A 124,147-nucleotide genomic window follows, 5' to 3' on the forward strand; every position below is an offset into this window, starting at 1 on the left:
ATATTTTACCCTGAAGAAGGTTAGGGTGCCTGCAAAAAATGTGTTCTCCTGTCTACATGATAAACATTTGGGAAATGCATTCTTCACTTGCATCCAGCAGAGGATGTCTGCTCTTGATGGGGGGCATGAGGAATTACAGCTCCCTTCAGGTGGGCATGTTTCATACAAACAACAGAAAAATCACAAGGAGACATGGCTGGAAACAGACTTGGGCAGCAGGGGGGCGCTGAAATATGAAAGTAGCTTGACAGCCACTGTCTACAGTATAACTAGTAGTTTTGTTAAAGCATTTCTCTTTCTGGGATGAAATGTGGCCATTTTGGTTTGATGGAAGACTGGGTGGAACTGAGGGGATATGATTATGGACTGGGTAAAATTCAGTGACAGGCAAGGTAAGTGTTTAAAAAGTGGTTAGAGTCATTATGGAACCAGGTAGTTGAAATAATGGGGTTGCAACCGACCCAGAATTACACGGTGAGATCTACATTAAAAACTTAACTATGTGACCAAAGGGATTTTCCCTGGGAACTCATAAAGCAAACAGAAGGCATTGAGGTAGTGATTGCTGGAGTTGCCTATATATGACATAAGAACCAGTGAAACAAGCCATGGAAAATGGTGCTGATTAGGGAGAAACAGCCAGAGGTAGCAGTAGGAATGAGTCTCTAAGGACAAAAAAGTAGAAGGAGCTCATGAAGGGATTGGTTATGGTACTGGCTGAATTTGGATGAGAACCATCAAGGAAAACGTTCTCATCATTTGTTCTTACCTTGTTGCAGGTAAAAAGATGCTGTGTTGTATGTAAGCAGACAGGTTTGTATCAAAGATACACCTGATTCTGTCATCAATTTCTCCTTTTAATAGAAATGACTTTTGGGACTGAATTTTGGCTAGCTGCTGAAGTCCAGAGGGACTGATTTGCAGAAGATGAAGTGTGAACCATTTTGATTTTTTTTCTGGTAATTTGCTTGAGTAGGTCACATCTCTGTCTTGGATCAATGCAGTCCTGGATGCTTGCTCCAGTGTAACAAAACCAATCAAAAAACCCCTAAAAAACAATCTAGGTGTAGGGTACCAGGTGCCGTAAATAGACCTCCAGGGACAGATTTGTCCAGCCAGGCAGGCAGGGCATCACTGGAGTCTGTTCAGTCTGACAGAAACACTAAGCTCCTGAGATCAGCAGGACTAAAATTAGCTTTGGAACATTTTTTTTTTCTACCCTCTTGGTGTTGCTTTTATATTAAATCTGTTGTTTATTGTTATAAACAACAATAAAAGAATTTGGGTTGAAGGCTTCCTTTTTTTTTTTTTTTAATTTCTTTTTTTTTTTTTTTTTTCCTTTCGTTAAAGAGATTTTGAAATCCCTGGTCTTTGGAATGGGAGATAAAGTTGGGAACTAAGTAATTGGTTATGTGTTGGTCAATTTTTTCTGTCCTAGTGGAAAAAAGCCATCACAACACCAAATACTGCTTCAGCAAAAGAAATTTTAAACAATCATGACTGAATTAATATTAATATTGTATTCTTGATGTGTGCTATTACAAATACTTGTTTTTAAAAGCAATGGAAACCATCCTTAGGCTTCTTTTATTGTTGTCTTTGGTGACGTGTGAATTGTTTGGTTGGTAGTTGTTTCTTTTCCAAGGCTGAGTCCTTCCCAGCATCTTCTGAGCCATTGCCTAGTTCTGATTTAAAGAGCTTACAACACAGTTTTCTGAAAAGTGGGATTTTGTCACACTGAGTCTAGACTCTGGCTGGGGAATAGCTGGCTTCTGGGACACATCCAAAACAGGCTGAAGGCAGCGAGGATATTTCTACTGAAGCCTTGAATCCCAAAAGACTGTTATCTGTGGGCCCCTTCGTATTTATATCAGCTTGAAGTACGGAGCTGTAACACCAGCCTCAGTAATACTCTGCATCACCGCAGCTGTCACTTTCATGCTGCCTTCCCTCAAGTTCTGCTGTTGCTGGCCACCCAAGCTGTATCTGAAACCTTATCATTCATTTTCTTTTTCCACTGCTCTTAAGCAGAGTTGTAGTAGGCTGAAGCCATTTTTCCCCTTCTAAAATGATGAGCAAAACCAAAACGGCTTTTGAAATCTGAGAAACTGTTAGCATTAAAATTTCTCCCTCATTTCTTAACAGTCCTTTCTCACAAATTCCATCTGTGTTGTGCTGAACTTGGGGGAACCCCTGTCTGAGTAGATCTTGGAGACTATCTGCAATCCCACACTTAGTTTTCTATACTAATTTACCGCTTATATGTAAAAGTATTTTAGGACTGAAATTTGCTTTCAGAGGACATTTAGACCCTGTGCAGATCTTTGCAGTCTTGACTGCTCTAAAATTCACACTGGTGGACCTTTGTGAGGTGCCTTGGTCTTGACCGACCCGGCGGTCTCAGTAGACCTGGGTTTATGATTCTGGGTGCCAGCTTGCAAATTGCACAAAACTGCAGCAAGAGGAGCTATCTGGGAGCTCACACCACGTCCCTGTCTCCGGGCATGAATACATTCCATTCCATTTTATATTAGTAAAATATTTATGAAGTTTTATTAACATGGTAGGAGCTCTTGCCTCTTTTACAAGAGGTAGGAATTATGAGCAGTCTGCCTTCTCTCTCATTTAATCTACTCTCCCATCTAGTGTTTTTCTTTTCTCATCTGGATGTAGATAAAATTCAGTAACAGGGGATATTTGTTTTGTGGTCAAAACTGTCAGGATTGGAGTCAACACTCCTGGCAGCCATTGGAAATATTTCTTGCACATAGAAAATTTATGAACACACGGAGATGCTGGGTTCAGTAATCTGGCCTTAAAAGGTATGCAAACATTTTGTTCCTGATCAAAACACATAATCCTGTGCAGCTCTGAGCTATTTACATCTGGTCCGTCTGTCTGGGGCTGTAACATTGGCGACTGTATGCGTTAAGAAGGGAAAAGAGGCATTAAATGGAGGTGTCCGGTTCACGCAAACGATTTGTCGCCATTTCTTTTGACCCCCTGAAAAAGAAATGCAACAGTGGCATCCTGTGGCCCGAGCAGTTCATGGCAGGTGGGTCTGGCATAGGGCAGAATCCGCCACCGAGGTCAGGTCTTCCCGCACCGAGCGGGAAACGGATCAAGTTATTTCTAAGTTAGTTTACAGAAGAAGTCCACAGTATTTCAACCCAGTGCACATTTTCAACTCGAAGTACAAAGCTGCTATCTACTTTTCAACAGGGGCTTTCCACCAACTTAACTTCTATTCTGCTGCTTATTTTTCTACCAAACACTTTGGTGTTTGGGACGGAGAGGGTGACTTCAGTTACCCACCAAGGAGACAGGACTTCTGTGTTGCTGTCTTTGCACTGCCAAACATTTCCTCAGAAAAGAGGAATAGAGGAAAGACTGTGAGTGTCCTGTTTTCAACTAACCTATGGTTTAGCGTGGCGTACTTGGTCTAAAAATGAATGTTTTCAGGAAAGTCCGATGAAGAGAAGACTAATAAGAGTTGTTTTCCCTTGCACCTACAGCATACCCAAGTGCTCACTCCCACACACTGTGTGTGCACATATATGTGTCTCTTGAGTTTTTCAAGGTCCTGGCCTTTACTTGTTTAACTTGGACAGGCTGTGATTTGCATACCTCCTCACCAGCAGATATTGGCAGCCGTGACCACCAGGCTGTCTAAAAGCTTGCAGGCATGCCAGAAGGCACATTAATGAGGAACATACAGGCTCACCTGCACTCCTGTGGGCAATTGTCAGGGAAGCTCCTGATGGCCTTGTTTTTCCCTCTTCCCTCCTGGTTTTACAGTGACTTCTTCTCTGTAAGAGAGGAGATGTTAAGGTGGTGTCTTTTAAAGCCTCTTCCTTCCTACTTCTTACCTTCCTACATAGAGGTGTAAATGCTATCGAAGGCTCAGCATCAGGAAGGAGTGGGGGGAAAATGAAACAACTTTTTAAATTTAAATTTGCATTTTGGTGTATCCAGAAGGCTCTGCGTGTTTTGGGTGATCTACCTTGAGAACTGGAAAAGCAGAGTAGGAGCAAGGTTGTCCCCTGCTGCCTGTGCGTGGAAGAACTTGTGAGCATTAAGTTTTCTGTTGTGTGGGAAAGTCACCATGATCCCCTTCTTGGGATGGCTGAAGCAGGAGTCAGGGGAACAAAACCAGCAGCAAGCAGGGGCTTAATTATTGCCTTTAAAACCGAGTGAGTACTCTTAAGATTTTTGTGAAATTGCTTAACTGAGCTTGCGCCACAGTTTCTTGCCACTATTAATCCCTGGGCTGCCTCTTAAAACACGCACATGCATGAAAACAGACAAATGTTAAGACTGGCTGTGGCTCCAGTGATGTTAACCCCTGCTCCTTTTTGTCAGTTAAACTGACAACCAAGATAAGAAGAGCCGGTGTTGGTATCGTCTCTTGCATAACAAACCACTCTCGACAAAAGAAGCAGCCTCCTGTCAAACGAATTTCCTTTACAACTGCCGAGGGGACTATTTTTAGTTTCATCTGCCATTCTTTACTCCTTAATAATCTGGTTCACTTTTCTCAGTTTTTCTCTCTTTTTCCCCTTCCCCGCCAGCTCCGATACCAGGTACTGCTGATAATTTGTGGAGGAGGAGGAGGAGGAGGGCACTGGGCTCTCGGCTGGTCCCCGTTAGCATGTGTCTGCACCGGGATGCCACCGGCCTCACCACATCCAGCTCAGCTCCGGTGTGTGAAGGCAGGGAGCCTTCAGAGAAAGGCAAATAGACCGCCCTGAATCTAGCCGAGGGATGTCGAAGACGAACAAGTAAATGAGATCAGTTCTTGTCAGGAAAAGGTTTCTGCTAAGGCTGCGTTCAGAAAACATGCTTTAAGTTGCAGGAGGGGAGCTACAAATGTCCAGCGTTGCAGCAACGTCACAGGCATACTGCATCAGGCAGTGAACTCTTCATATGCCATTAGCAAAGCAAGGCCGAGCCTGGCTTTTCCACTGGAGATAAAATTAAAGTGCTTTCGGAATGATGGTGTTTATTCTGTAGGTCTTGACTCTATGGTACTGGCTGCCTTTCCTTTTGGTCTGTCTGACCCACTGCATGTTTTTAGCCCATTGAGCAGCAGAAAGATTCTTGTCTTCTGGCTGAGATATAAAACAGAAGTCCTGCCTATCTGCAATCCATTAGAGATTTTGTGGTGCTATTTGCAAGAGTAAGAGTGTCTTAAGGCTTTGGTCGTTCAGGAAATAACACTGCTTTGCTCAGTTGCACATCGTAGTTCAGTCAAGTCCCTCACCCTCTGCAGCATCTTTCTAAAGCGTAATTCATGTGGGTTATTACATATTCTATACCTTCTTCCTCCACAGTATGCAAGAGCTTCACAATAATGAGTGGTTTTATGCCCACGGTGCTTCTGTAAGGTACAACTTGCTATAATACCCATTTTATAGCTGGATTTGAGGAGCATAGAGGCAAACTGAATAGCCCAAAGCCAAGAGGGAAGTCTCTGGCAGCAGAGGGAATTACGCCTCTGTCACCTGAGTGATCATAACAGTCCCGAAGTTAGTGTACTAGCTAATGTTTTCCGGGGAAGTGCCACAATTCTCATGAAGAAGGAATCACTGGAAATGGTCAAAAGTTTTAACCATCACTATTTTCTTAACAAACATGAGTTTTCAATTGATACAAAACATTTGCAGAAAATGCGTGTATTTTGAGAAAGTTAAGTAAAATTTGTTGGATTCAAACCAAAATGAGTTAGGTTTATAATTTAAATGCTCCAATTGATCTCTTTTTCCTCGGTGGAAAAAAAAGGAAAGGGCTTTCCCCCCCAGCTTCTGGGGAGGAAAGCAAAAAAGGGACCTGCTCAAATGGAATGAGAATACAAATGTATTGTTGATGGAAAAATAAAAATTACTTTGCATCTTTTCTTCAGGCTTTCCCCTCTCCAGTCTTAGTCTTTTCTTTTTGTCTTCTGAATATAACTGACTAGTGCAAGAGTGACCAGTCTCCTTAACACTAAAAAACATGCACCAGCACTTTGAACAACACTCCTTAGCCAAGGAAAGTTAGAGAGAGCTGGGAGGCTGACGACAGCGGCTCCTTAGGTCTTTGGCTGCTTTACCGTCTGATAGGATTGAACAGGGATCTCCTTAGCAGTTTTTGCTGGCTCACCTCCTTCCACTGCTTGGGTTCGGATTGCACAGTAGCCCCCAAATTCACGCACCCATGCTGGGAGTCGCCTGCTGTAATCCCAGTCTATGCACAGCAGAATTATTTGTGTGTTTCTCAAGGGTTGGTTACCCCTGCTGTGGCATGCACCGCTGTGCAGCCTATGGGCTGACATAAAACCGTTCCTGCTTTTCTTTTCCCCTTTATTCCATTGCTTTTGACAGTGTAACTTTTTAGTTTCAGCTTTCTTTATCAGGACATTGGTGAGCCCTCTTTCTGATTCTGCTCTTTTCAAGCCCTTGAATTAGATTTTGTTTTGGGAGCTGGAAGTGGGGGAAGCACTAGAAGCAAGGTTGGTTTTGTATTTTTGAAGATGCTTGAGAGCCTGCCAGGGAGCTGTCAGGTTAGTGATGGCTCGTGACATATCAAAGCAGACAAGTGAGGGTTCATAATAATTCAGGATCTGTTGAAAACCAGATTGAAACATGGCTAGCAGTGAGGGCTTTTTAAAGAGAAAATTATTATTGTGGATGTTCAGACTCCTAAGTGTATTTCAGCCCTTGCGGTGGGAAGAACCTGTTATTTTAGCTTCACATGCATCCTTTGGATTTTGCCTCTCTTAGATTTTCAGTGTTTTCATCCCAGTGCATCTGTCACATCTCTTGCCCAGGTGCCTGGCGGGGACACTGCCCTTACGTGCCTGCACACGTGGACTCCCGGTTTCCCTGCCACCTGTGCACGTGGAGCCTTTCTTTCAGGCATTTATCCCCTTGCTCGGTAGTCCAGTTCTCTGCCTCTGTAGGCTTTTGTTGTTCTACAAACAGGAGCAGTTGCATCTTCTCCTGCATCAATGGCATGAGAAGTAGCAAGAAACTTCTTGGCGGAGAGCCTAGAAAAAAATCATTTAGGTTCCACTGGGTGAAGAGGGTCTGACCTTCAAAATTTCTCACGGCACATTAAGAGGTTTTAGGCAAAGATGTCAGGAAGAAATGAGAACTCTACTTTCAAAATGGCTATGAAATGAGAAAGCCAAAGAAAAAAGTAAATTTTCCTCTCGCACTGTGTAAGGGGCCTCTGTGCTGAAGACATCACCAGCTGAATGCATATAAGAAGTCGCCAACAATCATTAAGCTCAATTAATCTTATTCTTGAGCCCATGATAACATCTGTGGATTATTTAAACAAAGCGATGGTGGGCAAGCAGGAGAGGAAAATTAAAGAAAAGAGGTTCTGCTGTGAACACTCGTACCAGCATCACCCAAGCGACGCTGTAATATAGAAACTGGGTCAGAGACACCCTTCCCCCTCCACGCTGTCAAAGTTATTTGAGCGTCTATTGAAACCCTCACAATAGAAGAGTTTGGCTCCTGCATTCGCTAAGCAAAACTGATTTGTGTTTCTTGGTTCAGAAAAAGCTGCTGGGTAATTTTTCGTGTGAGTACAATGCAGCAGTTCAGCTGATCCCTGAAAGCTGATTTCTTGGTGATTTGCTTTTCGTTTAATAAGGCACCACTGCTTTTATTCAGCGTTTCTAAACTGACACGCTGAATCTGTGTTTAGAAGCCTTAAACCTCTCTCGTGCCTGCATTAGTTTTAGGAGCTGCACTGGCAGCCTTCATTCAAAGTTCAAAAGATTGCTGTAAGTCTCTTGAGATGTCGCTGGCTCTGTTGGCTTACTGATGATATAAATCTAAGTTAATTAGTTTATTTGCTTGTAGGATAATTTAATGAAAATATATTAGTTTGGAAGTATGGCTTGGATAGATTCAAACAGAGCGCTCTTCTGGACTCTTCCCACTGCCCTTTTTAATCCTATATTTGAGTCTTTCATCCTTGTTTGCAGCTGTCCCATTAGCAGTCTCAGCCTTCTGGCGTGCTCTGGCTGCTCGGGGGCTTTTTTGTCTTGTTTTTCTGGCTTCTTTCAGGGAGTCCCAGTGGCTCTGCCTTCTCCCGAAAAGAAAACCAAGCCACGCTTCGTACTCATAATGACAGTCTGCACAGGTTGTCAGCTAGCACAGAACTTGGGAGCTAGGCTATCGGGAGTGACGTTGTTTGGCAGTGGTCGTAAGCACTTATTCCAAAGGAGACATGAGTGAAGCAAAATAGCAGGGTCCGGAGTTCGAACGTGTTTTCTAATATTCAGTTAATACATTCTCTAATTTCGCTTCCCCTCCCTGACGCCCTCAACATGCGTTTGCACAGAGTGAGCACGTGCCCTCTCACGCTTTTTTCTCCTTACATAAAATGTCATTTGTTTCTTGAAAATTGCCTGACTCGATGGACAGTATTGCCTGGAGGTGTCTGGAGGACCTACTTGGCCACAGAGCCAAGAAGGCTGTTTGGGCCACGGCTGCTGGGAGTTGCACACCCTAAGTAGTTGTAGCATAGTGTGTTAAGGAGGCATGCTTGGGGGTGACGAAGAGGGAGCAGAAGGAACATTGTGCCCTTGCTTCCTCCGTAGCTTAGTCTGCTCCCTGGACAAGGTACTTATTGTTATCAAGCAACAGTGAGAACCTTTCTGCCCGTTCATGTCTAGCTCAGTTCTGATTCTTTGTCTTATTGTGTGTTAAAAAAAAAAAGGGAAAAAAATACCCCAGTTTGTGTGTTAGTTTCAACAGTGAACATCTCTTGAGCTACCTTTCTTGAACAGGCACACAACTACCTATATGTCAGCGTGTCTTCCTTGCATCCTCACTACCAAGAAGAAGAAATAGAAATTCTTGCCGTTCCATGCCGTTGCCCAAGTTTTGGGAGAAACTCAAGAAGGGAAGCCATTTTCCACGCTGAAGTTCGATGGCAGAATGACTTCTCTTGTTATCAAGGCTAATCACTTCCCAGCCCTGTCTCTGGCAAATACTCTATCTGTAATAATCAAGTCAGTGCATATGACATAGTTTTTTGACAGGACAATATTTCTTAATAATTTAGTAGCATCGCACACACACAAAAATAGAGTTATAATTAGCTCTCATCCCTGAAGTTGGAAGAGCTTTTCAGTTCGTTGGAGGCTGCTGGCCAATTCTCTTATCTAATTGGATGAAGCTCCTACTTTCTCCCATTTGTATGATGTCTGCTTTTACACAAACTCATTAAGTGCAGCTGTACTCAAAGTTTATAACAACAGCCCCAGTGAAGACTAGGCAGAAGTTTAATAGCCATTCTGTTCTCTCTTTTTCATCTGATCTCAATCCATTCTGGTGGTTGATGTGTGCCCAAACATCTTTCCCTAGCACCTAATTCTCCCCCCTCCAGGTTTTTATTATGAATTATCTTAATAATTAGAAACCAGACAAATTGCATAAGATTCATCTGTCTGTTTTGAAACTGGAGCGTTTACAGCTTGCTTTCAAGGAAGATGGATTTAAAGCAATTACTTGTTTCTGTGAGGCATAGAGAAGTGATTTTTTCCCTTCATTTTAAAGCTGGCATTAAGGTGCAATCACATAATTGCTACACTATTATTTAAGTCTTCAGAGGCATTAAGCTGATTATACAGGTAGAATAGCAGCACCACAGTTAACATATTAAGCTTTTGCGTTTAGATGGATTTTTTGGCAAAATAAATACATTAAAAAAAACCCAACACCACCACTTTTGTCAGTGTGACTGCTTTTTTCTCATGTCCTTGTGTGTAATTTTGAATTTCTACTTAGTAAACATAGTAATAGAAAGTCTTCATTTGCCAGAACTTGAATTTATCTTACTGTATTGCCTACATATAGTCAAATCACATTTATGATGAAAGATTCACGACACACTTCCTGCAATACAGATATATTAGTTTTAGAAGTGATTTTATAACTTCCATGGATGTTTTTGTTCCACCGGAGAGCTATTCCAAGGTTTCCTGGGGAACTTCCAGCTGTACAATTTCCTTCCCTTACCATGTTCCATCCTCCCATCAAACAAGGTCGGGGAGGCTGCAGGAGAGAGGCAAACTCAGGGAAAAAGTTGTCTCACACCATTGATTGTTTCATGAGGGCACTTACCTGTGGTGGTAAATGCTCTCTATATAGCCCAGTGGTGGGGAGGCCTGTCTGACAATCAGGAGGACATTCATTGGTGCTGGGGTCTTAAGTTACAGCTATGTGTGTGCACACATCTGCAGTGCAAAGGAGGGGAGACAGCAAAGGAGCAGAGTGAAACACCAATGGAGGGATTCAAAGGGAAACCCTCCTAAGCCAAATTCCAATAAAAAGAGGGAAATTTCCTTCTGCTGGTGCCCCACCTAGCATCGATATTCCCTTCAGGTTCTAGTGCTCTCCTGGCTCTGAAGGTCACCAAAGGCTTGACCCTTATGAGGTTCACAACACCCTTAGCTCCATCTGCAATTTCAAGATGCAAACATCTTGCAAAATCCAAAGCCCGATATGAGTAGGGAGGACTCATGAGTAGGGAGGATCTACTGAATCCTGCTTGAACTTGCTCTACCTTACAGTCCTCCCTCAGTTCAAGTAATTATAAAGAGGTACCAGAGTTGAACATTTTGTTTCTCTTCCTGTGAAAGCACAAAAAATTAGCAGTGTTGTAACCAAGTCCCTGGTTATTGCTGTCAATAGACCTTTATGGCAAAGTTCATGTGTGCAGGTTGATTGTCCGTCTTCTCAATGATGACATAAACGGATGGTTCAATTGATTGTTCTCATATAAAACTTAATCTCAGCATGAGTCACAAGTAGTTTTGACTGATAAATGTCTTTACTTGAAACAAGAAATCTGCTAACATCTCTTCAGATGGTTGGCTCCATCTATAGACATGTTCCATCATGTGCTCAGCTCCTGTTTAGACAAGTACGAAATACGGGCATTCTTCTTGTTTAGAGTCCCATAGCTTTTGTTCTTTCCATTTGGGGCTGCTGCCCCATGTGTGCATAAGATAAGCTTGCCTGACATTCATAAGTAAGAACATTTAGGTCTCTTCTACCCAGTAAAGATATTTTTTATAATTGACCTCTACCACCCTGTTGTCTTCTAAGTGTGCAAGATTATTTTTATAGGAAATACCTTATGTATTAAAAGGGCTCATATAAAAGGGCTGGAACATCTGTTTTGGCAGCTACAGTCATCACGGGCACATCATTAAAATGACAATGGTAGCTGCTCTGTGCTGTCTAATTTTGTAATATTTTGACAGAATTTAAGACATGAATGTATGTTTGTGCTACTAGTCATCGGTGAATCATGCCACTTAATTGGATGGGTCAACATGATAAATAGCTGTGGTCTTGGGAAATGAAAACGGCTTCTTTCATTTGTGACTTTGAGCTTGTTTGTACACTGGCTTTGCTGGAAGTAGCATTAGTTGATGGAGATTATGGAAAAAGTGGTGACTTATTTTCCTAACACTTGAGTGAGTGGTGATAGTTGTTGGAGGATGTGATGACAGAAGAAAAGCGGGTTTTAATTTTGGTTTTGAAGTGGGTGGGGGTGGGCAAATGGATACTCAAGACACATTAATGAAGTTATGTTGACAACTGTTAAGTGTGAAGTCTGTCATGTATCTCATTGCAATGAATGCGTCTTTATGAGCAAACCGTGTTGGAGACATCTGTGCAACTGTCAGTTGTAATTAAAGAAAAGGATGATTCGGCAGTGGACATACAGTTGAAAATGAAGGACAGGTTTTTTTTTTTTACGTGGGTGTGTATACTTCTGTTTGCCAAAAGTGACATATTTTTTGCCTAGCTAATTCTTTCCAAGTAACTACTAAATCGACAAAATGAATTGAACCAGGGACTTTGGTGTTTTTTAATACATTTTCTCCTGTAGGAGAGAATTTAAACATTTTAGGGCAAGTGAATGGAGACTTTTTGATCATGTCCTTGTTGGTGGCATTCTGGAGATGCATAGAGAAATTACTTCCAGAAAGACTTGGGAAAGCATGAGGTAAAATGTCACTTGTCAAGCATGCAAAATAAGCAAAGAAACCGATACCATAGACCAGGGTACATCTGTGTTTGCACGTGTTGTGCTCACTTGTGATACATGTCGCAGCTGTGTGTCATGTTCCATTTTCCTAATACCTTTCTGACTGTATCACGGGTTTTGGTGTTGCTTTCAAAGGGGCTTGCACGTATTGTAAAGGGACAGCTGGGGTTTTGTCCTCATGAGATGAGCAGTACTTGGGATGGCTCTCATTTGTTTCCAGCCACAGAGCTTCCCACCACAATCAGCTTGAACTTAAGTAAAGATATTTGAAGAAAGATCCATGCTTTTCTCAGGGAGTTGAATAACCTTGTGTAGCAGTTAAAGCTGTTCTGCAGCTATCAATGGCTCCACTTCCAGTGCAAGTACTAAAATATCTCTTCCTAGTTGATATTCCTGTCAACTTCCTATCAGTTGATATTAATGGGAGTTTCCCAGTAGATGGTGATGGGAGTAGTTCTCCAGTTGGTAGCCTGCTTTGAAAAGCGTGTGATGTGAAGAGTAGCCTAGACCTATCTGAGCCTCGGATGCTGTCTCATCTCTTGTTGGAGGTAGCTGTATAGTTTCTTTCCTTTTATACTTCTTGAATATCTTTGATGACCTCTGGACTGGCCTTCCTTTCCCCCTGCATCTTGGCAGAAAACAAGGAAGCAGCCGCAAAGTGACAGGATTGACGTCTAATTCCAGAACTGGAAGCTGTGATCTTGGATGTAACTGGAAGCAGTGCTATTTGTCCTTGGTTAAAGATTGATTTTATGTCCCTAATGAAAACACTGGGACAATTCATCGTGCTGATTTAGGTGGTCAGTGGCTAGAGTGAAGGGCGTATTAGATACCTTGTCTGTGAGGCGGAGGAGTGAGAAGGAGCTGAAAATGAGAACCTTTGGTTAAAATACATCTGTTTCTTTTCCACGGCCACGTTTTTAAGTGTAAAATGTATTAACTTCTTTTAGAGGAAGCTGTGCCTGCTGCTAGCAGTAAATGAGTTACTTAATGGGAAGAATGTTTGCAAAGCCTGGAGAGAAATAACAGCTGCTTTTTTAAGTGCAAAAAAAACCCCTATAACATTTCAAAACTGTACCAAGATCAGGGATTTTTTTTTTTTAAAGGCCTGGATGAAAGGAAATTAGTAATGTGTAGCGGGTGCTGAGTGGCCCAGGCACCTCACCTGTTCTATTCCTAGCTGTAGAGGGAATTCAAAGTTGGACGCCAGATGGAAAGCAAACCCAGAGCCATATGAACTACTAGCCAGTTTCCTTCAGCAACATTAATTTACAGTCTCATGAGAGAACACCTTGGTTTGCTGCCAGTTTTGGCTTCAAGCAAGATTATCAGAGGACAGAGCAGTGCAGGCAGCGGTCCCTTTCAGGCCACGCTGTCTGGGCGGTGGAGCAGACGGCAGAGGCTGCTGGCTGGGCTCTGCCGAAAGCATTACAGCATTACAGCTTACTGCGCCCCGGCTCCCCGCTGAAAAGCAACATTAATTATACTGCAGCACTGTGGCTTCTCCTCCACCTGCCGGGCATATTACAGGGTGCTGGCATTTTTACGCAACGAAAGCGGGCTTGCCAAAACTTGTGTTTGAGGTTGGTTGACGTGTTTTGCATGGCTGGGTCCAGCCGGTGGGTTCCTCTGCTGTTCGGAGGCAGAGGGCAGTGGATATGGCACAGGTCAGGAAGAGGGGCTGTTTAGCCAAGGTCACTTTGACTTGCCGTTTGCAGTGCTGTGGGATCACGTAGTAACAGGTATGGGGGCGTGATGCCTCTCAGCATTTTGCAGTGAGACTGTCTTGAAGGAAGTGCATTTCCAAACCTCCTTGTCATCTGTTGTGGTGTCTCACATGGCGCCTGGGTTCACTTTCTAATCTCCCGCTGTTTTCTTTGCAAACTATCCAGGAGTCACGGTGTCAATTTATTTATTTTTAATAGTTCTGAGGTGCTGTTAAGATTTGAAATATATAAATTGTGACAGGACAAGGGGCAATGGTTCAAACTGAAAGGTGTTAGGTTTACATTGGACGTAAGGAAGAAATTTTTTTTACAATGAGGTTAGTGAGGCACTGGAAGAGGTTGCCCAGAGAAGTTGTGGATGCCCCGTCATTGGAAGTGTTCAAGGTCAGGTTGGATGGGGCTTTGTGCAAGCTGATCTAGTGCAAGATGTCCCTGCCCGTGGCAGGGGGTTTGGACTAGGTGATCTTTGAAGGTCCCTCCCAGCCCAAACCATTCTCTGATTCTATGAAATGCTGCCCAGTTTGAATGTTGCTAAGCTCACTGAGACAACTAGGGGTATGTGCTGTCACACAAGTGTCTTGGAGGGTTGAACCCTAGAAGAGAGCGAGAGGCTTTTTGACAAGTAAGTTGTTTTCAAATTTTTTAAGTAAGCTTTTAGTAAATCAGAGGTGATTGTTTCCACTGCAGCAATGATGTACAGTCTAGTTTTTTGTCTGTTTTAGTGCTGTAGGCAGCATTTTCTCCTTTCACAATTTCTGATGTAGTTGCCTCAACAAAGACAAAGATTAAGGGTCTATCAAAGCTGTTGCCACCCCAGTGTGAATGAGTAACTTCGTGGCCTCAGTCAGTGGTCAGTAATAGACTGCATGCATTGACCTTTTATGTGTTTGCATCAGATATGCTTGTCAGTTCATGTGCATAAGACATGAAGCTTATAGTGTTTCAGTGGTACAATAAATCCAATTTTGGGATTCATGATACTTGACTGAAAGAGCAGTTTTTGGAGTATGAACTAGTTGCATGGCATGCATTTACATAAACGCATTACACGAAGTGCTGCTCCAGTGTAACCCCTGCTGGGTCAAGTTGACCGAATTTTTTTCCCCCACTGTAAGTTAACTTTCTGCCACAGGGCTTTATGGTGAACGGGATAAAGCCTGTTTGTGCCATTCTAACTAGACAAGGCTGGATCAGGTGTCAGTCATCCCCCTACAGCCTGAGTGAACACCTTAGCGTGGGCTGTGGCTGCTTTGACAGAAATGGCATCAGGTGTCTCTTCATAATCTGGATGAACCTATCTCAGCTCAGTGGTCTAGCAATGCAGAGACCGCCACGGTGCTTATGATCACAGCAGCATAGCCCGAGATACGCACATTGGACATTATTGTTAATAATCCACTAATAGTATCATCCACGTATATTACATCTTATCTGCCAAAGGGTCTGTAGTGTTCCCAGAGAGATGAGAACAGTAATATTCTGGAAGGCACAGGTGGGAATGGGAAAAGTTTACTTACTGGATATATTAAGGATCAGTAATCTTTTTAGAGTGGGAATGTACAGGCAGGGAGAGATTCAAACCTGCATGAAACTCCAGGTGACCTCAGGAAAATTACTAACTAGGGCACTGGACAGCATCTCTGACCATGTAGGCAGGTAAGCGTCTGTAGCTTATCAGGTGGACAAAGAAAGGGAAGGAGGTTCCTTTTCCATTTAATCTCCAAATAAATAGATTGGCTGGCTTTTATTTCTGTCACCTGTGGCTTTTTAAAGCTTTGCACCAGTACTCTCTGCTCCAGATGCACATTTTTATCTGCATGACCAGGACCTTGTTTGAGTGCAGATTTCAGAGCTTCTCGCTATAATCGAGGGATTACATTCCCACTGTTGTGGTCATGCTTGTAATGGGAGTTCTGGAGGACACAATGCAGAAGAGGGCACACTAATGCATTTCTCCAGGATATCCAAGAGGCAACTCAGTACATCTTAAATGAGTTGCACAGGTCAGTACCAGAATAGGTATCCCCATCAGAGAGGAAGAGGCGTCTTCTGGTTGAACTAATCCAGAAACACTTCTCAGTATATGGCAGGATAGCAAGGAGCGTGCCTGCACCTTGAGAAGTACTGAAAAAATTAGATACTGATGGTTTTTACTGACTTGTGTATTTATCCCTTTGAGATTTTAGAGGGCCATTCTGAACATTATCAGTACTCGTGCTCAATTGCAGTGGGGTGCGGTAAACTACAGACTATGATGGGATGCCTCCAGAGCTGCTTTGTTGTTTGTCCGTCTGTGCAAGTCAGTTTCTTGCAGTGCACAAATCTTGACTACTTGGTCTTTTGCCCTGAATAAAATGTCCTCAGAGGCAGTTCTTGATACCAAAAAGTTACTTACAAGCAGAAGGCTAACTCCTCTTAGGGTCAGGTGTTACGTGAAACTTAAATGGCATGCAGTTGTTATCTGGCCATTCATACTGGAATAAATTTCACTTTGTATCATTTGCAGTCTCCCATTAAATATTTAATAAGCAAGGGGGACAAAAGCAGGAGCTATAGGTACTAAAGAACTGAGAGCCTGCTGCCACAGAGGGACTGCAGCGCAACTGCCAGCAGCGCAGCTCCTGTGGAGACTTACAGTGCTTGAAATCATCCGAGCATATTTTAAGGGAGCTTTCTGGGTTTGGCCCAGCAAAACTTGGTTTAAAGGTGCTCCTATCTAATTCTCAGATAGCCGAAACCTACCTTAGTTAACAGGTCTCACGTTCATTTTGTCTTTATCCAGACGTCTTCTGTTCCCCCCCATCTGTTTACTGTGCTTGGTCCCAGTGGTAAGGTAGGCACTTAATCATGGGTGCTAATCTGTAAGCTTTTTAGAAAAACTGGAGTCATCTGACCAGGCAGAAAGAGGAGAATCACTGAACTAATTTACCTGTTTTTGCTGAACTCGGTTTGCCTCCCTAGGGAAACTTAATCCCATCTTCCTTTGTTAGGTTTTAGCTAGGAAAAAAAGACAGTGCTGAGGCTACTACTTTCCTCCAAGTCCTTTTCTTCTTTTTTCAGTCTCACGGAACAATGAGGGGAAAATGGCCGTACTTGCAGAACCGCAAATTTGCTTACCTTCTGCCTTGCAAAGGATTTAGTAACCTTGCTCTCTGCTGGACAGTTTAAGCCCAGAGCCCAGAGGACAGAGTCTACGTTGCGCTCTGCTGCTGTTGCTGCTTCTTTCGGTTTCAGGCTGACTTCCTCCACCTTCTCTGTCTTCAGGGACACGGACAGAGGGGTAGATGTTTTACACGTGTCTGAGTTGTCCTTGAAAGGCATTAAACTACTAACTTCAGCCACTCACACCAAGTGCATCCATCACAGCACAGTGCACACGCAAGGCTGCAAAACCCAGGCAAGAAGCTGGGTAAATTCTTAGGGCAGTTAAATACTCATTACCTGAGCTCATTTAGCTATGTTCTACATAAGCTAAAGCCACAGAAGGTATGTGGGAACAACTGGGATTTGAGAGCCTGTTAATATGAACCTTTAAGAAGCAAAATACCTAAATACCTGCTGGAAACCAATCATAACAAACCTTCAGCAGTAACAAAAATGCTTCTTTTTCTCCCATTGAAACTTGCTAATATGCTTTTCCAGCTCCTTTCTGCAAGGACGAAAAGTAGTTTTAGCAAATAAATAGAAGAGGCTTGCTGCACTGTCCACGAGACATCAGATGTATGGGTGACACTGTCCGTGGGTCCCAAAGTGTATGGTACACCTGTGGGCGGTATTTCACACAGCAGCAGCTTATCAAACCCAGGTTATTGCATCTTGATGCACAGAGGCCTTTGAGGAAGGCTGGCAAATACTGGCCAATATTGACCAGAACATGTCAACAGGACTATCAAGAAGGAAACATTATGTTTTATGGGATTACACTCAAAATGTTTGAGTATTTTTTTTATCAGCAAATCCTAAACAATGCAAATGCAAAACAAGTAACTCACAGTGTGCTTTATTATTTTTTCACAATATTAACTAGACAGACATGAAAAGTTTAATGGCAGCATGTTCTTATAACATTTTAAAGACAAAGAACAACATAATCATATTAAATGACGATAAACTGACAAACTACATTACCATACATACATCATCCAAAGGTACTGGATAAATGATATCTGCTTATGTACATTTATGCTGGTGATAATTAAAATTCAAATATTCAGAAGAAAAAGAAAAATATGCTATTTAAATTATAAAAATATACAGTTTTTGTGTGGAATTCTTAATGCTGTATAACTTTTTGAAAAATATTTCACTGTGTGATGAAGCTGCATTAACTTAGTATAGGAGTGTGATTTAAACCAAATAGAGATTAAAGTAGCTCCTTTGTCTTCCTTGTATTTAGCCTTGTTTGAAAGAGAGATAGGAATGAAAAACAAAGCCGGGCTTTTGCAATGAGAAAGAATTTTTATACTCATAGATCAAAAGATGTTTAATTTTCATATAGTACTGAGCCATAAACTCATAATACAAATGAATGGTTTTGCTACCTTGTTTAATGAGAGAGAGAGAGAGGAAAAAAAAGATAGGCTTTAAACATGCTACTTCACTATACTTTTAATCGATAGGACTTCTAGGTTTGTGAAGTGGAGTGCAGGTGCACAGCTAAGCACAGTGTCATCCTTCAGGGTCAAAGCATGCAGTCCTTACGTAGAGCTGACTCCCACTGCCTCAGCTGGGGAGACTGCGTGCATTCAAGGACCGGGGGTACTGCGTCTGTATTCTTTGAACTGCATCCCCTTCATGTTTCTTTTGCACATCTGCTTTCAGAGAAACTTTTTTTTCATAATTGTTCCTTGTTAGTGCAACCCTACTCAGGCTGTGTAATCCCTAATCACAACAGAAAATCGATGAACTTTTATAGTGATTGGATAATTTTATAATAATTTACAAATAATTTTGTACTTGAAAAGTTTTAGTAATTGCAGTCATGAAGTGCACACATTTGTAGCTGGTTTTAGTTAAAAGTTATTTTCAGACCATCTTGGGTGAACTCCTGCATCATATGAAACTCGAGATTTTCTTACATACCAATGTCATTCTCCGTATCTTCCAGCCCCCTTCCTTATCTGTATATCCTCTGTTACCTCAACAGTCCCATTACTCCTTTGGTGGATCCAGTGCTTGTTCGATTAAGAAATGTCCTCTGTGGCAGCTCTGATTTCAGAATACTTAATTTTCAGGTTTTTTTTCTTGTTTTTCCATCTGTTCCTAAATTACTGATCTGTAACAGATCTTTGGTGATCTTACAGATTTTTTTTTTTTCAGAAGCAAAATATTTTCCTTTGTTATTTTCTGGAGTGAAAAACAATTAACAACAAATAAATTGAATACAGCAAAATCAAGTATTTCTCTTAAATTCCTACGGATTTCCTGTTTTGCAAAAGACTGCCTTCAGAATTAACAAAGTTTTATAGTGACGAATAATTGTGGGGTCTCTGTAATCTTTTACTCTGCCCTTACATCATCCTTTTTCAAGGGAAAGGATGAGAGATGAACAAATTCCAGGTAACAGTCATCTTTAACCAAGGAGATATTTCAGTGATCTCTCTGTTTCCCTCTACTTCTTGACCTCCTCCTTTGTTGTCCTCTGATCTTCCACACCTAACCAACTTCAGAAATGTCCCTCTTTTTTATTTTTTGCTTTTACACCTTGAATATGCTGGGAGTGGTCAGCTGTGTGTGCACACATAGTGAGAGAGGATGGATTTTCACTGAAGGATAGTCTGGGAGCATGGAAGTCTATACAGCATTTTGTGGGAAAAAAACTTATGTGAAAGTGTAATGAAGAACAGGAAAGACAGGAATTATTCCAAAAGAAATGCAGGAGTGAGAGGAGAGGATTTTATTAAAGAAGTTCAAGCTTTTATATACATTCAATGTTTCTAATATGTTTCTTAATAAATGTATTATCAACTATCATTATACTTAATGCAGCCACAATACTGTACTATTCTGCAGTCAGGATGGGAAAACTCCATTAGCTCCTTAATAAAATAAAATCATCAACAGTCATCATGACTCTTCTTTTTGCCTGGTATTAACTAATACACTGGGAAGTCCAGTGAGTAGACACAACAGAACACAAACTCCTCAGTATTTATTTAAATGTGTATCAGGCGTCTTCTTCATATTATTTCTAAAGCAGCTTTAAAAAACTTTTGCCATTGGAAGGTATTAAAAAATAAAACCCATTCAAATTATCCTGGTAGTATAGCAGCACTGGAATTGATAGTTACTCTTTTACTACTTTTGACAATGTAAACCTTTAATAAAATAAACAATATTGAAACAATTTGAGGTCTAATAGTTCATGAACTTTAATGGGCGTATGGGCACAAATTGAAATGGAGACTAGATTGTGAAATGAAACATTAGCTCAATACCAGCCAATTCCAGTTGTGAAATTGGCTGCAGACAAAGTCAGCTTGGAAGCTGAAAAAACCCGAAGTCCACACTCAATCCACGATATTCGTTGCTCCCATTTCAAATATTTTTCATAGGAACCCTACACGAGCATGCCCACTTCTGACAGAAGCACTCTGAAAACATTGCAGGTGCTTTTTGTTTGATGGTGGGATTTTTCGTTTTTCTTTAATCAAGCATAGTTCACATTTTTGTGTTTTTAGAAACATTTCCTTTCTATGTTTCTATAAAATTAAAAGTAATTTCAAATTTGAAATGTAAGCTCGTTCCGTCTTTGCTCATACAAACCGTAGGTGCCACGACTAAATAGCAGTAAAAATGCTGAGATGTACAACTCTTAAAAAAACAAACAAACAAAAAAGCAGCTTTGAAGACACAACATCAACTACAGCCTTAACATTGAACATATTACATTCCCAAGTTAATGGAGATATTTTGCATATAATGCCACAAAGTTATTAGACTGAAATCTTGAGGTTGAATCTACAGTTTATTCACTGTATGTTTTTCACCCTTAGAGCACTTATATATTGTACGGTACACTTTATCCGGAGCTTTGCAACCTTTTCTTTTTATGTCTGGATGTCCATTTACCCACAAATCCCAGATTTCAAAAGTTTCATAGAAAAAATAGGAGCGCTTGACCTAAACATTTGAAGCTGGACATTTCCATGCCTCGGAGCAGCCTGTGGGACACATTTCGGACTCTTCGGCTTCGTTGGGACTCCTGGCCCGCTCTGAGCACACGGAAGCCCCACTTCAAAATGCATTGACACATCTGGTTTCAGAACACAGGTCTGTTTATAAAACTGTATACTGAGTACTCTGCATTAATTTTACTTGAGTTGCATTTTGTAACATGAGCAGATGACTTCACCCCCCCCTTTTCCTCCACCCCATTTTCGCTAGAAACGACAGTAGGCACCTGTGCGATCGAGGTGTCAAAGAGTCTCTGTCCAGAGAGAGGTTTTGGAGTTTCTTCATCAGCTTTTCTTCTGTAGGCAGTCTTAGGAAATTATTAGCATGAAATAATTTTGAGGGCGAGGGGCAGGAGGATAAAGCTCACTTTCTTTTCCTGTTATGAAAATGAACTTGATTTTGGTGTCCAGTTTGATAAACAAGGATAGTCAGAGCTAATCTGTAACTCAGCTGAGGTCTGCTTCTTGCCAAATAAAATTCAGATCCTTTTCAACTTTCAGGGATTTAGAGACCGCATCTAATTGGTTTCAAACCCCTGGAGGAACTCAGTAAGTAAACAGGATTAGTTGCAGATATGAGCCCACTAAAGTGGGACGCAGGTCAGGTCGTCAGACTCCAGCTCTGCTCTGTCGAAGCAGGCACTTAAGGTCTCCTGATGTTTCTGTGTCAGTAGCCGCAAAAAACGTTTCACTGCTGAGACAATCATTGGAATGGCCATTTCCTGCAAGCCCCAAAGATTTAACTTCACACTTCTATTAAAAAAAAGTATTTGAGTTGACATGTATTAGGGTATTGTGATTATGACGTGATGGCACAACTGGTAACTTGAAAACGCATGTTTACAAGGCATAGGCAATCATATTTCCAACTGTTCTCCTGTAGGGATAGCCAGGTGTCCTTCAAGAAGTTGCCGTCTTGACTCCACATATGTACCATGTTGAATCGTTTACTCCATCAGTTCTTGCCAGCAGGACAGGGCGAGAACTTTGTTCACGCTCACCTTGTCTTTCAGATCCCTCCCAGCCATCCGGAAAATGCCAGGAAAATCAACACAATTACGCAGCCTTTAGCAGCTCAAGTAACTGCCCTCCTAAATGTAAGCAGGTAAGTCTGTGTCAGTATATTTGCTCTTCAGAGATAAAATAATCCAGCCAGCTGCATTAATTAAAAAAAGAACCTAAAAAACTTCGGGGCTCATTGAAGTTAGAATAACAACATGATGTGATGACAGATACAACTTGCAGAGTTTCTGAAAATAGCAGGTTAAAATGTAAATATCTTTTAATAAATAATTTTCCTGCAATGTAAAAATAAATGATATTTCCTTTGGCAGTAATAGCTGATTTAATCTTTAGCTGGGAAGTTGTTTTGCTCATAAAATATCATTGTGCTACAGAAAAAAAATATTATTTTGTTGTTTTGAAAGACTTTTGTAATCCACGATAAACTGGGTGACTCTACTTATGTCCGAGATAAGCGCCAAGAGTGATGCAAGCTCCCACCAGAACCAGACTCAGGATAGTCTTCAGAGAGATCCAGGAGAAATCGAACAAAGGCCTCATATTGTTGCCATACAACTCCACGAAGGCATCCTAGAAAGGGAAATAACAGAATATCAGAATTGCATTAGCTTTTTCAGAGAGGGAGGGCAACTTCTTCACGCTCAATGGTCATCCAGCAATCACGCCGGCACAAAAAACCCCCACAAACCTATTAAAATAGTGATTTCGGAGCTATGTTTTTGTGCAGTGCTTAGTGCAAAGTTCTGCCTGTTTCTTTACAAATATTGCTGTAATTGCTTACGGTTGTGACTTCTGCTTTAGGCATGCCCAGTCTACCAGAAAATATAGGAGCAGCATTTTTAAATATGAGCACCACCATTTTGGCTCCTGAATGTTGTATATACAAACATACACAAAGGAGGTAAATGGACCTTCATTCTCCAAACCTTTCATTTCCGCTGGACACGGGGCATCTATATGGCTGGTCAGCTTCGCTGAAAATAAGGCAGTATTTATTTGGTTCCCTTGGGATGGGTTCAGAAGCCTACGTGTAGTAGCCACAGATGTTTCTTCCATATGAACTGAAGCTGTTAGGGTTGTGTTACACCTTTGATGGTCTTTCACAGTTGTCACTAAAAGGGGTGACACCTTGGTCCTGTGCTCCTGCTAATCATGCCTTGGATATAGCAGCAGTCTGGCTGTAGGGTCTGTCGGGCCAACCAGCTGATCTGACAGCCCTGGCTAAAATAGAGCTGTCTTGCCATGGGATCATCTTGTCAGTCTGACTTGCCCTCCAGCCCACAGCCAAGGTAATCAACTAGAGGAAGAGGAGGGGAAGCATACAGTGATGCCATTTCTCATGGCTGCCCACAAGTCACCTGGCGTGAGGTGTAGGGGGAGTCCTCTCCCTCAGCCCAGCCCAAACCCCCCTGGGTTTCTCCTTGAAGCTGCAGTCCTCCGTGTATGGAGAGCTGTTTTGTAAAGCTGCTCTGGGAAAGTCTGGAGGTGCATGTAGGCACCAAATGGAAAGGCTGTTTAAGTAGCAGAGATAAAGTTTTTGTGGCTCATAAAGGCAGTGGGATTTGACTGGGCTAGTGATCAGATTGGTGATACTCTGCATGTAACGCCTTTCTTTCAGGCTGCAACTCCTAATAAACATGAAGCTTCAGAGCATTCCCGAGAGACAGATAAATCATACCGTATGGCATGAAAGCAGTAAATAGCAAAGCTGAATGACTTTAAAAATGTGACAAAACTGATAGCATCATTTAGGGCAACTCTTTTACCGGGCAGCCAACTGAGGTCTGCTCCAAAACTACTGAGATAAATGGGTGAAATAGCTACCTAACGTGGGGGTTTCCATCTCTACCTTTATTTCTCTAGACTTCCCATTTATGGTAGAACTTAACTTTCTCTATTTATGTTATAGTGCCTTTAGCTGTTTTGTAATGTTACTGTGCTAGGAGGTAACCTGCTTTCTAAAAATGCATATATGTTATGGTTTACAGCAGGAATTAAGGAGAGAAAGGTCTCCATTATTAATATAAACCTTCCAGCCAAGTTAGTTTTCTGTAAATTATGTAGTTAAATTATCCTCCATCATTAGCCATCTCTAGTTATTGTCAGAATAAGAGTGTCTATGGTTTTACCACGAGAGGGCGTGTAAGGTTTTTTAATGTTTTGCCATTTTGACTCCTGTTCACTAGACACTGAGTGAGATTCAAATAAATAATAAGTATTTACTTCCAAAATATGTTATTACATTAAGTAATATTGGTGCATGTTGTAGGTAAGAGTGGGTGTCAGTAGGTAAGAGCTGGTAACAGAATAGCTATAGGCTTTGGCCAACAGATTGACCTGAAAATATGTCTGCCTCCTGCTATTTCTCAATGCTTGTTCCGCCAGGAAATCATTTCAAACTTGGGTTTCTGAAGGTATATTCTTAAGTGAAAGCAGCTTAACCTTTGGGGGGAATGTTTTAATGCAAACTCTTCATTCCGGAGAAAATTTGGCAACTTTTGCTTAGCTGCCTGATTTTTGAAATAGACGTTTGCAAACTCTGGCCTTAATATTTTGCTGTGCTGTTGCAGAGCTCAAAAAGCACACTCAGTTTGCTGTGCAGCTCTTTGGAAAGCTGCTTTTATTTCTCCTTAAGGCTATGAAGTAACACAATATCCTAAAATGTTACAGACTGGGCTAAATCCTGTTGTCGCCAGTGCAGACTCACTGACTTCCATGGGAGCTTTGTCTGTATAGGGAGTTCAAGATCAGGCCTTATAAAAATACAAGGGTAAAGTTCAACACTTGGTGATATTATTATGGGTGCAAAAGAGAGGAAATGAAAAAAAAAAACCAAACATGGAAATGCAAGTCATGTGAAAACATTTTAACGTTAAGATTTCCATGGTTTCTTTCTGTGGGGAAGGTCTCACTTCTGTATATTCTTGACAGCCGATGCATACACAGTATCAGTATCAAAATGAGCATATTTTGTGCCTCCCTTCTATCCCAGTTTAGGAACATTCCTCCCAGTTTGTCTGGGAGACCATTTCTAATGATTTGGTAGAGCTCCTGGTATTAGGTATGAAGATGGATGGAGAGTTACAGTAAAACTTTTAGACAAGGCAAAAGTATGGCATAACCTATGGCTCAAAAGAGGAATGTTAACAAAAAATGTGCAGCATGCAGTACTTTTTCGTCCGAGATTATTACAACAATAACATGAACCCAACCTAATGGTGTCTGCACTATATATTACAAGTAGCTCTTTATGATCGTTCCCCCCTCCCCTTCTCAAACATCTTGATTAGGCCTATTTCCGAAGCTTGTTTGAACAGCCTGTCACTATTTGTTTAAGTTTCAAACCTGTTTTAAATAAACACATGTCCATTTTATGTACTAAAACAAGGGGTGGGGGAGGGAAGTATGACCCATTGCTGAAAACTATTTTAGCACAAAGAGAACCCTAAACAGAATCTCAACTGTTCCATAAGGTTTGTCTCTTTCTGTAAACCCACGTATTTGTCACTGGATTTTTGTCGCCTAAACGGGTCTGTTTAAAATAAGAGAATCTCTGCTAAAATAAGATGGAAAATGGCTTGAAACACTTGATGTCCTCTGAAAAGCACTCTTTATAATGAAAGCAAGGGTCCCGTTGGCAAATAGACTGAGGCAAGTTCTGGCTTGGTCAACCTTTCTGGAAGTCTGACACAATTGGAAAGAAAATGGTTGCAGGCCTTGCTTTTAAGACCTAGCTATTCAAAATTTAATAGAAAGTTATATCAGGGCAGTTAAAAATTACATGGAAAAGAACTCTTCATTCAGCTCTGTAAGTTTTTAAAAAGTAATTTCTTAAGAAGCTTTTATTAAGTCAAATCAGTCCATTGCTGGCTTACTATGCAACTTTACGTTGACTGTTTCTGTGAAGCAAGAAAGGTGGAGGTGGGGAAGAGAAAGATGCTCTGCCTAAGCTCCTCTTAGCACCAAAGCGCCCGAGATGCCTGCCTCACCGACCTGGGCTTGATTGGCAGGCCAGGAAGATTGCCCCGAGGGCAGCCCTCGCTGCCCCCTTGCCTGCTGAACTATATGCAGGGAGGACATGGCGTGTTCCTGGCCGGAGTTCCTGGGATTTGCAGGGAGCCCAGGGCAAAAGTGGAGTTTGTCACCCTTGGAGGATTAGGAGGCGTAATAGTGCACTGAGTCAGGGCAGTCTCAAAACAACGCATCCAGATCACAATACCCCGCTCTTCCGCTGGCCCAAATTCGGCTGCTCTGATCCAAGAAACAAATGTCATCTTTAATTACACAGGCATTCTTTGCTTGCGCATTGAGCCAACGTTGTTCAGTCTCGGCCCTTTTGCAACTCAGCCTTCACCCCTGCTTGAGAGGCAAGGCATAGCTTCTCGGCCGCAGAGAAGTACATACTTCCCATAGGCTGAGCCCGGCGAAGCATTACGGATCGGACTGCTCCTTACCAAAAATACGGAGGGAGAAGGCAGTTTCAGCCTGGCATTTCTGACTGAGAGGGCGGTGGGGAGAGCAAACACGAGGAAGTAAAGGCTTCCTTTTTCTACCTGAATCAAACAGCTGGTGAGGAAGTGACTTTATTTCCCTCGTTATCATTGGGTTGACAGGATATCCTCTTGAGCCACATTGTATTGAATGAAGAGCCGGTGAGACTTCCATTTTACTGAACGGGAATTGCCTTGCGGCTATTTTACGCTGCCCTCTCCGTGACTCCAAAACAAACAAACACACACACACTAGCTCCTGGCTTTTGAAGAAACCTGCACAGGTCTGAACAGGGCGGCTTTGCCACCTGGTACAGGGCAGGAGAAGGAATGGCACAAGCTCCGATGCCAAGGTTTAGCAGCTGAATGACTTTTCCCTCACCCCTGCCTTCATACAAATGACATAAATTTCTCATAAAAGCGTTCGTTCCCGAATGCTAACTCATTTGAGAAAGAGTTTGGGGAGGGAGGGAGCGGAGAGAGCTGGTTAAGTCATCCCATGTTTTCTATGCAGTGAAACCTCATTAAAATGTCATCTTGAAGCTAACGAGAGTTCTTGGAACACAAAAAATAGACAAATCTGTAGCTATTCTTCTCCCAAAGAGTTTACGGGTCTTTTATGCAAGCCCAAGTCATGAGTACATGCAAATAAGGACAGCTCAGACCTTGACTGTGTTGTGCTGAGGTGTGGTGTTTCGTGAGGTCGGTATCTTTAGAGAGACCGGTATCTTTTTACGCCTGGGAGTGCTGACATGCTGGCAGTCCAGCCAGGTGCACGTTATCGAATTATAATGGGAAGGAAAAGAAGGTGTCACCATGCAAGCCCTGCTGATCATGGGCGGGGAACCTGCCTGAGGAGTGGCTTCGGCACATGCACCCTGATCAAATCCCCATCCAGATTTCTGCCCCCCCCCCCCCGGGTCTATTCTGAATTCTCTGTTTCCACAATGCCCAATATAGTCTTAGGTCTGCAGCTGATGTGTTAGTTGCTGGCTGCATAACCCTTTTGTTTCTCCAGTGATACCTGAGGTTTCTGACTTTGGACAAAACTGGTGCTCATCACAGTGGTCTTGCCTAACTTCTGTGTTCCTTGTCCTTGCTATCTGCTTGTATAAATTCTTGCATCGGTGAGCCTGTGATCTTGTGGGCATATCTTGCAGGTCCTAGTCTTGCCAGGCTCTCACTGAAGTCTGTGTGAATTGAAATCAGTGGAAATATTATTTGCATAAGGCTGACTAAACATGGCACTCAGATGGAGACATCTAAGGAGCAGGGACTAATCGTGGTTAGGTTTGTTCATGAAAACTGATGCATATGCTTAGAAATATATAAATGTGACTTGTTATAATAACGGGCATGACTATTTCTCTTGTCCACGCTCCCAGAAAGTGACCCTGCTGGCAGGCAGATTTCCTTCAGACCTCTGCGAGATGAAGGACAAACCCAGGCTTTGAGGAATGGTCAAGCCATCTCTTTAAACACAGAATTTGTAAGGCATTGATCATTCAGCTTGCATGGAAATCCATGCCATGTTCAGACTAGGCTGCATTCCTGTTAAACCAAGTCAGCATGAGAAATGTTTCAGTAATTTAGTCTTGGCATCTCTACTTAATTCAGTTAGACGTGGCTCTGCAATATGCAAAAGCCCAGACCTAGGGGAGGCTGCCTTGTTCTCTTATTCCTGGAAAGGCCCACACTAAAATGAGGTATTTCTGGCATCAGCGTAACAGCTGTAATGTCACTACAGCAGCTAGCTGGTGGTATTTAATGGGTGCCACTTCTGAGGGAGCAATATTAGCATTAATGAGAGAAAGAAGGCAAGGCGGCCTTCTAGGCAAAATCCTCGATGTTCAAACAACATGGTCAAAGCTGTTCTACTTGATCCTTCACAATTTTCTTTTCATATCTTTTGTGGGTTGATAATTCTATTCAACTAATTTGCTGTTTATTTGCATCAATATTTAGCAGTCTTAGTTTTATTTTCCAAAGGTACCCTACTTAGGTAGAGTGCTAGAAGGTGTGTGTAACTCGTACCTAGAAACCAAATGTGTCCCTGCGCATATTTTCATGAATCTCAGTTGCAGCGAGAACCGTTCAGTTTTAGGCCACCTTCTTCTCCTTCTACTCAAATTTATTGAACCCCATTCTAGAGAGTTTACATTCACATACGACAGTAAACTTACTAAACTCTCATTTATGGATTTGTGGATCACTTTGGAGGAGAGAACAAGTGTCACAGAGTTGCTGTGGGGACTTGTCTCATCCCGTAACATCGCTCTTTCTTACACCTGCATCCTCTGAAAAGAAGCTAGATGCATTAGGACTCCTGTCAAATCTTCCGAATGACTTTAAAATGAAAATAATGACAAAATGGGTCTGAATGACAATGCAGGCCTGTTTCTCTCAAAATCTTGTCTAAACTCTCCGTCCTGCTCGTAACTGACTTTCAATATGAGTGCCCTTACACTGGAAATAGCCTACCTAATTTCAAAAGCCCAAATCTGAAGATTTGGCTGCAGCGGGTACATTGGTAGTAGAGGGAAATGTGAACACATCCCCCGTTACCTTCCCTGCCTGCTCCAGCTGCCCGTGCGACTCTTGGGCTGCCGCGAAAGAGTTAAATCACGTAACCGCCTGAGAAATGGGAACCGAAAGTAGCTGCTTGTAGAAATGTTCAAAGTGCTGTGGCACAGCATTTGTCATCAAGACCATGGAGGGTTTTATTTAATAAGCATGTCCAGCTGTGCCGGGCTCAAGGCACAGGTATTAGCGGAGGTAGAGAGGGGAAAGCAAGACAGCAAGGCTGTCAGTCTGGTGAGGAGAGCCTGGCTCGGGGTGGCCTCGGCCAGAAAAGGCAGAGCACATGTGTGAACGAGAGGGCTGGAATCGAACCAGCCTGAGCAGGTTGTCCCATCAGCTGAACCACGAGGGACCGGTCATGCATTTTTCTGCTTCTTGTTTTAACATCCCTCAGGGAAACACTCCATCCCGTGTTTGTTGTCTCAACACTCAGTTCTGACCCAAGTCCCTTTGGCTTGACTGACTCGCGCTCGCCATTGAGCAAGAGTAACGCAGAGCTGGAGCGGCGGCCTTGGCGCTTCTTGGTGCTCCCGCAGCAACAGGTCATGCAGAGCCACCGGCACCTTCTGCAGAAGTGCCACCCGTTCCTCACGTGACTTGAAGCAGGCTCTTGGTTTTTCTAAATCTTGTGACTGATTTACAGGGCCAATGAGACAACACAGCTAACATTATGATAAAATGACCTCAGGATAAATCTGCAATTTAATGAGTAAGTGCAAAAAAAGCTTATGCTGTAGACTTCAATGGACAGTTACACTTCTACCAACAGCCACCTGGAAAATACGAATTTGCGCATGTGTTTTCTTTGGCAGCCTACACCTCATTAGCAGCCCAAACCATTTCTGCTCACCTATAAAAGCCTTATTTGAGGCAGAGAGGAGGCAGCATTTTTTGGTCATTGCTTTCTCTTGCCATTTCCTAAGTCAGGCCTTGGGTGCTGTACTCCACCGGGTACTGTGTGTCAGCATTAGCTGTAGGGGAGGCAGACATGTCCTGGCAGTCAGGCAGCCTGATGGAGCAAGCTGCAAGTACCTCCCTTCCAACACAGTGCATGTAAGAGTGGAGGCCTCTCGGTGGCTTGCTCCATGTTTTCATCATTTCACAGCTAAGTGATAATGGGAAATGAAAATCAGGGGAAGTTTCTGGTCTGCATCTGCTTGGAAGAGATGATTGTTTTTGGTTTGGGTGCCTCCCCTCCACTCCTCCTTCTTGTCCTTTCTGTCCTGCTCACCACTTGCACAGAAACACAAGACCTGGGAGACAAACGGAGGGTGAAGGGGCAGGGAAAGGAATAAGGAGAGTCTGCGTAGACTGAGGCAAGTGGGAATTTAGACAAAACGAACTGTCTAAATAGGACAGGTTAAAACTGCCTGTTGCCACAGTGAGCTGAATCCTACTTTTAAGCCAAGATAGCTTTATGAGTTGCCTTGCCTTACGCGGGGCTCATAGGTTAGGGTTGGCTGGTAAATCTTGAATTTTTGGGTTCATCCAGAAAATCCTTTGGCAAATGTTATCAGGTAAGAGCTAACAGGGACCATATGAAAAAACAAGGAAGAGTCAGAATGTAAGAATACAATTCACAAACAGACTGAAGGACTTTGTTTTGTTATTCAAAACAGCTCAAATTCATTTGCATACACAGTTGTAATCCATTAACTATGACCATTAGATTTATTCAAATGTCAGCACGCAAAACCAAAATATGAAGACTTAATAAAATGCAAACCACCTCTTCCCCTCCACCTCCAAAACCAACACCAAAACACACAACAGGCATCCTACAGGAGAAGTGAGATCTTCTCCCATCCAAAAGCAAGCACCACTGGGACGTCCGAAAGCGACACACCTCCTACCCATATGTATACTTTTAATTCCTCTGTAAAAGGAAATAATGTCTTGCTGATACAAGAAAGGGCACAAATTCGGTGTGTTTCCTTTTAGCAGGAAGCTTTAAAACTGAAAAATGTTAGAGACTAGTAATCCCTCGATGGAGACATGGCTTATACCACCTACAGGAGTCTGCCAGCATGGTTAAAGTACCTCCCAAACAATGTGAGTTATACTGGCAAAAGGACTCCTCTATTTGGTGTAAGTCTACGTAAGTCTACATAGTGGGGAAGGGAATCATGCCAAAATAGTTATCTCTGTAGGCTAGGGATGTGATTTTTTCCCCATGAGATAGTTATGCTGGCCAGACTTTGTCATGTAGACCCTAGGAACTTTTATTTGCAAAATAAGACTGTAATTTATTTTAACCAGATGTTCAGCACTGATCTGTGGCTCTGCATTCACAGTGCACTCCAAGTAATTTTTACTGTGAAAGACATATACCTTGGACACCGGTAAGATTTTAAAAACATAACACTGAAACTTTAAGTCTGTGGTGGGCTTTTCTTTCCTTTTGGTGGTGATGGGTAGCTCCCAGTGAAGTAAACTCGTGTCCTGGGTATTGAGTTTTGCTCCTATCAATCAGATCTCCTACGGGTCTTGTAAGGCAGAAGTCTCAGCTCTCCCAGGTATCAGACATTCACATCAATTTCTGGAGCAAGTCATGCAGTTCCTTACAACCTAATGGTTGCTGGGAGCATAGGGTGAGAGCTGAAGTGACCTGGAATCTCTCATTTTTTGGTAAAGAGCAGGAGGTATGAGTGCCAGTCCTCTGAAAAAAACAGATCCCTCTTTGTTTTCTTTCATTCCTGATGTTCTTGAGAGGAGGCAGTGGCTGGTTCTGCTACAGGACAATGATCATCAGAGTGGTCACATAGCTGTCACTGGAGCCTGAAGTACCTACCACTATCAACAACTTACACATACACATCCTTGGGAACAGCTGAAATACAGCTTAGCCTGCATTCCTATGGCCAGTCATTCAAAACAGAAACTAAGGGATTTGGTTAACTGCTGGTTGTTTGTTTTTTTTTTTTTTCATAAGCCTGCATGTCCTTGCAGATCATTCACAAAGGGCTGAGCATTTATATTTCCTGTTGACATCCTTTGAAAGGGAGAATGCCAGTGGAAATTGGATCTTTTAATGAACAATTTCTGTGGACAGCAAGTCAGATGAAAATTCATGAAGGATTTAAATCTATCATTGTGACCTTGAACTAACAGCACAAGGAAGGAGAAGGCCGTTAACTTAGGCAGGAAAGACTGGTAATTACTTCATGTGTTGGTGTTTCCAAGTGAGTAGAAATTTCATGCAAAATTTCAGATACTCAAAGGAAAGAATAAAAAACAAAATCGGGAATATCAGCCAAGAAAAAATAAATGCATTACCTATGAAATCAGTGCTTGAAAGCTTTCCCACTTTCTAAAATAAATAAGACCCCACAGAACGGAAACCGCAGATCAAAATTGATATAAGATCCTAAACTTTATAATTTACTGTTTTAAATACTTCTAAGTGCAGGTGGGTTCACACGACAGAGTGCAGTTCTATGGAGAGGAGTAGAGAGCTGACCTTGCACTGAACAAACCAACGCAGGGGCAAGTATAGGGGTGCAAGCGCTATAGGTATATTAGGGTAGTGCTCCAGGTGGGCTAACCCTGCTGTGAAACTACTGCAACTGCTGTTTAGGGGCAGCTCAAGTATCCCTGTGCAGTGCTGTGCTGTGTTGTGTAGACATGCCCTGAGGCACTACCGGAGAAAAAAATGATGGATCCTGCTGTGCACAGAGAGTCTTACGGCAATGCCTTCCCTGTACAGCAACGTGCGCAGTGACTCTTGCGCCAGCAGCTGCTGCTGAAAGGCCAGTCTCTCTTGCCCAGTCACTTCAAAGTAGCCTCAGGAATTTCATTAAAGCATTAATCTGCAATTAAAGAGCTGCCCTTGCTGAAGAGCCAGAGGAAGTGATTACAGGAGCTGAGGGATTCACGTGTGGTAGAAGGAGGGGGACTAGATCTGGAAGCAGGTACAGCAATCATCTAGAGGATGACCACAAATAACTCCTGTGTGCAACCACCTCCTGCGTCTGTCTCTCTTCAGGTGATGACCTGTGCCCACCTTGATGCTATTTTCATTGGAGTTCTGCCATTACTGTCAACATGCTGTTTCTCCCCCAGATCTTCCATCAGCAATGTCTGCTGCTCCTACCCCTGAGCTTTGCATCGACAGGGGCTTCCTGCCAGAGGGGTAACTCTCAGCTGGCAATTCATGGCTGGAATCTAATATATAAGTGACATAAGCCACCCAGGAGCTGCCTTCAGAACCTCCTATAATTAACTGTTGCTGCTATAAGTTTAGACAAACCCAGGAAATCACATGCAAAATTCTGTATGATTTGCTATCTAATCTTCTTCTATCTAGGTTCTTATACCACACACATTGCTGCAGTATCTGAGCATCTCGGTGCCTGGATGCAATTCAGTTAAACCCTTTTCAAGCTAGCAGTCTAAGCTGCAGTCCTGACACTTCTCCTACACACAGCCAACTGTTTTGCTATGAGCAAACTGTGAAGAAGCTTCTTCAAAGGCTCCCTGAACGTACCAGTTTCTCTTGTCTTTCTTTCCCAGATAATGTAAGGTTGGGAAACTTGCCAAGCATCACGCTAAACCAAAAGAGATGTTCAAATTGCAGCGAGTAGAGGAGCCAAGGGAGCCCAGTCTGCCAGAATGTTATTGTATGTATTGTTCTCAAGAAGCTCACGGCATTAAGACTTCATTTTGTTGTGTGCCTGTCTGTCTGTCTGTCTAGGAGATGCTCCACTGGAGGCCAGAAAGTCATTGCTTCCTCAATATTAAATACAAGTGTCTCTCTAGTGCCAACTAGAAACCATTTGTTAGCTTCAAACTTTCAAGTCAGTTTTCTTTCTTTTTCTTTTAAGATTGGAGGCGTTTGATCCTGTGGTTGCTATTGCTTGAAACAGAACTTGTGCTTTCAAAAGGATTTTAGATATACCCTTTTCTGATGACCGTACAATCGAAGCAAGAATGCAGAAAGGGACCAGCAGTCAAAAAGGTGATGAAAAGAAGCTGTATTATTTCTGGATGAGAAATACTAGATACGGGTTTGATTGATTTAAGCCCAAGTAAGGGAAGAGAAAAGTTCAGAACTTATCTCCACTTTAACAGTAAAGAAGGAATCCTCCCCCCAGGAGGAACCATTTACACTGATATCAAAGCGTATTCTGACTCATTAACTGAAATATGTTGTGCTGGTGGAAGACAGTTATATCAGCAAGATTTTGTCTACACAAGGGTTTGCACCAGTACAATTTATGTCCATAAAAAAGTCAGATGCATAACCAACATGGGCTTACAGTAGAGTGCAAAGCAGGCATGAAACATGGGGGAAAATTTGCAGGCCAGTGTTTTGGGCTATGATGTGTTTGATTTTTACAAATTTGTGTTTTAAAAGTTCCTGTATGTCTATAATGAGAGCAGTTAAAATAAGAAAAAAAACAATCTAGAGCAACACAAGCATCAAGAAACTAAAAGAAAACCAAACCCCCTTCCTTCTTTTGGCTATTTATTCCCACAGCTTTAGCCATAGAGTTGGTGGGGAGGAGGGGAAGAAGATGAACTGAGCCTGTGATCATGGCATTAAGTTGATTTGACTATTAGAAAACTTTAATTTAAATGTTCCCCACGGGGTTTCTGGTGTTTATTTCCTTATTTACTTCTTGAGCCTATTTAATACTTTGACCTGAAGGAAGAAGACTTTGCACAAGCAAGAGGATTAAAGGTTCAAATTAGTTAAAGATGAAACAAATCTATTGATTCATTAAAGCCCTGTGTTCTCAGTGTCACCAGTGATACTATCATATATTAAACTGTTAATATGCTTGAAGGGCAGAAGAAAAGACATTTTCAGCATAGGTTACAGATGGCTTTTGATTGGAAAAAATACACTGCTCTTTTGCATCCTTTTTGCCTAATGTTTTCTGTCCCATCCAAATGGCCTTCCTCTGTATGTGACAGCCATAGGCAGGTTAGTGAGTCTTTTCTCCTGCCTGCCTGACCCTGTACATTCATTTTAGTCTAATTTTGTCATCTTGTCTGCTCCCAAATTGTACCTCTTAACTTGCACCCCCTTCATTCCTTGGTGGTTTTTTTGCATGCTTTGTTCACATACTCGCTTTCCTTCTCACGTGTGTTTCTTCAGCTGCTCCTTTTGTGATTCCTTCTTTCTGTGGCTGTGTAACCTTCCTTCATTCATTACCTCTGTTTTCACTATTCATTTTCACGCATCCAGTACTACCTTGCATAGCTTCCGCAAAGCATTTGTGCATACACAAGTACACAACCTTTTCTTGCCGCTATATTGCTTATTTCTGTCTATAGAGTTGAAGTTAGCAGAGACAAATACATGATTGTCATCGTGCCAGTTAATCGTGCTTGAGCTGTGGTCCCAGCAGGTTTTAACTGCAGCTGGCTGTCACAATGCTGAGTGCAGCCTAGGTGGATGTAATTGCCAAGTCACCGTGGGCATTGCGCCAAGGGGACTCTTCAAGGTTGTGTTGCAACGCAGTGGTAGCTCGCAGTGAAGACTAGCCCTGCCTCGTACTCAGTGAGACTCCAATACCTGGTTTGTGTCTCAAATAAACCTACGTTGAGGTGGGGTTCCTCTAGAAGCAAGCAGGGTTGGGTAGGGGTGTTTGAAACAAGGCTTGGTACAAACACTGGTTGTGTCTGCTTTGCTGTGAAGCCAACATAAAACCGTGCTTGGAAAGCAGGAATACCTGGGCACTGTATGGATGTAGTTCAGCCCTGCTCAGTGAATCCTAATATGTGGAAGGCGCAGCGTGTCTGTGTGTTTTATCAAGAAGCTGGTAGCCGCTGAGCCATACGAGAAGCACTCTGAAGGCTTTCACACTCCTGGGAGGAGGAGCAGCTCATAAAGCTGTGTTTAGTACTTCTCTTCTGGCCAATTTTTAAGGGAAGATTTAGGAGGAGAAAGCTGAAGTTGCTCTTTGTAGAATTTCTTAGATACTGAAATACGTACTTATGTCACAGTTTTTAAAGAAAACAAAACAGCATCACCTCGAAGAGATGAAAGGTATGATCCATGAACATAGGAGCCGCTGTACTGAATTAGCCTTGTGGTCCGCCTAGACGTTAAGACTTAGTGAGTCAGCTACAATCAGCTTGGGATTAATACCGGAGTTAAGACTAGTTTCTTCCTTTTGTGTGTCACTTGTCCAAGCTGCTGTTGCTTCAGGTGTCAAGAAATCTCTCTTCTAATCTGTATGCCTCCTGATCTATTTGGCCAAGCATAGGGGAGTAGCCAAAGTCCCTATTACTACAATTTTCTTAGTAGTTCTTTTGAGTTCAACATTGCTCACTCCGTTTCCTTTTCTTAAGCTGGATATTAGCAACAAAGACCTGCTAATGTCCTTACTTTCCAAAAGTTGTTAAAATGCTTTGGGATTTCTAGGTTAGCATTTATGTATTTGTCTTCAGAGATTCAGTTGCATAGTCCTTCCCACTTAAAGTTCAGCTAAATAATGTTCAAGTTATCCTTCTGTACAGCGGTATCTCCTCTGCCTCTGTGGCCCAGTCTTTCTTTCCTGAACAGTTTGTAGGTAGATCATGATGTTGTTCCACTACATTTCCCTACCGCCCATTATTATTGAAATCATTCTCCACGGCAAAATACTCCAATTGTTGCGTTTAAGCTTGTTACATTTGTCTGAATACTTATGCTTATTCAACTCCTTTTTCTGATACCTTCCCAGTTTTACTGAATTCCCTTTTATGCATTTACCAAAATTACGACTCTCCGATGGTTGTAATTGGCATGGCGTTCTCTGAATTCACAAGATGCTGCCATATATACAGATGTCTTTAATAGACATATCTGACTAATACGTTCCCCAGATCCTCATAACTTCTGGCTTATTTGCAGGATCTACTTCTGTTCTGGTCCTCTCCATTTTCTAGGCTCTCCTTTCCCCAGAAGGAGAAACTCACTCCCTCACTCTCTATCTAACAAACTAAAAACGCCTTCTTGCACAGTCTTTTCTGGCCACGCTCAGAACTGGCATAGATCTCACTGCCTCATCAGGCTTGCATATGAAACTGGGAACAACTGAGTCAAAGCCATTAGCCTTGTCTTGGACCCAGAGTTTTCTATCTAGCCAAATGATGTTCGTTCCCAGACAGTCTCTCTCACTTACTGGTAAGAAAAGCTCATCCAGTGTCTCATGATATCCATTGTTTTGGCGGAAATTAGGCAGCTTGCCGAGTTCATGTTCCTCACAACTGTGTTCCCGGGGACGAGTGGGGGTGTTCGTCTCGCCAGTCTCATTCTGACCAGTGGCAAAAGCCATCTTCAGTTCAAAGAATTGCATTTTTCTGCCAGAGAAGGGTGATCCGACCCTCTGCTCTGTAGCCGAGCTTCTCTTCCATCAGGAGGCTGGCTTCTTAAAACAAAGCACTGGCTAGCTTGTGCCTAAGAGCCACCCTTCCCCTCCCAGATGACCTTTCAGCTTGTCAGGTTCCTCAATTTCTCGCAGGCATTTGTGGGATTTCAGAACATTTGAAAGTAAAGAAGCAGAAGCTTTGCAAGATCAAGGGGCCTTAACAGAAAGTAAGATATTTTAACCAGTTCCCTAGTCAAAGTAAGAGTTACTATCTTTTTATCTACTCGCTCAAGTTTTAATAAAATGGTGGGCTTTTGGTTGGGCAAATAACTGCCAGTGCTGTATTGCCCAAAGGAGTTCTTTCTCATTCTCGCTATCATGTATCCCATTTCCCTAAATCTTAAAAAAAAAGAAAAAAAGCTTTCAAGTTAGATTCCTAAACACATGAGCAGGCATCTAAACAAATAGACTGAGTTTCACAGCGGGGACCTCCTGCCTTGGTTGCCTGAAGTTAGGTAAGTGCCAAGCATTGAAAGTTGTGGGCCAAGTAATACATTACATAGCTACTGTTTGAATGGGGACAGGGGAAGTTAAATTCCTGATCCCATTTCTAAAATTTTAATATTATGCATTAATAATCATTGCATTGATAATAATTTAATTAAAATTGTTGGGATTTAAAAAAATATTTTCTGAAAATTGTGTTTGAATTTTCTGCACTATTTGACAGGGATCAGAGTGGAGCAATGAGACTAAGCATAGAAAAAACTTTTAAATAGGGAGGGCACTGGAACTAGCCATAATAGTAAGTAACCAACCAACTGAACAAGGAGTCCATTGAAGAATGAGTGACAGGGAGAGAGAATGTAGGTATGGAGAGTCAGTGCTCCCCGTCCTCATCATGCAAGAAATAGAGGGATTTCAATTACATGAGAAATGACAGGAAATTCACAGCTGGTAACAGGACGTACTTTTGCATAGGATCCACAATTAGACCATTTTATTATTTAAATTATTTAAATTAGATGATTGCTACAGGATGCTGAGAAGTAAGATTAGCAAGCTTCAAAGAATAATTAAATGTTTCTATAGCAAACAAAAGCTGTTAACAGTTATTCCAAAATAATAGTAACAGTAGCAGTAGCAGCAATAATAATAGTGGTGGTAATAATAATAATAATAGTAGTAATAATAATAATAATAATAATAATAATAATAATAATAATAATAATAATAATAATAATGGAAGCCTTATGCTTGAAGGATTAACTCAGTCTCTGAATTCTTGGGATTAGTGTGAAGTCTTCATGGGAACTATGCAGGACAGGGGAAAGGATGGGAGAGAAGAGATTATCCTAAATCTGCCTCTTGTGGCATTTTTTTGCCTTTATCTGAAGCGGGTGGTGCTGAGCACAGGCACAATCTGTGATGGATGGATCATGATTTTGGTGAAGAAGGGCAATTTTTAATACTTGCGTATTAGCTGAGCAGGGGAGTTTTGTGTCCTTCAGTGTTTTAAAAAGATTTTTTTCTAAACCTTTTAGTGTTCATCTAACTAAAAAAGACTTTGATTGAGACAAAACCCATGGATCCCTAAAATAAGATTTGTATAGAAATTTTTAAAAATGAGCAACATAGTGCCTTTAACTTAAGAAAAAAATATAATATGTCTTTTTAGCTGGAAAACTAACGTGACTAGTATTCAAAAAAATTGCTGGAAGTTAAATGCTAGTCATAATAAAAGGTTAAGAAAGGAAGTTCAAGACAGATTTTTAAAATGGGCAAGTTCTTTAATCTGATAAGGAACATTTTCATAAAGTATGTAATGAAAACTAAAAAGTAAGCAGAATAAAAATTTGGTTTTGTCCATGTGCTTTATCCAAATGGAAGGAATAGTAATTAAACATGTAGCAACAGCAACATGAAGGGAAGAGTGTATTAAAAAAAAAGATAGCCATGTTCCTTATTTAACTGAAAATAAAGCTAAAGAACCTGCTAATGATACCGAATTTAAACCTGTGCCAGAGTATAAAATGCTGCTGTTGACATATGGCTGCCTTTGCTCCTTTGTCCAGCTACAGATGACTGTGATGGTTAGTTGTGTTTTTTTAATTTAATTAATTCAACTGGGGAGCAGGCTCTCCCAGGCTGCTCTGAGGACCATCCCTTGCCACCTAGGGAGGCATCCCTGCACCGCATGGGGCTGGGGGCGGCCGCTGGAAGAGGGGAGGCCACAAGAAGTATGGCTGATGGCGCTGGGGCAGATGAGGCTTCACCACGCCTTGGATGGGCAACTGGACCCTGTGGCTGGACCCAGCCTGAGCACAGGTGTCCTCATGGAGGGCCACCCATAGGAGCAGGGCCCCAGACTCTCTCCCTGCACGTGATGGTGCTGCAGAAGACAACAAAGCCACGTTAAAGCCTGCAAGGCTGTATCGTTCTTTGCTTCTTCTTTACTCTCCCTAGAGGACTCCTCAGTTTATTTTTATTTTTCAGTCTTCCTTGAATCTCTTTCATTTCCTCCCCTCCTTAATTATACATCACTATATTATATATTTTTAGATAGAAGTACGTGAATATTTTTAACAACATCAAGCCTTTTAAAATTGCATTCACGGAAGAGAATACAGCATATACGCCTGTAGTGTGCCACGGGTAACGCAGCGGTGTCTTTCTCACGGTCAGCCGTGCTTCCCAAACTCCCCTCCCCCCCACCCGAGTACTTTCACTCACCTCTTTTCAGACCACTAAGCAACCACTGTCAATCACCCTTCACGCCCCATCCCACCACTTTCGCTCTCAGTCATTTGCCCACTGCCGTGACTCTGTCAGGACGCACCTCACCAAACCATCGCAGACGCCCACCCCTTCTTACTCACCTCCTGAACCCTTTCATGCGGGCAGGGATATTCAACAGTAGCTCAGCTAGAGCTGTCGGTACTGTGGTAAATGCAGAAAATTCAAAGCAAGAGAGAGAGAGGAGATAACTGAGTGATATGGGCACTAGGTGGGAAATTCCTTAGTCAGAAGATTTAGCAGGTATGACTGTCTCGGAGGGACTGGGGAGTGAAGGAAACTCATCTGCTTGAAGCACTTCTGCAATGCAACAACTACACCCAGAGGCAGGTCCCCTTAGGTTCAGTAAATACAATGATCGAGAGGGACAGAAACTCTTCCAGAAGGTGACTGAGATAAGCAGCAGCCTAATGTGGCTATCCCCAAGTTGCCCTCTGGAGAAACCTCTCTCCCCTTCTGTTGAGTGTATAGGGAAAGTCCTTGCCTACACACCCGAGCGAGAATGCCTCATTTGATCTCTGTATCTCCGTGCATCATCTGTGGATGGTGGTAATGAAGTGCTTGAGTGGGGCATGTGGAGGAGTGTTCCTGGAAGGTGAGTGCTACAGCAGCTGTGGAGGGTTGCCCGCGGCGGGAAACGATGAGTGGCTCTACATGTGCACGGAGCTGGAAAGTCCCACACAAAGAGGCTGTCCATGCCTGCTCAGATCAAGGACAGATGCTCCTCTCGCCTCTGTTACTCTTGTAGAAAGGGTCGTGGTATTTCCCTTTGGGAATTGTGTATAACGGCAAGTCAGTTTTAGCTGTGTTTATCGTAAGTGGTTTTATATTCCTGCATTAGTTTGCTGCAGTAAAAGAAAGACTGCCATTTTCATTTGCATATCTCCTCAGTGTTTGAGTGGAAAATGATAACAAGAAGAAATTTCTCAACTACTCTTCAACCTGAACATTGCTTATCTTTCCTTTCAGCCTACTGTTGAATGAAATATCGTTTCAATCTAAGGGAGGCACTATTTGACAGAACAATAGATATCTCTCCACACCTGTCAAGTTAAAGAGTAACTGGAAGGTACTATATTCAGATCTATTATCTTACATAAGTATTATGCAGAATCCAAACATACTTTTCTCTGTAAATAAATCTAAAGGCTAAACATTGGTGATATATGTTTATGCATATGTATGGCATATACATATGCATCTTTTATATATGTGTATATATACATCAATGCACATATACGTATGTATAATGCTGAATGGTTTGAACAACTACTTGAAAAATCAAGACCCGTGTAAAGAAATTAAATTTAGTATTCCGTTACTGTTTTTCCAGCTAATGACCATCCTCTAAAATAGCCTGGTTCATTAGTAGACTCCACCGTGGAGTGGTTACAGATGCAATATATCCATCCTGGACATTGTAAAGGGCGAGTGCTAGAGCCTGCACTTTCCTTACGCACCTGTTTCACCCACACCTTTGAGGCTAGCAGAAAGAGTTCCCCTGTTTTCTTTTGACTTTGGTCAGGTCCTTGACATGCTAAACTGAACTTTGCCACAGTTCAGAGAAAAATTTCCCGCCTGTGAAAAGGACCCCAGAGCTAAGCTCGTTGTGCTACCAGAGGTATGAGGGTAGCATCTGCACAGAGGCCAGAGAGATCCTGGAAGAGAACGGTCTGGACCATGCGCTGAGGGTTTCAGTTATGAGGTTCGCTTGACCCAAAAAGCTGCTGCTGCAGAAGGCCACAGATGTTTCGTTACTCTTCCTTGATTCTTCCTGTTCTTGCAGACATCACAGAGACACCATGCATAATACGGGTTTATTCGAGCTTTCCGCTCGGGACTGTGACCTGACCCCAGACCACTGAAGAACCGATCTCATCCCAGCTAGCAGATGCCTGTGTGAGATCTTACAGTTCTTGTCCTTCACAAATACTTCTTAGCCCCATGTATTGCCAATTAAATCTCCCTATTGTGAAGCAAAGAATGATAGCAGCATTTTCTATGTCCACACGTTCCCTAGACTGATAAAATGCTCAGTATATATTAAGAATATAAGTGCGCTCAGTCCATTCATGACACACAATGAGTGCGCAATTCAATTAACTAATGCAATTCATATTTCATTAGGACAGAAGCTATTTGTGACCTTAAACGGACAACAATTTCATGACAGCATTGCAGAATTTTAATTAGATAGGAAAATAACAAAGACAAATGAAACAGCGGGAAAACGCGCTGCCTGGCAGAATTGTTCCAAAGAACTTAAAAACAAAAGATGCAGTTGTTCTGCTAAGTCCTTCTCCTCCTTTCCCCTTACTAATGATGCAGAGAACAAAACATTATTGCCTTTCTTTGCCTCTGATTAACCATTTGTAGAGAAGGCTATCTCAGCATTTGTGGTATGCACCTGGTATGGCACCGAAAGGCACAGGAAAGAGAAACGTTAAGGGCCTGGTTTACCTTTTGTTTATGGGTTCCTCAGTGAAGAGCAGCTCTCCCAAGCAGAATCATTTTTATATCAGTTTTTCAAATTTGTTTCAAAGACCCAAATATTGGACCCTAAAATCATGTGTGAAGGAAAGTCTTGAACCAGCAACAACAACAGATATGATTAATAAAATTAATTGTTGGTATGATTACTACAAAATAACACACAAAATCACAGTACATAAAGGACTGTGATTAAAGTAGAGAAGGATTCCAATGTTAAGCTGCGATTGCTGTAATATTTCTTTTTGTGATACTCTTAAGAAAATGAGAAGAGATTAATAAGGTTAGTTATTACGGTCCTGTAGTAATTTCATCCTTAATCCAAAGCATTACCATGTATGCTGACCCCTATGTGAGAAAAATGGCTCCCTACAGTCTGTAATTCAGCTTCATTATTTTACTATATGTTGCCAAAGCTGTGTCTTGTATTACAGAAACATAAAAGGACGAGATCCTTTGGTTTTTAAATAGTGCATTTAAAGAGACGACAGAAGGATGAAACTACTAGATCAGAGTTCACGGTCTGCAAAACATGCTCCCTCCCCCCTGCCCCTCTCCCGGACTGTGACTTTTGTTTTGAAGATAAAAATCAGTAAATAAATTTCGTACAAAGCTGGCCAGATTTTGTATTAAAGGCAAGACGCTGTACAGGAAGCAATTGGATGTGTAGCAAGATGTGTCTGTTTAATCAGGATATTTGTTGATCTGGGTCAGTAACGGGATGGTTATTTGTCCCTGGCCAGTGGGTGGCAATGGCAGCAAATGGCTTATGGTAGACAAGGATTGATTTTGATAAACATGTCCAGATGGGTATGATTTAAATCAGTAAATATATTGCTTTGTATAAAGAGATATTTTAAAATTAATTTTAAACCAATGTTTACATCTACCAGTCATTAGATGCTACATATATACTCTTAGAATAACATTTGAACCAGGAGTATAATCAGTAAAGAAAACGGAAAATAGCTTTGCCTTCTCCGATCCTAACACCTCTGATGTTTTTCTTCTTTATGATGTATTAGATCAAAGCCCTGTTGTCTGTATATTAATATTATTTAGTAGTGCTTTCTCAAACTTACTGTGAGCTGAAGCTAATTTTACTGGAACAGATGAAGTTACTTTATTGGCAGTATTGTCAAATAACTTTTTAATGCAATGAAAGCATCAAAACAGTACAGCTGCTAAACGAGAGAGATCATAAAAAGGGAGTTTCCAGAACTCACTGATATTAGCTGCTCACCCATACATTCCTTTCCTCTCAAGTTTCAAGATGAGATTATTATAAAAAAAGGCTGATTTGTCAAAAAAAAAAAAAAAAAAAGAAACTGTCTGAACAAATCTGCAAATAAACCAACTTGGGGGAATTCCCACGTCTGTGTCTGACCTCCATGATCAAAATAAGGCATCCTCAACCCAATAAAAGATTCTGCTATTTTTTTAGTACTTAACTCTTCACCCGATCGGGTATCTGACCGTCGCAGCTCATGCTTCAGGAAAGCTGCGCTTTAACTGTGGTCGGCCCAGCCTGTGCCAGACCCCTCGCAGGCCAGAGGGGTGACTGCCTGGGGACCAGCAGTGCTGCGGGGACCAGAGCGGTGGCCACCGCTGGCCACAGCAGCAGCGGCTCGCCTGGCCTCTGAGCACCGCGCTGAGTCCCTGCACCATGGAGGAGCTGGGCCCAGGCTATTTATTTGTAATGAGTACCGTCGTGCAGCCAAATTGCTCTGTACAGCTTCCTTTTTTTTTTTTTCCTGTTAAGTTTTTGGCTTGGCTGATGGAGGACGGGGAGGAAATGCATCCCAGCAAAACTGCCTCTCTTCGGACTTGCGGCGGCCTCGTTCCAGTCTGCTTGCTGGCCTTGGGCTGACCATGTAAGAGACACTGTGCTGTGATTATTTTAAACATTTTTTTTTTGCCTGTTCTACACTTAAATCTACAAATTTGATGCCAGATTTTTTTCTTTCTCTTACAGTACTACAAAACTGGACTCACCCCACAGCTGTGCTGGGATCTGCTCTGCACTGACAGTGATGCCACTGACGGCTTTTGGATAGAAGGAAGCTTGAGGCTAAAGAGCAGAGAATATTTCTCGCCCGACATTGTTCTCGGAGACTATTTCTGGCACACAGGAAGGACTCGCAAAATCACCATCAAACTCATTTAGCTAATTTCATACGTGACTCGAAGTATTCCAGAGGTGTGCGTCAAGCCTTGGAGAACTGATGGCAAATTTCGTTCCCTGGTTAGACATAGAAATAAAAGTATGACACTCCAGGGGCCGCCCGGACGTGCTTTCTTATAAAGAGCGGGGAAAACAGCCTTCAAACGATGCACGAGAATATTAGCGGGAGTGGGTCCAAATATTGTATTCTAAAATGAACACTTTGATAATCATAACAATGTGGTTTGAAAAGCATCACTCTAAAAGGTCAGCTATACCACCTTCTGACTGCACATTGAAAGCATAGCGGATATATTGAGTCATACATATTGTTCATTGTCATTTGCATTTGGTGAAATCCCTGCATTTTACCCAATTTAGTAAGCAAGCACCGCCTTGGGCTCCCTTGGCAATACTCACCTCTAAATGCAGTTACTGTTTGTTGGGCTAAAACAGCATCTTGTCCCATCCCGCACCAGTAAATCACTCTTCGGTCTTTTGATCAATGTTTGTCTTTTCAAGCCTCTGAGTCATTTTGCTTTAATGGAAAGAGAGGGAGCGGCACACTAGAGCAATGCGGGTATTTTGAGCTTCACCTCTGGGATACTTCTGTGCATGTTGTTCTGAACAAAATGATCATCTGTATCAGTTTGCAGACAGCCACTAGTGCATCACAAGATCTAACTTCATATTTGCATGGATAAAGACTGGCTTAATTCTACAAACACCATGTAGCATCGTCAGGCTACGTGTCATGAAAAGGCCTTACTGAAGTAAAGTACACTTTTTGCATTCCAGCCTTTTTTTAAAACTGTCCTCAGGATTTCACCTCATGGCCTTTTCCTTATTTTTTGCACATCACCTATCACTGGTAGGGACTCTTCGACTTTCCAATAGTCATGTGAGTGATATTTCCAACCAGAATACGGCGGAAGCTGTCCTCACCCTTCCGGGGGCTACACCTGAAGAGTAAGCAAATTTTGTGGGTGTTTAAGCCTTTTTTTATTTTCTATGAGCAATGTGAAAATGACTCATTTGTGCTTTGGCTGGAATGTATAGTTGATAAACACCGGCAGGGAGCAATTGTATTTCTAGATGGTAAATAAAAACAGTCTATACTGCACCGACTCTTCGGTCCTGTTACTGATGTGAGTTTTCGGTGGAAATAGCAGGGCAGGGGCTTAGCCCGCGCAGCCGGGCAGGTCTGGTAGCTACAGCCACCGGCGGCTGGCGGGGCAACCAAGAGCTGTCCGGCAACAGGGAGACCAGGAGGAGGTGGAGGAAAGGAACAGAGGCACCTTCCCATCATAGCACTGATAGAGGCTTTCAAACCATTTAAAAAAAACCAAAACAAAACCCCTCACAGAGATGCATGGATACGCGAAGCAACACGGAGACTAATCCAAAGACCACCAAAGGCAAAGGAAGACTCCAGTCATGGATGTTCTGGTTGAGCTCTGCAGGGAGGACAGTCAAAACGCACGCCCCTGCCACACATCACTATTTTAAAACTAGTTGGTTTGCTGACTGAAGGAGAATTTAGACTGAATTGTGTAAAAGCACATACATACCGTGCAGAAGCTGCTCAGGAGAGAAGTCACCTCAAAGTGCATTTATAAAACCTAACGCTTCTATAGTGCCCTGGAAATCATAATGTTGTTTGTAAGGGTTTTTATAAGGATTCAGTGAATACTCTCCATCCAAGAAGGTATGCAAGTCCTAATACTTCTCCCTGATAATGGACAGAAAGACCAGTGCTCAGAGGATTTCATTTAGACCCCTAACCCAAGCTGCACAAGCAATTCAGATGGAAAACTTGGAACGGGAACCTGCTGGCTTGCTCCCTCTCGCCATTAGCCAGCAGAAGGAGTGCACAGGAGTCCTACTGGGGCAAAACTCTGAGTGTCATCTCTGGAGCCTTCCCGTTTTCCTACTCTTGTTGGGCCGGGGCAGCTGGCCTGCCATGCCCGGCTTGCGGCTCGCCACAGTTGTTTGCCTGTTGACTCCCCAGTCCCTACTGGGCTGCCGCTCATGCAGCTCTGCATTGCTCCCCTGCTGCTGGGCCACGCAAAGTTGCTTTGAGATTGAGCACATCCCTCCAGTGACGCCCGTTCAGAGTTACCCGCTGATGAGTAATAGCATGTAAAAGTCAATCACATTCATATTCATAGTTGCCTGCTACTTAAAATGTTAACGATGGGGAAACTTGCCCTACAGGAATGAGGATGGGGGCAAACTTTTATTAGCCCCACATGGGCTTTTATCTGTTTTAAATGTTACATTGTCCCAGGGAAAGAAGTGCCATTGTTAACGGCATTGGAGGCAGTCAGCTGCACTCAATTTAAAATTAAAAGGGGAAGAAAAAATAAATGAAAAGAAAAAAAAAAAGGGTCTGCCTGACGCGCTGCAGTATGGCAGGCTATGGTAACTTGCCCCAGAAACTTTTTATTGAATCCAGCCCTTCAGTACAAAAGAATTCGTTAACCGCTTCATGATGTAAAGTCTGCTAAAGACATTACAGTCACTGGCCAGCGCGAGACTGTTCCCATACGCCGTAAGCATTGCCTTCGCTCATCAGCATTGAGTCCAAGGTTGCATCTACAAGTATCTACTGTATTATCAAGCCGTGCACAGAAATGGTGCGTCCCTGGTTCTGACTCGAGCCCACGGCACGTCCCTGCCCACAGTAACGCTGCTGAAGTCGGGACTGGCAGAGCTAAGCTCAGGCAAAGGCACAGGCTGGGAGTGGTAAGTGCAAAGTTGGTGTTTAAAGTCAGCTGGTGTTGGAGCTCCTGTGGGCTGAGCTTCCTCCCCCCCTCTGCACAAGGACTACTGGTAGTGCGAGAGACCCTTTCTCCTGCCTCCCCCAGGACATCGCCTCTGCCACACACGTGGTGCACGGATGGCACAGAAACCATTGTACCAGCTGTATGCACCAGCCTGATCCTGCATGGCTGGGTACACCTACCCTTGAGGCAGCGCAGGATTCACTCCAATAAAGTTACCCCAGTGTAAAAACTAGCAGAACCAGATGTCTTCTGCATGAAAAATAATACTACATGAATGTAATCTCTCTGTTACTGGGGGAACCTCACCTTTGAAAATGTTCTTTTATTGGGCTTAAAAAGGCTGGGGGCAAGAGAAGCCACTCTAGTGGCTGCTAGTATCTTCACATCAATTTAAGATTTCCATTCACTATCATACATTTTCCAGTTTGCACTTCGCTGACGCACACGGTGCTGAAAGAGATGCACTAGGGCATGTTTATTATATTTATTGGCCAGGTGGCCCTAACTGCCCAAATTACACTCGCTGCCTTCTATTCATCACGCCGACTTAATGAACAGAGAGGCTGGCGGATGTCAAACAACCAGCCAGAAGAAACAAAAGAGAAGCCAGGCACGGTGTCACCCGGCTTGAACCAGCCCACTGGTACCTTTCACGTGGCCGTATCCATTCAGCTCCCCTGCAATCCCAGTGTGAATGAACCAGAGCCATTGCCAAGCAAACAGATAAGAGTCTGGAGGAACTGATCAATATATTTAGATAAGGTGTAACAAGAATACGTAGCAACCCACGCCTTTGTCCATGCTTAGTAAAGAGGAGAGGAAAATAAAAATCCCTGTATGGGCTGCTTCAGGCTGAATTCTTCTCTTTGACACTACGGTTAATCGACACCACTGTAACCATGGAGTTAGCCGAAGTTCAGGATAACACAGTGGCTTTATTAAGAAACTCAAGCACAGAAACACAGTCGGAAAGTCCTAGGTCTCCTCGGCAAATTAATCCTTTGAACTCAGCTCAGCCACCTGCACCTTCACGTACACTGTTGTTACCGAGAAGATGTTGGAAGTTTAAAAATAATTCAAAATATGTTAGTCATGCTTGAAATGGCCAAATGAAGATTAGAAAAAAGCTGCAAAAAAACCCCCAACAGCCTAACTGAACATGAGGTGACATTAAAGGGTATGTAAATATTTATATGTAATTTTATAGCAGTGTGCTATATACTGTACTTTTTTTGCTCACACACGGATTCCAGCGCTCACTAATTGGCATTTCTTCAACTCTGAAAAGGACCTTTATGGGACTGAGAAAAGAAAAACTAGGACAGCATCAAACACAAACTGGCGTTTGAGACAAGAGCCACTTACGTGACCAAGGCTGTATTCAATTGCCTTTGCTGTTTTCTTGCAGAGAAGCAGCTGAGCAGTTTTAAATAATGGAAGAAAAGAGTCTGTTTATAGAACAAACTGGAAATGAGACTCTACCTGCAGAGGCTGAATACACAGCCAAAGCCTTCCTCTGGCTTCACTTAAGTTTGAGTTTATTACAAAGCTCAAGAAGGCATATTTCATCTTTTTCTTCTCTAAACTATATATATATATATATACACACACACATAGACACACAGAAGACAAAAAGAGCAAGTCTGTCTGTATAAAATCCCCTCTATCTTTAGCTAAAAATTTTCTGCTGTGTCAAATTCAGAATACAGTGCAAAACCAAAGTCTAGAGAAGAGTATTTTGAGCTGTATTTAGTTTTCAGGGGATTTTTTCCTGATAGTTAAAATTAAGACTATAAGCTTACCTGTGTCTTGTGTAAGAATCTCGTAACCTTCTTTCACTATATGTTTGTAAGACAGTATGTTTAGCATAGGAAATCCACCAATTACACATTATGAAAAGGCTGTTGCTAATCAAATTTTACAGAAAATCTTATCAAATTGCTTATGGGAAAAAAAAACCCAACCCATCAACACTGTAGCATCCGCGTTTGTCCAAATGTATTTGTTGTAAGCACATACTGTATTAATCACCAGAAAAAAGGTCAACCAAGCTGCATCCCAACACTGGTGTGCAAGGCATGTGGACAGGTGCCTCCCTCTACTCGGTTCCTTTAAAAACAATTTCTCTTTAGTTTACTTAGGTACCTTATTTATAGCCTGGACCAAACTTTCAGCTGTCCAGTAGATTTCAAGTGCTGTTTTGGCCTGAGAGGTGTCAGTCGTCCATCCCTTAGGAAGGCTTACCACTTGGTAGCTGGCAACGCCAAACCCTTAAACACCCAACAGCCTACAGGCAGGCCCACAAAATTACTCATACCTTTAGCTGTCATTGTAGGCATGCCAGTCCCAAATTTAGGCAACCCCTCTCAGTCGATGTGAGCATTGATGTCTTAATTTTGCACCAGTAATATTTTCCTAGGTCTCTAGATGTTGGCTGCCTATCTGGCTTTGCTCTGGCTTGATCTGGTATGCGCCTACACAGATCATTGTCAGGATCAGGCCTTACAAAAAGAGGACTTGTATTATCCTCGTGCTACCGCTCCCCTTTTTGGGAGAATCAAGGTTTGTTCCCTCCCTTGCTCTCTACAAGGACTACAAGATGACCTACAAGACTGAGAGTATCCCTTTTAAGTGCGTCTCTTCCCTACTGAAGCTTTTCCGTTTTGTTTTAACTGTTTAAAATTAGTCACTGGAAGAGGATGAATCCCACTTCTTATGCCTGGGCCAGCATCAGGTTGCAGAGTCAATCTGCAATGGTGTCTAACACAGTTATTGCAAGCAAAATGAAACAGCATCAAGAGGAGACAACATAGATGAGGGCTTGCTACGTAAATCCGGGCCGTGGGAAGATTCCTCAGGGATGGCCACTGCAGCCCTCAGCAATTTCTTTGTGAAGACCAACCCAATGCATGTTGAGATTATGCTTCCAGATTGCAGGATGCAATATTCACAGTAATTATAACCCTAGCATTTGGACTCTTATCAAAAAGAAGCAGCTCATGGCCAAGTGCAATTGTAAATACCACTTACATTTTAGCAAAGCCTAAGCCAACAGATAGATCCCTACAATCCAGAAAATGCTGAGCTACAATGTTCCTGATTTGCCTGCTAGAGCCAGGGATGCTGTAATAACCATGACCTTAAACTGCAATCACGCACTTTTTTCCCCCAAACATTTGCTTAAAGAATCCTAAATTAACTGCAGACAGAATAATGATACAAACTGTCTTGTGATCACCTAGGACAGACACTTTATCACCTGTCCAAGCGCAACAGTGTGCACAGGGTTTTTTTTCCCCAGGTCAAAAGAAAACCCATTCTCTAGCAGAAAGTACTGTAGAATGACTGACGAACAGCTGTGACAGGGGTGGTAGCAACACCATCTAGTTAGCAAAGACTAACACTCAGCTTTAGAAGCACTATTTCCAGTAAGGTGGAGATTTCTGGGGCAATCCCCACACTGGCTTTGAGATACTGGCTCCTTAGAAAGGAAAAAGTAGCATCACACTAGCGAGATGTCAGAGGCAGGCAAGAGCGAACCTCTTGCAGAGAGGAGGACAGTCATCCACTAGCCCCTCTGCCTCCAAGCCACCTGAAATCCTGAGAATATCCCCCAACACCTGTTTCCCAGGACAAATGCTTGGAAAAAAAAAAAAAGAACAAGAGCCTGGGAACATCCTTAGCTGTATCTTCAGAGGCAGAGGGGCTTATCTTACTCAGAGACCCCGACAGCAGCTTGCCTTGTACGGATGCAAACTTGCCTCAGCAGCCCCTCTCACCTGCCCACGCTGCAGAGTAATTTTCAGTGCGGCTGCCCAGGTGGTTATGTGTTACTACTTGCAGATAAAGAACACCACGCTAACGCGTATTTTAACTGCATATCCAAAATGCTCTACGTCTGTTCAGCTTGGATGGGTTCAGTGGTTCAGTTAACATAAGCTCGGGCTAGTCTGAACCTGTTAAGTGCTCAATTAAGCCTGATCCACTGCGCCTCTTGCTTTATTTTCTGCGTAGCTGGATTCTGTTTTTTCCATGACACAAGCATTTCCCTAGCCTTTTGGAAAAGGCATTTAGCTGAAAAGCACAGAGTAGTAGGAAATTGTTTGCTCTCGGTATGCTGCGACGGAAATAAAGTCAACATGATAGATTAGTACCGAGAGAGTGGAAGTTATTTTTCCCAAGATGTCACACTTCTGCTTCAGAAATGAGTGATCTCGAGCATCAACTAAAGTACCGTCAAAAACACCAAAATATAACATCATGTATAGCAAAATAAATGCTGTAAAGAAATGTGTTATAAGCTCATGCTGAGCAATACAAAACCCGATAAACATTTGCTTGTCACTGTGCAAAGCAATGGTTACCGCATGCAGAGGAAATTATGTCTACACCGCAAGAGTGTGTGTCTGGACTTAAAACTAGGTGAATGGATCAGATCTTCATCTGGTCTAAGTCAGAAAAGCTACAGAGATTTCAGTCAGGTTTTAGACGATTATTCCTAATGAGCTCGTGTTCCCTGAACTCTGCAGAGACAATTGGTTTACAAGGCCATGGCTTTGAAAATTCATAATCTTCCTTTTAGGCTTCTCCATCAGGAATTCCTTATACAGATTTGTTGTTTGATCTTCCACAGGAGGAAAAAAGCTGAATAACTCCCGTCTCGTTTGGCTACTGCCGACAAATTAACATAGGCACCAAAATTAAAACTCTGCTCAATTCAATTTGGGAATGAAAGAAGAACCTGATGGGGGGGGGGGGGGGGGGTTACGGGTAAAAAATAAAGCCCACACAGCAGATTGCTGCCAGCAGCTCTCCCAGGTTCTACGAGCTGCTATGACACAGACAAACCGCGCCTCCTGAAGCAGGGATGACAGGGAGTTTCCCTTGAGGGCTGTAGCTGTAGTTTATGATCGTGCAACTTCATTAGCAGCCGGTGACCCCATTAGATGGGGCTCTTCATTTCTTGGCTCGGACAAAACTCTCCGGGGACCATCACAGCTGTATGCCACGCACAGAGATCTCGTTGCTGGCATGAGGGAGATGGCTTTCAAAGTCACCTTGAGGAAAGGCTCAGTAATTCAAAGATCATCCTTTGGACTTGCAGAAAATAAAGCGTTTTGTTTCAGGTTTTGCCAAATCCGATTGCTGTAACTTGTAGAGACACCTATTCTGCGGTACAGAAACCCACTCATCCTCCCAGGTGAGGAGCTGACACTGAAAATCACACGTAGCCTAACAAGACTCCTCTTTCTATAATTAGGGGAGAAGTACAAGACTATTTATTTCTAACATGACTTCATACCACTTTTTTTTTTAAAGAAAAAAACTGAAAAACAGAAAAAGGAAAGCTCATAAGCAGCTGATGACCTGCTCCATGTAGATCAGTTACAGAGGAGCAACTGTGCTCTTCACAAAGGACTTTTGATGTAGGCAGCAGGCAAGCAGTGATTTAAGACGGGCTGGGCTTGCAGGGTGGTGATGGCAGGGGACATTTGCGGCAGGCCTGAACTCTTTTGCCAATTAGATCAAACCACGACAGACCTCGGAGTCCTGCTCTCTGGGGATGAGGGTGTTTGGTAAGCCCGTGACAGTGTCTGACTAGCCGGGGGATGCTGCTGAGACCCAGCACTGCCTGCTCATCCCGTTACAAAACAGAGGAGAGGGAATAAATGACCTTGCAACTAGGGATCCTGGTGGGACAGATGCAGTGAACTAAGCGTAGCAGGCACTGAGACTAGGAAGATGGTAGAGATTCAAACACCTACTGACAAGAAAAGAGCTGTGAGAGCAGTGGGGAAGGAAAGGTCACGCTGAATGTCACGTTTTTCACTATTCAAATCTGTCGGGTCACAGATGCTTTCAAACAGCCCGTAATGCTTTAAGTTGGTTTGTTCAATTAAGCATTGCTAAAGCTTTGATCTGAGTTTAAATGTTGGCCGGAGATATAAGCAACAGCAGCAGCATTCAGCAAAAGTCTACTGTGATAAAAAGAAGTGGCAAACTCTGTTATCTGTATTAGCAGGATTTCAACAGTGGGCTCTGGCTGCTCCTGTAACGTTCTCACATCTATTTTGGAGAGAAAGGGGATATATATGTTGTCATTTGTACATGCCGTATCAACTGCTGTTCCTAATGCATTCATCTGGCATGATTTTCTGTTCCTTTCCTTAAAATCTCCTTTTATGGCTGCCATGCAGTAGATCTGTTATTTTTAAACTACTGCATTTTTTTTCTCTTAATACTCATCTGATTGTTCAAAGCCCAACCATGGATTCTCAAAATATACATCTGCATTTTTCCACAGCTTCATGCTGAGTTCATTCTAGATTTTTATCAGCAGAAGGATTTCAGCCTGGGAGGTTTTGTGGCTTCAGCCCCAGTGGCTACAGGTGGGAAGTGTTGATTCATTAGCAAGCAAGTTCGAAGACTGCAAAATAACCTTCTGCCATAGCATCAAGGCTGAGCAATAAGCTATCTGATGTACCGGAGTTTCCAATGAAAGGCGTTTTTCAAGAAGTATCAGCAGTTTTGAACTGCTGGTATGAGTGAAGGGTAGTTTTTTAAACTGTCCCGAACTCTACCCTCTTCCCACTTTTGCTCTGCTGTTCTACTCTGGAAACTTCTTTTTGTTGTTGATTTCTTAATGCCGACACTTTCATTTGAGAGAGCTGCTCTTCAAGGCAGTGCCGTGGCTGATGTGAAGTGGTTCGGCTCCGCTGACTTTTCACTGGAGTTGCGCCAGCTTGCACCACCTGAGACAGAGCCCTCCCTGCATTTTCAGAATCAGATCTGCTGTATTTAGAAGCAAAAATCAATTTCGACAGTTTCTTAATCTCGTTAGCTCTATAAAATCACGCAGCAGGGCAGGGAATGGCAGCTGGCAGGCATCTGTTACAGAACAAATTTTACCAGTGAATGGAACATCTCCTCAACCATCTGTTTGTAATGTGTAGAAAGAGGAATTACCATCACTGGTGACTTCAGCCTCAGAGATATTTGCTGGAGATCTCATGTGGTCATTCAAAAAATACCTTAGACGGTCATGCACTCAGCATACTTGAGATGAGTACTGACCTCATTCAGATAGACCCCCCCCAAAAAAAGAAAAAGAGTTTACAGATTGAAGAATTAGCAGGTGGCTGTGCATAACGATGACCATATTAGGCTCAAGTAGAATAAAGCATCAACCAAGGAAATGTATGACAGAAATTTAAATGCGTCAGTATCCCCAAACTTGACGTATTAGCATAACTGACTGGCAACAAAAATTAGCAATAGAAAGAATTGACAAAAACATGGTTTTATAAAAAGACATCCACAATTCCATAGGCAAGTTCAAAACAAAAAAAAAAGCTAAAACTATTAGTCTAGATAGAAGGACATTTCTACTAAAGAAGGAGATACAGAAGCAGTGATAAAACATACAAGTACAAAAGATGGTGGGAAAACCAAAAAGACATAAATTCAGTTAGTACAGGACTTAAAAATCCGTACAGGAGCCTGGTGTGGAAAACCTACTGCCTGTTTCCATGGTCCCAACCCAGTGAAAGGGCGATGAGGCTTATCTGGGGGGAAGCACCACATTTGGGAGCCACACGTGAGACTGTTGGGGGCAACACGGCACGGTGCAACGCCATGCTGGTGATGCTGCTGCTCTCCAGGACCAGGAGCAGTGAAACTCCAGCTCAACTATTTTGTCTCTGTCCTGATTTGCTCTTGTGTTTCTGGACCCATAGCTAGCCTGGAGCCTGCACATCACTGCCCCACACAGTAGCGGCACAGCATGGTTTGGAAAGGTCCCACAGCTTGGAGAGACATAGGAAGACTCAAGAGAGAATCACAAAAATGATCCGGGGCTGGGAGACAAGCCTACCACTGTGATCCATCTACCTGCTGCAATCATCTGACCCATATTTCTGGGACCACTTGGTAACACTTCATTTTCCCTTCTCTTTGTGGCCCAAAACACTGCAATATAAAATCTTTCAGGCTTAGCAAATGAACATGTGGGTGAAACATGCATGACACATGAGCAAGTAGGCTAGACGAGTTAATAGCCACTATGCCCCTAACCTCTACAAACCTAAGGAGCCTCTTACTCTTTCCCACAGATCAGAAGGACATTTAACTACCCTCCAGCTAGCTCCCTCCCAGCAGTTTGAGGTGGCAATACAAGACCTGCTCCTCATCTCAAGGCAGAAGGCATGCAAAGCTGCACTGGGGTCAGTCCGGTGGCAGAGGAACTGCAACTAACGAATGAAGGCTGGAAGGTATTTAGATACATCTGCAGGTATCATGTCATAAGCAGAGAAGTTTTACTTGGCTGTTTTGCAAAAACAAAGTCCAGTATTTACAAAGCTCTGTGTGAAGGTACGTGAGCGCTCCAACGAGCTTTGCTGACTCACAGAGCCTTTGCAGTGAAAGGAGACCACAAGCTCTTAAGGAGAAGCGTATGCGTGGCAGGGGAGCTCTTGGGAGAGCAGATGAGGATGTTTATAACCATCAGAGCTTTTGCCATTAGAGCTGAGCTCCTCTTCACCCACAGAGAAACAAATCAAGGGCAAGAGAGTTTGGCCATTGACCCGCAGGAGTCAGGAGGGAGAGCCTGGTGGATGCTGTAGGAGGAAGGGTATTGCTGCTGGGCTGCTGAAATTTTGGGGTGGGGAGGGGGAAAGAGTCATATATTTTAGCATCTAAAGGTTTTGCAATGAACTTGAAGGTTCATCAGCTGTAGAGATGGCACGGGTTGCACTGGGCCTGCAGCTAGAAATCCTGTGGCACAGAGATCTTGAGAAAGTTTTCTTATAACTAAGGACATCTTCACATATCCAAGCAGAGGGTGCCAAAGCCACAGGCTTTCTAATCAGCCCCTCTCACTACACATGCCTACCCACCCTTCCCTGGGAGAGGCTTGCCCATGACAGCCCCAAGCCTTGCAAGCACCTCGCCATTAGGGTTGAGTCTGGCCAACCCCACATGTGGTGCCAGGGCTTCCCTGCTCAGAGCAGAGGGAGTTTTAAACATTTCAGAAAGGACTTACTTAGTGGAAATCAGCTGGCTGAGCAAAGAGCTAGCCCAGAGAAAATGCAGGAGACAAACCATGCCCTCACCCCAAGGCCAAAGTGTGGGGTTAACTCGGGATTGCAGAGCAATGCCTCTGTCCTCGGGGAGTTTAGATGCTTACATTTGGAAGCACTTACTTTCCTTCAAAGAAAAAAATAACCCAGAGGCCTGTACATTCTTCTTCCTTCCAAAATTAATTCTCTGATCTAACCCAGGGGGTCTGGGCTCACCCCACTCTGCAGGGATATGGGAAGACCTGGGATCATTTCTCTCTCAGCCTGAAGGGATTGCAGCCCACTATTTCACTTCATTTCAAACCCAACATTGTGGGTTATCCCGAGGTGAAAATGCAGCAAGCCCCTCCTGCTGTAGGGTTTCCACAGCTCACAGCTAATTTATTGAGGCAGAGGGAGGAACAAGCCCTGTGATCCAGCAGCAGATGCCCTCACTGAGGAACAACCATGAGATCCAGCGTGTACGGCACCAAAGAAGGGCTGCATGCCCAAAAGTGCATCTGTTCCCCACCGCCACCCATTAGACCAGCAATGTTAAAAAGATACTACCTCTCCTTACAAACCCTGCCTCCCTCTAGGACTAGCGTTCACAGGGGTAGGCAGCAAGCTGCAGATCCCTGCACTCCCTGAGTCGTACCTTAGGCCATAGAAATGCTGTATATCGCTGGAGCAGTTCCTATAGAGGCATGCACACTGTGCTTTCCTTCCTTTCTTCAAAAGCCAGCATGAGCATTTAAAGGAAAATAATTCCTTTATCCTTTGCTTTTGCGAGTATGAATTACCTTGTGTATCTAAAATTTCCTGTAGAACAAATATAAGTCCCGATTCCTAAAGCTGTGAAGCAAGAGAGGAATGTAAAGGAACCAGGGAGTATGAAAACCTCTTGTAAAAATTAACAATTTTCACATGTCTTTGAGAAAGATCATTTTCTGTTTCTTTCTTTATGCAATCACAAATATATTATGAACAACAGGGGTCACTGAATTATTTTTTTTAACAATTGTTCTGAATTTGTTAGGTCTCGTGCTCTATACCTCCTGTTACTTCACTTGGCTTAAAATTGGAATTATTGCTCTTTGACCTTGGACTGATTAGTTTTTCTAGACTCTTGCCCTAGATATTCGTAATACAACAACCCAGGTTATCCAATATCTAATTAAACACAGGTGGAGCTTGAATTTCTTACAGGAAGACAGCAGAAACCATTCTGAGCAGCCTGAAAGGGAAAAGAGTGCGTTGGCAGGGAAATGAAGAGAAGATGGTGGGGAAAGCAGATTGCCTTTCCATTAAAGTCAGTAATGGTGGTTCTAGCCTCTTCCAGAGAAATACCTGGTAGATTAACTTTGTCTTCTACCAGCAAAGATATTCCTAAATACTAAACAAGCCTGTATGTGAAATCTTGTGGGTTTTTGCTAGTACCTGTTGCATTGAGAACTTCTTTATGGGTGAACAGCTTTATCTGTAAACTGAAAGCATCCCTACAGCCCTCACTTAGAAGATGATACAGCTAGCTAATCCTCACCTGCACCTGGTTTTTCAGAGCCTTGAATGTATTTTGTATTAGGTTACTGCTCCCTGTAAAAAGCATTGCACTTCCCACCTTCTGCTGCCTGCAACTTCGCCACCGATGAAGTAAATTTTTAGGCCTCTAGTATAGAAAATATGAAAGCAATGAGTTCTTTGAGCTCCACTTAAATATGCAGCTACTTCTAAATAAGCAGAGGTGTGCTGCCCTCAAACGAGCCTGTCCCGAGTGAACAGTTTCATACTCTGGTTCCAAATGTGCCACAAACTCCGTCACTGCGACCTTGTCTCAGCTGCGCTCCAAAAAAGATCTCAAACTCTGCTCCAGATTAATACCTCGGGCCTCAGTTCTGCCCCCAGCTCTTGCATTTTTTAGATATGTAACAGCCTTAAAGACAGTTAGGGCGCGCATGTGTTGCTTTCCTGCCACAAGAGCCTGGAGCTGGACACCAAATGGGCGATTCCAGCACGGCGTTGTGAGCCATCCTCCCTGCTTCCTCATCAAAAAGGCACCAGGGTGTTAGATTTATAGAGAGATTACTGTCACAGGGAAGCAAAGCAGGTGAACGCCCGCATCTGTTGGCTGTCAGTGGGCAGCGGGTGCCTAACACGCCCCATGCCCCTTGACAACATTATCCCAGTTACACTCACACACTTGCCTGTGCTACAAAACTGAAATCCCTTTGCACCATCCTTACTTGGATTGCCTCCTCAGCGCTCTCCTTCTGAGCGTAAGGAAACAGCAAGAGGCAGAAGGACCCTGGAGACAGCGAGGTGAAGGCACTACTGGTGGCATGTCTTTAGCTGGCTGACGACTGCGAAGGCGATGCATGAGATAAGCTGGGGGATGGAGCTCACCACCTCGCTGCCGAGTGTCTCCAGCACAGCTGGTTTCAGGAGACCGCCCAGCCAATGCCTTTGAGAGAGGGGGAGGCCAGAGTGACATTGGCCTCCTTACGGTAGCGGGACACTGGTGTCTCAGCCTCTGTATGCTCATTGTAATTTGCTATTGCATTGGGAACGTGGAAAACACTGGCGATGAAAGGCTGTAGTTCTGTAAGGAGGGAGTTGTCCAACACCCATGGGCATGAGTATGAGCATCCAGTATGGACACAAAGCGTGCCCACAGTACCCTGCCAGTGGCCTCAAGCCATGAAGCTCCCATGAAAAAATGTCACAGCAGCTCCAGCTGTCAGCCCTTTGGGACCTTCCCCTCTCTGCGGGCTGGCCACGGCACAGGGATGCCTGCCTGGCTCCGAGGGCACCAGCGGTAGCGCTGTCGCCGCTCGGGGCGCAGAGGCGAGGGCGCACCCCTTCTGCAGTCAGGGGCGAGGTCACGGTCGCTGCAGAGGTTTTTCCTTCCACGCTCCCCTCTGTCCGCAGGAAGCCTCTCCGATGTGACGGGGCGATGCGGCGTGGCGCCAGCCCGCGCCTCCCCCACTTCTGAGAACCCCGGCTCTCACCACTACCGGCCTTCTGCGAGGCCGGGCGCCACAGCCGGCACGGCACGGCACGGCACAACACCCGCCTGCTCTTTTCACTGGAATCCCCGGCTTTTGGCTATTTACATCCTTTTCTTAGAGAGAGACAGGAAGCCGAATGAATCAGAGCCATCTACGGTTACCTCCACCCCAGCCCTTACCAGGCTCCCAGCGGCACCCCACACCTCAATGGAGATCCCTCTGGTTGGGCTCATGCTCTGCCCGCTGTTGAGATGGGGCAGGAGGGGACCAGAAGTACCCCAGCCTGCGCCATCCCTCCTGGGGCGGTGGGTAGGGACCAGGAATCGCAGTGGCCCCAGGGGGGCAGGGAGGCAGGCAGGGACATCCCCGGCCTCGCTAGCCGCAACGCCCCTGCCGGCATTTCCCACAGGAGGCAAAAGTGGGGCTGTCCTCACAGAGGCACCTGCAGAAGGCAGAAAGAGGACAGGTTCTGGGGCAAGCCGTCAGCATCCCCGCTGCTGCCACTGAAGCCCTAATCCCGGGCGTGCAGGGGTGTACGCCGGAGGGAGGGAGGAAGGATGCAGGTGAAGCACTTCACGGTAAGAGGGCCAGTTCCACGGAAAACTAAAAAGCAAGTTGTTCCTCTGAACGAGCACGTGGCGTATGAAAACACCCCACCAGAGGAAGTATATCCTTTGCTCTTCTCTCGCAATACCTGGCTGACACTCAGGGTTAAATGCTAGCAAGCTCTGCTGCGTGACTTCTGCGGAAAGGTTTCCTTCCCTCTGAAACCTTGAAGAATAGGTGAAGAGCAAGGCAGCAGCTTAAACTGACGCTTCCCCAGCGAGGAAGCAAACCCTCCGAGTGAGGATGGGGCTCCTCCTTTGTGCGAGCGAATCGGAGTTACAATCTCTTCTGCCCATCAGATGTAGAAGGCTGCCTCTGAACCCAAGTGATGCATCTGGGCGCTCACCCCTGCCCTGTTTTAAAGGACAACTCTTGCTTCAGGGAATCATTTTGGCTGCCAGAAAACAACCGCGAGGAGAAAACGAACATGGTATTTGGGCCGCCTTTGTCTGATCCTCCTGTCTTAGGCCTTATTAGCTGAGGGTTGGTGCTGTGAGGGAGCTCAGCCCCCACCACCCTGACCACGGCTGCACTCAGCTGCTGGGACCTCCCAGAGCTGCTGGGACCCCCCCGGAGCTGCTGGGATTCCTGGCTCCGAGACAGGTTTCCCTCTGTCTCGTGGAGGCAGCTCTCTGCTGCACCGAACTCGCTTGTGAAATGTGCCTGGGGTCCGGGACACTAAATCAGGGCTGGGCATCTTCCCGACAGCTTTAGGGCAAGACCTCGGCAGCGCTGTGCCTAACGCTGCAGCACGTGAGGCGAATCAGGCGGCTGGCTGCGGGTACACAGGGTACCATGGGGATAGTCAGATGCCTGCGAATGGCACTTGTGGAGCCTCAAATATTTCCTACAGAGCTCTATCCAATGCCTAGCAGGCAGCAGCATTCGGCTGAGCGGGGAAGCGATGCTGGGAAGCTCCCCTGCCACCCCGGGAAACGCTCTGTGCCGCAGGCTGCCGGCTCCCACTCGCTCTGCTGGACACAGCTCCCAGACTTTGTGCTGGCTCATGCTGCGGGCCCCAGCTCTTGCAGGGGAAACCAGAAGTGCACAGGACTTCTGAGGTCCGGGTCCTTTTTGCCAACATAAAAAATTTACCGGCGTGCCAGGAGGGCCAGAACAACGCACGCTTTGTGTCTCAGTTGAATCTGCAAAACAAAGCGTACGTCTTCACTTTTCCTCTTCTTTTCATTAAGGGAAAAAAGTATCCATAAGTTATAGCAACAGGACATCCAAAAAAACCCTCTCCAATCAAAAGAACCCTAAATTTGCAAAGGCAAGTACTCAAAAGGTCGGAGATGCCAGAACTGAGACTGCCTGCTCAACACCAGAAGCAGCGGGTGACTGAAATAAAGGACATATGTCCTGCCCCTCTCATGGAGGGAGGACTGCATTCTCTGGCCACGTCGCACTGCCATAAAGTACCTGGAGAGAACAAATGGAAATATTTTCTTCAGCGGCAGGGGAGTGACAGGGAGAGGCGAAGCCAAGCAGCTCCGAGCCAGGGAGCTCTCGCCTGGCCGCAGTCCCTCCTGCACCCAAGCTCTCTCCCAGCGCGGGTCCCAGCGGAGAAAAAGCGAAGCTCCGAGTCTGATTCAATATCGCCTTCTTCCAGTTTTACACCAGTTCCACTCCCATTATTTGAAAACAAGCAAGCCCTTAGCTATAAAAGTCAGGTTTTTTTTTCTTTTTAAGGAAGGGAAAGAGGAAAGAGAAGAGAAGAAAGAACTCTCTACTGATAATCCATTATATGGAGGCATTTCACAGGAGTTGCATTGCATAAAACCCAGCAACGAAGCAATGGTTTTGGTCTTTCCTTAACAGATACAGCAGAAGATTCTTTTTATCAGCATCAAAAATATCAAGCTATATGTTTTGGAACTTGCACTTGGAGATATTTCTGCATTGTGAATGTAGTCGTAACAGCTTGGGTTGTCAACTACTCGGCCCCTATACTAATTCTGAAACTAAATATTCGTGCTTACAAATAAACCAAAATATTCTGGCAGCCCAAACTCACACAGCTATACAGAGTGCACACCCTTTATTTTCTTAATCTAGCCTGCCTCCCAATAACCAACTACTTCATTAAAAAGGTACCTTGTTTGGAAATTCAGGCAAACTCTAGGATCCATACGTGTGCCAAAGGAAAGGTTTTGTTTCGAAGTTTCATTTGCTCTGTGGTTTCAGTCATTCGGTTTATCAGAGGGTGTGATTTATTAGAAAAATACAAACGGCGAATAGAAATTAAAAATCCAGTGACCTTTCACTGCAAGGAACAGCAGTTTCACAATGCATTCCTGATTAGAAAAGAACATTAAATGACCCACATGCTGGTAGCTGAGCAACTGCAAAGCTGACTCTCTGCAATCTACAAAATCACGGGCCTTTTTTTTTTTTTCTTTGAAAAACATAAACAGTCAGTGTTCGTGTTCCCAAGTGGAAAAAGTGTCTGAGGACCTTATTTACAGACTTGGAAGGACAGGCTAATCCCTTGTCCTTGTAGCCAGTTTTAGGAACTTTCAGGTTTTTCTTGGCAAATACTCAAATGCAACATTGATGTTTTGCTCAGGGTAGCTTTAGTCAACACGATTTCTGTTAAACTCACCTGCAGTGTGAATCAGGCAATTGTTTGGCCTTATTACTACCAAACAGTCATTTTAAAGAGTAATCCTTACGGTTAACGAAATGACAGCGGAGGCCTTGGCTTAGATATGCACCAGGAAGAGAGCATTTTCTTAGAAAAGCATAGTTCTCAGTAAATGATAAACCACAGAGCTACTGCTGTGCACATTAAACCACAAAGCTACATTTATATAGAATTAAGGGTCTTAAATCCCACCTCCACCCCCACCCCCCAGCTTCTGCCATCCAAAAGCAAGGATTTTCAGATGCACATCTAGCATTTTGACTCCCAACACAACCTCCTGACCCACCCTATTAGGCATCCACGTTACAGCCATGGGGAATACAAACTCTTTTTCCATATGACTGTTTAATTTAAGGCATCTGAAACGTCTCCACCGCTTATTATTATTGATCTTCTGGGTTACAGTGGTGCCGAGGGAAACTACCATGCCAGCTTCATAGCAAAGTAAGAGTCCCTCCCTCGCAGAGCTGCAGTCCAAAGAGACCACAGAGACACCAGGAGTCAGAGGAAGCAAGTGCTCTGATCCCAAACACGTACGGGAGGAAATAAATCAGTATCCAAAACAAGCAAGCATCTCGATTCAGAAACACACTTCAAAAATGCCCACGCTTCGCGGAGACCTGTGGGACTAGTGAACTCCACAAGCTCCTGCTCGCCTGGGCTACGTGCTATGGCCCAGCCTCAGCCGGCGCGGCCACCAGCGCTGCCGGGTTGGCAGGGCCACCTCAGGCTCACTTGATTTTTCCAGCGGAGAAGCACGAACAGCCTTTGCAGCATGCTGGTATCCGAAGTTGGGTCCACGTGAGCTGTGCGGTTACAAAAAGTATTTGGCAAAGCAGCTTCTGTCCTGGGGGGAGAGGAGGGGAAGGCTCGTGGAATGGGACAGCAAAACAACCCATGGAAATGTTTTCCTACGCCTAATGCGACAAACTGCCAGTAACATCACTTTTGCGGGCTTTTTTTTCACTATTTCAGATAGGCAAGAAGACATAGGAATTAACAGCGCTGCACCTGCACAGCGCAACCCAAATCTGAGCTCCAGAGACGCAGACCGTCCTCAGGAGAAAGAGACTCGTGGGGCCCATCCTGCACTCCTCCAGGCTCACGCCTGTCTGTCCCCTTCCCGAGGAAACAGGGGGAGGAGGAAAAGGGCAGCCGGGTCTTGCCCCAGCACAGCCTTCAGTCATCGCCGAGGCATCCGCTTGAAGGTGGGAGTCAGAAGGCAGAGAGACTCACCTGAGGCCCTGTTAGCATACTATAGCATTTTAAGAGAAACACGGAGCTTTCTAGGTGACTTGAAAGCCTTCTATTCAGTCTAGGTTTAATCCTACTGTCATGTAGGAAAGGTAGCTGAAGGGAAAGAGCACCTTTCAATGAAGCATTTATTGGCAGGGCTTCTCAGGAGTCAAGGGGCTTGTTACCATGAACAAGTCCCACCCTCAATCCAAGCTTGCAAGGACTTTATTCTCCATCCAGCTGACAGAGGGAAGTCTAACAAGCCCTGTCTGGCAGAATAGGCTCCAGGTGACCACAGTCAGATAGTTTCTGGCCTTCACTGTTGGGTGAGTGTCAGAATTCAGCAATAAATCCAGCAGAATTGAAAGCTGTCTCAATACTTCAACAGTAAAAACCAAGATGCTCTTCATAGGATAAGGTGGTCACTGGTTGTACCAAAGCCTCAAGAGCGTTTGCTGACATTTACCCTGAAAATATGTGCAATTTTGGGCAGTATTTGCTGTAAAATGACAACTGCTTGCATCATATTGGTACAGAGTAATGCAGGACATCCAAATGTCAGTGGAGCAGGGCCTGTGAAAAGCAGTGAGTAATAGAAAAATCAGTTTCCCAGCTCCCCGAGTCCTCAACAGAGCTGACAGAGCCATGATCACAGAGGACAGAAATTAAAATGCAGTTATAGGCCGGCCTATGTGTAAAAGTGTAAAAGTGGGATGTGCCAGGTCAGCCTGGCAGCGCCTGCCCATGGCCCACGGGCAGAGCTAGCTCAAGGCACAGCCCTGAGGAGCTGAGCCATAATCTAAATAGGCTCTGGGCACCATTGAATTGAGTAGTTGCTAATTACTACCATCACCGGCTTGAGTTGGGCAAAGATTTCACACATCCCCCTCTGACCCCGTAAGGCTGACAGCTCTGGGAGGAAAGTGGAAAGACTCCAGCGATGCCTAGGACAAAAAACAAAACCATTGGGTGACTCACTTTTCCGTATCAAATATGATTATTTTGTATCTGTAAAGATACGTAATCCCACAGAGACTCCTACATCAAATTCACTCACTTTACAAAGCAAATAGTAATTTTCTTCCTCTTAAGCTAGCTGACTTGGTGGGGCACTTGTTATCAAGGAGAGTCAAAACACGGGGGCTCGGCTGAAGGTACAATTGGTTGTTTGACCAAAGTTGACCAAGCCAAAACACTATGTACTGCAATTTCCAGGCTGCTGAGGAAAGAGGCAAGCATGGGTTAAAAGTACTCAAATGACCCAGTGTGGAAATACAAATATAATTCTGGTACCAATGAATTCTGTATTAACAACGTATTCACTGGCGGGAGGAGAGGAACATTTCTGTCACATCTTGAAGGCAAGTGGGAAAGCAGCATTATGCTGGAAATACAAATACTGCTTCAATAACCCTTACTATATCTAAAGGGGTTTCTGTTTGGGGATAATTAACTTATTTTCCCTCCAGGCACTGCCTTATGTAAGTGCTTTGAATAACAAGGAAAACAATGACTGAAATAGTCATCATGCTCTCTAAGCTCACGTGCCCCATAACCTCCTAATGGGAGACACTTTGGACAAGTTTTATTCCCTGATCTGCACATGCAGCTCCCACTGAAGTCAGTGAGAGCCCCGTTTATGCTCCTCCAAGAAGAATTTCACCTATAATGCTTAACTACAACGAGCACGAAACAAATCTGTCTTACTAGATATTGGGTGACTGGAAAAACGCCCTAAGTAGTTTTAGACGGAAACCTGGAGGACACTCCAGATCCCCGGGTTTACCGTGGCTCAGCTCTAATTTATGAAGCAGGAGTCTGGTGAGAAGAACAAAAGCACATGGACACAGCTATTGCACATCTCATGATCAGTTCTTAAATGGAAAAATGGATGAGATACCTGATATATATGATATATTACACAATTGTTATTGTAAGAAGGAAAATACTCATCTTTTTTTTGTGTGTGAGTTTACTGAGCAAGGAAATCCTTGTTTCATTTATACGAAACAAATTAGAAGGGGAAAAAAAACACCAAACAGATCAGCAATTAAGAAGTGGGGAGAGGATGAACAAAATCTCCCACTCATGGACCCAAAATTGTGTGTTGGATAGAGCACAGCACAGGAGCAGTCTCAGATGAGGGACCAACCAGTTCGTGCTTGCCACTCAGATTATCCGGCACCTAAAATGAAAAGTTTAATTGCTGTATAAATTAAGGGGGGTTTCTAGTTTATGTCTCTAGACTAGCTGGTGATATACTCTTGGTATTTCTATAACCTCAGAAACTTGCAGATATAAATATAAAAGAGTGGCTTAGATCTGCAGAAACTTTAAAATGTAAGTGCATGGGGAAGTGAGGAATCCCTTTTTAAAAGGAAAGGGATTAGGCAGAAGAAACGTGAAGAACTGTGAAAGGGAAAATATCAATGGAAGCGTAGCGAAAGCCTTCCTGATGAGATCAGTTTAGCTATAGAAGGAGTAAAAACACTATCACTGGATGCATATAAAATTTTACTAGGCTGTCATAGATGTCTTGCATCCTCGCTCGCAACCTTTTCTGGTTAGAGCTTCCTTTGTAACAGATGGGTAGGCATGAGGGAGCAAAGAACTGGTTCCCCAACACTTCTACTACCAAAAAAGTTAAGGCATAAGACAGCAGAAAAACTTTTCACTCTTGAAAGAGGCGAGCTGAACAAAATCCTCACCACCGCAAAACCGTACCAGTTTGCACAGAGCAGAGGAGGTAATTTTACCTCTTTGTTCAGGTACTAACAGATGGGAAGGCTGGGAGGAGAAAAGCTAGCCAGCTGTCTCTGGAAATTTTAGTGGCATCAACAAATGTTTGGTTTGATTCCCCCCAGTATCCCCAGCTCCAAACAATCCTTCCTTTACTGTGCCGCTGGAGGTTCGAAGAAAATCGCACCTTCTTGCAACTGTGGCAATCGAAAGGACCTTATTCGGATTCCTCCCCCCAGCTCCACTTTGCACTGAGAATACATGGCTTCAAGAGCATTCACGAAGGGATTTTTTTCCTCCTCTGGCTTAAACAGTGAATGGCAGAGCTCCGAGTCTGAATAAACAGTGTGGGTGGTGACTGCTCTGTGAGGCCCATGTAAAGGATGCAATCATTTTCTGACTCTGTTCAGCATTAAATCATGTGAAACTAGCTTGATTACCACACATAACATTGACTCTGTTACAGACTATAACGTACCGTGTATCCTTCCCTAACTTTGCAGGGGAAAAAAATAACAATTAATTCTCCTAGCTTCAAGTGTTTAATTGTGTATAAAGTTCATTGACCTCACTAGTTGCTGTCAGATGATCTTGCTAAGGCCTGTGAAAAACATCCCAGGAATGCAGTGATGTGGGCAGAAACAAAGTGAGTTCATGCCACAAAATGCTTTAAATGGAACAAAATCAGCAACCATCCGGAGAGCTTGCACTGAAAACTTCGGAATAATCGCTGGTTTAACCTCACCTAAGCACGGCTAGTCCTTGAAAAGGGGCTATTACAAATCACAGCTTTTAAAAAAATAAATCCTTTAGGGATCCTGCATGTGACTACATGAAGTAACTTTGTTTACTGGGAAATCTCTGCAGCTGACTGGGAGTCAATGTTTTGGAATAACTGGAGAAACTGGGACATGTAGAAGATAAGCTGGGAAGAGGGGAACCTGGTTTTGTGCCCTGTCCAGTTCCCATTAAGGGCGACCATAGATAAGTCGCTTTGCCACCGCGCAACTCAATTTCTTCCTCAATAAAAATGGAAATAGGACTGCTTATCTACACGCAGACACACAAGGCTTTTTTCTAGGCAGGGAAGCCACTGTTAACGGGAGGAATTATCACATATTTGACACATACATGAGTACTCGTGCTGCATTGTTTTTAACATCTCTCTGAAATGCAGCTTCTGAGCTGTGTTTTAGGAAATCTTTCCCTGAATGACCCCAAAGAAGTGTGTTGCGTTGCCTATTTATTTCATACACCGCTACTGAATGAATAAAATCAGCGCGAATTCTGCTGGTAGAGCACACTAAAATATAAACTGCTCCTCTTACGTACTTTTCACAATTGACCTATGCAATTTCAGAGGGATGTCACAGCCCAATTTTCTAGGGAAGCAGCACATGAACCACTGATTAGATGGCAGCTTTCCTTAAGCCTTAAATCTTAGCACAAGTTGAAAGCACATCTGCCAAATCTCTGTCAGACAGAGACCAAGACTGCCTATGGGCATGGATGGCATTTTGACCATCCCCGCTCTGGCTTCAGGGCGATGCAGTCAGATGAGTCTCGTATCTCACCAGGGCTGGAAGCACTGCCCTAGAGCTCACCCCACTTCTGGTGTCTTGTGGGTGCCTCTGGCAGAGCCTGGCCATGCCCATGAAGTGTGACCAGGCGAGCATCACTGCAGGGCACTTCTTCATAGGCGTTTATTTCCCATCCTCTCCTGTATCGCTCTTGCCGCTCTTTCCCTCCTCCTCTCCAAAGGCTGATGGACATGAGGAGGGAACGTACAGCTTGTAGACAGTAACAAGGTGATTGAAAAGCTGGTCCAAAGTGATGACCTAGGAAATGGGCTTTCATCACATCCAGTATGCTGCCCCACAGCAGCTCTCAGTTTGCTGGGGGGCACCATTGTCCAAATTCTTTCCAATATACTTCTGATATTTTGCATTTCTTATGGCAGCTACAGCAGATAAGCTCCTGAACAAATAATTCTGGTGAGACCATTTTCCATTTGGTTATTTGGTTTATTTTGGTGACCATAACAGGCTTGGATTATAACTTCTACCATCTGGGATTTAATCTTCTTCACAGACAGATAAAACCAGATAATAGCCATATTAAATTGTGGATTATGATTTCTCTTGGTATTAAGTTCTAAAGTCTTACCCCAGAAGGGTATGGGATTAAGACAACCTATACTATTAAGTGCACTGGAAAAGATGTAGTTCATAATTTCTCATGTCTGTTTTAGCTACTCATTATCAATGATAATAGCGACCTTAATCTTTGAAGAAAATACTCCAATCAAACGCTGTGACCAAAACAAAGAGTATGTGGGAGAAGGGGGTTTAATTCATTTTTGCTTTCCATTGCCCAGTTGCAAGTGTTTGGGGGGGAGGGGAGGGGGATGGAGGAGGAGGGAAAAACAGAAAGTGTGATGCAAACTCATGTTTATGGGAAAAATATTCGGAGGACAAGATATCTATGAAATCAATGGGTTCCAGGCCTCAGCCAGCATTTCATGCTTTTCACAGATGGTGACATATTGGAATGTTTTCCCAAACAGCAAGAAGCCAAAATGGGGTTTCTGCAGCAGCAAATAGGTAAGAAAACTCTAACCCAGTTCCTCAAAAAGCTACAAAATATCAAGCAATTTTAAGGTACTTTTGAAAGAAAACCATAATACACAATGACATACTATCCTTCTGGATCGTCTTTTTGCTAATAATAGAGCAAAATACCTAAGCAGTAATAATAAAAGATAGGCTTCTGAGCAACACCCACACGTTTAAAGGTACCATGAAGACTTGGGTTTAGTTCAATCATTTCCAAAGTTCAAGATGAACAATCTGTAACAAAGGACTTAATGTAAGTGCAACCCTATTTTATTACTCAGAAAACTATGCTCCACCAGAATAAACTGGGAGAGAATTCATGAGGTTTGCAGCTTGTCAAAAATGGAGAAGACATTCAACTTGCCTTAGGGGAAATACACACACATATATATTCTACACTACTCAATACCTGGGCATTAAGATTTCCTCTTACCTGAAAATGCCTCTTTTGTTACGACCTGGAAAATACAACACTAGTAATCCAAGAACAGCTGGTGAAAACCAAATAAACCTAGGAAACCGTCTGCATATCGATTCAGAAATTCTTGCCACATCACTCCCTTTCTTCAATTTTATTTCAGGAAACCTAACGCAACCTGGAAGCAGGAGTTTTATCTGAAAAAATCGTGTACTTCAGTCACATTTGATACTAAATAGCACCTTGAATCCTATCCTCCCATCTCCTGCCTGCTGTTTAAATACAAAATGATTTTAGCAGCCCACTAGCTAAAATTTCCTCGGACTAGCAACCCTTGCTTTGTACCATTTCAATGCTGCGTTTCTGGACTGCATGAAGAAGGGGGTTGTTATGTCTAATAGTTCCTGACACAACGGACGGCAAAAGCATGTTGAAATTTGAATTAGGATGACAAGTATTATCTATATATACATGAATAAAGACTTATTTATATAAGGTTAGTGTTCTCAGATAGTATAGAGCTACAACATTGTTTGGATACTGTTGCAACAGTATAATCCCGGCGTTCCCGTGGGATATGGCATGTGTTTCTATCCCTGGTGATTTATGAGCTATTGGACCTTAAAACTCTTGCTGCTTCTTTCCTCTAGCAACGTTTCACTGGCATGGGTCCAGCTCTGAATATAGCCAGTCCACAGCCTTTGACTATTAAAAATATTTGGTGCCTGTTCATTTTGAGGTGAGGGTCCGCACAACCCACTCCACAAGGCCAACTGCTGGACTTGTGAGGTCTGATACAACCCCACCAGGTTCAGCAGCGCTGTCCTGATTTACACCCCTTCGGTATCTTATCCACGATCCCACATCAATACGTTAAAGAAACACCAAAAATTTAAAAGCAAGCAAACAAACAAACAAATCGACCCTGCATTCCCATTAAGATAAAAATGTGAAATGAACATAAAATGAAGGGAGATACTGCTGTCACTTCAAGGAGTGAGGATTAAAGGACTCCAGCCTCATCAGATAAGACTCTGGATTTTCTTGTCTAGCACTCTTGTTTTAATCCATTTTCCAGTTCTATATGAAACGAATTATAGCTAGATCTGCATAGCGTTTAAGGACATAAATCTATCCTACAGTGTATTTGAATTTAAAATATACACAGCCTAATATCTTTCACGCCTGAAAAAAATGGAAGGGAAATCTCAAGGGGAACAGAGCAATTACCTATTTCAGTCAACGTGTGAAGATTAGTCAAATAAATGGGCTAACAGGCCCACCAGCTGGAAAAATTAAAACTGAAAGCTTGCTTCTGAATATATGCATTATATCACCCTTAGCCAGAATGGCTTTAATTATTCTTAAATATAGCAGTGAAATGAGAAATAGGAAAATCTTACAGCCCTTTTCTCCCACAATGGAGAAAGAGATGAAAACTGCCATCATTATAATATTTATTGCCTTTAGATAGATGGCTAGTCTTCCAGGTCACAGTAATCCTTCTTGACTTTTTATATCATCTATTTAGCCTGAGGATCTAAAGATTTTTTTAAGTAAGTGCTTGTGAATTCTGCCACTCATCCCTCATCTGCTGGGTATGGAAATAGCGTTGGGCCCATTTTGCAGGCAGGGATAAACACCGCCGCGTCAGTGACAAAGCACGACCATCGGCTGAGCCCTCTCTGTCAATTCCCTGCTCAGACTATCAATTAGGCCACTCAGAGAAGTCAAGAAATGTAGGGTGGGATGCATTTTACCTAGTTTAAGTTGTCTTAAAACTGCAAGTCTAGACTAAGCTAATCATGTAGGTTTTTTTCCCTGGATGAATCATCTTGCTTCGCCCTACCTATTTTAGGACAAGATGAATCACCTTCTGAAAGCGTCTGTCTGCTGGATGCCTAATTTTTAGATATCTCAAACCCATCCTATGCAGAAAAGCACAATCATCTCTAACTACTAAATAGTTAATAAACTCTATAGTGAATCTATCTAAGGCTAGTAACATAAGTAAGTGTTTTATCTAGTATTCTTTGACGGTAATTACAAAAATACTGAACTCTTAATTTTCATAATCTCAACAATTTCTCCCGACAGAAAACAAACAGAAGAGCCACTACATTTCAACAGAAAATGCCTGAAGAAACTATTACTTCATCAGGTGCACTACACAATTGAAATAAAGTCTCTCAGTCAAGATGGTGAGGAAGAGAAGACAACACACGATCAAACTTTGCAGCAAACATGCCTTTTTCTGTAGTTCTAGCTTTTTACATATGTCTCAGGAGGGGCTGAATTTACATTCGTGTTTTCTCTCCAGTCATCTGCTAGATGGGCTCCTTCTTGAATATGTGCTGTCGTGAGACCCAATTTTGCTTGAAACAACAGAGAGCTCCTGGGTCAACCCCACTTTGATGCTACACAGCTGGACACAAGTCTCTGCTGCTTGTATAAACCTGTGCCTGTTGCTCACTCTACTTTTGGCGTCCAGTCCCAAAGAAGATGGTGGAGCTCAGTACAGATCCAGCTGTAGGAATTAATTGCTTTAGGATGACAGAGATGACAGAAAGTTTCCCCTCTTGGGAAAACTCCCCAGTGAATTCTCACATGAGAGCCAAACCCCTTCCAAGCCATCAGCTTAAAAATAACACGTTGGGTTTCGGAAAAAATGTAATTCTGGGGGGTTTGTGTAGCCTCTTTTTTTGACCCTTTAAGGTTGCACTGGTGTTGAGTTTTCAGAGGACTTCTCTGCAACCGAGAAACTTCTCTGCAACCAGCTCCAGAAGCAGAGGCCTTAAGAACATCAGGCAGGGTGAGAATCAGCCCTGTAAGACTTGGCAATGCTGCCAACGTACATGGCAGCCCGAAAGGCCTCTGAAACCCAAGAGGCCCCTGTGAGCAGAACTACAGACAGACAGAAAGCATCTCCGCTCCCACAGTGAAAAGTGCCTTAGAGATACCAAAAGGCACTTACAACAGCAAGTCAACAGATAGACTGCCTCAAATTCAAACTGATGACTCTCTATTTCATGACTGATTTCACTCCTATGGGTAATCCCCAGGGTAAAAATTTCTCCCTGTTCCATGCCAAACTGCTACCGACAGGTTTTAGGGAGCTTCTGCATAGCTTGGGGCTTTTTCTTCAAGTGTTTTAAAGCCTACATGATGAAAAACACGGTGACTAAAACTGAAAGCCTGGGCATTCTGCACCATATGTTACTGCTTTACCATAGAAAACTTCAGGGGTTTAGGGTTAGTGACTGGCAAATTATGGCCTCCTGCCCATAAAGTTACAGGTATTAGCACACTCCCAGTACTGCACCATTAGTTCTCTGATTTCATAGGCAGAAGGCACAGAGGTGTTTTTTTTTTTTTAAATCTGTTTCTCTAAAAAGTAACTTTTAAAACTTCTCAGCAGAAATGGACTTAGTGGATGTGCAGAGATCACAGAAGGACTTCTTCCCTAGCCCCAAAGTGCAGTTTCCCTGCTTTAAGCAGTCAGCTCTTACGTTGTTCAGTTGCAAAGCAAAGCTTCTGAATGTGAGCTGATGTGATGCTAATATTCTCGAGCCTACCAGCGTACCAGCAGAAACAGATCAAAGCTCTGGGAACTGCTCCCGTTGAGTTATATCGACAACTTAAATGATAACAGCATCAAATTATTGCATTGCTGATAATATTAATGGAACAACTGCCTCCCTAGGTGCAAGGGCAGAGCCAGTGATTATGGGTGAGCCTGAATATAGCTGTACTGCTTTCCACCAACCTATAACCTTGTATCTTCTCTATACAAATAGCTGACAAAAATACAGAGGCTCTTGAATCTTCCTCTACTTAAGCACTGAAATCTAGGAAAGAGATTAGATTACATTTTACCTTCCGATGAACTAATTCCTTCTCAGCATGTCAATTCCAAGGCCAGGTTTGTGAACTATGCCACAACAGTTAGAAAAACTGTTGTGTAAGTAAGCATAACTTACTGATGAAGGAATTTATCTATCTAAAAAAACAGCAAGGAGAGGCTTATAAACTCCAAAATATAGTAACGCAAGTTCTACTAAGATATGTATGTAAGTAAAAAGTAAATAAAGGGTGGTAAAACTGAAGGCACTTTCCCTATTCTGGGTGACAAGATTATTTGGGATTAACTTCTGTATTGCATGGATGACTCTGAGTACACTGTGGGTAAGAAGGAAATAATACACATTTTTGTGGCTACAAACACTAAACCAAAAAAACTAAACTGTCGGGCTTTATATTGCTAAAAGACAGAGTTGTGGAAACACTGCTAAAGTTTTGTTGGTACAGACCATGGTACTAATCTTGTCTCTTTCTCAGCTTCTTTATCTCATGCTTTATCTTCCCTTTACTTTCTACTTTTCCCCCTTTTTGCTTTTCTCCCCCCCTCAGTGTTCAGTTTCTTTCTGTCTCAGGTAGAGCAAGGTCGGTTAGCAAGGAAATCCTGATGCAATCGTGATGCTTTCCTGTCACCCTTCATTACTCACGAAGGCTATAAAACCATAATGAATGATATCATTATTACTAAATAATTTCTGCACAGATTAGATTTCAATAGCCTAATCTTCCCCTTTTGTTTCATTTTTAAAAAAAACACTTCCTTTTTTCGGTAGAGCACACAGAGGGCACAAGAACATCTACAGCTGATCTCTGGACATCCTCTTTTTTTTTTTTTTGCCCTGCTCAGGCTGCAGCGGTGGCACCCTGTGGGGCCATCTCAGCAGCGCAGGGTGGTCGTGGGGTACACCAGTGGGGCAGCCCATCGGCACCGTCCCCGCCGGTGGGACACTGGGCGTTGAGGTGGGCGGCTGCTTCCTGAACGTCCTTGAGACGATGGACTGCATCCCTCTGCCTCCCTGCACCCACGGGGGGAGTGGGAACCACAGCTTTGCTGCCAGCGACGTGCTGCTGCACTTGACAGGAGGGCAGCGATGTTCCCACCCTGGGATGCAGCCAGAGATGGGGTTACCGCATTTCCTTGTGGTATTCGGCAAATAACCCAGACCTAAATAACCCAGACCTTAGGGGGAGCTGTGGGTGGAGAGGATTTTGAAACTCAATCCTAGGCTTGAAAAAGCAGGTCCTAACGTCTCCTCTCTGTCTGCCCCCTGCGTAAAACTGTAGCCACACTAAGGTCGGCGAGATAAAAGAAGAGAGACGTACACACTGCGTCTACTGCTTCCCCCTTGGCACTCTCCTACCGCTTCCATACTCATTTCCATCTGTGCAAAGTGCATGTAAAACAACTTAACTCCTTGCCAGCCAGACATTGAACCATGGGATTTGAATCGTTCTCGGTTCCTGGGCCTCCTTAGGTACATAAAAGCCACGTCCGTGCTCCAGGAGGCAGCTGAATCGCAGCCTTTGTGTGCTGGGCGCGGGGGAAACGGAGCCCGGCTGTGGGCATGTGCCAGCCCCCGCCGGGTAAGAGCTGGCATTGTCTGCCTAACAAAGCATCGACATTTCTACCAAGCACACTGAGTAAATTTTCAATGGCATAATCGGGCTGCACATCATAGTAAAATAAATGAGTCCAAATTTCCTAAAAGCAGGAAAGTCTACAATCAAAACACACAACGGAAAGACCTGGGTTTCCTAGCCTGGGCAAAGAGCAGAGAAGGCCAAAATTCCTTGAACGCTGAGTTTTAGAGGATCCTCAGCTGCAGCACCCAGCGCCTAAAGAAAGGCACCACAGTGGGTGCGAAGGATGCTCAGTGCTGTGGGACACCGCCCAGGGGTGCTCGAGGGGGGCGTGCCGGGCAGGCCGACGGTTTTGAACGTAGCAGCTCTATGCAAAATAGTCTTCGCTGTGTCTTGTTTCCAGCGGGCATACGCATCTCCCTGTCACAGAGGAGTGAGTGGGACCGAGCATACGTGACACGGCAAAACAGAAGCGGAGGAGCCTTACGACGCAGCAGTAATTCCAGTATACATCTTCAAAGAAAAGAAGAAAATAACTTGCAGTCTGCTACGTGAAAAGGTCTTTCAGCAAAGTTTTTCCAGCTACAGTGAGATACATATAGCTACATATTTACAGTTAAGACACCAGGGAGATAATCTATGTACATATACTTCCAAAGTATGTTTGGACAAGAACTGGAATTTTCCTCTGCAAGCAGCATAACAACTAAATATTTAAATGGTTAGAAGGCCAAACAATTGCAAACAAGTCAGTAACAACCCTGTTTCTCTCAGTTCCTGGTATCGCCCACTAAGAACAGCTGTAAAACAGGGCCCAAGTAAGCCCAAAATTATCCCTTAAAACTGAACATAATAATTAATAAACAGCTGTATGGAGTGGAAACATGTACACCTCCCTCGAGAAAATCTACAAAAAGACAAGGCCAGTGCTTTAGAAAGCTCACCATTTTTTCATGTACCAATCACCACACACTTCCCTGATAAATTGTTATGCAAACTGATGCTTGATGGAGTTTGGACTAATTAAATAGTCTTATGTCAGAGACAGACTCCTAGAAGAGCCTTATATGGGTACCCAGCATCTCAGCAAATGCACCGAGTTCTGCCTGCTCAATTGATGCTGCGCCCTGCAGACAATTTATGATCGCTGGCGCCTTAACAAGTCCACGCTTCGCGAGTAGCGACCGACCGGGCTGATTAGAAACAGCCAGCGACGTTTCGTGGCGAAAGGCTGCTGCCCTCCCCGGTGCGGGAGGGAGACGGGCGCGGGGGGCATGGGGAAGGACAACATGGGAAGGAAGGAGCGAAGCACTACAGATGTCCCGCCGGGACAACGCCGCAGTGTTCCCACTACATCCCGGCAAAGAGGAACACAAGCGCGAGCGCAAACGGGGTTTGTGTGCATTCAATGAAATTGTTTTTGTATACAAAGAGGATTTCAGCTGCTGTGAGGCAGATGGAAGGCGCTTTTGGCCGCGCTGAAATGTCTGGTACTGCCTGCGTTCGGAAGCATGTGTGGGGCAAGAACAAAATATACTACTGTGCAATGTAAGTTGTCTGGTAAAAAATTAATTCAGCACAGAGCTATCCGAATGACAGGAAAACAAGGAGGAGTGGCTTACCCTGTCACTCTACTCTTCCCTTTCTCCTAGAAGAAAGAGAGCTGCTCACACTGTTGGTCATGAACCTGGGCAGCTCAAAGGAAGGTGAGGGGACAGCAAGTGTCAGAGGGCAGCAACAACCATGAGAAACTTCTTTTCCAGAGCAGAGGAGAGTGAAGAGGGAGCAGCTAGAAACAGGGAGCCTTTACCTTTGGCAGGGCACCGCTCACCTTCTTTAGCTGCCGGCAGCAGCTCTGCTCTCCAGGCTGCAGGGAGGCGTGGGCACCTCCAGCCAGCAGCTACAGCTCACCCTCCCTCTGCTCTCCTCTCCCCCAGGAGCCGAGCTGCTTCTGCATGGCATTCAGGGTGGCACGGAAACAGGTGAGCCGAAAGGCAGTCCCACTTTCAGAAAGTTTGAGATACTCTTTACTAGACCAGCTAGTTCATCCTACTAGGGTGATTGCATCGCTTAAATATCTGGTTTGCTAAACTCTTTAATTGGGCAAGTGTTTTTCTATTGGAATTTGCAGGTCTCCGTAGATCATTTACCTTCCAGTACCCCAGGCCTGTTAAAAATCTTTCTCCCAGCCCTGTTTTGTATGGTGCTAATGTCAATCCACATCAAAGTCCACAGGAATTCTACACATGTGAATCCAAGTTTAAGCAAGAAAAAAAAAAAAGGGCTCAGATTTTTATTACGTGAATTTTATTGGAACATTCCCTTCGTGTCCCTACATACAGAGGAGCGTCTGGATTCAGTTACAGCTGCATTTACTCCCACACATCTGCTCCCTTATTGTTATAGTTACCTTTTCTTGAGGGATTTAAGAAACTACCCGAAAAAAAAAAAGCCCTTCACCTTTAGGTCCGTGATGACAAAGATCAAAAAGCCTTCGGCATTCCTGCACCGTGACATGAATTATGCTTTGAAGCTGTTTAAAAATTGCTTTTCTAATTCGAATGCTGCCGTTTGACTGCTGGGTTTTTAACACCGGCGTGCACCAGGGCCGGTGCCCTTCCTCTCCATGTAGGTGTACAGCTTTTGTTTATAACGCACAACCCGTCTGTGAGTGGCGTTTCACTGGAAGGGATGTAAGGCAAGGTACAGCGATTCTCCCTAGCAACAAACGTAGAAACAGAAAAATAAACTTTGGATGCGCTGGCTTTGATTGATTACACAAACTGCTGGGCTGGCTGCGTGATGGAAAGCAGTAGGACAGCCCCAAATGGGGCTGAGCCCACAGATGGAGGATGTCAGCGGGATTAAAGGTACCCCGAACACTGAAACATTCTGTCAAAAAATCTTATTTTAATAGAGTACTACAGCATGAGGCGAGATACTTCCCTGCTTCCCAATAACGCCTATGTGCAGAGCCTCCATGAGGCTGTCAAGACCAGATTGTGGTCTCACTGCAAAGACAAATCCCACTCCGGCTGAAGGCAGGAGCAAAGTTCTGCTTTATTTCAGTGCTAACGAGGGTGGGCACTAAATGCGTACGTTGATGAACCTCAATGTGGGAAGGCAGACGAGGATGCCAGGGCCGTCAGGGATGAAGCACTGCAGCAGCACGCCCAAACATACACCCTAGCGGGGGGGTGCGGCTTGGGCAAAGTGGGGAGAAAGGAGGAACCACTGAGCTCCTGCAGCAACTACAACCACCATGGCTATTACTGACGTGAACAAAAAAAACTGGTCCATTTTTGATTGGTCTCATTAGCTGGTTAAGGCCAGCTAGTGCGTATTTGGGGTTGGAGCTTGAACTGATTCAAAGACAGAGAGCAGCTGCATTTTCTATGCAGGAAAACACGAGCTAGGTCCCAGAAGCAGGCATCTTCCACGGAGGCAGTTTACAATGATTTGGTTTTAAGTACGGATGGATGCGATTTAGAAGAACCAAACTGGCGTATCAAGAAACACGTGCATGGCAGGGATAAAGGTTAAGACAAGGGGAGGCATAGCTTATCTGAACTATCTCCTAATAACCCCGCTAGTGAGCTACCATTACTGAGACCTGAAATGACGCGGGCAGACGGGCGCAGGCTGCAAGGCTGCCTTTGCCCTGGCCAACGTGCTGACTGCCCTGGGAAGATGCTAGTTAGTCTCGACAGCGATGTGCGTGTTATCCTCCTAACCATACAGTAGCAGTCCTATCTGAGACCTGTAAGTAAGGAGAAACGGCGTATTCCTCAGCTTGTAAATTAATTTAATTCCTGGAGTGCACTTACAGAGTAATGCCTGAGGCTTACGAAGGCAAAATGGAGCTAGAGACAGCACATTAGTCTCTGGAGAGACATACCAGCTGTTTCATGTCCTGATGGGGGGTAGGGTGGAAAACAGTTGTATACGGTCTGCACCATCCACTTGAAATAAGAATATTTTCCTCCTACTTTCCCATACTATTTAACAATCATATACCTGAATAAATAGCAGAAATTAGCAACTTCAGAGATGCGTTAAGGCCAAATTCTGCAGTATATCTCTTAAGTTCAATGCTGAAATAGAAACGGCAGCCTTCTCCTCCTACAGAGCATTACCAAGAAATAATGATTCTCTCTGATGAAGAAACAGATCAAAAGGAAAATTAAACTGCAGATTTAATTTCAATAGTAATGCACCCAAGTCAGCTCATAAATAAGCCAATCTCACCATCTAAATTAGGCATCAATAGAGAATTAATGTCGGCCTTAGGAAAATTTTAAGCCTTAAGAAAAGGAAAGGATAGATAAGTGTTCCCCTTTCAAATATAAACCTATAATCAACCCTCTCAAAACCAAAAATGGTTAGGGGCTGATGGCAAAAAAATTTAATTTAATAAATATGTAAAGGGTTTTCATCTCACTGAAGGGGCAGGTTTGGCCCCAAAGCTGAGATCCAAATGCTCCTAAACTTTGTGGAGGTCTAAATTTATATCCAGACATTGTGACTAGCCCATATATTTTTAATAAGCTATATTGAGAGCCTGCATTCAGATACCTTACCATACTGAGACACCTCAGATGCAATACTCTTCTCCAGACCCCAAGCCTCGGTTTCCATAAGAAATCTCCTTCCAAAAGCTTAGAGTAAGTGCTAGGGGTTTCTGTTTTGGCGTCCTCATTTCTGCCTCCCAATGAGCGGTGGTTTGCACAGTACTGAGTCAGAATATCATGTCTCCAGCTCAGCTTGAGTCAGTCAGGTAAGGCACAATGCAGCTGATCGCTTAGAGCACATAATTACAGCATCCCTGAGCTGCTCAGAGGATGCTGGCACTGACAAAGTGGGAAAGGCTAAAAGCATCATATTAAAATGTCATAAAACATTCATTTTGCGTGATTAGAAAAACCAGTAATTAGCATTTTTCTTTTAGTGCTTGACTTTTTATTCCAGCTGCTCTAATCCAGCTTCCTTCTATGGCAATTATTGCCAGGAAAGCTGAATTTGGCATTCTTTTCATGTCCACTTTAAAACCTGCTCTGTAATCTGTCAGCTAGGCAGGTCTCATATGCAGTATCTGAAGATAAGTGAGGGGTTTTTTTCCCCATAGTCAAATTATGTTCATAGTAAGCTTCAATTGCTAAACACTGAATTGTAGGAATATGTCCATACTCTATTAAACAAATCATATAAATATATGTCATCTCTGTTAGTCTAGATTTATCTTGCCAAGGCTGAAGCTTTGTGTAAAAGGACTGACCCCAGGAGTGCATATGCCAAGATGAATTAAGGAAAAGCAAAAAAAAAAAAAAAAAGTAGAGCCGTATCTAAACTTCCTAAGAATAATAGGATGTTGATTAAATTGTTAGAAAGTTAAATAAACAAGCGATTTTTTTTTTAACTGTCCTCTGCATGCCTCAGACTTCCACTCGCCCTAGCTGTCTCTGAAGGTAAGGAGGAGAAATGGCCCATTGCTAGAGGGCACACAGATTTCAGGAGGCAGTGCTCTGCCAAAGCTTTCTGAGTGACATTGGGTAAGTCACTGAAGCCTGGGGCATTTTGACATCTCATTTCCATCAAACTAATTGAGTTGTTGTAGGAGTAAATAGAGAACAGAGCTTTGCAGCAGAAGGGCAAGCTAACGCCTGCTTCAATGGGTAAGGCAAGCAGCCGGGCTGCTCTAGCAAAGAGCGGTGCAAGGGCGGTAGGCTGGCCTCTTGGAAACCAAACACCAGCACCATCCTGTCAGGAGCAAGGTTAGAAAACCTGGGTCGGGAAGCACTGAGAAACAAGCCATTGCAGGGCTCTGGCCGTGCACCGTTGCTGCTAGCAGTATCAAGAGAAAAAGACAAAAGCTAGCAGGTATCCCCAAATCTGGTGGCTGCTTCTAACCATGAGAGGGTCATACGCTACTTGGTGCAGACTCAAGTAACATTGCCATGTCCGTGCCACAGGTGGGGAACCACTCACCTGAGGGGTGGAGAGGGTATGCTTTGGAGGCTAAAGCGGTCATCCATCCCTCCCCTGCCTCTGAAGGTTTTTCACCTGGGTACCACTTTTGTCTGGCTTTAGGAGAGCTATCCCGGCTCAGGTTCTGCAAACAGTTTGCCACCTTTCACTTCTCTCAGGAGACAACTGCAAACCCTAAAAGCTGTTAATCTACGGGAGAAAGATTTCCTTGGCACTTAAGCTAAATTTTTGCTTTTTCAGTGGCATTCTGCCCCCACTGAGCTCTTGCCGTCAGTCCTCATCACACCAGTTCTGCTTACCAAGAGTCAGTCACTCTGGCAACCCATGAGCTGAACTGCCCCCACGCTGCTGGAAAGCCTCGCAGCCACGTTAGCCTGGCACCCCACTCCAGCCACTGTCTCCAGCTTTCCAGCAAGTGCATTACCTTGGGGACAGCCTCACGCTCACCCACGTATATAGATTTTTGGACTGGAACGGGCTTAAGCTTCAAGTTGCCCCTGGTGGGTAAGCGGGGTGAGCACAGGATTGTCTGCATCCCCCCACTGTGACCCACAGCCACGTAGAAACACCACAGGCATCTTTCCTCATACATGTCTTTTTAGTGCTCCCCCACTAACCTGCTTTTGTTCTTTCCTGAACCCCCGCAGAGCTATCCATCCTTTCTGACAAAAAGTGTCAATTTTTCCAATTATAGCAAAGCCATACAGAAATGCAATAGCATTTCTTTGCTCATTAATGATTTCCGAGAGGTAACCCCATTATTCCTCTGTTGTATGATTTATGAGTTGGTTTGTCATTTCATATTAAATATCATAGGTAGACATTAACTAGTTAAACAGAGATACTCTTATTTCCGTAAAACGATGCTTTAGATATTTCAAGTTCCAATCACCTTTCTGGTGCCACATAAATTCCTAATTAAAAAAGTAACTAATAAATGCTCTTCTTCAATATGTTAATAAGAAACCTCAGGATGTCTGCACATTGCCATATATTTAGAGAATAATATTAGAGAAACTTAGAAAGGTGCTTGTATTAGTTTTACTTACTTACAAAAGGATATCACCAGCATTTGAGGAAGAAAAGCATGAAAATTAATACCAAGAAACATAAACACAAACAAGGAAGATATTAAATTAAGCCACATTTGAAAAGTTCCTACTCCAATGAGTACATGATGTGCAGCCAAAAACCTATTTTTATACTACAGAAAGCATTTAAGTGAGCACATCTGCAATAAGCTTCTGTGGGAACATATACCGGGGATCTTGTTCACACAACGTGCACAGGTGGATTCACGTTTAGACAGCGAACTCCGGAGCATCGCGAGCCACCCATGCCTTCTGTCCACCTTCCCTGTTACACACAGCTTTGGAAAACTGCTTCAGCCTGACTTGCCAGTGTTTTCAAGATCTCTATACACATAGCTGTGGATATTCCTATTGCCTCTCTGGTTTTGCTGAAAGTGGCCGTGATTTCCAGCACATCGGTTGCCCCCTGCTACTCCCTTGCAGCACGCAGGCAAAAGTATCTCTCTTTGCCAAACTGAATCTCGAGCCTGGCAAAAGTCTCAGAGGAAAGCGCCTGCCTTGCTCTCCTTCGCCACCCCCTCTCCTTTTGGGAGCCCCCAGCCCTCCCATACGCAACCCGGCACGTCGGATTGATACAAAATGCCCTCGTGTTGCAAACGGCTTCCCAGCAGCTGAAATTATTCCAGCAGAGCCAATCGCAATGCAAGGCCTGGGGGAAACAGCAATTCCTGACAGATACCATCTCCTGCCTTCAGCTACGACATCAGCAGTGCTCTGCATTTATTTTAGTGAGTGATAAGACGAAGTGGCAAGGTAATGTTGGACCTCACAGGAGAAACTTGAAGAGCAAAACCTTCATGGTTGTGTAAAACCAGTTCAGTTTAGTCACTCTTCTCTTTAGCTCACAGAAATGGCGAGCTCTGTAAATGTTTTCAATAGGCTGCAATTCCTTTTTGTGCAATTATAAATATTTTAACATATGACATCAGTACAATATGTTTTCATTGTGTTTAGATCTCTTTAATTAGGATGGGGCCCGAGTTCTCCTTGCTGCCTTTGGTACTTGGACTTGGCAACCAAATTTGTTTTGTCTCAACTTACTGTTCTTTCTTCCAGTGCAGAAGGAGCAATGCGCACTTCTTTTTTATTTATTGTTCTTGATAATTGGCTTCGTTTTCAGTCAGAACTGATCTGATCATCATGGAAAAAGAAATAAAACACATAAAAAAACCATTAAGGGATATTTATCTCCAAGTTAGAAGGGTAGTGAAAATAACCAGAAGGATGAGATAAGTGGTATTTCTAATCTAAAGGATAAAATCCCCACTTAAACATCTACAGACGATGATACAGCTTTCAAACGCAAGTATTTATGTCCTTTTATTTCTGGACTTTGCACTTAATACGGTGGTTAATTTATAGCAAGCAAAGGCATAATTTACAGGATTGCAATAAGCCAGGAGCCCAATCCCGATATGAAAGAAGTCAATGACACACCACCCGTTCCCCCTCCATCACACGGGCCATAGCTGCACGCTGGGTCACACCTGGACAATGTCACCAGCCACAGCCTTGGGTACCGACTGGAGCAGGGCCACCCAGGTACCCACCACCCCCCTCCCCTCAGGTGAGGACCAGAAGAGGGTCCCATCCCACCCAGCTGCTCCAAAAAGCCCTCAACACCCTCCCATCGCCAAGTCCCGCCACCCTGCAGCCACGCTAGGAAACTTTGGGATTATTCCCCCCGCGGCTGGAGCCCCTGTGCACCGCTTAGTAATGCGAGAAGTGCCAGCAAAGGGTACTTTCCATAGCTTGTTCAGTGTTTGTTTCCTGGTAATCGCTTAGGTGACAAGCGGGCCCAGAGGCTGGGCAAAGGGGGGCTGCTTCGCTGGGGCTTAGGTGAACGACGCGTGGTGGGCGGGAAATTTCTGTTTGGGTACATCTGACTACCAGAATTAGTCTGCAACTTTTGCTTGCTTATTTGTGGTCATCGAAATTGCACTGCTACACCGCATTATTAGTCAAGGCAGATACTAAAACGACCAAATCGCTAGAAGATGGAAACAAGCTAGCTAGAGCGAAAGATTACAAATTAGCAAAGTACACGGAGTAAGAATGCAACTCCCTTTGTAAGCCAATATGGCAAGGACAACCGTTTTTTTTCCCCCTAAGCAAGCTAATAAGGAATGTTAAGCAGGGCTCCATTTGCTCTCAGGAGAGAGGCTTTTTAAGTAGATTTAAACGTATTAACTAACATACCAAGATGCTTTATGAGGAATCTTGGCAATAGAATTACAGAGGTTGACAGCACATTTGAAGTGAAAAATTAAATCGTAACTGGTGTGTCCCGTCTAATCCCATTCATTTCAATCAGTACGAGAGCAAAACTTGTCGTAGAAGGAACAAGAACTGAATGAACAAGGTGCTTGGGGACTCTCTGGTTCTCTCCTTGATGTCTCCTAGGGGCATATAGAGGGAGTTTCATCCTGTGATTCAGCCAACTGGCCAAAGAGCGCACGTATCTAGGTCTGATTCTCTGCTCCCTGCCTGACTCTGGGCACATCAACTCACGGCCAGATCCAGAAAAGGCAACTGCAGGCATTTAAGCAGGACACAGGCTCCACAGGTCTCTGTAAGACCCACAGCGAGAACCAGAGAGCCCAGCTCGGCACCGTGTAGCCCTGGAGCCAGGGGAACTTGCTGGGTCACCACAACTTTACTTTTCGAAGCTGCCCAACCCAAGCAGAAGCCAAAACCCTATGGAGCCAAACCAGTAGAGCATGCCTAAGTCATGCACAGGACCAGCGTCTCCCACGTAATAGGGCTGCTTTCTTTTCTCTAAATGCATAGCAGTAGCCGTCTCCAGGCCAGCAGTTAAGGCTTACCTTGGGAGTGGCTTTCTCAGTCTGAAGGCTTTCAAGGTTTCCACCACCGAGGAAAGCAGCCTAACCATCTCAATGGGGGCTGTCCTCCTCAGCGGGGAAAAGAGCCCAAGCATGGAAAAAAAGGAGACGGCGCGTTACAACCTCACATGAACACCGAGAGGTAAATTCATTACCCCGTACAAAGCGCTGGGAAAATCAAAGCTCACAGTGTGTCCTCCTGGAGAAAGAATGACAGCGCTGCACATGTAACAAAAATACGTGCTGTGGGTCTCTCTGAATTAAAAAAAAAATATTTTAGGTATTTTATTATACAACATTAAATGCACGAATACGGCACGTGAAAGTACTGAAGTAGTAACATGAAAGAGATGGATATTTATGTTTAAAAATCTCCAACTGTTACGCAACTTACATCTTTTTTCTTAAAGGATAAAAATTTTCAAGCAAAAGAGAGAAAATGTTTGGGGGATAAAAAAAAGGAGGAGGAGAAACACGAGCCTCAGTTCAGATCTTCCTTGAAGTTTTGAAAGAAACCGGGAAGGAAAGCAAGGGCAAAGCTTCCAACGATACCGTAAGTTATTCAGTAAAAGTCTTTAGGAGCACATGTCTTTGAAGTACCATGGGGAAGGCTCAATCCTATTACAGCCCTCCTGAGGAAGTGTTAATCTTCTACACAAAGAAACCAAGGCTCACTTTTTATGAACTTGCATGTATTTTCGATTGCTTCTGGCTTGGTTTATTTGTTTCTTTAAGGCTCATCAAATCCAGTTTTTTTTCTGAACCACTAAACCTACAGTTCAAGTCAAAGGCAAATGGAAGCTACTATCAAACATCAGGCCACTTTCTTTTAGGAAGGGTAAATTCACAGGCCTATATTTAACTGTTATTGATGAAATGCTGGCATTGTGGAAATCAATAAAATATCCCATTGCCAAAAATGGCACTAGGATTTTATTCTTGATTTAGAAATTGCTGGCTGGGGGGCAGGGAAGAAGAGAAAAACCATGTTTTGCAGGTTCATAATAAAGAGTGCAAAAATAAAGGCAGAGTGCTAGGAGATAAGCTATATTGATAAAATGTAATCCTTTTATGTTGGAATTAAAAAGGATTCAAGGTTTGTATTTCTGGTGCTTTAGACTACATTTATCATAAATAAGCCTAAGTTAGTATAACGTTGTGGCACAGTCTGTTGGGAAAAATTTACAAATCAGCCCCTTTATTAGGATTACTGTTATTACCTTAAGGGAGGGCACTCAAATCCAAACTCTGGGCTTTTTTTTATCTTCCAGAGAGAGATGAACAGCTTTTCATTGGGGATTTTTTTTTTTAAGTATAAAAACCAATTACTGGTCTCGACTGAAGCTGAATTCAATTCCTTTTTTGATGTTCTAAAGTGCAATTCTGAGCAGCTTTTGCAAGCTATGACTAGCGTACAGCATTTGCAGTCCCTCCAATAAAACAGAAAACATATTTGTAAGCATATTACTACTAGAATAACGGCATGGACACGACTCACGCAGTTTGTTCTTGCAGTGATGATGAAGAAAATTCCCAGTATGAGCAAGGGGAAAATCACAGTGATCGACTTCTGATTTATTTAATCAGTGGGGCTTTTTTTACGTTTAGGTGTGGATTCATCATGTTTTTCATCACCTCCACCTTCTTGCAGAAAGGCTGGCAAGTCCCAAAGACAAGTTGTCCCAGAGGGCAGCACACGTCTTACACAAACCCGTACCCCACTCAGGAGGCCTTCAAACTGTGTTTAAAGGATTTAAAGATATGTTGCATTTCTTTTTCTTTTGCAAGGATCAGGGACCCATCATTTGCGATGTTCACCCTTGCTCTTGTTGACCACAGGATTGGCTGCCTGTGGTTTGCCTGCTGTTTTCCCCGGGGCCCAGCCTTGCTCCCGGGCCGTGCATCATCCTGCCTGCCGTCGAACAAGAAATGCTGTCTGCGGCCAACCCGTGGAGAAGGAGAAAGATTTGCGACCTACACGCAGGCTCCACCTGGTATCCAAGACCAGGATCAAGACCTAAAATGCAGCAAATGCATTTGTTGTGGCGCTAATGCTGTTCTGCTTGCAGGCTGCTCCAGTCGGATATTAAGTGGGGGAAAAATGCACCGTGGAATTTAGTTATTACATTAATTTGATTTTGTTAAACAGCAAAGGGGAATAAAAAAGATATACAAGAGCAGCTTCAGACATAAACAAGGAACGTATCCCATTTTGGACAGCCTCACGCGCTGTGTATGGCACAACATGTAGTTTTCTTCGTTTTGTTTGTTGTTTTCAGTTTAGGTTTTATCCAATTATATATCTATTGTGTGACAGGCCTGGCATGAGAGATCCCATTTACAGGAAATATTTCTGAGATCACAGGCCCTGCAGGCTAAATGCAAACACTGGAGCAGATGGTAACTGATCCAGTAGAGCTGTACCTAGGGGTGCTGGAAGGGGGAAAAGACTTGGAAAGTAAAGCTGCTAACAAAATAACCTCGCATTATTAAAAACTACAACCAAATCAGCCCAGGGAGCAGCTAGGGACCTCATTAGGGATGCCTCTGACCACGGCCGTCGACCTGCTCGTGGCAAGGGGCCAGGGGCGGGAGGGAAGACGGGCAAAAGAGGGTGCTTGGTTATAAAATGACTTTCTACCTGCCCGAGAGGAGGGCAAAGGGGGTGTTTTGCCCGTCGAGTAATCACCGTTGGATAGCGGGAAAACTCTTAGAGGAGAAACAGGAGAGCTGAATGTCAACCCACCCTTTAGCACAGTCATTCCCAGGCTCTCCCTTTGGCACGGCCGGAGGATGTTGAGACTAGCCCTGCGAGACGAGCTCCCTCCCCTTCCTAACAATGCGGCGTCTGTGCCCGGCCAGGGCCCGCTGATGCTCCTATTCAAGCGGGTGCCCTCTAATCTGCAATGCATCTTGTGTTTACAGCGGCCCGGGCTGAGGCCAGGTCGGCCCTAGGAATAGCTGACCAGTGTCACTGCGGCAGCTTAATCGCAGAGACGAGCTCAGGTGGTGAAACACCATTTATCCTGGGGGAGGGTGGGGATTAAGGAAGGAAGCTTGCATCAATACGCTCCCTAGCACTTTCTTGCAGCAAAAGACACCCTTTTGATGATAAAACTCCATTTACGCTAGGGTTATAAAAGTGCTGTGACGAGAAATCACAGCCCTAATGAACTGTACTGTAGCAGGAAAACAATTCAACCACAGACGTGCAAAAGCAGGTAACTCTGCCTCTCCATATATTTAAGTACCATCTATCACAGTGAATTTCTGACCTCGACACTATGACAGTATCTCAGTATAATGACGGGAACTTCGGTTTTAAACACATGAGGGGAAGCTCAGGGAGACTGGATGATAAAAGCGAGATTCCAGACCAGTAAACGGGAACAGCTGACCAAAGCCCTTGAGAAACACTGACTCATTCACAATCAGTATTTTAAAGGTTGGTAAAAGTTACATCACTTCATAAGGCAGAGTGCAAAATATCAGCTTAAGTTACTTTACCTATTTTATTTGCTGCAGAGGGACTGATTATGTCCACTTACCTATGTTAATTGTACTGTCTTGTCTTTACTAAGCAAGGTTTCATTAAGCTAGAGGTGGTCCCTCAACTATGCCTACGTAATTTTTAACACTTCTGCCCTTGCCCTACCTGCTTTAGGCTGTGTGGCTGCTTCTTGCTCATTTGAAGACTTATCCTGCCATCCCTTAGCTTTCTGCCCTCTTTCACAGACCAAACAAGCAGCATTTGCTCTGATTTTCCTTGTGGGCGATGCTCCCCAGGCCCCAGGGGAGTCCTCTGGACTCCCTCTCAGACTGGTCGACTGCTTTTTTGTTCGAAGCAGGGCACAGCATCCAGCTGAGACTTCACCAGCGCAGAGTCGCTGTATAAAGGTTTCTTCACACGTCTTGCGTCTCACTCCCCTCATATGACTTTTTCACCCTTTGGAATGCAAAAATAAGCCTTGATTTACATGAGCAGTCCAGTTTTACCAGGATCCTCTAACATAAACCCCCCTGCTGCTGCACAGCCCTGTTTAAATCAAGAGGCCTTCACATGGGTGAAGATGTCTTAAAGAAAGATCGGGATGTAACTCTGTCACAATTATTATGATTTGGTAACATTTAGCAGCTGTGGTTTTTTGCTGTAGACATCAGTTTTATAGCTGAAACTGTTCCTTTAATTTTTTTTGCAAGAATGTTTCGCTATTTTTTTTGTCATTGTTGTTTCCTGGACTCCTAAATATAGCCAAGTGGAATAACTAGCACCTCTGTAAACTGTTGGTTAAATGCCACGCTGAGTTTCATTTTGCACTCTGGAAGGCCGTTTCAAACACATCAGACTTGTAGAGCTCAAAATTTAGGAAATTATTTACATTCTGGGAATAACTTCTAACCATTTCCTCAGGCTTTTCTGCCTTTAATATACCTTAATGATATTCCCACCAAATAAAAGCGTGGCCTGAAAAATACCAGGTGTCAAAATAAATGGCACTTCAAAGTTTAAAAAATGCAATTGAGAAATGAAAAAATGGAAAGGTTGCTCTGCTGTCACAAGGTGTTTTGTCACCGGGACGTTAAACAGCAAGTGGATCGCTTTGGGCTTCATGGGAAACTTCAGGCGAAGCCAGAGACAAACTCATTGGCAGCAAATGAAGCCACTGCTGCACTTACCCCTATAGAGCTGAGTTCATTAATGTCATTATTTAGTACAAAGGCACACTATTTCAAAACTAAAAACATCATGGAATTGAGTGTCACATTTCTGCCTGAAGGGGAAGTAAGATGCCCATCCGCCTAGTGTCTACGCGCCACAGGTGTAAGATGGTGAATGGCATGGCCATTGGAGGCAAGGTACAAATCCCTCACTCCATCCTGAAAAAAAAAAACCCCACACATAACAGAAAGCTGAGGTACCGGGGTCAGTATGGGAAAACACGGTAAGTCCTCAGTGATCCAGAAGGCTGTGCTACATCCCTTGACTCCGAAGTCATTTGAAAGAATGGAAGCTCTGAAGTCCCTTTGAAAATAACACTGTCTGACCCACAGAGAGTAAAACTTGCTTATTTATTAAATTTTCTGTCAACATTTCAAAGGAATTATCATCCCCATTTTGCAGCAACTAAGCTGTTTGCCTAAGGTCAAAGAGTGAATTAACGTTAAACTAGATTACAGAGTATCATGGTTCCCATTCCTGTGGTCAACCAGCTAGCATCTGATTAGGTCACCCCAGCACATTTAATTTAAAAAGAATGTTGAACCTAACACTGCCTAATAAGTGCTTGGGCCTTCGATAAAAAGTCATGTGAAAGTGAGAGAGGGAACAATAAATAAGAAGGCTTCCTAAGTCTCAGTAACTTGCAAACCCAAAGAGACAAAGAGCAATGCAAAGCACTGTACTGAAATACCGGCATTTGCTGCAAAAAAAGTCAGATAAATACTCTCGTCTTTTCGCGCACAAATGCAGCCTGCAGTGTCTGACCATTGCTGCGGCCCGGGGCCAGAGCGAGCAGCTTTGGGGAGGAGGATCAGCAGCTGCTCTCCGATAGCCCCAGCGGTCCTCGGCGTCTGCAAAGGCATCACAGCCTGGCCAGAAGGAAGGTATAATGAAAATTAGGTAGAATGAATACCACTCAAAACGACTTCTTGCATTTTTCAGCTTTAAAACAGAAGACGGGTACAGGACCTGTCTGGACACACACACGAAGAGAATCTCTTTCAGAAACACCAACTGGCCTGTGCTGGAAGGGAGACTGGAGAGGTTTTGAATCCATAACACCAAAACAATGAAGAGCTTTGCTAATTTTTTTGTATTTGCGGAAAGGGCTGGAAAAGAGAAGAAAGAAGAAGAGAAACACATGTTTTTGCAAGGCCCAGCTATTGCTTCTGTTACTATTGGCAAGCCAGCAAAGAGCTGCTTGCCCAAAGCAAACTGCAGCACCTCACATACGAGCACTTGTACCCCTGTACATTTAACATTCTCAAACCAACCCTGATCTCTGAATTTGTACTTTGAAGCAGTAGGAAACTTACAAAGATTTTGCTGAAAATATATATTCAACATCATTTGTTGACAATCCCAAACATTGAATAGCCTCCTGTACCTGTTTGGTTATTTAAACAAAGCTGGTTCAGTTTGCCTGCCAAGCTAAATGTTTCTGGAGTCACCATTCAGACAACCACTAAGTAACATAAACTGTGAAGACAGGTCTTCAGAAGCCCCAAACCAAGCCCTGCAGCACATCCACCGTGCCCGCTGGAAGAATAGAGCTCAGCTTTATGTGGGATTACTGAAGAGCAGCTATTTCTGAATTCTTCTGTGAGTTGCCACTCTTGCTCTGCAATAAAAGCGCTTTGTTCCTCTTTAGCCAAAACCAACGCTGCGATACACTAAAGACTGCTCAGGAGCAACACGGCCTCTTTCCAGAAAAAAAAAAGACGACTACTGGTGCACAGACTCGTTCAGGAACAGCTGCTCCTCCATGCCTGTTCCTGACTAACACGTGAGGAGAGAAATCCTGGGAAACCTGTGTCATCAAAAATGTCAAGCTATGGACTAGTGAGATATGTTAGTCACCTACATGCAGGTCATTGGGTACCAGATATGAACAGTGAAGGTGAACTAACCGTCCTGGATGAGCTGCATGAAAAGCTGTTAGGAAATCAGAAGAATCGTCACTGCAACACCTTAAAGATGAAAGGGCGGAGCCTCTGCCAGCAGAACCACCATGAGTTTCCCAAAGGGTTTCTGTGGAACTCTCCCCATGGTACCACCTTCCAGCTTGGATACAACGAAATCACTGGTGATTTTCATGGCCTATCACTCTGCGTACATGTGATCCCTCATGAACATGCCTTTTCACACACAAAATGGTATTCTCACATGGAAAATAAGCAATTTATTTTGCATATAAGTTCAGCCTTCATGTACAAAAGTTAACATGCAAACGTACACGGAAATCAGCGTCGTGTTTCCTATATTTAATTCTAAAAGTACATTGCACAAGGAATAGCAAGAAGACATACTGAACAGCTAAGTACAGTTCATACATTTTAAGATACTTTCTTTTCCTACTCTTGCCTCTCTGAAGATCTTTCTTAATTCAGCAGAGTTAGCCACATACCCACTTGCCTTCAAAAACATCCCACAAAGGTTTGTGAATGTGTAATAAATGCACAAAACGTGCCTCCTATAGGTTGCATTAATAAGGGTAGGGTTGCATTTCAATCAAAGGAACGATAATTATGTACTTAAAGATCCTTTTCTTAATGGGCAGGGAGCAGTGAAAAAGAACGTATTCATGCATCTGTGCAATGTGGTCTCTGCCCATGAAAATCCAGTGAGGCTTAATCGTTGCATGAGGAGGATGTGGGATGCCTTTCCTCCTGTCCACTTCCCCTGGCTCACACACCTCTAAAAGGTCCCGCCATCGCAGCTCTACAGCTCTGTTGGTAATTTCACCAACCAGTTTTACCAAGCCTCCCCTCCAAACTCCCACACAGCAGAAGTATCCATCTTGCACCCGCATCTTGTATGCTAGCATGGAAGAAAGCTTGAGAGCTACCGCTACACCCACAGCTGTTTTCCACGAATCTGAAGAACGCAATCAGCCTAATTGTTTGTTTGAAGATAGACCATCTTTTTCCTGTGGCCCAATTTAGACTCAACATTAAAAGCATATAAAGCTAAAAATAGAAAATCACTCATAATTGAACTTGTAAAATATAGACTCTATTTTTCACGAAACAATCTCTAATTCTACTTTTATTTTCTCGTGCAGACGATTTCCTACCTCAAACGGAAAACACTGTAGCCATGACCTATTCGATTATGAACTCCAGCACTTCTGACCTGTAGCAAGTAGGACACAACCCAAGGTGAAAAAAGACAGCTTCGGATCTGACTCAAAGTGTATCAAGGTCAAGTGAGAGTCTGCTGGGACTGGGGTCACGCCCGCAAGGACTGTAGACCTTCCGAGACAAAAGCAGTACATGACAGAAGAGCACAGAGGCAATAGCAGGAGGCCAAGAAACACCAGCCTTTCGCTGAAAATGAGCGGCTGTTGGGTGTTATGATAAGCCGCTAAAATAACGCTCTTTACTGCCAGTGAGTAAGCGGTTTCAGACGACGCTTAGTAGAGGGAATGTTATATTAGCAACATGCACAATTTTGAAACGTGAAACATCTTCAGTTTAGCAGGAGAAACTGAAGATGCGATACACTCAATAACCTGTTTGGCTCAGACCTCCGGGCCCAGGTTGCGCCCAGCTGATGATATGACCTCCACACAAAGACCAGCATGCAAGGAGCTAGTAAAATGCCCCCAAACAAGAAGTCTTAATGGGTCCTCGCAAAACCTGGGAACTGTGCTATCCATTCTTCAGCACCATCTACTGGTACCGTACCTAGCATCAAACTATTTATTTGCCTGCAGGCCACGGCCAGCTGTCACTTGCCCATTCGTCCAAGAAAACCATGGACCCCAGCAGGTCCAGGGTCCCTTTGTCACTAACAACAGCCTTTCCCACATGGTGGATACACCCCAATGACACTTCTGGGACTTACCAAACTCCTTCCCATGCTGAGACGCCTAGAGCTTAGACTTGAACCAGCTCATATGACACCAGGGGCCTGGATTAAGGCTGTTCCAGCTCAAGAAATGAGATGATGTATCCCCATGACCAAGGCATTCCTGACCATACCTGCAATATTGACCTATAAATATCCTTGGATCTGCTGACCACAGAGTGCTATCTGATAAGCGCTATCTTTCTTCCTCTTCACGCCTCTATCGCCTTTTGGGCTTCGGTCGCATCTAAGTGGCATCATCACGCTTGAGTGACTTGGAGGATGATGCTCCACTCATTCAAGAGTGGCTTCAGGAGGACAAGAGACAAAGTGCAAGGCACGGCAGCATCCCCAAGGATGCATAGGGGAAGTGCAGACCACCCCAGCTGAGCCTCCCTGAAATGGAAAGGTGTTTGTGTCTCACCACGCAAGCTCTGAGCAGCACTCGCAAAACCAGCCCCCAGCAAATACTGGAAACGCGGGTCGCAGCTGGTTAGGCTGCTTCTAGAAAGCAAAGCAGTTGAAGGAAATGTTCTCATTAATAGAAAGAGGCTTTCTGGGGCCACGTGGACAGTTCTGGAGACCGGAGCCAGTACAATGCACAGGGTCTCATCTCTGCTTCAGTGTCCTCATGCCCTGTTGTTTCACTGCTTTAGCTGAATGTTGGGAAAGTGTTGACAGGGATTTCAAAGGGAAGTTTTGAGTCTAAACACATTGCTGAATCCAGGCCCTTGGTAGTTGTTTTGTTGCACAAGAGAAAGGAGGGAAAACATGAAATAAAAAACCCACTGCAAGCATTTCCCCAGGGCACAGGCGCAATCACCCACAGGGCTGAAGCCCAGCCAGTCCCGCACCCTGCCCACCCACCGACTCGCTCGCACCATCCCTCCACCAGCCTCCAAATGTCACACCGACAAATTGGTCAGCACCGTTTCATTTGTTTAAATGGCGATTGCATGAGACCGGACGGGCATCTCCGCTCTCCTGCAGCAAATGCACTGCCGCACCTGGTCCTCCCCCTGCCAGCCCAGCACCCAGCTGGAAATAATGACCATTTCTCAGGGATGCTACTGGGCTACTTAGTAGAGCATAGCCTGAAGAGAAGATGAAAATCACCGCTGGCAAAAAAAAAAAAAAAAAATCCAACTGGGATTTTTCAACCTGTTTCGGGAAGACACAGAATATGTAAAGACCAAAAAAAAAAAAAAATCATCTTTCTCATCTTATTGCATAAGAAAACTCCCTTGAAGATTCAGAACAAACAAAATTTACCCAAATGGAGGGTAAAGGAGGATCCAAATAGAGATGATAACTACTGACATTCCACTTTAAGCCTAATTTTTAGGTCTGAACACGGAATTTAAATACACAATACATAAAGCAGGCAGAAGTGATTTTCACCCTCTGATACCTGTGTTTTTTTCCTGTTTGGCTCAGTCATTTAAAGGAACAACTTTCCCCTTGAACTCTAATCATTTTTGAATGAATTATTAAAAAGCTTGACTTTACAAGCAGATTTCCTTCTATATACAACAGCACACAAATAAAAGAGGAAACCGATTAAACAGGGAACATGACAGTATTCACTTGACAGCATACTTTGTAAAAACCAAATTGGGCATGTGTGGTGCACGTGCGCACATCTGCGGGCAAGGAGGGGTGGTTTATTTCTTCAGTCTTCCTTCTCGTTTAGAATAACTGTGTGCTGTTCTGACACTTTTAATTTTAACATATCCAGCTAATTATGATTTTTTTTTAAGTTGGTAGTGCCTCTATAAAGAAATAAAATATTTTAGCTTGCATTTGTATTTATTTCTATAAATTTATTTTGAAGTAATGGAGCTTAAGTTGCATTCTTGAATGGCTTGCATTTCATCTCCAAAAAATCCTGATAACTCTGGAATATATAACTTATTCCTTCTTGTTGCAAACAGACTCTAGATTATATTCATAATAAAACTGAGGGATGATGCCAGCTCTTTTGAAAAGTCACGGCAATAAGATGTCTATGTTTTGCAACTTCATGTACTTATTCAAGACCGATAAAAGACTTCTTTTGAAGTAAATTATAAGCATGCAGTACCTTGAAGTGATTATAAAGGAGTAAAATAGCTAAAGCTGCCTATTTTTTTTGTGAAAACTATCATGTTTATAACAGCAAGGATGTAGCATGAATGGGAACAGTTTTCCCATAACTCCACGCATTAAAGCAAAGCTTCTCTCGGGGTGGGTGGGCACATGGGACCAACAACAGTTTTTGTGTCTAGCCACTGCCTAGGCTGAGGCTTCTGTCGATGACAAGGGAGCCAGAGCCACCCGCCCCCCTGTACCCCTCACTGAGGCACTTCTCACCTGTGTTACATTTGCTCCAAAGACTTTGCCTTCAAAGAACAATTTAACCCAAAACGTAGTGGGCAGAGTTCCCTTAGCTCTGTGCTTCCTCTGCAACACTTTTTTTTCAGATACTTTCTGTCCATTTCTGCAGAGAGCATACACGTTCAATAACTTACATGTTTGCCCGTACTAGATACTATTAGCTTCCCATATGAATCTCATTAAAAAAAAAAAAAGATTAATGAAGAACATGAGCATACTAGCCAGCTTGCTTTCAGAAAATTACAAATCCATGCAAGAACATGATGACAAGATGATTTTGAATGAAAATAACACCAGTATAATCCAAGCCTAGGAAATGATTCCTCTGATACTAAGGTCACACAACACTAAGGCTGATTTTCTGGGTACAAATCGGACTGTGAATTTCAGTCGACGTGGCTACCCAGAGTGATATCAGTTATCTATGTAAAACTCTCCCGCCCTTTGGAGGACCACCACAAGCCTACTCATCACCCAGTCCCAGCTGAGGCTCACTGGGAGAAGCACCGCGATGCCGATGCCTTGCCCTGACCCTCAGCACGGGGGTGAGTCCTGCCCACAGCGAGTAACTGGAGGGGACACGCTGCCAAATGATACGCCCGATACCAACCAGCCAGATCACGTACCCAGTTACTGGCTAACGGCACAGAGTAGACGGCATGTATCCTCTCCAGCGTGTGATCTGGCAACCTTGAGTGACGCTGATGTCCAAGGACTGTTTGCCAAGATACTGACTGCTGCACTGGGCCCTGGGGTCATACATCAAATGTTCATATGCACTGACAGATGTTTATGTTGGTCATCCTGATTTAACTCCCATTACATCATTTACCAAGCTACTGATGTTATCATAAACGATTAAACAAGCCGGCAAAGGAGACTCGAATACAAATTTGATTCCCTCGTGGTATGAGGGCATTACACTCCAGACTGCGTCTTGCTCTCAAGTCAACTTGAACAACTATAATTCATTTGAATTTTGTATGAAAAAGAGCCTTTTTTTTTTTTTTCTTTTTCAGAAGACTGATTTCATTCATCAGTTGACCATTGCAGGATGAATGAAAAGTGTTATAAGGTAACAGCAGGGTCAGACTTTGAATCGCAAATTATTGGTATAAAACTAAAAACAGTTTTGTATTTTAATTAAGGAGCCGTTCAGGCTGGGATTCACTTCAGCTACCTTAATTCCTGAACGTCTACTGCATTATTTAGTGCTTCCAGTCGCTTCTGGTTTGTGTCTGGACTATTTTAACATACTGAAAATAACTGAAGGTTTTGAGGGAGCAAAATTAATAAGCAGAGGAAGTCCTCAATCTAGTGTGTACATAACATGATTGCTGCCTGGCAGTGAAATACAGTCTTATTATCAAATACAAGGGGTTAAATTTAAACCGCATGACTGCCTCCCTGCTTGCTTCGTTGTCATTAAGTGTGGGGAGGGAATAGGAAACACTTCACACATCTTGCTTTCCATTTCTAATAGATTTTTGAGTTTTCTAGTGCAGGCTTTGCTTGGATGTGTAATCACTGTGGAATGGCTACTATACCCTTGCTACACTGCATAATACTTTCCTTTCCTCCTTCTGTAGGATTCCTCATGAAAATAGGCACTTTGTGTTTTTGGCCCTAAGGACAGAACATAATGTACTGTCTCTAGGAAAAAAAAAAAAAAAAATCATTAAAACATTTTCCACTACTTAAAAAAATACCAACACATGAAGTACTACTGTATTTCTTTTACACACATGACCTCATAGATAGATGTGTGCATCCACACACACACAAATGCATTCAATTTTCAATTTAGCTATTTATAGAGCTCTGTAATTTTTCCTGGCTCAAGCTTTAGTAAGCCTTCCCTGATGGGGTTCAGTTCACACGGTTTCACAGTCCTTCATTTTGCTTTGAGTTCATATCCATGGAACATCCCCTCCCTGTCCCCACCTCCTCCTAGAATCCTGTTTAATGTTTTGCTGATTAAATTGGCTGGTTGCTTTACTGCACTCATCACAAAAAACAGTGGGTTTTTTCCTTCTCAAGGAGCCGCATGTGTTTTGTCAGTTTTTCTTGCAATCTAGTGGCAAAGCTCACGGATGCAGTTGTGTCTGTCTACAACTGCCCTTTTTTTGCTGATGTAATACTCGACGCACATCTAGACAGTCTTGGCAGAGAGTTGCATAAAGGTCTTCCAGCCATACTGTTGCTCCCTTAAGTAGGAACAATGCAGGTTTCGGGAACATTTGAGAGTCATGGAGCCTTCCAGCCAATCCGGCAGCAGTTCTGGAAGATGGGCATCCACACGATGCTGTTTCCTGGCTCCACTTCCAATGAGATGAGCAGCAAGATCGAAGTGCTCAGAGACCTCAAGGTGGGGAAAGCTTTTTCTCACCCTGGAGTCAGCCTACTCTTCGGTCCCCTCATATTTCAGCAAACTGGCTTGTCCCAGGGTGAAGGACACCCCCGGCTGATCTAGGACAGTTGGGTCTGGTGGTACTTCATCTCTTCCCATGCCCTTTCCAGCTCTCCAGGTTGCGAGGCGATGCTGAACTCCCCTGCAACCCAGCTAGCTCCTGTTGCATGCATGCATGCCCACTGAGAGCTAAATGCTTGTTTGTATAACTTCCAGCTAAGCTCTGCTTTCTTCTGGTAAGAAATCACCTCCCCGCTGTGTCAAGGTGCAGTGCTGGAGCACACAGGCACACAACAACAACAAGAGAGAAACAACTAATTGCCTCCTCTCTCCACTTTACAGAGCTCAGCTGACTTGGGCCAGAGGCGTACAGCCTGCATAAAGGACAGAGAGGTAGAGCTCAGAAAGTAAAAAGCTATTAAAGTGAAAACCCATGAGGCAGATAACAGCTTGCTGCCAGACTTTTCAAAATTTAAGTGTTGATTGTTCAGAATTTATGTCTAGATTTTTCTTAAGAATGCAATTTCCTGGCACATGGTACAAGTCGCTCTAGACCTGCATGTCAGCACAGCAGGCATCCTGTTGCAAAGGTTATTATGGAACTATTGAATGTTTTCATGCCAAATTTGTCCAAATTAAACCGAGGGGAATGGAAATACTTTCCCTGGATAGGTGGTGGTTGTATTAGGTGGGTTTGTTTATAAGGAGAATAAAAGTTACAGCTAAATATAAAAGCAGATATATCATAATATTGTCTGAGAACTTGAATAACATGTCATTCAGCCTGCGTGCTGTGGAAAGAACACGAAGGTCAAGTCTAAAATAAGATCAGTGACTGTTTGACAATAGAAACATGTAGGAGGTAGAACAGGAGAATTTTCCACATTTTTTTAAATGACATTTTTGTTTCAAAAAATATTCTTGCCTACCTTGCTACGGGTCTGATGCAAAACCCCATTGAACTTCGTGCAAAACATACTGCTGAATTCGGCGTGTTTTTGATCAACCCCCTGGCAAACCTGCATTAGTCATCTGTGCCAACTGTTTACTTTTTGCATTATGCTCAGTTGGGAAAATGAAAGAAGGCTGCTCTGTTGCATTTTTTGGTTTAGAGAGTTTCACTTTCTGCTTCAGCCCTCTCATCCTGCTTCCCTGGAAGTCAGGGACTTCAGTGAGGCTACTGCTACCTCTTAAAGGTAAGCACATCGGGGTTCGCAGCACTGGGGAGCTAGCAGAATCCCTGGCAAGGTCAAAAAGAGGGGGAAAAAAAAAAAAAGACCCAAACCACTACTTGAAATATTTTATAAAATCCAAAGCATTCCTTTTGTTCATCCACCAAAACCTGGGGTGAAGGTATGACATCAGGGACTTGCCATTTCCAAAGTGCAAGCAAGGCAGGGATTTCAGCCCCTGCCCTGTGGCAGGGGTAACCACCCCACAGCAAGTCTTGTAGGAGAAATAGGGAATTCACAACCCCAGTCTTGACAGAGACATCCAGCGTACCCTACTTTTACTTCAGTCAGTGATGTTGGAGGTACATTTCTCTTTCCTCCCCTATATTCACTTTTAAATATAGTTACAGCTGCCTACCTGTAAAAGGTGTTACAAAAGGAGCCTTGCAAATGCCCTAATCCCCCTCCCCAACAACCCCCTTGACAAAATCCCATGATTTTGAAGCAAAGGCAGAGACAGAAACTAGTCCAAGGCCAAGGTCTGAAGGCAATCCCCCTCCTTCCTTGAGCTGTGGCAGACAGTCCATGTAGTTTATACAGCTAATGCTAAAACATTCATTGCCCTCATGTCCCTCCGCGGGAGGATTCTCAAGGGTTTCCAGGAGGAAGGGTCTGGGGAAGAGGAGGGAGATGTGGGGGTAGAGCATCCACTCCACGTCTCCCCCAACCTGTCTCTGTCCTCTGGAGACTCTGCACCAAAGCTCAGAGTGGGTGAGGGCTGCCAGCGGCCATTTGGCAAGCCTAGCCCCGTGGCCACCCTCTTGCTACCGGGCATCCCCGTATTTCAAGTGGGAGCTCACGTCAAAATGAGCCACGCAATGCTTTCTCATTTCTCAAGCGCCAAGCTACCTCTCTGGAGCAGCAGGGGAAGGGAGGGAGTGAAGCTGTCTGCAAGGTCTCTGCCCAGGGGAGGACTTGTTTCCTCCGGGGGACCTCTGATGAGGTTACAGGAGAGAGAGAGCAAGGAGCCGGTGCCTTGTAGTGCACCAGCCTTGCTGGGGAAGGGGTCAGGAGAGCCCCCAGGCACAGCCCAGCCAGAGCCCGCCGTGGGGCAGGTGGGTTGCAAGGACAGGTTCTGCTCAGGTCTGTGCTTCATGGCCCCCTTCCGCCTGACCTCCAAACCCTGGGGCAGACATGGCCAAAATTAGCATCACACTGAGGGCTGGCACACGATGGCTTTGACCCTAATGATCCCACTGGGAACGCCGTATTGTTCTGGCCCTATTAACAATAATTTGCATGTTGTCTAATGGCCCTGGGAGGGAAAAAATAAAAATAAAAAGGGTGGCAGGCCCTGAGGGAGGAGAAGAGGAAATGGGAGTGCTGCCATTTTCTTCTGAGAACTGGCAAAATAAGAAGGCTGACTTTCTTACGGAGCCAGAGGTAAAACTAGTCATGGCAAAATTATTTAATATCTAACTAATCACCCAGCCCTCATTGCTTCAAGGCAGAGTTTTGGGAACCCAGACCATTTAGCTATACCGAAGAGCTCTCGTCAAACCAGCCTGGTAGGGACCCTGATCACAGGAAACTTATTTTAGCGGGACCCTCAGTCTCTCCAAGGTGCTGGTGACAGTGACCTTTCACGATGAGGAGTTGCTCTCAACAGAAGGATCTCAACTACAGAGACAAGGGACGCCTGCACACAGTGTTTCTCCATCACACTTAGAGCCTTATGTATAAAGAACAGCCAGTAACACCAAGCTGCCACAGTTCCAGTCATTTTTTTTTTGTTGAGAGGAGCTTCTTTAAGGATCAAAGCATCCTCAAAACCAAACAAGCTGGCTGTCCATCCCTTCCAAGGGAACAGGTAGTTTATTCCAGCTGTCAGCAACTGCAAACCAAACAGCTCCTCTCCCACTGTCAGTTTTAGCTCTAGGCCAGTTATTAAAATTAAACAGTTTTGTTTGTGAGAATGATGTATTTGTGTCTGCAAGGGGGAGAGAAGGGAGCAGAGAGGGGGAAGAAAGAGAGCAAGTTTTCTAAAACAAACCCTAAGCCCGTTTACGCAGCCTAACAGCATGCCAGTGCTGCCTCTTCCTTCAGCCCATTGAACTGCCGCAGAAGTCCCAGCCTGCGGGGCGTGCTACCATGCCCCAAACATCCTTCTCGCTGGGCTGGGGAAAAGAAAATGAAATAATAAAAAAAAAAAGGAAAAAAAACCCCAATTGCTTGCAAAACAAAGACACTATTCCCTTGTGAAACAATCAACTTCAACAGCTATGAAAAAAGGTATGAAGAGACACCTTGACAGGTTTCCCCACCACTCGGCTGGAGAGCGAAGCGGGGAGCTCCCCCTCTCCTGGTCCTAAAGCACCAGGGAGGCTCAGCAGCTCGCCCCTGGGGCTGAGGCACGGCTTCACTGCCCAAAGTTGAACAGGACCAATTTCTAGAAAGCCGCTGTGGTCCTGCTGGGACACTACCTCCCCTGGCCCACGCAGGCACTGTCGGAGGGATGTCTGTAGCACCCTGGGCCAGGTTCCCCTCACAGCGAGGACGCCTAGGGAAGCTGAGGAGCACTCTCAAGGCAAAACCCAAGGCAGCCTCGCTCCAGTTTTCCACCGCTGCACAGATGTGCCCAACCATCCACTACAACCAAGGCTTTGTATGACACTTTATAGATCCCTTTTTGGATCTGCCCACATGCTCACTGCTATATGAGGCTGGATACCGCTGTTTTTAGCGTCCGCACTGGAAAAAAAACAAAACTATTGACTCCAACCGGGCAAGGATTTCACACATTCAGCCCAGAGCCAAATACACGAATTTTCTACTGCAAGAATTTTTTGCAGACAGCCGTGAGCTACTGCAGAAGCCTGAACAGACTCCAGGCTGGCTCATTTACTTGCAGCCTATGATTGCCACCTGACATTTCAAGCAACTGGTTTTATTTCCTCCGTTGCCGGTGAATCCCGCTGCCACACTCCAGCCCCGCAAGGAGGAAGGCCTTTCCCTCGCCCAGGCTTCACGGCAGCACTGCTATTTATTGCAGATCCAGGCAACAGAGAAAGGAACAGGTCAAGCTGGAACCTGAAAATAACATGGGCGTTAGGCCTCCTTCTCGGTTATATTCGGGACCTTTTGCATCCAGCAGCAGACTGGGGATTAGACATTTAGACAGCGTGATTTACTGTGATTTGCCAGATGACTTCAGGAGAGGGGCTTTGGATACGTCTAACCTGAACTAAAATTTGCAGACACTTGGAGCACAATGTAGGATTTGCTTCTGTTATGAACGAGGGAGTTTTTACCTCCGTTTTTTTAATGTCATTTTTTACTTGAGCTGTGCATACCTTCTTGAGAAGTTCAACAGATTTTACTAATCTACAACACTGACTATCTTATTCTGCTAATGGAAATGCCAACTCATTTACTACCGTATTTGAATTTGTCTTTGAATTATTTGAAATTCTTTTTTCTCTAGAAAAAAAGATTAGAAATAGGGTCCTCTACTACATATTATAATACACGGTCTGAACGTCTGACGAATATTCTTAAGAAAGGAGTTCTTTCCTTTAGAGACAAAGCTGGCAATAGTTATTCCATCGCAGAAGACACGCTGCAGAACTGACCCATACCGCAGAGGAGGCATTTCACCGGCCTCCCGTCCAAGGTCCTGTCCCGACTTTCCAGTGACTCACTCAAGTCCCTCCAGAGCCCACAGCAGGAATTTTGTCTCCTACGCCTCAGTTCAGCAATATAGTTAAAACTAACTTCAATCTCATGGTCAAGCCCGAAGGCTCGATCACTACTGACTCTTTTTTTAATGTTTTTAAATTGCTATTTCTGCCTGTATCTGGACACTTAATGAAGCTTGTGAATGGAAGCAAAAGAATACACGTCCACGAAGATACTTCTTACAGGTGCATGTAATGCAGCTTATTGCTCCTTCCCCTGAAGTGCCACAGACAGCTTTTACATATGGTGGGAATGGAAAAGGAAGGACAATTTCCTTCTTGAAACACCCCCCGAACTGTGCTGACACATAAAGGAAAACACTAACATTGTCAGTTGCCATTTCTCACACTGCTCACCCTTTTCCTAAATAAAAACTAGAAATCAACACCTGAAACTGATCTGTTTAATCTGTTTCCATCACAAGCATTGCTAAACACACCCAAACAGCGGAGCTGAAAAAGTTTGAGCCTGATTTCCATTTAACTTTTTCTTTCTTTCTTCTACCTCCTCTCTCCACTCATATCTCACCCCCAGGTAGTTTCATAATCTGACTCACTTTGCTCTTTCCCAGTCTAGCGAGCTCCAGCAATGACAAAACGTAATGCTACAGATTTGAATTTTATTCTAAGCCCCAAATTACCACGACGGACATTTTGTTCAATATTTTACCTTGTATGACTTCTTTTTTTTAACTGAAAAACATCAGCCCAGCTCATGATAGCATGGTGGGCAACAACACATTTCCCAGACCTGGTCTGCTGCATAGCTAGCAAGAACACCGATTTCATAGCTGGGTTAACTGAAAAAGAGCGATATTAATGATTTGCCCCATATCCTATCGTGTACTCAGTACTAGAGCCAAGAAGAGGAAGTTAAGTTTTGACTCTCAGTTGCTTTCTTCAACAACTGCGCGACAGCCTCTTTCAATCACCATGTGGGAAAAACGGTGCATTTTCTTTTTGATTGTACCTGGCCCATGTACATAAATTACTCACTGAAGTACCCCGAAACCCACTGAGTTGCCCTTTCAATCAACAAAATGGAATCATCTTTTTTATGCTTCAATAAAATAAAATAGCAATAAAATGATGTATGCACTGATGTATGCTGACCATTTCTTTTAACTACACGTGACAATTCATAACAGACCTTCAGTCAGGGCAGGAGTAAATTCAGTGATGTAGGTGCTCTTAGCAACAGAACAAGCACATTTACAATTACCTTTACAAAACACATGCAGAAGTAAGGAGTTTTCCCCGGATGGATGAGACCAGCAGTGCATCCATCCCAGCATCCCCAGGCACCGACCAGCACCAGGTGCTCTGGGGGAGAAGCAATGTAATAGATAATTTCGAAATAGCATTCCCCAGAGAAAGGTCCACCCTCGGCACCTGGTGATCTCACTGCAGCAGCTGATGTTAAATTTACCCCAAGGTGTATGACTGCCCTTCCAAGCAATTTTATTTGAACATAAGTATAGACGTTTTCCTTACCCTTATAAATACCTAAGCCTTTCCTGAATGCAACTTAGTACTTCCACTCACAGCTCTCCGATGAAAACAGCTCCCAAAGGTTAACCATGCGTTGCAGAAAAGGCTGTTTTTCACTATTAGTTGAAAACCTGTGGCTTTTTCATTTGATCTTATTTTTCTTGCCGCATATACAAAGTAAACATAACTACAATTGTGCAATTAAGTGCCTTTTCCTGTTCCTATTGAAGTCAATGGCGACACCTTCTAAAATCAGATTTGTTTTCTTACTCATTAACTGTAAAATCCAGAAACCCGCAAGGAACTTCCCAGCGAGGGGGATTTAGCAAAGTCTATCGATATGCAATAATTATGGCAGCAAACTAACTTTTGGATAAAATAACAGAAAATAAATTCCAGCCTTTTAGATGCATTTGGAAAAGTTATCCAGTTTCATAGTCTTTCAGGAGCCAAAAAAAAAAGACAAAAAAAGAAAAAAAAAGAAAAAAAGCTATCAGATTGTTAATGAGACTGAAAGCCAGAGTAAAATAAAAATCCCTCAAATCTGTCATCGGCATTCGTGTTTGCCAAGAAGGCCTGGATGTTATCCTGCTGGGGAAGAGAAGATTTACGGCACCGCACACCTTCATCCCTCCTATTACTATATATGAAATGGAAAATAAAACAGGCCAGTCCTGCCCTCAGAGATAATCAGTATTTTGCTGCCACCGAGTAACAAGTGTTATTATTATTACTAAATCAGCAGGTACGGGAGCAGTGATGAGGTGTTCATAAATAAATTATTTTAAAAAAACCAACAAACCAAACAGGGCCGGGCTCCACCCTCCCAAGGACGTGAAGGAAAATAAAACAGGCCAGGGAGGGAGGTGGGAAGGGCTGGACCCTGCGCACGCCGCGGCCGATGGCCAGGCTGCAGCACCCAGAACCGCGGCCGATGCCCAATGCCTGGCGCCAGCAGCGGTGATGGAAAGGGACGGTCAGAAAGGCCTGCAGAAAAACGAGGACCGCCAGCCCTCCGTGAAGCAGAAAAACAAAACAGGCAAAGAACCAGACACCCGCCAAATACAAGCGTGCGTGCCATGGGAGCAGGGAGCGTGCCTGGCCAGCACGCCATGGGGTGCACGGCTGCGCGCTCACCCCTGCCCAGCCGCACCCTTCACCGTAACCCCCATCACTAAAAGGGATGGAAATGCAGTAACCAAAAAATAAAAATTCACTTTGCCACAGGAGAGCTGTTATTTAACCAGACCTATCGTGCTGTTTTTTAGCTACGGCTGCTCAACTGCCAAGGCTGCTGACCCAGTTTGCGGCTGCCCAGACCCCAGGCTGGGAGCGAGCACCCGCTGCCCCACCGGCAGCCCCGGGGTAGGGCTGCAGTGCTAAAACAGCACGGGCTAGCCCAGCAAGGCGGCTGCAGAGTGAGAGGGAAAGCAGGAACACAGCAAGATTGCTGGCAGCTCGCGTTAGCGAGCAGAGCGGCGTACAGAGAGCTGCCACTTCAGCCAGTCCTGCCCCAAGCCCCGGGCCTGGCATCCCTTGGCGGCGATGGCGGAGCACGAGGCTGGCTCGCCGGTGCGCCAGGCACAAGCCATCACGCGAGACCAAAACCACAGCGGAGGTTTCAGAGTGACACCCAAGCGCTGCTCCCGTTTCGACATCCACCTCCCTCCACTATCCCAGGTCCAACCCACTGAAAGATGACCCTCTCGTCAAGGACGTCTGCATCGGGCACAAGGGCTTAATGTTTGCTGGCGACGCAGTACAAAGTTCCCGTGCTCCCTTCGGAAGCCCGGGCCCTGGTATCTGGCCGCTGAGAAAACGCTTCTGCTCCACATGCAATTTCACACATCATTGCATAGGTCTTGTGATTCTCCTGCTAGAGCTGTGCTTTGCCATCGGAGAACCGCTTGTGCCTTGGCAGAAAAATTCAACTGGATTTTCTTCGTGGATTACCGACTCAGAATTTCAAGCTACATACTCGAAAAACTAAGCTACTTACTGCCCAGCAGAGCTCACGCAGCAGCTTGAGAGAGGCCTGTGTTAATGAAGGCACAGAACTAACTTCTTTCTCAATATTGAAAGTAAAGTAAAACTTTTTAATAGGATTGCTGTTTGAACTTTATGGTTCTTTGCAAGATCAAGGCAAATGACATCATCTCCATAACCGAGACCCCTGGTTCTGAAAGTTTAAAGGTCACGGTCAATACATATATTTAAATTAAAAAAAAAAAAAAGAAAAGAGAGAAAAGATAAGACGAGACTTCTGAGAAAATACGCAACCTAACGTTGTTGCAAGTTACAGAGAAAGCTATTATAAATGAAAGGGACTAGAGAACCACAATCATTTTCTCTTTCTGCCCCAGCTCTTCCACTCCTTGCTTCGGCACAGATCCTCCGCAGAACGAATTTCTCGCTCTTCAGCAACAGCAAAAAGAAAAATATTTTGATAATATTTTGAGAATTCGATTATAAACCCACAAAGCCACAAAAACTGGCAAAGGACCTAGAAGGTGTAACACTTGAAACTGCCAATTCATTTATTTAACTGAGTGGATTTCAGATAGTTTCCTTTTACCAGTCAAACAGTGACTTGGGGTTAGCCCCGCTGGGGATTGAGTCGTTACAAGGCCGCATGTCACCGCCAAAAAAAAAAACTCAAAGCGCCTCTGCTCCAGCACGGGGCATCCAGCTCCAAGCAAGGCACCATCCCGTGCCGGACGAGCAAGAAGCTTTTGCTTGGGACTTGCAAGAGAAGCAACGTGCTGCCCAGGCGGGTGCCTGGCTGAGCTGCTGGGAGGGCAGCTCCAGAGCCCGAAAGGGGAGATTTCGGTCGGCGCCTCACACGCGAGCACGGGAAGGCCCCTGCGTCACACCCACATCCACGACCGCTAGCGCTGTCCCAGAGACAGATGCATCTGCTGTCCCTCACCTAGATGAGGGGGCTATGGACCACTGCGAGGCACAGCGACTCGCCACGCCTCCTTTCCAAGGCGTGCCACCGAGCAAAGAGAATTAATGATTTACTAGGCAAAAAAAAAAAAAAAAAAAAAAAAAGAAAAAGAAAAAAAAGAGGAAGCTCAGTGATTAGGGCAGTCAACCCAGTAGAAGGGAAACCTGGGGTCTAGTTGCTGGTCCAAGAAGCATTTATTCATTTGGCTGTCAACAGCCACCTGAGAAAACACATCAGAGAGCAGGAATTAGAGACCCCGGTTCTCCCTCCTCCACCAAATGAAATCTCACCCCTGCAGAAGGAGGAGGAGCCCTGTTGCCAAAGGGGAGGACACCTCCGCAAAACCAGCAGCCATCTGGCAGGCGAAGCCTCCTGAGATGTCAGAGATGCGGGTGTATACCCCCCCTGCCAGGCTGGAGAAGGTCTCGTAGGCAACCCTCCCATTATCGTGGGAGAGGCCTTAACCAAGGAGCTGCCAGGAAACGCGGGGGCTTCTGCCCGGTGGCATTTCTGCGTGAGGATGGCACGTGAGTGACAGCGGCTGGGCCAGAGGACGCCTGCCGGCTTCGGGACATGGAGGTTCTTGGGAACGATGTCCCCCACCGCATGCTGAGCGGCTCCCTTCTCTCAAGGCAGGAGCAGCTCCTGGCTGGCTTGGGCGAGAAGCCAGGGGCTTCTGCCACCGTTCTGGCTAGGCAGGCACTCAGAGGATGCAAGGGCTTACGTTCCACCTACGGTCCACTTCAGACATCTAAATCCTTCCCCACATCTGGCCTTAATTCTCGAACAGAATAAAGCACCACAATAGAAGAACAGAATCGGATGAAAACACACGACCGTCACATTCCTGGTTCAAATGTAAATATTGTAATTTAAAATGATGCTTTCTTGGCTGAATTTTCAACATGATGCTGCTTCTCCCACCTGGGCTTCTTTACATTCTTTACATCAAAAACGTACTCATCTACACACATACGATGGTGCCTGTGTCTCCTTCTGTAGCTCTCATGCTCCCGCTTTTTCTTGAACAGCTCGGGGAGGAAGCCATATGTTGGACTAGAAGCGCCCAGAGCTGAGCATGGCTCCCACGTACGTTAGGTTGTGGGCTCAAAGCGGGAACCCATCACTGCAAGACAAGCACAGTTATCTCCCCCGCACCGGCTGCATCACTTCAATGCTCCCTATGTCAAAGTCAAAAGTCGCCAAGTGCGACAGCCCGCTGCCAAGCCAGTCCTTCTGCAGCTCAAACACCAGGCTCTAAAAAACGAAATGAAGCCATTAAGCTGTCAATCAGAAAGCATACATTATACCAAGTACCATGAAATTGCAGAGATGAACTGGTTCTCCTCTTATTTCTTTTGTAACACAATTAAGATGTTATCAGGCCAAAGTACAATATTGCGGTATCCTGGCCTATGTGAAAATCTTCGAGAGCTGCATTTATTTGCCACCAGAACCACAAGCTAATAATACAGCCTCCATGCAGGCAGTCCCCATCTGTTGCTTTTTCTAAGTTTCAAACAAACCCATGATGCTGTGTATTGTAAGGGTATTAACAATCGCCAGACACCATTAACAGCGATGTCTAGTGCCTACGATTTATACTTCACCAGCTATATCCCCTTCCAACCTGCCCTTCGATACACTGCTTTTCCTTGCAATACAAACAATTCATGTCCTGAAAAGACATTGTCAACTTATAAAACCGATAGAAAAGAAAGATAAATAAGAAAGACATTCCAACCGAACTTCAGGCCTGAGTGTAGGACAATAGACTCAAAGCACGATGCTGTCCAACTTACTCACTGTGTAACATACGCTCATGACTAACTCCAATGCTCTCTTCTCTACTACTACACAGCCTCTAATAAACTCACCGCTCCGCAACACACCGGGGAGCTGCAACGTGACGGAGGAGAAGGCTACAACAGCCGGTGCTCCCACTTGTTGCAGGAACCCGCGTGACAGGGAGATCTTGCACGCAGCTGTGCTGAGGTCCCACAAAGCATCACCGCCTACAAGGTGATCAGCTACTTCGCAAGAGCCATTTATGATGCTTTAATAAGGTCATACCTTAATAAGGGGTATGGTACAAGCGCCAAGCTGAAGACCGAGTGCATATATTAATGTATGCTTTTCCATTGACAGATCCTGAAAGCTAGAAAAAGAAAAAAAGAAAAATCCACTGCCCCATGCCATCCTTCATTTCGTCTGTCTGAAGAGAGGATCCTAAAAGCTGTGTTTGCAACTTCATGTTAGTCTTTTCTCTTTGTAACCAGCTAGAAGGTTTTGCCTGTGTTTAATAATCCCACGGCTCAAAGGTAGCAGCCATTTACCAGACAGACAGGCAAAAGCCACCCTGGGGTAATATTTTGCACATCTTCTTCCATGTGTACATTACAAATAACATGCGGCAGTAAATGGCATCACATGCATCTAAACTCTGGAGTTTTTGTTTATAGGAAACCTCAATAAACAACTAAATGGCTATCGATTAGCAGCATCTTTTCCTTTTAAAGGCAGTCAGTTTTCATGGTCTGAGTTTCTTGCATTTCTAACCGTCGAGAAACAGCTCCAGCACTCGCTTCATATGGCCAATCACGCTTGGTAACACCTGTCTTTTCACATTCTCGGTTTTATTCATTATTTGTGTTTCTCTTTACACAATACACCCGCAAGACAATACATCTCCAGCATGCTTACGGATTTGATCCAAAGCTGACTGGAGTCAACAGAATGACTTCACTGGCTCTGGAGCGAACCGAGGGCCCCAGCTCCGCAAACGGGCTTCCAGCCTGAGGAGGGACTTACGCACAAGTTAGGCATCCCAGCCCAGAAGTGCAATCGCAAAATCCCTAACCCTTTAGCTGCTCGTCTTTTAACCAGCCGTGGTCTCCAAAAGCCTGAACTGTTTGCAGATTTTTTCCCCCCAGTTATCTGTTTTGTGAAAACAAACAAACAAACAAAAAACCACTGACAAACCCTCTCTAGTGATCCATGAAACAGAAGATCAGGGGATAGGTCTCCCTCTCCTAAGTGTGGTCCCAACTGCTAAGCGCTGGAGTCATTTTATGTGTGTGTGTGTGTGTGTGTATGTGTATGTGTGTGCATCTGTATACGTATGCATATTTGTATATACATATATATGTATACAAATACACAGACACACACATGCACGCACACACATTTTTTGCTCCCCCTTCTGACCCCGTGAATCTTGAATTTTTTTTCTTCTTGGTGGAAGCATGACTTGGAGCCAGGGATGCGCAGCACTCCTCTGGGAGGTGCGCAACGTGGATTCCTGCTGAGAAAAGGGCCCCAAAGCCTTACTCCCTCCGTTAAGGCAGCACGTGGGTGTCCTCTGGATCCCCAGGCACATATACCCTTTAGCCAGGTGTGCAGCAGGAGGCAGGCAGCATCTCCACCTTTTAACAGAGACGGTCAATGCGGGCAGCACGTTACTGAGCCTAACGCTGACTTCGCAGGAGACCCAGTGCTGAGAATCTAATGTGGTAACGCTTCACAAACATTAGGCTTGCAAACCATGTTAACTGGGAAACATCCACTGTACTTTACAATCCTTTACACACGCCTCTTAAAGGTGTGCTGTGTAACTGAGTCAGCTCTCTGCCTGCATTTCACAGGGGACCGGACCTGAAATTGCCGGTCTCTTACCTAGCCAACCTCCATTTCTTTCTAGGTGATTTACGCCAGCTCTCAGCCCATATGTAAAGTTTCTTCTTCGGTATAACTCCTACTGTTTCTTCCCCCAATGCATTAATATCATAAGCTTGACACGTACAACAGGTTTGGTTTGCGGGAGAGCGGCTGGGACCACATTTTGTTACAGTATATCAATTAATACAGGAAAAAAGGAAAGAGATACCCTTCCAATTTCAATGTGGTTATTTATTTTGGAAAGAGAGAGGGAGAAAAAGCAAAGGCTTTTGATTTACTACCAGTGTAAAAGCTGTCCATTTTCCACAAATGGAATTCGTCCCTCTCTGGATGATGCTGAAGCCAGCCCCGGCCAGAGGTGATTTCTACCCCAGTAACACAGTCACCCATTAGGTCACAACAAATACTCATTTTCCAGAACAATCCCACGAAGACGGCTCCTGGCACCTTTGTTTCATCTCGAGACAAAGACAGACTTTTCACACTAGACGTATCCTATACCGTGAAACCCCGTTGCCACCGCAGCTGTAGGCGCTGGCACCGACGAACACCTGCTCGCCTGTAGCGCGGGGCTCCCGTGCTCCTGCCTGGCGCCTCGCCCCTGAGGGGCAGGGGCGCCCGCACCCACGCGGTCCCTGTTGCCCCCTGCCCCGTTCTCCCTGCCCCTGCGCCGCTGCCCTGCCGCGACGTGCCTGTCCCTGCCAGCCGGCCGGGCGCCTCTGCCGCCCCTTCCTACCCTGCTGCGGGACCCTGCCTTGGCCGGGGCTGCTGCTGCCAGCAGGCGAGGGTCAACGGAGGCAGGAGAGCGGAGACTGCCAATGAAGAGGATACCTCGCTCATCCTTTTCGCTCCCGAGCTGTAGCTGCTCCCCCCATCCCAAACTGCTCCGCTGGAACCCCGCAACGAGTTGAAACTCGACAGCTGGCAAAAGGCCTACGCTGCTTCGGCACAGGCCAGCGCAGCCGCCCCCCAGGCAAACCTTCTGCTCCCCGCACCGCGAGCGCAACCCGCCGGGCGCTGCCCCTGCCGCCCCCCGGAGCCCCACCAGCTGCGGGCCAGAGGCGGGAGAGGGAACAAGGGATCGGGGGACGTACCCAGCCTCCGTTGTCCTGGATCCAGTTGTGCAGGTGCCGGTTCAGGTACTCGGTCATCCAGGCGGCGATGCTGTCCACGAGGGAAGACATCTCCCGGTTGACGCTCTCCACGCACATCACACCGCCGAACTCGAAGAAGGCCACGATCCTGCCCCAGTTAACCCCGTCTCGGAAGAGCTCCTCCACCACCGCCACGAAGCGGCCCCTGGCCGTGAAGGGCGTCAGGTGCAGCTGGCCGGACATTTGTGCAAAGTCCCTCTGGTAGCGGCGGGAGAACTCGTCCCCCGCCTGGCGCAGGGCGAGGTGGACGACCTGGGGCGCGGGGAGCAGCCCCTCGGCCGGGGGCGCGTGGCTAGCAGCAGCCGAGCCGGGGGGCTCGGGGTGCGGAGACACCAGCCCAGTGTGATCAGAGGAAGTCCCAGCAGCAGCAGCAGCAGCAGCAACCGCAGCAGCAGCAGGAGGAGAGAGACCTGGAGGCAGGGGTGCCCTGCCCTCGCCGGCAGCCCAGTCGTATCCCCTCTGCGAGAGTTTATAGTGGATGTACTTCAGCACTATCTCCCGGTTATCGTAGCCTCTTCTCCCCGGATGAGCCATAATTCCCAAGAGGAAGCAGCAAGAGGAAGGGAGAGAGGAAGAAGAGGAGCAGGATGAACCCAAAAAAGTAAAGCAGCCAATAATAATAAAATTAATAACACCAAAAATTATAATCCAGTTACTGTTTCGGGCACGGTTTCATTCATGGTGGTGTGGGGGAGTTCTCAAGGTCTCGGAGGTACTTTTGTCTTCTCAGTGTTTCCTCCTTGGTTTGAGATGCACGGTATAAATAGGGATTAAAATGCTGTAAATACTTTACTTCCAGGTGCACATTTATTACTTATTATAAATTTACTTTAGGACCGTTTCCTCCTCGGTGTTGAAATACATCTTAAAAAATATTATACCGATTCAAAATCAGGTGCATTTTCCCCTAGGTGCTGAACTACCACGGACACGCAGGAGCGGACGAACACACACCGTAAAAACTGCAATTCAATACGATTTGCTAAACAGCCTTGGGTGAACGTTAATCCAACGCACCTTAAGCTAGAAACCTCGACACTGCTTTTTTTTTTTTTCTTGTTAAGTTACACAAACTAAATTTCCTCTGTAAAGTACTTACTTGGACTATAAATATGTTCCTCTGTCAAGTTTCCTCTAAAAAAAAAAATAGCAACAGCAAAACCCAAACATCACAAGTCTTCAGAAACGTTAAGTTCTGGCCGCTTTGATGCTTCAAGTCACCAAGGGGACGGGAAAGGGACAAAAAAAAAAAAAAACCAAAAAATCTCTACGACTTCAAATGTTTTTTCCCAGACTCCTGTTTAACAGACATCTCCAAAGATGTGTCAAAGCTCAGAAAATCCCGCCTCGCAGCCCGGGAAGGCGAACAACCCCAAAGAGACGGAAAATCCTGGAGACCAGATGAACCACATTTGAATCCAAGCTCTCGCAGAAGTGCTCCGTTTTTCCCTCCAGTGCAACGTACAGACATAGGCATTTACGTAGTTTCATTCAGACACCGATCGCAGGAGCCCGGTGCTTCCACACACACGCACGCACACACCAAAAAAAAAAAAAGGAAAAAATGTATTTAGGCAATTAATTCTTTTTGACAAGGAAGAGCGTAAAAACGGTAATAAAAAATAAAAATAAAAACACAGAAGGCAAATTGCTTTTGACTGTGGCTCCGGGGAGAAAAGCCATTTCCCGAGCAGCTTTGTATCGGAGGAGGAAGAGCCCGCGGCGCTGCCGCGGCGGGGCGCGGAGGGGGCGCGTGTGCGGAGTGACCGGTGCCGATGGGGACCGCGGCCGCGGCGCCGCTGCCCGCCCGCCCGCCCGCCCGCCCGCGCAGCCCCGCGCACCCCGCCGCCTCCGGGCGGCTCCTCCGGGCGCTCCGCGCTGCTGCTGCCGGCGGCGGCGGCGGCGGCTCCGGGCGGCTCCGGGCGGCGGCGGCGGCTCCGAGCGGCGGCGGCGGAGGCGGCGGCGGGCGCGGGCGGGGAGCTCTCCCGGCGGCGGCGGCGGCGGCGGCGGGGGGGAGCGGAGCGGAGCGGCGCGGCGGGGGCGGGGAGAGGCGGGGAGGAGCGGAGCCCGAGGGGGAGGCTCCGGCCCCGGCCCCGCTCGGCGCAGCCGGGCGCGGCGGTTTCCTAGAGCTCCGCCTCACGCTTCATTCAAGAAAAGGGGGAAATGGGGAGGGGGGGTGCTAAAAAAAAAAAAAAAAAAAAAGGCGGCGGGGGGAGGCGAGGCGAGCAGCCCCGCGCAGCCCGGGCCCGCCCTCCATCGCGGCCCGGGCCTGGGGCCGGCGGCGGGGCGGCGGCGGGGCGGAGCGGCGCGGAGCGGCGCGGCGCGGAGGGGCGGCACTCGGGATGCGGCGGCGGCGGCGGCTGCTGCTCCGGCTGCTGCTGCTGGCGGCCCGCGCCGCGCCCGCCCTCCGCCGCCTCCCCCTCCGCCTCCGCCGGCGCGGAGGAAGCGGGCGGCGGAGGCCGGGAGGGCGGCGGGGAGGCAGCGCCCCGCTCCGCGCCGTGCGGGAGGAGTGAGGCTGCTGCAGCTGCGCGGATTTATTTACAAAAATAATAATTGAAACGTAAAATAAAACGGGGGGGGGGGGGGGTGGAGAGGAGAAAAAAGCCCGAATCGGCCTTTTGAAAAGCAAAGTGGCCCGAGGTGGGCGGGCGGGGGCTGCAGGCGGGGGTCGCGGAGCCCCTGCGGGGCCGGGGGCCGCCTCCGCGGTGCCCCCCCGGCGGCAGCCCCGGCGGTGCGGGTCCCCGCACACCTGCTCCGCGCAGGCCGCCCCGCCGGTCTTCAGGCGTGCCCGTGGGACAGGCGGGGGAGCTGGATTTGGGGACTTTGTGCAGAAACGAGACTCTGAGCTGTCCCCCCGCCCGGCCTGAACGCTTTTTAGATTGAGGAGGGGGGAACTGAAGTGCTTGGCGATGAGATTAACCTGGAGCTTGCCCAAAGAAGCAGAGTTAACCTTCAAAGTAGGTTAAACCCGCAGGGCTGGGAAGTAGCGATGGCTCAGCCCCCCGCCACCCCGACAAGCGGCCGCAGGGCAGGGACGAGCGATGCTGGGGCGGCCCCGGCTGCGATGGGGAGCCGCCCCCGGGTAAAGCCCAGAGAAACGGGAGCAGGAGGTACTCGGCACCTTTCGCTGCTTCGTATGAGGGGGAAAATGCGAAGTTTGATAAATTCTCTCAATTGTTGTCCGTCTGAGGGTGACTGGGATGATAATCTCATAGATAAACTACTCTGAACCTAAAAGGAAGACAAGGCATGAATTAAGCTGTGAACGTGAGCTAGTTTTGACAAGGGACAGGGGGAATGCACGCTGCCCTCTGCACCTCCGTTTTCAGGGTCACCTTTCCTTCCCCCACCGCCCCGTTGCGCGGGGTTGACAGGCTGGCAGCTCCCCTGCTTGAGGAACACGCACCGGAGCGGGGAGGGTGATCGGCTTTTGCTCCATCCAGCAGAAGGGGGGCCCTGGCATCCCAAGGGGAAGGATTCCCCGTGCACCAATGGAGCTCGCTTGTGCCATGCGTGATGGAGGGATTTGCTTCCAGGCCGCACCGAGGAATGTGTCTCTAACGTGTACACACCAGCACCTTTCCAGCCACCCGAAGAGGCGTTCAGGATGTTTAATCCTTCTGGCCTCTCTTCATTTAGAGGGGGGCAGGGGAGGAAGGCGCTCGGCTCCGTACCCAGCGACAGCATTTTCCCACCTCCCTGCCAGCTCTCTTCTCCCCTCCCCGTCGGGGAGCCGAGCACAACGCAGACGCCCCCGAAAGCAGCGATGCTGCCGCTGCCCGGGGCTGGGGGGGCGGTGCGGTGCGGGGCGGTGCGGAGCGGTGCGGTGCGGAGCGGAGCGGGGGCCGCCAGCCCCGTTCCCCGCCGGCGGCGCCTCCCCGGCGGGCGGCGGTTGCCACCCAGCGGCCGCTGCTCGCCCCGGCCGCGGCAGCCGGGATCCCCCCCTCCCCTCCCCCCCCCCCCGCCCCGTCCCTGCAGGCCGGGGAAGGAGCGAAGGGCTCCCCCGCCGCATTAGGGAATTGGGGGCGTAAGGCGGTGCCCCCCCGCTCCCCCTCGTCGTCGTCGGCGCCCGCCGGTGTGTGAGGCCGGGCTGGGCGGCCGTGTTCGCGGGGGCGGGGAGGGGGAGAGGCTGCGGGACAGCAGGTGGAAGTGAGGTCGAAAGAAGCAGGACGATGCTCCACGCAGGCACGGGCGAAGGGCTGTACCCCACCCCTGCAGGCGTGAAACTCACGGCGCGGTTAAACGCTGGAGCGCAGACGCACCTCATCTCTCTCTGTCTGAAAGCCTTCCGAAATTAAGGCGCCTGTGATGAGCGGAGGGATTGCTTCTGACGGCAGAAACGTAGCCACGAGATCTGTCAACCGAGTAGAATCACCGCCTTTACATTCTTGCACCAGAAGAGAAAGGAAGAAAAAGACCTCTTCTGAATACAGAAAGTAACCTGACTTTTCCATGTAACATGCTACGGTTTAAATGGAACAAGTGATACAGAAAATCAGAATAGCCATAACCAACCGGGCTGCTGATTCAGTCCGTCACTGTGCTAGTGACTAAATCCAATATAGTTGGTCCTGCAACTGAAAATACATCAGACACAGATGTCAAGTAACAGAGAAAAACTGTCTGGGTAAGCTGCACAACAGTGTCATAGCAGGATCCGTTTTAAAGCCCAGAGGACGCATCCGTGTGGGACTGATGCAGAAAACAAAGATGCATATAAAATCGATGGGCTTTTGTAAGGAGAAATTGAAAATACCACTGAATTTGCTTAGGGTATTGAAATGTATTTTGTATGCAGAAATGGAAGTAAGACCAACTAAACGAACAGAGTGTACTGAGGGCACGTAATCAGTAAAATAAAATAGTTTCAGAATTCATAACTGATTTCTGATAGAAACGGGTACAGCAAAGCTCTGTGAGATACTCTGTTTGGAACGGATTTAGTAACGATGCTTTCCCCCCACCACCTCTACGTTCAGCACTTCACTATAGGAATGATAGACCCCAGCCTTTTAAAAAGTTTAATAGCAAAATAGTGGTCATGGTTCACAAGAAAGCTTGCTAATGCCCAACACAGCTGAGACTGTACCAAAAAAATGCAAAACACAAGGGAACATCCTCGGAACTGTTTGCTTTAAGCAAGGGTATTAGCGATGAGTCATGGGAAACAAAAACTGTACCTTGAAGAATGACAAATTGGGACTCTGTAAAAAAGCAAAACAAAATTATGTGCCTTTAAACAGTCTTTCCTGTTCTTAACCTAATGCGTCCAATGCGTTGCAGCTGACCTGCATTTATGGCTGTAATTGAAGGGAGCGGCATCTTAAAACCAATTATAATGCTACCTCAGTGGGTGATGAGCATCTATTAAAGTGTCACAAGTTTGCATCACTGCTTTTTACCTTGCTTGTTTGCTTGAGCTCAGCGGGCTAAAACGACAGCTAAAAAGACATCCGAAACAAAGGCAATACGCTTTTGGGGGCAGACAGAACAAACCAGCAAGAGAGGCTCAGGATTTATCAAGGAACATGGAATGAGCGCATAAAGTCAGCTAAGAAATCATTACTGTGCTTTTAGGTAGCAGAATACCATGCTGATTACTCAAGATCTGATCCTGCAAATCCTTCCGCACACACGTTTCCCTTTGTGTGAGCTGGCCCACCAAAGTTAATCAGACTAATAAGAAGAATTAGCTGTATAAAGAATTGGAACTCAATTAGGAATACAAACAGAAGCCCACGTGAAAAAAGCTCCCTTGACAATTACAGAGGTAGGAGCATCGACAACAGGCATCAGTCAGGTCTGGCAGTGTAAAGGACAGATTATTTTCGTGAGACGGCTTTCGTATCCATGCTTGGGCAACTGACCAAACAGGCAGGATCCTGCAAAGCCTGCTGTTTCTTTGATAGCTTCCCAGAGGTACAGCGGATGCATTAACCAATGCTCCAGAAAAGTTCTTTGTGCCTGCCATCACCAAACTTCCCGACAATCTGAAAGTGGACACCTTCTCCCTGTACCTTTGTATTAACATCAACAGGATTTCAGTCGCAACCCCGGCTCCTGGTGACCTGCCCACCCTTTTCTTTCCTTGGCTCATGAGCGGGCAAGTTGGAGAGAAGCAAGCAACGGTTTAAAGCCCTGCCTGAGTGGGCGTGAAACAACTGGGGTGTTGTGCCTGCACCGTCTGACGGGACGCAAAGTGAGCAAGGACATTGCCACATTTTTTGCTGTAAATCTGCAGAGATTTTCTATTCTAGAACAAATCAAAAGCAAAAAAAGCCCCAACAAAAAATTAAATTTGAGTAACCCTAAAGTAGTTATTTAGAGTGGTATAGGTAAATACAGTTATGACAACCAAAGAAGTCCTTTGCCTTACGATATTCTAGCACAGCTTAAATACTGGGTTTATGGACAGAGCCTGCTAAGACTGTGCTCACGGGTGGGGAATTTGCACGTAGGAAAATTAGCAGCCAATGGCACTGTAAATGCCTATAAACACCAATGGCACTGTAAACGCTCGTTGGTGCTACGTCCAGTGAGGCGTTTGTCTGTGCCACCCACGGCCGTGCTTCATCTGGGTTCCTCTGCTCGAGGCATTCAGCGCTTCTCCTTTCCACGCCAGCGTGTATTTGCTCTGCGTGCCTTTGTGCCTGCAAGAGCTTTCTACCTTGCCCTGACTAAAACTAACCACCAGCCCCATGGTCTTTCACGTTTGCTTCTGTCTGTGAGACCACGATACCCACGCACCCGTGGTATCTCTGCCAAGATGCATGAAGTGCCTTGAAAACAATGCTCTTCTAGAGACTCGCATGCGTGCCTGCAATTCTCTCCTATCAACTGCACACCACCATTTATTGCCAGCACTGTCTCATCTGTTTTGCTCAACGTGTTGCCCAACATTGCTGTTTAAGCAGCAGCTAGGGTCTGTCGTATAAAATGCTTTAAAAACCAGTTTTCTGCATGTAAAAAGTATAGGGAAAAGTAGCACCCATGAACCCTGGAGGCGTTTTTCTCATTTTTAACCAGGACAGCGGCAGGTTAACTCGAACAAATTTCTTCACTTCTTCAGAGCGCATTCCTGAAATGGGAGATTGCCTTTCATCCTGCCGCTGTTGCAAATGCCACAGGTGCGGAGTAGATCCCTCTTGGCTGGCAGCGCTTGCAGAGCAGAAAATGCTACTGTAAAACGCTTAAAGCATGGTCAACCTGCAATTATGGTTTATTTCATGGGCCTTAATTGTGGTCATCAGGAAAGGCAGCTGGCTGAGATACTCAGATAATATCCCTCAGGGTCCAACACAGCAAACAGCTCCTGACTTTCAGACCCCTTTTACTGTACTCATCCCTCGACCAGCTTCGCTTCTTGTCAAGATACAGAGACCCCATGGTTCGAATCGGAAGGAGGCAAAACAACCGCATCCGGCTCTGGAAATCCTTCTCTTTGACATCTCTGCTTCGCTACGTGGCAATAGGGTCTTGCCTTTGCCGTACCTGAGCCGCCCCACCACCCTTCACAAGCTGCCAACCTGTTCCTGTGATCTGGGCAACGCCGCCCATGCCCTTCCTTCTTTCTGCTGTGGGAAAAGGCAGGGGAGAGCAACTTCCAGCTGAAAGAGCAGGAGAGCAAAGGGGACGGTTTCAGCGTGGAGGAATAGGAAACGGGAAGAGACCGCTGGACGAACAGGAACATCCATCTCTGATCCATAAACTTTTACTACGCCTGTTAACAGTTCTCCAAGTAAAAAGGGGGGAAGCAGTTTTTGAGGAAAGGCTTTGCAATTAAGACTGACACACCTCATTTTAACTACTTTCTTTCAAGCACCTGTGAGCTTTGGAAAGGGTATTCCCTTCAGTCACAAGTTACCTAGAACACTTAAAATTGGGTTTTAGACTTATTCTTATATACGTTATTTACAGCTGGTATCTTTACAGATTTAACACCTTATTTTGGCCATGGGAGTTGATTCTCAGTGCTTGGTAGCACGATTTACTGTTAGTCATGTATGTTTTGCTTTCGCCCCTTGTGTTTATTTACATTGCTCTAGCAGCACTACTACAGAACAAACTTCATAGTTAGAACTCGAAAGGTTTAAAATTAACATGGGGATTCCCCTCCAAGCTGAAAAAAAACTTGTTTTCAACTTAGAAAAATAAAATTTCAGACTGGGTTGGTGGTATCTGCCACAGAGGAGGTTTGGTATTATATTCCTTCATCAAGGTTTCACCAAACAGCAAACCTTCCCAATCAGCTTTATGAAATGCTTTCCCCTGTCCCCCTCCACCAAATTAGATATGCATTTTGGGGGGGTTAAAAAAAAAAAAAAAAGTATTTGCACTTTCTGCTTCCTTCAGCGCAAGTTTCTGTCCAAAAGCTTAACAGTATTATTTCTCCCCACCACAGACCGCCGTCAACGGAAGATTAGCACGGTCTTCTTTTTCACCAATTTAGCACATCTAGGCTGAAAGAAAGGAAATAAGAGGATGGGATGTGTGGCAAGACAGACACCTCATTTAAAGGTCTCTGCTCTGGTGAGAGTCTCCCCCCAGTGACAGAGGAAAGGAAATGACTTCATGAGGTTTTACTACCAGCTTTGACAGGCCATCAAACACGCACCTACTCTTCAGAGTGCTTGGTAGTGGCTGGGGCAGGGGGGAAGGAGCTACCAGATAATTCAGCCTTGTAGCTGAAATCCAATTATGAAAAGGAATGAAGAGAAATCTACTTTGGCCCGCTGCTTTTACTGAGAAGGAAAAATCAGCAGCTCCAGTTGCAACGTGGCCTTCTTCCATTTCAAAACTTTCAGTTCTCAAACATTGCAAGATTAACATCAGCCCCTCAGCTTTAAACACGTTTCAGATAGCACATACGTTCCTTGATCCATCTTTGACTTCGGCTCTCTGATAATTTAATGTTTTTCTAAAAGATCGAACTTTTGCAATTTGGGATTTACTTTGAGAATAAGTATCTTAGGGCAACTTCTCCCCTACTATTACCTTGAAGCTAGCTATCCACTCGAGCCCTCCTACCACAGAGCTGAAAGATAATATAGCAATTTTCTATACAGCTGCATGCTCAGTGGCGGTCCAGGAAGGCAGCTACCATAGCTATTACTTCTCTTGTTTTCCAGTAGGAAGAACGAGCGTCGCTTGGCTCACCAGGACTCGCAAGCACTTCCAGAGAGCACAAGCACTAGTTATACTGGCAGCGCCTCCTGCGATAAAGGCAGATTTTGTCAGTTGAATCCCACTTTCATTACGGTTTGATGACACTGGGTCTGCTGACAATATTCACTTGAATTCTTTACATCCTTCATCTCCTGTACGCCTCTGCCCTAAGCTGCCAAAAATGGAGGGATATATTGCCCCCTCTGCTGTCCTACAAAACGAAGAGGATCCCGCTGAACTAACCTCAGATTAAAAAAAAAAAAAAAGAAAAAAAAGAAAAAAAAGAAAAACACTGCAAATGAATTTATGCATTGCTCTTCATCCCCTCAAAGAACTTAGAAGTTACAGGCTTTGTTGATTCTCCATTTATTTTCAGAAATATAAAATATGAAAACTAGTTTACAGTTCTGGCACAAAAATGATGAAGCATAAGCACAAAGTCTCTTTTTACAAATAATGCTATATATTCTTACCATTTAAAGGTGCCTAGATTTTTTCACAGCAAATAAAGTTTATTTACCTATATCTTTTTTCTTAGTAAAATATTAAATCTATTTAAATTGCACATGAACACCTTGGTGAAGTAAACTATATGTGAAGTTACAATAAATCTGTATTTAAAGCAGACAGTCATTAGAAACTACATGGAATGAAAAAGACTATAAAGCCTAAATCAAATCTTAAAGATTGATCAAGAAAACAAGAGACAAGACACCAACTGGTATGGCACAAGTGATTAAATTATTGACAATTTGACAAAAAGTAATAAAGCCTATTTGAAGATCTTCACAGATCTAATACTCTGCTAAAACATTTCAATGCGGAGGTTTTGTAACATTTAAACTGGCAAAACAGTTTTTTGGCTGCTAAACATTTTTGCACAAGATTACAAGGCATCTCCTTCACTTAATATTGGACCTTAAAATGAGTACAGTGGTAGATAGAGAATGTGCATAAGAAAACAAAATTTACACCAAAGGTTGCTGTAGTTGACAATTTTCTATGTTTTGACAATAAGACAGTTGAAAAGTTCATCCGTTAAAATTAACTGCATTAAATTGCAACAGCAGAAACTAGAACATTTAAAAAGATCATTCTTTACTTGTTCCTTCAAAAAACTTGCCTCGTTCCAATTTCCAGAATTGCTGAGGGGTTCAACCTACAGTTATACTGTCAATACAACCACTTACACTATGCAAAATTAGGTGTGAACTGAAGTCTCTATAGATCAGGGCCGTAACTTTCACCCGGTATTCTTATTCCTCCTTCACAGACACTTGTGCTGAATTATATCAGTCACTATTTGGAGGACTCTTCAGTCAAGAAAGAGTGATTAGCGATCTAAGATGTCCAACCCGAAATATTTTAAAGAGGCCCAGCTGCCACAGTGTCTTGTATGTGCTCTGACCTTCTGGATTGTGTTTCCTAAATGCAAACCCTTTAAACATTCCAAGTTGAAGAGCCAAAAATTCAAGTATCCAAAGTCTTACTGGTTTTAAGTCCTGACTTTCAAGCTTGTGTTGATGTCAAGTCACGTACACAAGCATTTCTTTGAAACTACAACACAACTGATTCACCCATTTTGGTATCCTTTGCAGGTGGTCAAAGGAGTATTTGAGTTGCATCAAAATAAGAATTAACATAGATAATAGGGTCCAAATAGCATTGTTACGTTGCTTTAAGAGCAATGTTGACAATGGATGTATGATAAACGTTCCATTATGTCACTCACATTAAGCAGCACAGGAAACATATGCACACTAGATTCTTTGCACTGAAGCCCAGCTGTTTAAAACTGCAGGAATACGTTCTATTCTCAAAATTAATATTATATTATAGGCATGCACAACTTCACACATCTAAACAAAATCAGGAGCCAGGACCTGAAACATAGGCTTTGTGAAGAATTCAACAATGCCTCAACGTTTGCAATCTAATGAAAGTCTGACCACTTAAAATGAGAGTGCCAATGTGACCCTCCCCCCAAAAATGTTTGTAAACCAGATATTAAAGCAAGTTTAGTCTATGTGAACAAAATTTGAAAAGTGACCAACCGAATTCAGAGAGGGACAATAAATAGCCTCAATAAATTACATTTTAAAGGTTTTCCAGTTAACCACCTATTATTTTTCATCTCAGTTTAACTGACTACCTCT

At 44.6% G+C, this 124,147-nt stretch overlaps 1 protein-coding gene across 1 annotated transcript; it reads right to left on the reverse strand.

Moving 5' to 3' along the window:
• Positions 1-22,412: 22,412 nt before the first annotated feature.
• Positions 22,413-113,364, reverse strand: BCL2 (BCL2 apoptosis regulator). The gene is made up of 2 exons (XM_082303704.1): positions 112,767-113,364; positions 22,413-22,561 (listed from the first exon to the last, which is right to left on the reverse strand). The coding sequence occupies exons 1-2, from the start codon at positions 113,358-113,360 to the stop codon at positions 22,427-22,429; spliced, it is 729 nt and encodes a 242-aa protein (XP_082159830.1). The 5' UTR covers positions 113,361-113,364; the 3' UTR covers positions 22,413-22,426.
• Positions 113,365-124,147: the final 10,783 nt, after the last annotated feature.

The sequence above is a fragment of the Platalea leucorodia genome (assembly GCF_965183815.1).
Source record: "Platalea leucorodia genome assembly, chromosome: 1".
Classification (NCBI taxonomy): Eukaryota; Metazoa; Chordata; class Aves; order Pelecaniformes; family Threskiornithidae; genus Platalea; species Platalea leucorodia.

Excerpts from the sequence above, each read along its gene's own strand:
- BCL2 (XM_082303704.1), bottom strand. The coding sequence starts at position 113,360 with ATGGCTCATCCGGGGAGAAGAGGCTACGATAACCGGGAGATAGTGCTG. Across the intron at positions 22,562-112,766 it reads TCCAGGACAACGGAGGCTGG|GATGCCTTCGTGGAGTTGTA; the intron begins GTACGTCCCCCG and ends TTCCCTTTCTAG.